The 109422-nt window shown below is 51.1% G+C and overlaps 2 protein-coding genes and 2 long non-coding RNA genes across 22 annotated transcripts; 2 read left to right on the forward strand and 2 right to left on the reverse strand.

Annotated features, from left to right (window-relative positions):
- Positions 1–8118: 8118 nt before the first annotated feature.
- On the forward strand, positions 8119–48403 carry SLCO2B1 (solute carrier organic anion transporter family member 2B1). 3 transcript variants are annotated; one of them, XM_031605120.2, is made up of 16 exons: positions 8142–8275; positions 9908–9992; positions 16947–17050; positions 25229–25366; positions 25455–25617; positions 27131–27358; positions 28345–28443; positions 29195–29325; positions 35574–35685; positions 39753–39917; positions 41578–41770; positions 42482–42635; positions 45459–45628; positions 46627–46691; positions 47339–47459; positions 47871–48403. In XM_031605120.2, the coding sequence occupies exons 3-16, from the start codon at positions 16970–16972 to the stop codon at positions 48043–48045; spliced, it is 1995 nt and encodes a 664-aa protein (XP_031460980.1). In that variant the 5' UTR covers positions 8142–8275; positions 9908–9992; positions 16947–16969; the 3' UTR covers positions 48046–48403. The 3 variants fall into 3 exon arrangements, with proteins under 3 accessions (XP_031460979.1, XP_031460980.1, XP_031460982.1); XM_031605119.2 differs by lacking the exon at positions 9908–9992 and having other exon boundaries at positions 8119–8275; XM_031605122.2 differs by lacking the exons at positions 8142–8275; positions 9908–9992; positions 16947–17050; positions 25229–25366 and having other exon boundaries at positions 25461–25621.
- A 5695-nt stretch (positions 48404–54098) lies between these two features.
- LOC116241324 (uncharacterized) lies at positions 54099–67651 on the reverse strand. 14 transcript variants are annotated; one of them, XR_016463489.1, is made up of 6 exons: positions 65278–67651; positions 64725–65194; positions 64332–64603; positions 61074–61301; positions 59953–60952; positions 58212–59831 (listed from the first exon to the last, which is right to left on the reverse strand). XR_016463489.1 is itself a non-coding variant. In XM_090134209.1 (4 exons), exons 2-4 carry the CDS (start codon positions 64374–64376, stop codon positions 63742–63744), a joined length of 429 nt encoding a protein of 142 aa, XP_089990335.1. In that variant the 5' UTR covers positions 64377–64603; positions 64725–67651; the 3' UTR covers positions 63719–63741. The 14 variants fall into 14 exon arrangements, 1 of the variants encoding a protein (XP_089990335.1); XR_016463488.1 differs by having other exon boundaries at positions 64725–64805; positions 64890–67651; XR_016463491.1 differs by having other exon boundaries at positions 64332–64417; positions 64501–64603; positions 64725–67651.
- Positions 67652–68130: 479 nt separating this feature from the next.
- Positions 68131–83870, reverse strand: LOC149920364 (uncharacterized). 2 transcript variants are annotated; one of them, XR_016463500.1, is made up of 6 exons: positions 83537–83870; positions 74980–75089; positions 69721–70344; positions 69161–69636; positions 68768–69039; positions 68131–68648 (listed from the first exon to the last, which is right to left on the reverse strand). It is a non-coding gene; the product is annotated as an uncharacterized LOC149920364 (long non-coding RNA). The 2 variants fall into 2 exon arrangements; XR_016463499.1 differs by having other exon boundaries at positions 69161–70344; positions 83537–83869.
- A 12008-nt stretch (positions 83871–95878) lies between these two features.
- On the forward strand, positions 95879–104967 carry LOC116237135 (uncharacterized). 3 transcript variants are annotated; one of them, XR_016463502.1, is made up of 4 exons: positions 95879–96018; positions 96675–96864; positions 100774–102659; positions 103271–104967. It is a non-coding gene; the product is annotated as an uncharacterized LOC116237135 (long non-coding RNA). The 3 variants fall into 3 exon arrangements; XR_004168670.2 differs by lacking the exon at positions 96675–96864 and having other exon boundaries at positions 100774–100903; positions 102593–102659; XR_016463501.1 differs by lacking the exon at positions 96675–96864.
- Positions 104968–109422: the final 4455 nt, after the last annotated feature.

Genomic DNA, 109422 nt, shown 5'->3' on the forward strand with positions numbered 1-109422 from the left:
GCTTCAGACACCTGAAAATGTGCTTCTAAAATCCTCCTTGGAAAATAAGTCATAAAATGCCTATTGCATGAAGGAAGAACTCCTTGCTGGGTATAAACCATCGGAGCTGTGGTCTTGTCCATTACAGTTCGAGTCTGAATTACAAACAGCTTCAGATATAGCCCACTCTGCATGATCCTGGGATTATCTCAGCTCTGCTCTTTCTCAGCGAATTAGTGGGAAAATGTCTTATGAGTCAACAACCCCTCCTGCAGGCCGGAGATTTTATTGAATACCCGACGCTGGGAAACATCCACGCCATCAGGCCTGACAGCTGCTGCAGGTTTGGCTGCTGCACGGACCTGAGCACACCGACAGCTGTTGGTAGCTGAGCTGCACCCCTGGGGAAGCTCATCTCACCCTGGAGCCTGGAGCAGCTGGAAGGGTTGCACCGTGAGAACGCTGCACCTGGAGCAATGGGAGCTGGCTCACGTCCGTATCAAAGTCAGCAGTGTTGAATGCTGTCAGACAAATGAACAAACTGCAGAGTTGCTGAGGTTGGGAGGCACTTCTGGAGGTCATCTGGGCTGTGTTCCTTTGGGTTTTGAATATCTCCACAAATGCAGACTCCCTGCCCTCTCTGAGCAGCCCACGTGGCACTTGGATAGGGACAGATCCCTTCCCTGTGCCATTCCTCCATCCATCCCTTCCTCCATCCACCCACCCATCCCTCCATCCCTCTCTCCATCCCTCCCTCCATCGATCCATCCTTCCATCCATCCATCCATCCATCCATCCAGCCAGCCAGCCAGCCAGCCAGCTAGCCAGCCATCCTTCCATCCCTCCATCCACCCATCCATCCACCCATCCATCCATCCCTCCAACCCTCCCTCCATCCCTCCCTCCATCCATCCATCCATCCATCCCTCCATCCCTCCATCCATCCATCCATCCATCCCTCCATCCCTGCTTCCCTCCCTCCCTCCCTCCCTCCATCCAATCACAGAGCCAATTGAGTTGGAAGGGACCCTTCAAGGCCACCTGATTGCACTCCCTGCAGTGCACAGGGATGCCCACACCTCCATCAGTGCTCAGAGCCCCATCCAGCCTGACACCAAATCGCACCTCCTCTGACCTGAATGAGTCTCCTTGGTATGGAAGTTCCTCCCCAACCCACTCCCACCTTCACACCCCTCAATCTAAAATATTTTTTGCAAATTTACCAAACCCACCAATATGCAAAGCAGCACCACTGTCACTACTACCCACCATCATCCTTCCCTGCCCCCTTGCACGCTCATCTCTGGCCATTTGGGTTTTGAGGTCACTTCTCCTGGTGCTAGAGGACCCATTGCCTGCTTTGATCTCCACCCCTCTCCATGGGAACAAGCACAAATAGCAGCAACAATGAGCCACTGCCATGTTCAGCACAGTCATAAAATCATAGACCATCCCAATTTGGATGGGACCCATAAGAATCATCAAGTCCAACTCCACCAGCAAGACGAGAAACAGCTCTGGTCATTCTGAAGTACAACTTCTGCAGCAATTCCCCACTTGGACCTCTGGTTGCACCTCAATTCCCCACTTGGATCTCTGGTTGCATCTCACTGGGTGAGGTGCATCTGGGAGCTCTCTGTTAAAAACATTTCCCCCTAAAGCTCCAGGGCAAATTGCACTTCTAAAGATGTTTGTTTGGAGACTCCATCTCTTATGCTATGGTGGCAGTGCTAATGAGAACAGTACGAATTGGTCTCTGGGTGATTGCAACTCTTTGGGGCTTTGTTGTGGTTTTTCATCATAATTGGTGTCCAGGGATGGTGCAATCAGCATGGAAGCCTTGGGGTGCCCCGAGGGCTTGGGTTGCCCAAATTTCAGGTTGCCTGGGTGCCAGAGAGCCTCAAGGCTTAAGGATCTTAAACCTTTTCAAGTGGGGTTTTGCAGCTTTGCCATCTTAGGGAGCTCTGGGCAATGTGGTTTGTGGGGAGAGATTGGGATTCAAGCAGAGCATGGAGACACACTCAGCTGTGGGTTTGAGCCCAGCACCGTGGTAATGAGTTTTTCCAAGGCCTGTTATCAACCAAACCCTCACGTTGGGCAGCGCAGTGGGATGGGTACATTAATTCTGATTCGGACTTGTTGGAAATATTTTCCTTTTTGCACATGCAGAGAGCCAGCAAACAACTCATTTCTATCCAACTTTTTGAAATGATGATCCGTCTCCTTTGTATTTTATTTTATTTTTCAATGAAGAAAAGAAGAAGAACTGTAAAAGAGCAGAAAAACCAAGGAGTGGGGTAGGGCAAGGGCAGGAGCTTTCTCTTGCCTTGCTTTGAACCAGCTTCCAGGTTTGGTGGCTGTCCCAGGCCCTGCTGTGAATTGGGAAGCTGGGGGGGGGGGACTTTTCTATAAAGCGAACCGATTTTGGAATAACAAACCCAATTATCCGGCTCCAAAGCGCCGGGATTTTTTGACTGCTCGCCGTGCTGCCCTGAGCTCCATCCTTCCCTGCTCCCACACTGCCACCGCCCGGCTCGGCCTCGCTGCACAGCCAGCGCGCTGCTCCCAGGGCTCTGCTCCACTCCTCTTCATCAGCGGCAGAGGAGGTCGTCTGTTTGTCCGTCCATCTGCCCACTCTCCCACCCATCCACATCCACCCTCCCATCCTCCCATCCATCCTCCTTCCATCCCTCCATTATTCCTCTCTCCATCTACCTATCCCTCCCTCCCTCCATCCATCCATCCATCCATCCATCCATCCATCCATCCATCCATCCATCCATCCCTCCACTCATCTCTCCTTCCACCCCTCCCTCCCTCTCTCCATCCCTCCCTCCATCCAATCACAGAGCCATTTGACTAGGAAGGGACCCTTAAAAGCCATCTGGTCCCACTCCCTGCAATGAACAGAGACGCCCACAGCTCCATCAGTGCTCAGAGCCCATCCAGCCTGACCTTGGGTGACTCCTCCAGGGATGGAGCATCCACCACCTCCCTGGAAAAATTAATCTAGTGATCCACCTTACCACAAAAAAACTTTTTCCTTATATCCAACCTAATTGTCTCCATCCAATTTAAATCTCACTACCTACCCTCTCATCCTCTCCACCCATCCATCCCTCCATCCATCCATCCATCCATCCATCCCTCCATCCATCCATCCATCCATCCATCCCTTCCTCCTTCCATCCATCCCTCCATCCCTCCATCCATCCATCCATCCCTCCATCCATCCATCCATCCATCCATCCATCCATCCATCCATCCCTTCCTCCTTCCATCCCTCCCTCCCTCCCTCCCTCCCTCCCTCCCTCCCTCCATCCCTCCATCCATCCATCCATCCATCCATCCATCCATCCTTCCATCCATCCATCCCTCCTCCCATCCATCCATCCATCCCTTCCTCCCTCCATCCATCCATCCATCCATCCATCCATCCATCCATCCCTCCATCCATCCATCCCTCCTTCCATCCCTCCATCCACCCATCCATCCACCCATCCATCCATCCCTCCATCCCTCCCTCCATCGATCCATCCATCCCTCCAACCCTCCCTCCATCTATCCCTCCATCCCTCCATCCATCCATCCATCCATCCATCCATCCATCCATCCATCCCTCCCTCCCTCCATCCATCCCTCCATCCATCCATCCATCCCTCCATCCATCCCTCCATCCATCCATCCATCCCTCCATCCATCCCTCCCTCCCTCCCTCCCCCTCTCCATCCCTCCCTCCCTCCCTCCCTCCATCCATCCATCCATCTTTCCATCCATCCATCCATCTTTCCATCCATCCATCCATCCCTCCATCCATCCATCCATCCATCTTGCCCCCGCTGGGTGGGAGCATGACTATCACAAGAATGCAATCCCATTTAGAAATCCCATTTAGAAAATGTGATGAATACAGCTTAATGGGAAGGTGCCATTGTGCCCAGGAGGTGTTTTCCTGATGTCACTGCCACTGAGCTCAGCCCTTCCAGGGATTCTTCCATGGAGTTGTGAGAAGCGATGATCCCTTCAAGAGCAGTGATTCCTGAAGGATGCTCTCTCTCAGTCCTGCCAATTTTTAACCCAAATTCTCCCAGGTGGACTTCTCTTTTGTGACATTAAAATCATTTTTCAAATGACTTTGCTCAGACAAAGTAATTAATTGCTGGAATGTCATTCCCAGTGATTTTAGAATATATTATAGAAATCAATGAAAAGTCTGTCTCATCGCTTCCATAGAATCATAGAATCATAGAATCATAGAATCATAGAATCATAGAATCATAGAATGGCCTGGGTTGCAAAGGAGCACAGTGCTCACCCAGTTCCAACCCCCTGCTATGTGCAGGTCGCCAACCAGCAGACCAGGCTGCCCAGAGCCACATCCAGCCTGGCCTTGGATGCCTGCAGGGATGGGGCATCCACAGCCTCCTTCAGTCTGGGCTCGATGGGATTATATTTCAATTGAGAGGTGATGGTAAACATCTCCAAAAAATTCACCGGGGAGAAAAATGAGGATACTGGTGAAAATAGAGAGAATGCAGAACTCTGTCGCTTTCACAGTAATTTATTTAGCCTGCTCGAGTGAAGACATAATGTTTTCTAATTCAGATAACTCCGAGGGCTGATAAAGGAACAGTTCTGAGGGTTTCAGTATAAATTCATGCTCAGCCTCATTTCAATAACAACTGCAAATTACCAGTGCTTCCCAGAAGCAGGAACTCTGCCCGTTATTAAGCACCCAGCGGTGCCCACGTGGATCTCTGCCTCAGTGACTAATTGCTTTTCAGTAACATCCTCCTCCTTAGGAGAAACCCTCTCTGCACAGCACTGCTGTTGGCATTGAGGTCGTTAGAAGCAATTAAGGCTCATTTTGAGCCTGCATTAGGGGCAGGTTTTGGGGAATGATGAGGATGGGTTGACATGGGACTTGATGATCTTGGAGGCACAACGACTCAGTGACTCAATGATCCAATGATTCAATGATTTGATAATTTGATGATTCAATGACTCCATGATTCGGTAATTCTATGATTCAATGAATCAATGATTCAATGATTTGATGATTTAATCAACCAATGATTTTTATGATGCAATGAATCAGTGATGAAATGATGCGGTGATTTTCTGATTCAATGATCTGATAATTCAATGATTCTCATATTCTCTGATTTTCTGATTCAATGATTTGATGATTCAATGATTTTCATATTCTCTGATTTTCTGATTCAATTATTTGATGATTCAATGATTCTCATATTCTCTGATTTTCTGATTCAGTGATTTGATGATTCCATGATTCAATGATTCCATGATTCAATGATTCCATGATTCAATAATTCTAGGATTCAATGATTTAATGATTAGTCCAATGATTCTATGATACAATGATTCAATGATTCAGTGATTCTCTGATTCAATGACTATTCAGTGATTTTCTGATTCTCAGATTCTGATCCTCTGATTCTCTGATTTGATGATTCAATGATTCAATGAATCAATGATTCTAATATTCAATGAATTGATTAAATGATTTGGTGATTCTCTGATTCAACTATTGGATGGTTCAACGACTCAATGAATCGATGATTCAACAAGTCAACGATTCTCTGAATCTCAGAATCTCAGATTCTCTGATTCAGTGATTCTCTGATTCTCAGATTCCATGATGCAGTGATTCAATCATTCTTTGATTCAATGATTCTATAATTCAGTGGCTCAATGATTCAACGAATCTCAAATTCTTTGATTCAGTGATTCAATTATTCAAAGATTCTTTGATTTGGTCATTCAGTGATCCAACATTTCTTTGATTTGATGATCCAGTGATTCAACAGTTCCTTGATTTAACGATTCAATGACTCTGTAAAAGGTTGTCCAACCTGTTTGCTTGCCTGGGCCCCACCAATTGAAGAGGAATTGTCTTGGGCTGCATGTAAAATACGTATATTCCCACACTGCACACCTCATGCTTCGTTTGTCATTAGCAGACAATACTTCATTTGTCTCCACTGTTTATTTCTCAGCCATTTTGTATTTCACAGAATCATCGAACCACCAAGGTTGGAAAAGACCTCCAAGGTCATCCGGTCCAACCACCCACCAATAGTGCTGACCAACCCACGTTCCTCAGCACAACATCTGAACGTTCCTCGAACACCTCTGAGGTCGGTGACTCCCCCACCTCCCTGGGCAGCCCCTTCCAGCACCCCTTTGGAGATGACAAAGCTGGGCTAACGTGACAACGCTCCCAATCAACACCACACCCAGTTGGGGCAGCGAAGCCTCGTGATTTCCGATCTGTTTTCTCCCTGGATCACAAAGCTGTTGGTCTCTCTGCATAAATCTCAGCCTCTCCAACACGGCACCCCATGGAGCAGAGTGCATCCTAGGCTCGGGACACTCCAGGAAGTTCATCTTGTGCAATGACACGGCACACAGATGCTCTCAGCTCGGTGTTAATCCCCAGCTGGGCCACTCCTGCATTATTCACCAAAGCATTTCTCCTCTTTTGAAAGACTTCCCCAGACCGAAGGCATCGCTCATGGCAACGCAGTGTCCCCAAACAGCCAAAGACAGAAGTTACACCCAGGGGATGTTTCCCAAGAACAGAAACACAGAAATTGCACTTTTCCCCTGTCTTCGGCTTTCCTCCTCCTTTCCCTTTGCATTTCCCTCCGTGCCCTTTCCCTGCTATTGCTACGGGTGTTGAAACTGCTCTGTCACAATTTGTGCTCTGCAGCACCACTCATTCATAATAATTCCAATTTCAGTCCAACAGACGCTTGGAAATTTCCCTCTGCTGCAATAGAAGAATGTGAGGACGGATTTAATTGGCTGGTAATGAGGAGACTCTGCCACTGCACTGCACGGCCCTGAGATTCCTCTTTCTTTAGGACAGGAAGGAAAGACCTTTGCTCAAGGGGCAGGAAAGGGGGCTCTTCGGTCTTTGCTTCCAATGAACGGGGTTTGGGCCGACATCTGCGCTGCAGATGCTGACACCTCCTTGCATCCAACGGGGGCGTTGCGGTGGGGACGCAACGCACGATCCGAGCAGCTGCAGTGAGCGATGGGGAATGGGAGCCAATAGATGGTGCTCTTCCTTCGTGCAAGCTGCACGATGGGGCTGACCGATGGGCTCCGGGGTTCCCTGCAGGTTTGGATGCGTCTCGTTGCTACGCTGGGCCATTTGCCTCCCCTGCGGACCCCAAACCCCCAAATTGAGCCCCAAAACCATGACGTTGTATGGCTCCCAGGGGGGCTTCGAGCCTGCGGGAGCAGATGGAGCGCATTATCTCTGCAGTGCATTATCTGCTGGTGCAGCCCTGCCCGGACGATGGCTCACGGTCACTTGGGCAAAGATTTGCCTGTCCCTTGCTGAGCATTTAATTACTGCTTAATGAGCTTGTGCAGATACCGCCTGCTTTGGGGACATCCAGCGTCCACTGCTCCCCATTGCCCACGGCCAATTGGTCCCAGGAAGAAAGCTGGGCTGCACATCTGCTATGGGAAGCATCCCTTTGGGGTTTCCATCTCTCGGTTTCAGGGATGGGAAGAGAACAGGTTCCCTATTTTGGCCGAGCAGCAGCAGGAAAAGGGATGGCTGCATCCTACAGAGCCTTGATGCTGCTGGGAAGGACTTTCTGGGAGCACACCAGTGCAGCAATCCCAGCTCCAGCTGCATGCAGATGACTTTTAGGAAGGCCGAGAGGTGCACTTGCAAAAGTGCGTATAGGATGATGGTGCACAACACTCACTGGTGGTGTTTTGTGGCATGCAGTACCGACAGGATCACCTCTCTGGGTCGTCAAGCAAAGCAATAAAGCATTTGGCATCCATTGTTCAGCCGGGCCGCCCTCCAGATTTAAGCAAGGAGGAGAGATCCCCTGTGCCCACCTACCACCATCCCAACCCAGTGGGATCCAAAGGCAGAAACTCCCTTTGCAGTGCCAAACACAGAAAAATGTTCTAAATAAATGTTACGAGGGTGCAAAGGGGAATGGAGAAAGGGGAAAAAGCAAAGCTCAGCATGCACCAGGACCAGGCTTGCAAAGTCCCCCGTCACCACAACACAGGGGCAGAACTCTGATGTTTGGGGTTTTTTGGTTTTTTTTTTGGATTGCAGCTCAGGAAGGAAAATAAACTCCCATCAAAAGGGACGATTGCAAAAGTTGGGGTTAACATTGCACTGAGCTGAAGCCCCACCTCTGGGCTGGGAAAGTAAAAGCACTGAATGGCCCTGGAGGCTCTGCCAAAGGAAAAGTTTTGCTCCCGGGACGGGGACGTGGTGAATCCTACAACTGTGAGTGTCTGATGCTGCTCTGCTCACTGCCTTCTTTTGCACTGCTTGGTTCCAGGGCTGGATATTTCCAACAGCCTGGAAATACTAAAATCAAATAGAAACAGTGATTGGCAGTGATTTGCTGAGGGTCCTGTTCTGCAGGGGGCTTTCTGCACATGCATTTGTTGCTTCCTTTCCATTCTGCTTGCTTATTTCAGTCCGTTCTTTCCAACAAAGCAGCTCCACTTCTTGCAGCAAGGTTTCCTGCACCTCAAAGCTGCCGGGCTCCTTCCTATTCCAGTTTTGCTTCTTTGCTTATGGGAATGCCTCCCCTCATCCCACGTCTCGGTGGTTTCGGGGCGATGGGGTGGTGGGGTGGTGGCACTTGGGGACCCCACTCCTTTGCTGCATGGAGGAACCCCTCTGTGCCAGTGCCATGCACCGACGTGCGATGGTTGTTGATGGTATTTGTGCTCAGAAGTGGGGTGGTGAGGGGCAGAGTGATGTGAGGGGGCAGCTCTGCGGGGATGCAATGATGTGGTGGTTGCCAAGAGCACCTGCATTGCTGCTGGCCGTGGGGAGCCTTGGGTGCTCTGCCTGCAGGCAATAGGGGTGGGTGGCGTTGGGTCCCTGCTGGGTTTGGCTTTGTGGAAGCGTTGTATCCACTCCTGCAAAGCATTGGAGCAAGCCAGAACTGTCCTCCCTGCAAACTAGGGCAGATACTGCTGGTGGCAGGCTCTGTGTGGGCTCCTCAGTTTCCTGGTGGGCATGGGGACACCCTGAGGAGCAACGTCCCACCCCAGGGACAGAGCTGTTCTGGATGGCGCACACCATTCTCTCTGCCCATTTATAGGAGTTATACAACCTCTTATTGCTCTGTTTTATGGAGTTTCTCTTTGCTCAGGAGGTACGTGGTGCCTCTCTGCAAGGCGCACGGGTGCTGGAAGGGCACATCCTTCATTGCTCCTTTCCCACCTGGGTATGTTTAGGGCAGCTTTCAGCTGCACACATCCATTTACAGCAGCACTGTGGGCTTTCTCCATCAAATCCCAAACCATCAAATCCCAAACAAAACCCTACTCCTTCCCATTTCCTGCAGTGGAGCACCATGTTGGGTGAGCCAGTGACACAACCCAAGGCATGGAGGTTCCCAGGCTGGAAGTTTGGCTGGGGGCATTGCTGGTTGGTTTGGTGGCCTTTCTGGGGTTACGTGGAGCTGGGAAATGGGTGAGATGTGTGGAGTGGGACTCCTGGGTGGGATTTGTAGACCAGGATGCTCTCAGGTCCTGCAGCTCTGTGCCCAAGCCTGGCCCTGCATTGCTGCTCTCAGTGCTCCAGGCCCACAGTGCAGTGGGAAATGGCAGCAAATCAGCCCCAGGAGAGCTGCTCAGGCCTGGGTGTGAGCAGAAGGCAGCAGGAAGGCAGCCCAGCAATGCAAAGAGGGCAGAGCTGAGCTTCTCCAGGGACCTGTCAGCATCCACATCTACGTGGCATCCCACAGCTGTGTGTGATAAGCCCCTGCAGCATCCCTTGGTGCCGCTCCAGCAGGTGATGGAGCATCCTTTATCCGAGCTCCCACCAGGAGATGATTTCTCACCACCAGGACGAGCTGTATTGATTTGTTCCAACAGGCTTTTATTTTAATATTATCAGATATCTGCAGAAATTTCATGACTACAGTCTTTTCGCTCTCTGCTCTGCACTGATCTACGGTGCTCAGAAGGAAAACATCACAGAGGTAAAAAGCATCAGAAGGGACATTTTTCCCCCTCTGTGCCCATGGGTTGAGCCTGATTGCGTCTCCCATCTGCTTTGCCACCCCAAAAATGCATCTATCCTAAATTGGTGTGATTTGGTTGGGGCATGACTTGCTCTCCTTGCTTTCCAGCTCTCTGTTTTCTCTTGCCCTTCCACCTTCAGTGTGCACCATGGTTGGAGCCTGATTGCTAAATGTCAACTGGAGAACATGGCTGGGGAGGCTCATGACCATCTCAGGACCTCAAAATGTTAGTTTTGAGAAAGAAAAGGAGGCAGCAGTGTTACGATGCTGCAGAGCAGCGAGCAGCACAGGGAATTGCAGGCTTGAAACCTGATCTGAATGCTGCGGTCCTCCAGGAGCAATCGGGATGGGGTTGCTTTGGGATGCAGCTCCAGATGTGGCTCCAGCTGCTGAGGTCTGGGGGCTTCCAGGTAAAAAACATCTCCTCCTTCACTGGGCTTTGCTGATCCATCTGAATTGTGCAGGAGATGCTCCCAGACCTTCTTCTAAACGGAGCTCAAAAACCCAGCAGCAAAAAGGAAAGAAGCAACACCTCTAAGGATGAAAGCTTTCTGCATCCATCCAATAATGGGAGATGGGTGCTGAGTGGTGGCATGAACGACCTCCCCCTGCTGCAGTGGGTTGCCAGAAGCAGCACTGCCCTGTGCGGGGTGGTCCACAGTCACAAATGACCCATAAGGGAGATGAGTTTGGGTTGAAAATCTGGTGAGCACTGGAAGCAGCCAGATGGGGATGTGGTTCCATGTTGGAAAAGGACTTTGAGGTGTCTAAATCCAACCATCAGCCTGTCACCAAGCCTTGTCCCTCAGTGCCACATCCACACAGCTCTTGGATCCTCCAGGGATGGGTGTTCCATCACCTTCCCAGGCTGCTCATCCAATATTTGGCTGTCCTCTCCATGATGAAATTCTTCCTGAGATCCAATCCAAACCTCCCCTAGTGGGGTCAGTGGGCGTGGTGGGGATGGGTTGAGGTTGGACTAGGGGATCTTCAAGGTCTTTTCCAACCTTAATGAGTCTATGATTGTAGGAATGGGCATGGCAGTGATGAGTTGGGATTGGACTTGGGGATCTTCAAGGTCTTTTCCAACCTTAATTCTGCAATTCTAATCTATGGGTCAAAGAACACGGACTGGGCTCCTTAGGGCTCATTTCAAAGCCCACCACAGACACTGTATGATCTAGCACTAGCAATACTGCCAGCCTTGGTAACAGGCTGTGCCCAAAACACTTGTTTTTTCCCCCAGTCTGTCTCCATTGCTGCACAGGGCTGTGGCTGCCCTTTGCCATCAGCCTCTCTGGCTCTTTGTTCCATCACTGCCCCTTAGGGACACCATCTTTTCTATCCGCTGTGTTTCCTCCTGGTATTTATAACCAGCTCCACTCAGCATCTCTTTTGCTGGCTGGAGACATTTTGCACTTCTCCTCAGCTCTTCTTTCAGTTCCCGTTCTCTGTAGCTGCATTTCCTCACACCTTCCCTCTGATCCATCCCTTTGGCATTGCTTAACCCTGAGCAGCTCTTACTGCAGCCTCCCAAAGAGCTGCGACGCTCTGCGATCTCATCCATGGAACATGGGGACCATTTGGAGGGTGGATTTCTGAGGATGGATGCCACTCCATCGTGTCTGTTCAGCACAGGGACCGTCCTGATGTGACTCAGGTTGTGGTTACTACCACCACTATCCTAAGGAGGAGGAAAGGTGGAGCTACATGGGCCAAGGCGGACTGGCTCACAAGAGGAGAAAGCACTGGAGAGCAAAGGGAAGGAAATGCAGAGGCTGCAGAAGGAGCAGGGAGAGATGAGATCTCAGAAAAGACATCGGCAATGAGGCTGGGAATTGGGCAATCACAGCCATCCCTCACAGGGATCACTTCCAAAAGCTCTGCAGCCATCAGGCTTGGGTCAGCACCCATCAGAGTTGGGTCAGAATTCATCAGATTGGGTCAACACCCATCAGAGTTGGGTCAGAATTCAACAGATTGGGTCAGCAGCCATCAGAGTTGGGTCAGAATTCAACAGATTGGGTCAGCACCCATCAGAGTTGGGTCAGAATTCTTCAGATTGGGTCAACACCCATCAGAGTTGGGTCAGAATTCATCAGATTGGGTCAGCAGCCATCAGAGTTGGGTCAGAATTCTTCAGATTGGGTCAGCAGCCATCAGAGTTGGGTCAGAATTCATCAGATTGGGTCAGCAGCCATCAGAGTTGGGTCAGAATTCTTCAGATTGGGTCAGCAGCCATCGGAGTTGGGTCAGAATTCTTCAGATTGGGTCAACACCCATCAGAGTTGGGTCAGAATTCATCAGATTGGGTCAGCAGCCATCAGAGTTGGGTCAGAATTCATCAGATTGGGTCAGCACCCATCAGAGTTGGGTCAGAATTCATCAGATTGGGTCAACACCCATCAGAGTTGGGTCAGAATTCAACAGATTGGGTCAGCAGCCATCAGAGTTGGGTCAGAATTCAACAGATTGGGTCAGCACCCATCAGAGTTGGGTCAGAATTCTTCAGATTGGGTCAACACCCATCAGAGTTGGGTCAGAATTCATCAGATTGGGTCAGCAGCCATCAGAGTTGGGTCAGAATTCTTCAGATTGGGTCAGCAGCCATCAGAGTTGGGTCAGAATTCATCAGATTGGGTCAGCAGCCATCGGAGTTGGGTCAGAATTCTTCAGATTGGGTCAACACCCATCAGAGTTGGGTCAGAATTCATCAGATTGGGTCAGCAGCCATCAGAGTTGGGTCAGAATTCTTCAGATTGGGTCAGCACCCATCAGAGTTGGGTCAGAATTCTTCAGATTGGATCAGCAGCCATCAGAGTTGGGTCAGAATTCATCAGGTTGGGTCAGCAGCCATCAGAGTTGGGTCAGAATTCTTCAGATTGGGTCAGCACCCATCAGAGTTGGGTCAGAGTTGGGTCACCTCACCACCCATTGTCAGATCTCATAGGTTTCAACACCATTTTTCTCTTCCTTCTTCTGAATTTTGCACTTCTCGGTAGCAAATTTCCTTTTACTTTGCTCCTGGGTACCCTGCCATGTGTCATCCCAGTTTGAAGTGTTGCTGAGCTGGGCTGATCCCATTTTCACTTTCTTTTTTGCCCTCTGCTGTGTCACTTCCCTGACACCTCCCATTTCAAAGAGTCACTGAGCTGGGCTGGTCCCATTCTTTTTGCCATATGGTGCAAAATGGAAACAGCTTTGGGGTGCAGCCATACATCTGTTCCCTCTCTCAATCTTGTTCCAATGGGGGAATTATGTGTATACAGCATCTACTGGCTGCCCAGGGAGTGATGGAGTCACAGCCCTGAGGAGATGCAGAGCCATGGAGATGTGGTCAGGGGGGCATAGTGGGGTGGGTTGGGGTCAGGTTTGGGAATCTTGGGGGTCATGATTCCATGATCCCATGATTCTGTGGCTGGGGCGTGATGGAAATGGGTAGACCATTGGACCTGATGATCATGGAGGTCTTTTCCAACTATAATGACTCTACGATTCTAGGATTCTGTTCCTTCTGCTGTACCACAGAGCATCTTCTCAGCCACTTCCCAAGCCACTTTGCCAAGTAACACAGGGGATCATCAACACGCACAGACACTGTTCCCACTTTACCACTGCAGAGTGCAAATGATTGGGAAATCCCAATTGGGAAATCTCAGAAAGGAGATGAATAACAGATGAATCTCCTGTGGGGATTTGCTTTGCAGTATTACGTTCACTGTTATTTTCCAAAGCTGAGCTCAGTGTGTGCTTTCCCTCGTTCAGCTAGCAGCAGTCGTGCTGTTTAGTAAAGACTTTGCAATGGGGTTATGACCACAGGATCGGTGTTGGGGTGCAGGGAGGTCAGAAATGACAATATCTTATGGCATCCATTGGTGTGGAAGCGTCAGATCCAGGCTCAGCATTGCACACCCCCATCCCCAGCATCCCCAGGCTCTGCCCTACCAAAGGATGCAGTGACCCAAGCCATCAGTTTGGAGAAAATATGACTCTGAGGACAAATCCTCTGCTTGCAGCTGGAGCAGTGTCATCTGGAGGATGTGCAGCCTCAGACCCGCTCTTTCCCTCTCTAAATAAATGCACTGCATGCTCCTGTCATCTGGGGGAGGGAAGGTGAAACACTGAGCTCCAACAGAGCAGCACTGGGTGCAGGAAACACCTCGCTGGGATGCAGCAGCTCTGGGGTGCACAGGGGGTGGGAATGCACGTGGCAGCACAGGAGCAGCTGCAGCACTGCTCTCTCTGGCAGCACCACTCGTTCAGCTCACTGCAGAAACGTGTCGGGTTGTGCAAACAGAACCTAATTGCTCCCCGGGTTATTAATTGAGGTCATGTGTTTGTAAACAGCTCTGCATGCACAGCATCTGCCAGCGCCACTACGGAGCTGTTTGTTTTGGTGGCAGTGCTTGCAGCGTGCCTTGCAAAATGCTGGTGCTCGCTCATCCCCTGCAGCTGGGAAAGCCCCCAAAGGGGAAGAGGCAGCCAAACCCCTCTGCGTTTTGCCCTTTTTACTTTCCTCTCTCCTCACCCTGATGATGGTTTGTCTCCTGGGTTTGCCATCCCCACTGCAAGGCGGGATGGTTAATGAAGTCTTATCCTCTGAACTGCTCGTTGCCCTCGGTGCTGGATCAAAGTGCTGCTCCCGTTGTTGTTTTATTCTCCAATGTTATCTGTGGGTGAGCAGTAGATCTCTCTCTGTAACCCTGCAGCATTTGGGGTCTCAGGAGGAGTCACACCAAGGGAACACAGCAGTGCCCACAGGGCACCTGGTGTGCATGGTGGGATGGAGGCGGGCTTGGCCATGCACCCACCCAACTGCTCCTCCAGACCTCAGGATTTGCTCTTTGCAGCTCCATCAGAGTGCCCCTTTGGTGGTGTGCTCCAGCAGCCAAATGCTTTATGGCTGTCAATAATTCATCAGATGGGCAATCCGGGATGCTGTGCTCTGCAGCCAGGCGGGTGCTTCTGCTCCTGTGCTGCTTGTGCTCTCCAGAGGTTCAGGGGGGAGCTTTCGGTGGAAGCTTTAATTTATGATCAAATTCACTCTATTGATCCCACTGTAGCAATATCTTGTCTCTGCAAATGGGGCTGAGGGCAGCGATTGCTTTTTGCAGAGGAAGCCAAGGAGCCAGTAAGTGAGCAGTCTGGGATTTACTTCTCCCATGCAATTCACTTAAGGGCTTATAAACACCACAATTAAGTCAGCTCCATCCTGAATTTACTTCAACCCATGTGTTTGTTAATTTGTTGGAGGTTACCATACCCGCTCCTTCGCTTCTCATCCTGGAGGAAATAGAAGTACACAAAACAATAATGCAAAGCCCTTCGCCCCATTTGCTGTGGAGCTTGAGGGCACCAAGATGGAAACATCTATTAGGGTGTGCTGAACAATTAGCTGCAGCCTAATGGGTTTAGCAGGCCTGCAAACAATGCAGGAACTTCCTGCTCAGGAAGTCCGGGCACTGAATACCCAACCCTGCTAAAAACCCAAACCCATCACTCACTGCAGAGAGAGGGAAGAGATGGATGAGTGGGGAAGGAGGTCAGAGGTGTAGGGAGGGGTTCCCATGGATTTGTGTTTCTTTTTGCAGCTCAGTTGAGGTGGCTGTGAAGCCAGGAAGCAGGTGATGCTTCCAGGTGAGGAGCAGCACCATCACCAAACCTTGTCCCCCACTGCCACGTCCGTATGTCCCTTAAACCCTCCAGGGATGGGGCCTCCACCACTGCCCTGGGCATCCCCTGACCACCCTCTCCACGAGGAAATTCTTCCTGAGATCCAATCCAGACCTCCCTGGTGTGACCTGAGGCTGGAAAAATTCTACATCGTGGAGTTTGGCCCAGACACAGCGTGTAGACGTGGCACTGAAGGACATGGATAGTGGACATGGTGGGATGAGTTGGGGTTGGACTTGGGGATCTTCAAGGTCTTTTCTGGCCTTAATGCATCTATGATTGTAGGAGTGGGCATGGTGGTGGTGGGTTGATGGTGGGACTGGATGGTCTTAGTGAACTTTTCCAACCCAACCCATTCCATGACTCTATGGTCTTCATAGTCCCCTCCAACCCAACCTAAACCAACCTTACCCAACTCATTCTTTGGTTCTTTGATATTTAAGGTCCCTTTCAACCCAACCATTCCATGGTTTTATGGTCTTTGATTGTCCTTTCCAACACAACATATTCTATGGTTCTGTGATGCTTAAGAACACTTCCAACCCACACCTTTCAACCCAACTCAACCCAACCCAACGAATATATTTTATGGTTCTATGATTCTTAAGGACACTTCCAACCCAATCCTTCCAACCCAACCCAACCCAACCCAACCCTACACATTCTATGGTTCTATGATTCTTAAGGACACTTCCAACCCAATCCTTCAACCCAACCCAACCCAACCCAACCCTACACCTTCTATGGTTCTATGATTCTTAAGGACCCTTCCAACCCAATCCTTCCAACCCAACACACTCTATGGTTCTATGATTCTTAAGGGACCCTCCAACCCAACCCAACATAACTCATTCTATGATTCTATGATCCTTAAGGTCCCTTCCAACCCAACCATTCTGTGCTCCTATAGTTCTACATTCTGGTACCACTGGGATTCAGGAATGCCAGGATCCAGGCCCCAGCTCTCCTTCCTCAAGCAGTTGGTACTTTGTTGCATTGGAGTGAAATAACTGATAATCCTGAACCTCTCATGCACCCTGGGGATGAGTCTGCTTGTGTTTCGCATGCTGCCTCTTGCAGAAATGAAAGGCTAAAAGAAATGAAGGCTGAGAATAATTAATATGATGACCGTGTGCCGGTTCCGTGGGCGTTTGCAAAGCATGACAGGATTTTGCTGTGCTGAGCAAGGCAGATTCCTACGGAGCACTTAGCTTTGTGCCACATGATTTATTTTGGCAGGAGGACAAAGCAGACCTGACAGAATGACAAGCACTGCTACAAAGAGCAGCTGCCCGGATCGGTCCCGGAATGCACTCTGCAGGAACCCATTTCTCAGCATCAAGGTAAATGCATCCTGCTTTCCGTAACCCCTTTGGTTTTTGCTGGCTTGGAGAAGCTTAGCTTCCTGCAGAAGGCATTGAGAGGATTGCTGCTTATTCCTACAGAAATGTAGGCATCTAGCTGGCGTAAACCCTGCTGCTGTTTGCATTTATTCCCAAGCAATGACTCAGGCCACCCGCCCTGCATTGGCCCCCATGTGGATTCGGGTTGCTCTGTGTTGGGTATTTGGGCTCTCCCATGTTCCAGGGCACACAAGGAGGTTCCTCCACATCTCCCCCAGGAGCTCTGCTGGGCCCAGTGCAGGCGGCCAGCCACATGGGCCACGTCAAACCCCTCTGAGGATCTGCAGAAGTCGTTGTCTGTGAGTGGTTTGCTCCGTCCTGGAGCACGCATAGGGCTGAGCCATGGGAAAGGCAGGTGGAAGGTTCCGTCTCAAAATGGGCCACAGGGGACCACTGGTGAAGATTCTATTGGAGAAGGCAATGCACAGTGCAGCAACGTTCAGAAGGGAAAAAGGCATAATCACTGAGATAAGGAACATCTGCAAATTGGGCAGAAAACGTTGCAAATCAGCACCAACTGCTGCCTTGCAGGGAGAAATCGAGTGCTCAGCAGGCGCCGGCTCGTATTTCCATCTTTTGTTCTACAAAGTTTGGAAGTTTTGTGCTCTTGTCCCACTCGCCCAACAACCAAAGCCAAGCAGCAGCTGGGCGGCAATTTCTCCATTCAATGGAGCGTGTCATTGAGCTTGTGAGGATCAGCCTTCAAGATGCTCTTTAAACAAAGAGAAGTGGGTGTTATGTATCCTGACTTTATCTATCCCAGTCTTATCTTTCAAAGAAAGGGAGAGGACCAACGCTGAGGCTCCTGGGTGAATAAATGGAGAACAGGATGGGAGATGCTTCCATTGACTTAGCAGGGTTGGTGGTGGCTTGGTGAGGACAGTCATATAGACCTTGCTCCTTCAAAGTCCTTTGGAAATGCAATGTTAGACTCAGGGCCACGGTGTGTCCTCACTTAAAGAGAATTTAATGCTACCAGCAGCATAGCTGGGAGTCAATATCAGAGTCTCACCAGGCTGTAGGGAAAAAGACATTCCAGGCGTAAGATTTCTCTGTCATTTTAGCAAGGAACATTTGTTTAGGTTTGTGGGTTGTTTTTTTTTTTAACAAATGTGTGTGAATTTTAACCCCCTCATCCCCTGCAAAGTGATCTCAGAGTCGCAGAGGCAGTGGGTCACCAGAAATGCATGGGCTGGAGGCATGGCATCAGTGCCATGCAGTCCTCAGCTTTCCCCCCAACCTCTTTTCAGTCCCTGCAGTTCTATTTTTTCACATTCCAGCATGAACATCTTTAAATATAAAACCCCATCGATTTTTCCTTGCAAAGATATTTTCAAGTGGTTCGAAACTCCAGTGATGAAAGGCACTGGGGTGCAAAGTCAGCACGGGTCTACGTGGAGAACCAACACCCATTTTGCTGAGTGAGACATCCGTGAGGGCAGGTGCTCAGGAGGCTCTTGGGGAGCTTCAGGTTGGAGATAGGCAGTCCTCAAACTGGTGGTATGTGCTGGAATTATACTGGGAGGTGTTTTGGAGCCCACCCCAAGAAGGGCTAAAAGGGAGGGATTTGGGTGGAAACGGGGTGAGGAGGCGCCCATGCTCCTCATAGAGTGTTCCTCATGGTATCATAGAGCGTGGAAAGATGAGAAGGGAAGAATCATGGAATGATAGAATGGCCTGGGTTGCAAAGGAGCACAATGCTCATCCACTTCCAACCCCCAGACCAGGCTGCCCAGAGCCACATCCAGCCTGGCCTTGAATGCCTGCAGGGATGGGGCATCCACAGCCTCCTTGGGCAACCTGTTCCAGTGTGTCACAAGCTCTGACTGGTCCTTCACGGCTGCTGGACCAACCTGACCAAAGCCACAGCCAGGCATGACAAAGGAGAGCAACACCTCTTCCAATTCTGTGTTCCACACTGAACGGTCAAAGGGCTCCTTCTCACCCCTATGGCACAGCTGGGCTTGCCTGCCTCCAACTACACAACTGTACTCAGCACATGACATTTCCCCCAACCTTGTTTTATTTTTTGGTTTTCAAGAAGTTCTGTCACCCCGTCCAGTTTCTAAATGAGTAGATGACTTCCTGACAGAAGATAACTTCAAGACCAGTGCTTGAACAGTTCTTCCAGAAACACAAAGCAATTGCACGGGGCAATTTGTGCATTCGAAGTGACTGAGGAGTGCAACTTTTATCAGTACGCACATATAGGGGTGTGAAAACTAACTGCTGTGTGTCCAAAGGGGATGGAGAGGTATAACTCAAGCTGTCCTCCTAGGGAATGTTCCATGGGCTGGTGAACATAAAGATATCTGACAGTAATTCCTACAGTGCATCAGGATAGATAACTTCTGGACAGCTAACACTGGAATAGATAATATCAAGATAGATGATGTCAACATAGGTAATGTCAGGATAGATAATATCAGGATGGATAAAGTCAGGCCTGCTGATGCTTCCATTGAAGTCAATCGTGGCTCCAACACCCTGGCAAAGACCTAAATGCATGGACTGCCCATTTTTCCATGGTGTACCTGACCCTGGATTCAGCCCTTGATGTCTTCTGCCCTGTGCCTTGCTTGAAAAGCAAAGCAGAGCTGTCTTTGCCCCACACCTCTGTTACCAGTCATTCAGATCAGTGCTGGAGCCTCACACCCAGTTCCACGCAACAGGTTGCAATTAAAGTGGAAAACACAATAGAAGCTTTGTAAGAGTCTTCTTTTTATTCCCAAACCATTGAAAGGGAAGTTGTTGGTGTTCAGCTCCCAGTTCTACATTCTGCTGCCTATCTAGAGTTGGCTGCATTTCTGCATTCCCCTACGAGTGCAGAGTAGGAGCACTCATACTGTGCCAACATGATGCAAGGCTTCATAGAGAAGAAACTGCAAAGCTCCTGTGGTGTCTTTCAGAAATATACAGAAAAAATACTGAATTTCTCCAAGAGCCCATGACTGCAGAGAAGCACTGCTGAGAATTTTGCTCCCTGCTTCTCCTGTGGGAGGGAAGACAATCTGGTGCCTGATCCATCTGGTGGTCTTCTATGACGGAGGGTTGGCATTGCTGGACAAAGGAAGGGCAACTGATGTTGCCTAGCTGGGCTTGTGCAAGGCCTTTGGCATAGTCCTGCACCACATCATTGTCACTAAATTGGAGAGATACGGGTTGATGGAGAGTGGACTATTGGGTGGAGAAAGGATTGGTTGCATGGTCACAGTGGTTGAAGAGGGTGGTGGTCAATGGCTCCGTGTCTGGGTGGGGGCGGTGACAAGTGATGTCCTCCAGGGGTCTGTTTTGGGAATGGTGCACGTCAGCATCTTTATCAATGATGCTGATAGTGGGATCCAGCACACCCTCAGCAGTTTGCAGATGACACAGAGCTGAGTTGTGACGTTGACACAAAGAAGGAAGAGATGCCATCCAGAGAGGCAAGGACACGCTCAAAAAATGGGCGCACAAGAACACGGAGGGTTCAACAAAGCCATGTGCAGGTGTTGGGTGGGGGCAATCCCAGATATGAGTACAGAGCAGGAGAAGAACTCCTTGAAAGGCAGAAATCCTAGAATGGCTTAGACTGGAAGGAAGCATAAAGATCATCCAGCCCAACCCATCACCCAGCTCCAGCCCTCTAGAGAGATGTTCCCTATGAGTTATGGTTTAGTAGCTTGTGGCAGCAATGGTGATGGGAGGATGGTTGGACTAGATGATCTTTGTAGGTCCTTTCCAACCTTGTGATAGTATGATTCTGTGATTCCCCTTTGCTCTGGACAGATGTCCTAGCTACAATCTGACCCCCACTGCAGACACAGTGCTGGACGTGGTGGTGGCCCAGCTCTGTGCACAGGTCCCTGATGGGACCCCATCTCGCCCTGCCTCTCTCTCAGCTTCCAGGAGAGTGTTTACCTTCATGTCCTGCCTCCTTCGAGGTGTTTCCTGCAGGGAAGGCATCAGATGTTTACATAAATTGCATTAAAAAGCCTCTCCCTTCCTTCCTCTTCAGCCTACGCAAGCACTCAGTTGGAGTTTTCGAGTCATTAGCACACTGCCAATTTATAAGGGGGGGGGATGTCAGTGTGGCTGGGCCCTTAATGAGGAGGAGATGCTGAGCAGCTGCCTTTGGGGTTGCTTCTGGGAGGTCTGTCCAGCTGCCAGGCACCAGGAGCTCATGCTTGCAGACCCACCTCATATCCCAGTGGTCTTTTTCTCCCCAACTGATGGGTTGAAAGTTGGACTTGACAATCTTAGTAATCTTCCCCGACCTTAATGACTCTATGAGTGGGCATGGTGGGGGTGGGTAGGGGTTGAACTTGATGATCTCGGAGGTCTTTTCCAACCTTAATGATTCTGTGGTTCCGTGAGCCTAACAATTCTACGATTCTATGGTTCCAACTCCATTGTGGATGGTGGAGATGCTCAGCGCAGGAGGAGCTGTGGTTCCACGGGCTGATGGGGTCACGTATGAGGATGGCTTTAGGCTGCAGGAAGGTTGCCTCTCAGCCAAATTTCATATATATTAAAATAACGGGGCTTCCTGAGCTCCTGGAACAATAAATCTAGAGGACTCAAACTATTGTCACCATGCCCATCCAACCCAGGCCAGTTTATCCCACTGGTCCCAAGTCATGGTTTAAAATAACTAAATGGCACAGAAGGACGAGACAGAGGCCCTGTTTCACATCCTATCTCCCTGCCCTGGCTGAGAAAACTGTAAGGTATCATCTGCATCCTCACGTGTCCAGCCCTGATGGTCTTCTGCCCCAAAGAGAAGACGACCAATGGGACCTCATTGGTGGTTCCTTTGGAACCCTGTGGCAGACATTGTAGAACTGCAATGGTGCAAACTGGGAATCGGACACCAGCAATTACCCACCCTCTGTTTATTTGTTCACTAAGATATTCCCCAGCCTAACGATGCCCTGTGGTCGGGGCAATGGCTCCCTGAGGAGCACAAGAAGGAGACGTGGCCTCACAGGGCTTTATTTGCAAGATTTGGCTGCCCAAGAAAAGCAAGTCACCACAGTGTAGGAATGGGAAGTGCAGAAGTTTGCAGATTTTGCAAATAACTGAGTTTTTCTGCGATGCTTGTTTTCCCCAGAACTCGTTGGCTTAAAGTCACTGCAGAAGTTGGAAAAAATTTGGGCAGTGCTCTTCGTGTTTGCTTGCTCCTTGCTTTTCAACCTTTGGCCGCTAACAGTCGTTTAATAAAAGTCACGTGCTGAAGAAAAAAGGTCACAATGTTTAATGGAGGATCAAAGCAGCCGTCAGTATCTCGATCTCAGGAAGCTGTGCTGTGCTGAGTTTCCTTCCCTTCGCTTCTCCCCAATGGATCCCGCAGTGGTGACACCACTGCAGATCTCCCACGGCTCCTGCTCCCTCCCTGGGATCCTTCTTCCAGTTCTTTGTTCTCCCATGAGTGTATATTCCTTTCCATCGCTGGGAAGTCCCAGGGAAATGTTTTCATCCCCAGATTCCCAGCAGCTCAGGGATCTGCAGGGCTCACATCCTCTGGATCGCGGTGTGCTGCCTATGTGGCATTGCCAGAGCCAGCTGCCACTTTCCTCCTAGAATAGGAAGCTGAGGGCTGGGGACTATTCCCATTCTGGGTGAAACCCCCTCGTTTTGGTGGAAACCCTCTTGTTTTTTTTGAACCCTTAGGTTTGTTTTTGTTTTTGGTGAAAAACCCTTATTTTTTATGAAAAACCCTTATTTTTAGTAAAACCCCCCTTCTTTGGTTGAAACCCCATTGTTTAGGTTGAAAGCCCCCTTTTTCATGTGAACCCCCCATGTTTTTGTTAAACTCCCTTGTTTTTGGTGAAACTCTCTTGTTTGGGTTGAAATCCCCCCTTTTATTGACTGTCACTTTCTTGTTTTGCTTGAACCCCCTTTATTTTTGGTGAAACCTCCTTGTTCTGGTTGAAACCTCCTTGTTTGGGTTGAAACTCCCCCTGTTTTGAGAAATCCCCTTGTGCTGTTCTTTAAAACCCCCATTTCTGCTGAAATCCCTTTCGCTTTGGTTGAAACCCCATTGTTTTTGGTGAAACTGCCTTGTTGGTATTTGTTTGTTTGTTTGTTTGTTTGTTTTTTAACCCTCTTGTTTGGGTTGAAATCTTCCTTTTTTTTTTGGCTGAAATCGCCACATTTTTGTGAAACCTCGTCTTTTTTTTGTTGTTGAACTCCCCTTTATTTTTTATTTATTGTTGTTTATTTCTTTATTTATTGTTGAAACACCCTTCTTTTTTTTTGGTGAAACCTCCGTTGTTTTGGTTTTATTTTTGAACCCTCCTTGCTTTGGGTGAAAGCCCCTTGTTTGGATTGAAACCCCCTTGTTTTTGGTGAAACCCCCTCGCTGTGGGTGCCTGGGGCACTTGGCAGGATGACTGCTGGCTACTTTTGCCATGACACTGGGATCACAGAATGCCCCCAGCCTGCTTCCATCGCAATCACAGACCTCACCACTGCGACAGAACCAAACCCCAAATCCAGCCAGCTGAATTGGAGGAGATGGGGGGGGATGTGTGATGTCACACCGCTGGCATCGAGGGCCAGGAATCACAACCTGTGCTCCAAGAAGTGGGAAGGGGGATGGGGAAGGGCGAGGGGTTTGTGAACACCTGGATATCTCTGCAGGATGAGATGCAGGACAGCGGGGATGCCTGTCTCTCCAGCAGATCCAATGGCCTGCTCTTCTTTTCCTGGTGGATAACCAGCTGGTGGTTGAGCCAGAAGCACTGGGGTCCTTGTCCAGAGCCATAACCCAGCCACGTGGAGTCCTGTGCAGGCATCTCTCTTTTCTGTGCTTTATTCTGCCCATCTTATCTAGCTGGCTGAAGGTAGTGGTACCCACACCCTGGTGCTCCTTAGGATGCTGAAGTGGTTTGAACTCATTTGGAGACTGGGAAAGGACGTGGTGAGACAGGTGGCAGCAGGGTAAGAGGTTGGCCATCACCTCCCTCCCTTTACTGAGTGCGGAGATGTGGTGAAGGGACTCCATCCCTCCTGGGATGGTTTATTTGATGATGGAGAAACGCTTCTGTGTGAGGAGCTGGAGGATGGATGCTGCCCTCAGGCAGGAGTTTATTGGGGCAGCTGGGCACACATCACAAATACATCCCAGACCTGGGAGGGGATGGGGTCAGGGTTTTGTTCTGGGATGCTGGCAGTCTCTGACCAGTTTTCCTTCTGGAAATGAAGAAGAGGCACCCCGTTTTCCAACAGAAGGTAACATCCTTTGCACCCAAATCTTAGCAAGAGCTAAAAATAAACAAAAAATGGGGGGAAACTGGAGAATAAATTCCCATCCCTGACCTCCTCCTGACTTTGTCTAGAGGAGCTGCTCGTTGTCATGCTTGGAAGGGCACATTCCCAACCTGGATCTCCTGGCTGCTGGGGTCAGGCTGCTGGGTGTGGGAGGGCTGCACAACTCCTGCTGTAGACCTCAGGTCCAGGCCAACACAAGTGAGCAGCAGCCCAGGTGAAAGGATTTTTTGATCCAAAGCCATTTCTCTGCTGTTTCTCCTCACAAGCATTAACCCTCTGGTAATTTTGGGCAGAGAACTACTTAATGGTGGTGACTGAACTTCAGAAAACCATTGCTGGCAGGAGGAGAGAGAATATTTCATTGAGCCATTAGGGCTGGAGAAGACCTCTCAGATCCCCACACCCAAGCCCAAACCACCCCCAATGACCACATCCTTCAGTGCCACATCCCCATGCTTCCTGAACACCCCACCACCTCCCTGGGCAGCTGTGCCAATGCTCAACCACTCTTTGGAGAAACAATTTCTCCTAATATCCAACCTGAACCTCCCCTGGTGCAACTTAAGGCCATCTCCTCTTGTCCTGCCCCTGTTACCTGTAAGAAGAGCCTGACCCCAACCTCACCACAACCTCCTTTCTCCAAACTAAACCATCCCAGTTCCCTCATCTGCTCCCCATAAGATTTGCATCATCTGGGTCATAGAAGGAGACGAGGTTGGTTGGGCAGGACTTGCCTTTCATGAGCCCACGTTGGCTAGCTTGTGTTCCATGCCCGTGCCTTAGGGTAGGAGTTGCACAAACGCTTTTGTTGCAGTGTGGCAGCTCGCAGTAACGGTGCCTGATGCTCTCATTTTGTGTCGGCAGTTCTTTGTGTTCTGCCACGGGCTGCTGCAGCTCTCCCAGCTCCTGGTCTCCAGCTACTTGAAGAGCTCCATCTCCACCATCGAGAAACGCTACGGCCTCTCCAGCAAGACATCAGGGCTGCTCGCATCCTTCAACGAGGTGAGCCCTGCTCACTTCTCCCACCCGCGCTCCTCCCACGCTCCTCTACTGGCATTTCTGAGGCTCCTTGCTTTGTGTCCTGCTGCAGGTGGGGAACACGCTGCTGATTGTCTTCATAAGCTACTTCGGGAGCCGCGTGCACCGGCCCCGCTTCATCGGCTGCGGTGCCATCCTGGTCTCCTTGGCTGGGTTCCTCATGTCCCTCCCTCACTTCATCACAGGACCCTATGAGTACGACCAGTCCGTTGCCAGTAGGTACTCTAGGAACTTATTGTATGCTTTTATGGGGTAGAGGAAGGAAACGATCTTCTCTTGAGGCATCAGCAGCTGCAAGATGAGTTTTAATGAGCAAATGAAACCATCTCAGTGCCCAATGGCAACAGCTGCCCATGGGGAGGCAGAGCCAGGAGACGGCTTGTAGGCTGGAGACAGAGGGGAGGGCATGAGGATGGGCATGAAGTTTGGTTCCCCTTATCCCTTGGAGCTCCATGCTGCAGCCAGGCAGCAGGAAAGCCTTCTCCAGACATCAGGGCTCTCATCTTCCACAAATTGCACCAAGCTGACCTCACTCATATCACAGAAGCTATCTCTTCCATCAGCTGCACCAACCTGACCTCACCCACATCAGCTGCTCCTTTACTTTCATTTTCCTGAGATAAGGCACGGTGCGTACATTGACCCTTTGAAGCTCTTTATGGGAAGGAAATTGGATTTGTGGGAAGGAGCAAGGATGGCAGAGGAGGTGAAATGTCATCTGCAGTGGGTGAGCTGCAGCTTCACACCCGTCTCCTGCTTGCGGGGCATCTCCCTTCCTGCCCATGTGCAGCTGAGACATCTCAGAGGGATTCCTTGGGGTTCTAGACCCTGTCTAAAAGTCAGCATCTTGTAATGTATATTGCTCATGGAGAACAGGGTCGGGGTGGAACTGGGAGTTTCTTCCTGAAAGAAGGTGAAGGGATGAGAAGAAAAGAAGGGAGAATAAGAAAAGAAGGGGATGTGACACCATCCCACATTCCCAGAGAGGTGGTGGATGCCCCAACCCTGCAGACACCCAGGGTCAGGGGATGGGGCTCTGGGCACTGATGGAGCTGTGGGTCTCCCCATGCACTGCAAGGGAGTGGGACCAGGTGACCTTCATGGGTCCCTTCCAAATCAAACCATTCTATGATTCTATGAAGTCCTGCCACAAAGCTCCAGCAAATGCCATAGGAGCCTCCAATGAATGCTTTTTCTCATCAGAGAGCAGCTGGTTTGCTCAGCTATGGGCACCAAAGGAAGATGGAATAGGTGAATCATTCACAGCTGCAGGTGTAAATGGAGGTTGGATAACAATTAATCACTCGTTCTGGAGTGGATGGTACAGGTGGCTCTGTGTTGAACACTTGGATTTGCAGCTGATTTGGGGTGTAATGATAAACATGTTGTTATAAACACCTCCCCTATGGTCTTATTCAGACTGCCTGAGGAGGCTGTGGATGCCCCATCCCTGCAGGCATTCAAGGCCAGGCTGGATGTGGCTCTGGGCAGCCTGGGCTGCTGGTTGGCGACCTGCACACAGCAGGGGGTTGGAACTGGATGAGCATTGTGCTCCTTTGCAACTCAGACCATTCTATCATTCTATGATATGATTATATTTCTGTTTTTCCTGCTCACTGCAGGGAGATTGGAAATAGATGACCGTTAAGGTCCCTTCCAACCCAAATCACTCTTGCTGCTCTCTTCTTTTCTCCTGACCAGCCCTCAGACCCTCTCTTATCCCCACAGGTGTGTTCAGCAACACCACTGACCTGTGCCAACCCGAAGGGATGGGCTCCTCGGGGAACCTCAGCGACTCCATCTGTGCCCCCCACACTGCCAGGGAGAACCACGAGGTCCTCCTCGTCATGTTCATCGCCCAGGTGCTGCTGGGCATTGGAGGTGTCCCCATCCAACCCTTTGGGATCTCCTACATCGACGACTTTGCCAGCGAGAGGAACTCCCCCCTCTACTTGGGTAAGGCTGGGGCGGTGGTGGAAAGAGGGGAAAACAGAATTAACCCTCTGTAGCAAGAGCAGACAGACCAGGTGTGCTGGAAAACTTGATTTAGGGAAGAGGTTGGGATTGTTTTTAGGTGTGGGGAAAATGATAGGTCGAAACAGCAGGAACAACCATCTAGTGGGTGGGCAAGCATCCTTCAGTGCAATGAGTGGGGGCAGATGCATGATATGTCTCACGGTGGTGGGATGGATGAGATGGTCCAGGCAGGTCCTCCAAGCCCTTTGGCATCTATTATCTGTATATCGAGCTGAATGGGCCTGCAAGGATGGCTCAAAAACAGGTCACTGCTGTCTGGAAGCGCCATACCAAATGGATAACCCATTTCTGGAGACAGCCAAGGTCAGGCTGGATGGGGATCTGAGCACTGCTGGAGCTGTGGGTGTCCCTGTGCACTGTGGGACCAGGTGGCCTTTAAGGATCCCTTCCACTTCAAACCTTTCTGTGGTTCTAAATCTTGCTCCAGACCTTTGGAGCTTATTTAAAAGAGTGGGAGTGGAACCTTTGGCATGTTTATTGTTTTCATCCGCAATTCACATAGAAGGGTTTGCTGATAACTGTGATCACCTTCACCCTGCAAAGGGCGGGCAGTAAACTGGCAATGGAAATTAATGCACATGACATCAACCTCAAAAATCCCTCGAACAACTTTGTTTTATCTAGATTTATGATGTCAAAGGGCACATCTGGGGGAATTTCAATTTGCCTAAGAGGCTGGAGAAAAGTAGCAAGGAAACATCTGAGTTTTGCAAAACCTTTCCTGCAAAAGGAGCCTGGAAAGCACGGGGTTGTTATTCCCATAGATAGGATAGATCTCAATAGGAGAGAAGTGAGAAAGCTGCTGGGAAACAGCCCACAGCGGGGGCAGGTGTGGTGGGAGCCACCTGCAGCCCCCACAGCCCCTTTGCAATGGGCTGAGCCCTTCTCTGCTCTCTTCCCTGCAGGCATCCTGTTCTCCTTGACCGTGGTTGGGCCGGGGGTGGGCTTCATGCTGGGCTCTGGCATGCTGCGTTTCTACGTCGACATCGACAAAGTGGCTGGAGGTGGGTGAGGGCAGCAGCTCTGCTCAGCCATCCATCCCCATCGTGCTGTGTTGCTGAGGAGTGAGCTGAGATGGGGCCCTGGGCAATAAGTTTGGGTGGGTGACAGTCCAACCCACAGCACAGAGTTGGGACTGGGTGACCCTTAAGTGTCCCCTCCAACCCAAAGTATTCTGATCGGTAGCACGGCACGAGCCAGGTTGGATGTTGTACAGTGGGACGTGGTTTAGTAGGGAAATGCCAGTGGGAGGTGGACGAGATGACCTCGGAGGTCTTTTCCAAACTTGGTGATTCTGTGCATCTACAGAACCATGGAATATCCCGAGTTGGAGAGGACCCACAAAGACCAGTGAGCTCAGCTCCTGATCCTGCACCTCACCACCCAACCCTACGGCTGAGAGCTGTGTCCCAGAGCTCCCTGAGCAGCTCAGGGCCATGCCCACTGCCCAATGGAGCAGAACCTTTCCCTAGCACTCAGCCCAACCCTTCCTGACATCGGTGATTCCCCAGCCCTCCAATATACTGAGATCTCTCTGAAAGGCTTCTCTACCCAGGAGGGAGTCAACAACTTCTAATTTATTATCATCTACACACTTAGTATATCTTCAGGCTGCTCAGAACTGATGGTCCCCAGGGTGGGAACCTCCTCTATGGAGCACACCGTTGTCTTGGGTGCCTGGGGCCACTCAGCACCACTCCTTTGGTGCACAGTGGGACTTGGACTAAAACACCATTCCATCTGTTTGTGCTGCAGACGAGGTCCTGCTGACCAACAAAGACCCACGGTGGGTTGGTGCTTGGTGGCTTGGCTTCTTGGTGGCAGCCAGCCTCGTGGCCGTGTCCGCAGTGCCTTATTTCTTCTTCCCACGGGAAATGCCAAAAGAGGTAGGAGAGGGGCTGCGGGTGGTATTGCACACAAGCATCCTTCCTCAAGGAAGGACGTGGTGTATGGGCATGGTGGGGGTGGGTCAACGATTGGACTCAATGGTCTTGGAGGTCTTTCCCAACCTTCACGATTGTGTGAGTGGATATGGTGGGGATGGGTTGGGGTTGGACTTGATGGATTTGGAGGTCTCTTCCAACCTTAATGATCCTGTGGCTCTGTGAGTGGACATGGTGGGGATGGGTTGTTGGTTGGATTCGATGGTCTTAGTGGCCTTTTCCAACCTTAATAATTCTACAATTCCATGTGAGCTGTGGTTTGGCCTCGTGTCCAGCATCAGTTGTTCTCACTTAGGCTCTATGCTAAGCACAGCCCAGTTGAGTGAAACCCAGCCGTGTGCAAGCAGCTCAATGGATGTAATGACTTCATGGTGGGACACCAAAGCAGCACTTCTGTGCAGGAGGATATAGAACCAGGAAAGCCCTATGTGATGGAGGCTCTGCTTTCTCACCCTCCTGGCCCAGCTGCACTCCCCACATCCCAGGGGAAGGAATGGTCCTTCTCCTCCTGCCTTGTCCATCTTGGGAGCTGCAGGCAGCTGTTACACAGCTGGCCCATGTTTCCTATGTATCTGATGAGGAAGTCAATCCTGTTTCATAGGAAATACAAACATGGGGAACAATGCACCCCCAGCTTTCTTGAGAAGTGCCCTGCCTGTGTTTGAAATACTGAGACTGGTGGGTAGTTTGTCTCATTTCCACTGCTAAACCCCATTTTTTCAGCGCTCACTTGCTCACAGGGGTGCAGCACCCAGCTTTGCTCACACCTCAGTGCTTGCCAATGGGGTCTCAACCTCCCAGGATGCATGGTGAGCAAATGCAAATTCGTGCCAGCACATAAAGCAGCTGCTGGGCTTCCCAAGTGCTGTGTCGGGCTGTTAGCCCTGGCTTTCTGGCAAACAGAGCATGGCAGAGAACGACTCAAAGCATGTTGTTCTTATAGAGGAGGTGTGACACAGGAAGGCTGGGAATGCTTTAGCTGCTGGAGTCCCATGGAAGTGCTTGGTTGGTGAAATTGCATTCTTTTCAATGTCATGGTCATGCTGCAGCCTGTCTGGCTGCCTCTCACATAGATTTCATCTCAGAATGCTAACACTTGTCCAAACAAGCACGTGCACTTCCTGGGGCAGAACAGTTCTTCGTTTCTCTGGAAATATCACATCAACAAGTGATTCTTCAAGAGATTTGGGCTCCTCCTGCCTTGTAAAGTGTCACCAGTTGGACCAGCTGGGCTTTTTGGGGACGTTGTGTTCTACCCCTGTTGGGTTCCCAGAAGTGCTGCAGCCCTGTGGGGCAAAGAGGAGTCCTTCTGCCTTCATTTTGCTTTCTCCCAGCTCACTCTGTACACCTCATCTGAGCTCATGGTGGTCCCTCCAGACCACAGCACACCCTCCCCAATGGACATCATCCCACAGACCTCTCTGTCTCGTTGGCCAATGGAGGATTTTCATTCTACAGCCACGTTTCATCTTCACGGCTTCTTCCTTTGAAGTTCCTGGAAGGACTTTTGCACTTTGCGTTAACACTAATGAGAGTTCACTCCTTTGATCTTTTTTTCATGAATCAATCACTCCATCAGTGCTTTTTTCGGTCCTCGGCTTTGAAACCCATCAGTGCATTTCGAGCATCCTGAATAACACTGCTGGAGGGACCACCACAGCGAAGCCATAAAGTTGTCATCATCTCAAGCTAAAGACGAGAAGAAAAGGCCTTTAGTGGACAAACTGCCTCCACTCAAGGCCAGTTTTATTCCAGTCATTCCAGTTTAATGCTGCCTCCATGCGACTGAGCCATTTCCCAGACCTTGAGCATCTTCCAGTTCCCCAGTAGGCAGTGGGTCAGTGCTGTACCATCCATCCCGGGTCTGATAGGGGAAAAGGTTCCCTCTCAGCACCTGAAACAAAAGAGAAGCACTAACCTTGTTCAGCACTGTGCGGAGGACCTCTCCAACCTAAGGATCCCTCTTTTCCAACCATCCTGACTTCTGTTGGTTCTCTCCCAGCACAGCTCACTGCAGCAGGGCTGGCACTTCCCCATCTCTCCTGGAAAAAACATCTTCAATTCATTCTCACTCCTCCCATGGCTGCACCATGTGGAGATGGACCTGGAGTATTTGTCGTACTCATTCTGACACACTGGATTTCCATTATTTATATATTTATATAAACACTGGTGCTGTTGAAGAGGGGGAACAGGATGCTGCAATCCATCCTTTGTCAGCCCCCAGCCCAGCGTAGCCCATCCATGTGAGGGACACGTGTGTTGCAAACCAGAAGAGATGACTGGGACAAAGCTCCTTTCGTGTTGGGTCCTTCTTCATCCCAGTGCCCCACGTGTGGTGCATCAGCTTGGAGGAGTGAAGCATCAGGGCTGAAAGGGAGCACAGACATGAAAGGAACATGCCACCAAAGACAGGAGGCAGAGAACAAGGATGGCCAGTGGATTCATGCCTTTGCAGTGGATTTTGGAGGGCATTTCATGGCAGGGCTGGAGGGGTGGGAAGTTTAGGAGCTCTCAGAATATGCAGCAGTGCAATGGCTCTGTGTTGGCCATCTGCTGGGATTTCTGCTTTGTCCCTGGGTGAGATGCATCCCCTGTTGCCCATCCCTTCAGGTCTCACTTGTAATTCACCCCTGAGTTGTTTGAGGAGATGCCTGAAGGCAAAGGGAAACACCAAGGTAGGAGACCTATGTGGCAGAGCAGAGGTGTGGGATGTCACCTCCCTTCTTCCATGGTTAAACCCATCCCTCTCGTGAGTGGATGATTCAGCATTGGGTTGTCAGGGTTAGGGTAGTATGGTTAGGTCGAGGTTGGACTTGATGGTCTTGAAGGTCTTTTCCACCTGAGCAATTTTATGATTCTATGATCTCAACAGTGCCTCACACCATAGGGCAGGAACTGGCAAACCTAGGACAACATCCTGCAGACAGATCAGCAGGGAACTTCCCAGGTCCCATGCTGTGGGATGGCAGTGACTTGTCTTTTTCAGTCCCAGGGGCCGCGTGCAATGGAGAGGAAGTGAAAAATAACTTCTCCCATTTCTCTCTTGGGACAAATTGTCCACGTTTATCCGAATCCTCCCACGTTGATCCAGCAGTGACATGGTTTGCTTCCAGGGCACGGAGAAAGGAAAAGAACCCACAAGAAACTTCCAATGGTCTGCTCCTTTTGTGTTGTCAGCTGGTGGCCAAAGTTTAAAGAGCTGGGGCAGAGGAATCCAAGCATTTGTTGAGAATCTTTCTCCCCAGAGCCCCCAGGTCTTCCCCATTGAAACCTCTAAGCACCAGCCTGGAAATTGAGGACATGATTTGGGGAGCACTGGGAGGGCAGGTGGCAGAGTGCAATGGTGCAGAAGTGGCTGCGTTACAGGAATGGGTCAGTCTCAGTGGTTGGATTTTCCCAAGGGAATGTCAAGTACAGGAAGAGTTAAAAATAATCACCTGGCTCCACCTGAGCAAGGCTGCAGGATGGCTATTTCAGCACTCAAGGAAATGGGGCCCAGGGGGACCCACGTCTGCTGGAAGAGGCACAGAGGAGTGTTTGTAAGGAACACGACTTCGTCAGGAGGGAAATGGGTGCTTTTTCAGGCGATGAGGTTTCACATTTTGTTTGTGCAACACCTAAATAGGTTTGCTGACCCTGCAGGTTCAGCTCAGCCAGAGGGGAAATCTACCAGAAACCCCAAATTAAGCACAGAAAATCTGTATGTCACAAAGCGGGTCATTTATCCCCTTCTTCCCATGGTAGATCTGCATGAAACCAGGCTGCAGTAGCCACCTCCATCTGCCTGTCCTGCAAAGCAGGTCCTGCTCTTCCCCTGGCTCCCAGCCCTGCTCCGTTGTGTCTGATTTATTCTCGTCTGTGCACGGAAACGGGACAAGAGGCGATGGGCTCACGTTGCACCGTGCTCACATTTTCTTCTCCAAAGGAGTGATCAGGCACTGACACAGCTGCTCCTGTGAGATGGGGGTGGTCAGCATCCCTGGGCATGTTCCAGAGCAGTGGGGATGTGGCACTGAGGGATGTGAGGCACTGCGGCATGCTGGGGTGGGTTGGGGACCTCGGAGGTCTTTTCCAGCCTCAGTGAGTGCATGAGCCTATGGTTTTGCTGGTGCTTCCTTGGGAAACCCAACCAAGACCCCTCAAAAGCCAGCTGCCTCCTTCAGCATCCCAAGAAGCCTGATGGCATTAGACAAAACCCCATTGCAAAAGCAAAGGATGCAACGGGAACCCCGTCCATCGAGCCCTTTAAGGAACAACCCTGAAAAAACAAACAGAGCATGGGGCCATTCTGCACAACACATTTCCTACATTTGGTTGTTTTCGTTTGGCAACAGACTGCAGCAGACGGCCGGGAAGCGCCGAGCCACCAACCTGCCTTGTTTCACCCAGTGATGTCAGCATGACAATGAGAGATGCAACACCAAAATCCCCACAGCAGGCAGGACCTGCTCCCTCTCTGCTTGCTTTCCCAGTTTTCCTGCTTCACCCCTCAGGAATGCATTTCCTCCTGCAGGAATATATTGTGAACCTGAGCCAGTGCATCCCGCGTTCTCCTCCAGGACTTTGCTCCTTGTATGGAGATGCATGCAGATCTGTCATGTTTACACAGAGACCGGGGGGATGTCTGCTGGAGGGCTGGGGATGTGGATTTGGCTCTGGGTGTGCAGCTCTGCATGCTGTTCCCACTCTGAAACAACAGCAGCTGTCAGCTGGGAAAGCTGCAGTGAGCAACAGCTTGAATTCCTTTTAGAAAAATGCTCGTGGTTTTTGCTCCTGCCTGTCTGGTCCTGATGGAAAAGCGGGAGGGACTGGATTTATATCTGTGCATTTGAAATGATTATATCAATCTCTGTGCTCTACCAATGGCACCTGGAGAAGGAGCTGCACAGATCCCACTGCTGCTGTGCAGAGGCTCTTCAGAAGAGACGGTGGCATTCGCAGCACGGGACGTTGTGACCTTTCCAGTGTTTAATGTCGTGCTTTCAGAAAAAAAGAGCTCATTTCAGCCAACAAGCCATCCAGCTCTTCTAGGGAAAGTGGAACATCTAATTTCCATCAGATGAACTCATTTGTCTGACTCACGTCAGCCGATGTGAGATGTCAGACGTGGCTCCCAGGGCTGCTGGCTGAAAATACGCTGTGGTTTTCCATCAAACCACACTCCCCCTGAGCTCCCTCTCCATGTGATGCTTCTGTAGTAGCACTTCTCACCTAATTCATGCCCTCATCCCACCAGTAAAAAGCCTGCAGAACGAGTGCATCCAAAAAAACCCCCTCTCCTTTGGCCTCCCTCTTGCTGGTGCAGGATGATGTGCAGGGACGTTGGGTTGGATGGCTCCTAAGGAGGTCGGGATGGAGCTGGGGTGATCCAAGGACCCCATGTCCCACCTCTCCTCTTTCTCTCTGCTTTGGAGTGGTGGCAGCAGGACAGGCAGGGTGTGGATCCCATCCTTACAAAGCTCTAACCACCAACTGACATTAAATCAGGGCTGTAAGCTCTGAGACCCAGACAAATCTACCCTCCAGCTGCATTGATCCCCAGAATGGAGGTCCCTTCCATGGAGGGAAAGGATATCCCTTCCATGCTGCTGTTCTTAAGGCAAAACCTATAAAGGTACCAGAAAAGAGCAGAGTTGTTAGAATCCAGCTGGGATTCCCATAATCCAGCCTCCAGAGGCGGAGAGAGGTGAGGGGTCTGCAGCTGCACAGCACAACCCAGAGCCTTTGGCACATCCCCGTTGTTGCCTCTGCTTCCCCATCTCCATCTTCACTAAGGAGAAATGCTCATCCTCCATCCAAAACTGGAGAAATTCACATCCTTCATCCCAAATGAGAGCTCCCTTTGCCTCATTTAGGTACACCTTGCCCAGTGGTGCAGGTACATCGTTCCTTGGGTTTGTGTGCCCATGGATATTCATGAAACACGACTCAGTCCTGCAGGGAAAAGGGGAAAAAATGCCTCTGAGCCCTGTCATGCAGACATCTGCATGATGCTCTCATCCTGATGGCAGGATTTGCTGGCAGGGCACAGAGCATCACAAGCTCCATCTGTGAGGAGAGTGGACGGCCCTCTGCCTCCCCCAGGCTGTGATTCCAAAGGGAGATTTCCCCTTCCTCCTTCAGCACAGCTGTGGGAGGGGTGAGCTGGGTGGGAATGTTGGTGGTGATCAACTCTTACCTGCCCACAGGTGACAAGTGGGAAGGAGATCAGCAGCAAGAAGAGCAAGGATGAGCTGCTCCGCCAGCTCAGGTCGAGGTCCGAGCACGTGCAAAACCTCTCCCTACTCCAGTTCATCAAATGTAAGTCTGTGCATCCTCCTGCTTGTTTCTATCAGTGGTCTGAGTGAGGGAGTTGAGTGCATGGGAAAGAAATATTGCATTGGACCTCATCCTCCTGCTGGTCCGTCATGGCTTCAAGCACTGGAACAGGTGTCCAGTGTGGCAGTGGTGACCCCATCCCTGGAGCTCTCAAAAAGACACGTGGACGTGGCACTAAGGGACGTGGTTTGGTGATGGCACTCAGTAGGCCAGACTGATGGTTGGACTGGGTGACCTGGGAGGTTTTTTCCAACCTAAATTGTTTTGTCATTCTGCGTCTTCTCTGCTTGCACATCCACCCATCCTGGCAGTGGGCAGTGTCCCATTCATCCGTCCTCACAATGCTAATAGGAAAGAGGGATGTAGGCATCCTGCTGGCTTAAATGCAATTCACAGATGTCCTCCTTGTCTGCACACAACTCACAGCCCAGCCTGTGCTGATTCAAGCATCGTATGAGAGGGGCTCAGCAGCATCTCACTGTCTGGGGGTGGGAGCACTCAGCACTGCCTGGCTTCATGGCTCATCCACTCAGTGGAAATGGAAGCCAAACAGAACCCAAACCCTTCATCAGAACCCAAACCTAGCAAGAAAGAAGGGGTAAACCCACAGCAGAGCCAAGGGAAGGGAGAGGGACGCCCAGTTAGAGCAGGGTTTGCTGCTTGGGTGCAACCATCTGCTACTGCTCAGCTTCCAAGTGATCATAATCCAGCCCCCCAAAACCTCCTCAGATGCTGTCTGTCAAGCCTGGTGACAATGTGACACTGTGACACAGCCACACTGCCCTGCTTGTCCTGCGGGGAATGGCTGCAGCCAGGATCTGAGCATTTAAAACCAGCTGCTTGTCTGTGCAGGCTGGAATTAATCCAGTGCAATGAGCTTGTTTGGAAGTCAGGGGGCTTAGGGATGCACATAGAACTGAAGGGAATCAGCTGGGCTTGGGTCTATTGAGGCTACGGGTCAGGCTTGTTTGAAATAAATATTTGGTTCTTGGGCAATTAAGAAAAGTGACCCTCTGCAGTCAATCCATGTCTATTTCCCATTATCCCTTTCATTTATTGGAAGCATTCTTGTTTTACAAAGGTCAGCACAGGGCAGGCACAGCCAGTGTGGGCAGGTTTTCATTCTTTGCTCTTTGCTCCTCTCACTTGCAGCCCAATGCTGAGCTATAGGAGCCAGCCTGGGGGCTGTTCCCCCACTGACTTCACCGCACCATCATTTAGCAAACCATTCCCCCAGCACACCTCTGCTGGGAGCTGTTGTGTGGGAGCAGATTTATGGCGTTCAGATGGGATTTTCACACTGATGCTCTGCTCTTTGCCCCCCAAAAATGAGTAAAAATGAACTCCCTGTGCTTGGGTGGGGAGAGGAGGAAGTGCCTGGCCTCCGTGTGGGGTTTGCATCAGGGCTGTGATAATAAATCCGTTATTGCCAAGAGTTTATCCCCTAAGCCTCAGTCCTGAAAACCTGTAAGGAAAGCAATCTTGCTGAGGTGAGAAATGCTTTGTAAAACCAGCAATGGCAAAGCTCAGGGCTGGACCTCACTCAGACATCTGGAGGTTGGACTTGGTGATCTTAGAGGTCTTTTCCAACCTTAATGATGATGTGATTTTACGATCTCAGCCCCAGCAGCTCAATATATACCTCCTGCTTACAGAAATGAGACTGCAGGGGTGTCCAGTGCCAGCCTACAGTGCCATCCCTGCACCCACAAAACCCTTGCTAAATCCAGAATGTGGATGGTAGGTGTGATGATGCAACGGGGGCAGATTAGATGAAGCCAAAAGAAGTTAGAAGTTAATTAGCTAGAAGCTAACTCATCTGCATGCTGGTGGATGGAGATGGTCATTGGCAAGATGGTGTGGGTTGGACCTCGTCTTCTTGGTGGTCCATCAGCATCCCAAGGGGTGGCAGGGGGGTACAGGGACAGGAAGCCCTGTGCATTTCTGCAGGCTGTGTTCCTGCAGGTGGCCACGCTGATGGCTATGGGTGTCCTATTTGGGGTGGGATGAAGGAAAGCATCAAGATCCCATCAGAAATTGGATCAAACTGAGATCACAGCAGACTGTTTCGACCTCCATCCCAGGACTTCCCTATGAAAGCTTCAAAGTGAGGACAAGCTCGGGCCCATAGATGAGGTTCTCTGTATTCTCATTTTCTCTGGCAGCCTCTGGGCTTTGGGTCTGTATGGAATGAGGCTTAAGGAGCAGTTTGCAGAGCCCTGGGGGCTGCACTTCAAGGACAGGAAGAGCTTTCCCATCCACAGTCTCAATAACAGGATGGGGCTGCGTATGGGACAAACACTCAGGCAAAGCACTGGGGACCTTTCCAAACAATGAGGTCAACTCCTGGAGAAACAAGCAGGCTCCAATCACCAGAGCTATTCAAAATGAGGAAAGTCAGAGTGCTGTGGGGAGCAATCCTGGCTCCTGCACAGATGTGCTGGGTGACTTTGGGCTGCTCCCTGCTCCTTTTACTGCGCTCCATTCACAGCCTTTGGATCTGCTCGCAGCAATGTGGAAAGCAGGATGCAGTGAGCTAGAAGTCATTTCAATTGCTAATTTCCATCGCTAATTTCCAGCCTTCTGCTGAAAGCACCTGGGAGGATGCTCAGCTGCTGCTGCACAATTTGGGAATTAATCCATGAAAGGTGATCTTCAAAGCAATTAAAACCTGGGGCTCGTGACCTGTTTGTTTCTCAGAGATGCCTAAAGATGGTTTCAAGTTTTGTGTTCTTTTTTTTAAAAAAAAAAAATCATTATTTAGAGTTTTTTTTAGGACTTAATTCCACATGCTTTTAGTATCTGGCTACCTGGAGCTGTAAGACTATCCAACTACCAACCCATCCCCATCTCATAGAGTAACAAAGGCTGGAAGAGATCTTCAAAATCATCCAGTCCAACCTCAACCCATCCCCACCATTGTCCCCACATAGAACCATGAGGGTTGGAAAAGAACCTCCAAGATCACCAAATCCCACTGCGCACTCATCCCCACCATGCCCACTGCCCATGTCCTTGTCTCATGGACCCTGCACTCTTTGGACCCTCTTTAGAGCCCTCCTTTGGCCCCAACATCTCCAGCAGTTTGCACAACCCTGGGAGCAGAATGCTGAGCTCAGAGGGAATGCTCCCATGGAGGTGAGCTTTCCCTTTGCATTTGGTCACCCTCTGGTAGCCGTGGAGGGGTCTTTTGCTCTTCATGTGACTTTTTAGGATGGAAACAATAGAATTGAATGCACAGCTTGGGGCAGCTCCTGGCAGATGGTTCTCCCTGCTGGAACAGATAGAAAGATTGTCCCCATGTTTGTGAGCTGCTGGGAATTAACACCATTAATTTACAGCAAGGCCTTCGCATTAATCCTCCCTGTTAATTCCTTATCTCTGCTCCAACATATTGGCTTTCAGAGCCCTCATCTGGGAAGCTCATCTGCTGTTTGTCTGGAAGTTGCCTTTATGGATGCCCTTTGCTTACGTGCTGCAAAGCAAAGGCATGAGCAGAACGAGGGCTCAGCATGGGGGAGAAGCAGCTCCGGGCTGGAGGTCTGCAGCTGGTGGGTGTCAGTGTCCCTCCGGCATGTCTTTGCTCAAGTACCAAGAGTTTGGCCTCGGGGGAATCTGCTGGCGTTGTTTCTTGCCTGTAATTCAGAAAAATGCATCCTGACCACTGAAAGTAATAACAATAATAGAGAAGCATCTTTACTACTGAAACAGAAAGGACACTACGGTTTCAACCGCAGCAAACAAACAAATTAACACTTAGTGACCTCCCGGAACTGAGGCTGTTTCCTTGGGGCGTGTATGCAACCACTGATGCTTCGACCCGACTTCTTTACATCCAATCCACCACATAATATAATTGATTTTCCATGGGCTCACACAACGGCTTGGGTTGGGAGGGACTTCAAAGATCATCCAGTTCCAACACCACTGCTGCAGGGTTGCCAAAATCCTGCCCAAAACTTTGGGGAAATTCAAAGCCATGCCATTTTCTATAGGTGATATGTTGCTGTTCCCCTCCGTACGCAGCAGGTTTCCCTTTTTCCTTCCAGATTTCCCCGTGGTCCTGCTGAGGAACCTTCGCCACCCCGTCTACCTGCTGGTGGTGTTGGCTCAGGTCAACCTCTCGGCCATGGTTGCTGGCTTAGCCACCTTCATGGGGAAGTTTCTGGAGAGGCAGTTCTCCCTCACAGCCTCCTTTGCCAACATGATCATTGGTAAGTGTTGCTGTTGTGCGCGGGGGCTGGCCAGGTTCTGAGCTCCTCTTTGAAAACCAAGGAGAGGAGAACAACTCATTGCAAGAACAGAGCAAGGAACCATCAGGCTTGGTTTGTGCACATTCCTGTGGTAGGGATTGCTTTACATAGACCATTAGTGTAGGTTCTCTTAACAGGCATGCATGAAATAAAATGAAAAATGGCAAACATACACACGTGCACCGTAAAGACACTTTGCAGCATGAGAGCATCCCAGCCGGTGTGTTCATCTTCTCTTAATCTTCAAAATGCTTACCGTGGTTAGACTAATTGCTCGTAAAAGTTGGGCTAGTTTCTTGCTGTTGGTATTGTTATGAAGGAAACAAAGATATTCCAAGCAGGATATGTTCTCACGAGACAAAACTGCTTTTACTTTTAATATCCAGAACATCCGGTCTCAGGCTGGGACCTGCCTGTGTCATGGTAACCAAGATATGAGGAATAAGGCTTGAAATCAGCCAGAGCACCCAGGGACCTAGATAACAGGCAGGGGGACCTTTTAAAATGTAATTCTAAGCAGCGTGCATCCTCAGAGTAAGGATCTTTAAAAAATAAATCAGAAGAAAGCGAGCAGATAGGAGGAAGGTTAAATGATGAAATGACAGTGTTCTCCACTGATGTGCCCTACTGGGTCGTGCCCAGCCTTGATTTACCCTTGGCATTAAAGATGTGTGGTGTATTTCTCACATGGATTTATCCACCTTTCACTCCTGGCTGCTAAATCTTGCTTCTCCTTTTTCTGTTAGAACAGAAAGCTCTCTGTAGCCGGAAATCCTTTCCTTCCTCGGGTATTTATAGGGCATTTATGGGCTGAAGGTAACCTCCTTGTTGATCCTTTGATGAATTAAACACACTGCACTTCTTCAGTATCCCTTTATAAGTTGGGATTTTCAAAACCCCAAGTCTGTCGTGAAAACCTTTACAGTTTTGTAACGATGACAGCAGAAACGGGCACACTGTCACATCAGTGGCTCATTATGCAGAAAATAAATATCCTGGAATCCTAGAATCACAGAATCGTAAAGGTTGGAAAAGACCTCCAAGGTCACCAAGTCCAACCCCAACCATCCCCACCATGACCATTTATAGAATCATGGAATCATGAAGGTTGGAAAAGACCTCCAAGGTCACCAAGTCCATTCCCAACCCATCCCCACCACGACCACTTACAGAATCGTGGAATCATGAAGGTTGGAAAAGACCCCCAAGATCTCCAAGTCCAACCCCCAACCATCCCCACTATGACCACTTATAGAATCGTGGAATCGTGAATGTTGGAAAAGACCTCCAAGGTCTCCAAATCCAACCCCAACCAAACCCACCATGACCACTTATAGAACCATGAAGGTTGGAAATGACCTCCATGGTCTCCAACCCCCATTCCCAACCCATCCCCACCATGACCACTTATAGAATCATGGAATCATGAAGGTTGGAAAAGACCTCCAAGGTCACCAAGTCCAACCCCAACCATCCCAATCATGACCACTTACAGAATCATGGAATCATGAAGGTTGGAAAAGACCTGCAAGGTCTCCAAGTCCAACCCATCCCCACCATGACCACAAAACCCATTGGTTTGGAGGTCAGACACCAAGCTGTGGGATCTGCCTTTCCCCAGGTTCTGTGAACATCCCGGGGGCGATGGTTGGCATCGTGGTCGGCGGTGCCATCCTGAAGAGGTTCCAGATGTCCCTGAAGCAGTGCAGTGCCATGTGTGTCTTCGGCATGCTGCTCTGCCTGATCCTTGCCTTCCCCCTCGTCTTCCTTGGCTGCCCCACACAGAAGGTTGCCGGCGTCACCTACAGAGAGAGGTGTGCAGCTGTGTGGGATGGGGGGCACACTGGGGTCACGCTTTGGGGCTGGACTGGGACTTGAGCAGAACACTCAAAATTGTGTTTATTTCCTTAAAACAAGGCAAGGGATTCATGCTTTCGTGAATAAACTCTGAGTCCACCGCGTCCTTACTCACGCCAGCTTCATTGACTGGTTGTGAAACTTGAGAGAACGCGGGGTTTTTTTGGCACAAAGAGCACAAGATTAAAATTTCATCTTGGAAAGCACAAAGCGTTGCTCACCAGGCTAATAACATGGCCAGAGACCAGACCTGGGAGCATCATGACTGCTTGCCCATGCAGTCTTCCCCAAATCCTCCACCCCAATTTCTGCATGCTGACCCATTCACATTCTTGTGGTCACAGTGGTCCTGAAAGTGGTTTCTGTGGGTCACAAAGGCTCAAGACCCCACATTTAGGGCTGGGAACACAAAATGAAGGAATTGGGCAATGTGCTGGACCGTTGGTGAATTCTATTCCCAAGGCTCTGGGGGTTTATCACGGAATTTCTACGGGATCTTCCTCATGGGAGAGATTCAGCATTAAGCAACTAGTGTTTCATTCTTAACCCTATATAAACGGGTATGTTTATATATATTAAATATATGTATCATAAATATTATATTTTCTGTATAAGATGCATATTAATTATGCTCAATACCATACATTAATATTTCCTTTCTATTGCAGCTCTGAATTTGGACGCTACGCCTCAGAGTGCAGCATCCAGTGTAACTGCCCCAAGAAAGCCTACAACCCCATCTGTGGCTCTGATGGCATCGAGTACATCTCTCCCTGTTACGCCGGCTGCAGTAGTGTCAGTACTGCCAACAACTCAGTCCTGGTGAGTCATTCCCACCACAATCACATCCTGGTTTGGGACAGCTCATGAGAGATGGCCAACGCAGTGCTCAGGTTGGGTCAGTAGGTTCTCCAATGTTCACTGGCCCAGTGCATGGCATGTGGTCATAGAGTGGCCAACACAACCCGTGCTGGTACATTTTCTTGGCTGAGGCAGCAGGCAGAATCCTTTTTGATGCCCATCCTTTTAGGATATGTCCTCACCCATCCGCTGCTCCACCCCGGAGACCACTGCTTCTGCAGCACAGACCCCATCTACAATATCTCCCTCACCATCCAGGAGCTTCAGTGGACACCTTCCATGGATGACACAAAACCTTTCTATTTTCCCTTCAACCCAAGCTGTGGCCAGTGAGGTCACCTCTCTTCTCTGTGTTCCCTGTGGTGGCAGAGGAGGACGTGCAGCGAGGGCAGGGCTAAATAAACACTTTTGTCACCCTGTGTGACACCTCTTGTACTTAAGGGATGCTTTCACCATGGGGTGAACCAGCCCACCCTCGCTGGGCTCCTCCAGTAAATAAATAACCAGGAAATATTTGCCAGTTCAAAGACCTATCTGGAAAAAGTTAGCAATCCACAGAGGGTAAGTGCTTTTCCTTCGTGTTCTTGGCGCAGGATGTATTTGCATCATGCAACTGGCTGGGGACTTTTTAGCAGCACTTTGTTAATTAACAGCACTCCGTTTTAATAACAATTACATTTCCTGCCAGAGCTTGGTCCCAGATGTGTTCTTCTGCACGCCTGTGCCTGCCTTCTGTGCAGCAGATCCTTGTCAACTGCTTTTTCCTCCTCAAAGACACCTCCAGCCCTTCGGCGTGCTGTGTTTCTGAACATCACCTGGTCCTGTAGTCACTAAACATGTTATTATTTAAGTATTATCTATATATTATTATATACAGCTACACGCTGCAGTAAATAGGGACTCCCTTTACAGTGCCATGAGAACACTCCTTATCAAAGCCAGCAGTACTCCTTCCTTTCGTGCTTGCATCCTTTGCCAAATCTTTTTTTCCAGTATGAGTGCACTCTGAACATTTCCTGGTTGGACTCCAGGGGTTCCTGCAGCCCATTCCTCAGCCTCTGGAGCTTCCACCCCTTCAACCAGCTGTGTGTGATCTGCTGGTTCGCTGAGGTCTGGCTCTGCCCCATCATTAATGCATGAGACCCAGGGCTATGGCTGTCATCGTGGCATTGGCCCATGGTGCATGGCCATGCATAAGAGTGGGGATGCTCCACTGCTCTCAGCTGCATTGTATTTGAGCTGGTCAATGGGCACCCCAAAATTTGGGTGACCGGAGGATCTGATAAGGGTGAGCTAAAAGAGAAACATGAACCACTGATGGGAGCCTCTCAAGGAACTAGTTGCTAGATGTTTCTGTTGGGCACGGCTGAGGTACCACTCTGACAACCCCTCCCTGCCCCCAGATCACATCCTGCTGTGGGGATGCTCATGGATTTCCTCCTCATCCCATTTCTCTGCAGTCCCCATGGCACCACATCACAGACAGTGTGTCTCACAGGGACGGCCCACCCGCAGCTTTGTGGCTTGCCCCCAGTGCTCGGAGGGTTTTGCAGATGGAGTCACACTGCTGTGATGTCCTCTAAGGTTTTGGATGAGAGGGGCACATCGTGGCTCCGGGACACCACCACAGGCATCTCCAACCCTCCATTTCCTCTTGGCTTTACGCAAGTAGCCTGAGTGTTGTGACTCTGGAAGAAGTGGTATATAGATAATGAGAGCTTTAATGTGTCCAGCTGCACTTTTTTTTTTTTTTTTTTATCAGCCTTGACCCAAATAAATCTCAACTATCACAGGCATTTATCTATGAGGGGCTGAGCCGTCCTTTGGAGACCCACATCTCCCTTGTTGAGTGCAGGAGCCTGCTTTGGTTCGGTTCATTTCAGATGGCTGAAGAAGATAAACCTCAGCCTTAATTTGAGCTATTAAGGCCCCTTTCTTGAGGGTGGGAGGAGGGGATGTGAACCCTTTCATCCCCAATCTCCCCGCACTCCCCTGGAGGTTTGTGCCAAAATGCACAGCACAGCCAGCGAACTCACATTGCGTCTGAATGTTTTATCAGCTGTGGGTGAGACATTGCCATGCCAAGAATTCAGATTTATGCACGATGCCAAGGCGTTCAGCTGACAAATGATGACATTCAAATAATGATGGCATCCAAAACCTGTGCAGAAGCATCTTTGGTGCACAGCAGGCGTGAAACAGGGGGCAGGGGAGCATTGCTGGAGCCCATGTGAACAAGACAAGGATGTGTCTGGGTTGGGAGCACAGATAAGGACCAGAGGTACTGCTGTGGTTCTCCCCCATCAGCTGTACATGCTCATGAATGTGACATCCCAGTGATGCCCATGGGACCCGGTGAGATGGGAACCTCCTTCCAGTGGTGACCGTGTGTTGGAAGCTGGATGTGGGGATGGAGAGCTGATGGGAAGATGGAGAGCTGATGTGGGGTTTGAGAGCAGATGTGGGGATGGAGAGTTGGCGTGTGGATGGAGAGCTGGTGTGGGGATGGACAACTGAAGATGAGGATGGAGAGCTGGATGTGGAGATGGAAAGCTGATGTGGGAATGAAGAGCACGTATCCTCACACCCTCCTGCTGCCCTCTGTTGAATTCATTGTACTTCTTTATTTTTTCCTCCTGCTCCCTGAAGTGTTGAGTGCTAATTACTGCTAATTATTTACAGTCAAAATCCAAACACTCTCCCCTTCCCTACATCAGCTGGCAGCTATCCCTGGCATCCCCACTGCCTTCCTCAACCCAGCAGCTTTTCTCTCCTCTGTTGCAGAACTACACCAACTGCATCTGCATCTCAGAAAATGGGCTCGTGGGCTCCGCCAAGTCCGGTACCTGTGGCACCAGCTGCTCCCACCTTCTCCTGCCCTTCGTGGTGCTCTCCTGCCTGGCAGGGATCCTCGCCAGCACATCCCACACACCATCCTTCATGCTCATCCTCCGGTGAGCAGGGCAGGGGGTTCCAGGTTGGCTGCATGGAGAAACTGCATTTGGAAAAGCAAGGGGTCCTTGAAGTGGGGAGGAAGGCTGAGGGGTTGGTTCACAGAACCGTAGAGCCATTCCAGTTGGAAAAGACCTCTCAGATCCCCAACTCCAACCCCAACCCATCCCACCGTGCCCGCTCAGCACATCCCTCAGTGCCACATCTCTCAGCACCCCCATGTTTGTCCTCAGCACCCTCTTCCTATGCTCAGATCTTCCCCCTCCGGCCCACCAGCCCTCCTGCTCCTTCTCCTCACCCACAGCTCATACCTCAGTGACGAGCTACACCATTGATTTATTGCTTTTTAATGCAGCCCCCTATTAAGCTAGGAAGTTTAATTGGATATCATCTATAACTGATACCTTCCAGCCCATTTCCGTGGTTGATGTGTGCTGAACAGCTGCTTTTTATGGAAGAGCTGTGGTTAAAACTTATTTTTACCTCGACCCCCAGGCAATATTAAATCACTGCTCAGGCCAGGAATGAGCCCAGCCTGTTCCAAACAGAGAGGAGAAGGTGTGCTGACCCCAGGTCCTCCCAGCTGTGACCCTGGCCATAACCACAAGGTTTATTTCAGAAATCTGGGGTGCCACCAAAATACACCCTGGGACAGCACATTGCAAAGAGAGCCACTTCCCCAGCGGTGAAATCACTTCTTCAGTTGCAGAAAGCAGCCTTTGTCCTGCTTGTGTTTGGCAGAGCTATATTGGCTTCTGTTGGTGTTTTACTCATACCAACTCTGTTTCCTGGCCACGAAAAAGCTGTGGTAAGCTCAGAGCCCAAGTTAATGAAGCAGCATCCTTTCTGCTGACCTACAGGGGAACTGTGTGGGTCCTTGGTGGTTTGGTGGAAGGACGAGTTTTTGGGTGCGGGCACTGCAAGGTTTTGTGATGCTGGGGAGGGAAATACCCATCCTTGCACAACTGCAGGAGGTCACACTTTCCATCTCGTGTTGCAGGAGCATCCAACCTGAAGACAAATCGTTTGCAGTTGGGATACAGTTCATGCTGCTGAGAGTTTTAGGTAAGTTGAAATTTGGTGAGATGCTGTCCTGGAGAATTGTATCGGCTGGAAGGAAGCTGCACAGATTCCTGAGCAACCCCATGGCTGTGGAAATGCTCTTTGTTCAGTTTCACTCCATTCTAAGGGAGGTGAAGAAGCTGCTTTGTAGGCTGCGAGTGGTGGGAGGTGAAGAGTCATCCCCATGGGGTGCAACTGCATGGTTAAACAAAAGAGGGAATGGGTTCGGATCCAGGAGGACAGCTGTTGGCTGTGCTTGTCTCTGGGGTATCAGAGTGGCTGTGCATCTCATGCCCTGGTCCCAGCAGTTATTTTTCTCATGATGGGAATTGATTTTCACCTGGTGGCCATGAGCATGAACACACAAAGGGATTCAGCTATGGGAAGGAGCGTTGCTAAGCAGTTCAGGAAGGAGTGAGCAATGTTTCTGGGATGAGCAATGGCCCCTTGTCAGAGAGCGATGAAAAAGAGGGATCTGCTTGCATTCAGGGGTTGCAAACCCAGCCAGCCTTGGGTATGCTGCACAGACCAATCCTTCATGGGCCACCAGACCCAGCTGCTTTCCATCCTCTTAGCACAGTGGAGAGCACCCAGGGCTGGGTCTGTCCCAGAGGTGCTCCCATGACATAATGATACCCCTCTGCATGCAGCGTGGATGCCAGGACCTGTTCTGTACGGCAGTGCCATCGACACCACCTGCATCCTCTGGGAGAATAAGTGCGACAGGAAAGCATCCTGCAGATACTACGACAACAACCTCTTCAGGCAGAGGTAGGGATGGTGGTAAGGATAGGGGATGGGGGGAACTTGGCCACATCCACCATGGGAATTCGCTTGATAATGTGCTCTTTTGGCCAGCCCTGCAGTGACCAAGCAGTTGGAATTGATGCTCAGTTGTACCCTTCCACCGGAACTCATTTTCTTCCTCTCCTCTCCTCTCCTCTCCTCTCCTCTCCTCTCCTCTCCTCTCCTCTCCTCTCCTCTCCTCTCCTCTCCTCTCCTCTCCTCTCCTCTCCTCTCCTCTCCTCTCCTCTCCTCTCCTCTCCTCTCCTCTCCTCTCCTCTCCTCTCCTCTCCTCTCCTCTCCTCTCCTCTCCTCTCCTCTCCTCCCCTCCCCTCCCCTCCCCTCCCCTCCCCTCCCCTCCCCTCCCCTTCCCACATTTATTGTGTTCCCACACCACAGGTATCTCGGCCTCCAGTTTTTCTTTGAGGTGGGTGCTTTCCTGTGCTTTGTGATGGTGTACATGATCCTCAGACGGCAGGAGAAGGATGCTAGCAATGTAGCAGAGACGACAACAGACCCAGAGAAGAAGAAGTTGGCAGAAAACTCCAAAAAGAGCCCAGAATCCAAAGTCTGATGCCAAAAAAAATGTGAATTGCAATCCACATCCAGGGAGGCGAAGCCTCGTGAATCACCCTGAGTCAAACTGTGAAAGATGGATGCTTGGAGTCACAGACGATGGGGCTGCTTCCCAATTCCTCCTGCACTGCCTCAGGAGCCTTCCCATGCATTGTCCTACACCTGTCTCCACCTGAATGGTGCACAAACATTACCCTTTGGACACTGCAGTCTTCCACATTCCTATCCTCCAAAGCATTTGTTCCTGCTGACAGCCTCCACGATGCCAGCACTGACCACCAGCCATATACCTGAAGGGTATTTTTTTAAAAAATGTTTTGTAATAAATGGTTTTTAAGAAGTGGTTTTGGACTGAACCCATATATCCTCATGAGTGTCAGCCTCTCCTTGCCTCTCGGTTGCCAACTGCTCTTGTTCCCTTTGCTCTCATGGTGTAACAGGGGCAGGGGTTGGGGTGCCTGGCGGGAGGGCACTAAGGGTGGGCTCCAAAAAGAACCTCTGTCCATCCCACGAGAGAAAACCCAATAGCTGCAGGCTTGTGGCACTTCAGCAGCATGGCCACATTGTGCAGTAATAGCCATAATTCTTATTTTTGTCCATACTTAAAATCATAGAACCATGGAATTGCTCAGGTTGGAAAAGACCTTAAAGATCACGCAGTCCAACCCAACTACTTGACCTGAGACCTCACAGAGACACATCAGCATTAAGGCTCATTCCCATCTTCTGGGTGGAAAGAGGAAGAACTTTTCTCAGGGTTGCAGGACTGCAAAGGGAGCTCAGTCCTTCTGCAGATTGGGCAGAGCTTGTGGCTAATGCATTTGACCACAGAGGCAGGCAGACTCAAAGGGGCTGCTGTCAAGCACAGCTGTAGTGAAGGTCGAATCTGGCATTATTTTGGTGCCACGGCCTCAATTTACTGCATTCTTTCCATCTCAGGTCTCCTTCCCACCCAAGTGCAAATTGAGTTGCTGCTACAGACCATTGAGTAACTTGTAATTTTTGGCTCCAGCGTGAAATTCAGTAGTGAAACCATAACTTCAAAGTTCAGCCTCAGAACCTTTGCAGCTCAGCCAAAGAATGCAGAAGAAAAAATAAGTACACAGTGAAGAAAAGGAGAAGGAGCGGATATTAGCTGTGCTAGAGGGTAGGCTTAGGTTAGGTTTCCTGCCCTGCACACAACCTCAAGCCACTCCAGGGTACTTTCCAACCCATAACAACACCCTTGTTTCGTGCAGCTGATGGCTGCAATGTGCTTTGCCAGGAATAGCCCAGGATGGGTTGGGAGAACCACATGGGACTTGGGTGGCACCTCCCACCCCTCTGACCTCTGAACCAGATCACAGTATGGATGTTTTCACATCACATAGAGATTTGTCTCAGGCAACACACAACCTGGAACAACCCAAATTTTGGGTTTTTTTTTCAGTCATCCATCAGAGGAGGGTGTACATAATTGCAAACAGCACATCTTGGCTTTGCAGTCAATTGCTGACCCACTATTATTCCTGTTTTTCTGCAATAATTTCCATTAATCGGGGGTGGAGATTCTATAAAAATAAATAAAACTTTTTTTTTTTTTCCTTCTTATTTTTTCTGTGCTCTTTAAGCAATGTGTAGAAAGGGGCTGAGTTGCAAGGGGAGATGAAGGAAAAGCAGTTTGGAAAGGTTTGATCCTGCCACCAGCAGGAAACAGGGTGTTCAGATGGGGGGCAGCTTCCCCCATCCCCCATTGATCAGGGGATCATTGGCACCACTGGGTACAGGATGAGACCAAAGCTCACCTGCCAGGGATGGATGAGGGGGGCTGAGGGGATCTGCCCAATGCTCAGCAGAGATGCACATCTGAAGGAAAGAGGAAGGAATTTCAAGTTTTCTGAGGTCTTTTGGTTTGCTCAAAGCAGGATGAAGGCCCTGAGAAATAACCCAGCCCATCCCACCATGTCCAGGCTAGGACCACCTGTGTCTGGGCTAACATTCTTCCCAGGGATGGAGATCAGCATTTCAAACTGGGCTCACAAAGGTCCATATTGGGAGCTGCTTAACACAGTAGAGTTAACATCATGGAAGTGTGAAGCAGATCTCTTCCTATAAAACCATAGCATCCCTCTCTTTTGATCCAGTTCAGTCCAGTTCACCAGTGAATGAAGTCCTTGCTTGTGGAAGAAAAACTCAGTCTCCACCTCCATCTCCATCTCCACCTTCACCTCCATCTCCACCTCCACCTCCATACCCATCTCCACCTCCAATCCCCATCTCCACCTCCATCTCCACCTCCATCCCCATCCCCATCTCCATCTCCACCTCCATCTCCATCTCCACCTCCACCTCCACCTCCATCCCCATCTCTACCTCCATCTCCACCTCCATCCTCATCTCCATCTCCACCTCCATCTCCACCTCCATCTCCATCTCCACCTCCACCTCCACCTCCACCTCCACCTCCACCTCCATCCCCATCTCTACCTCCATCTCCACCTCCATCCTCATCTCCATCTCCATCTCCATCTCCACCTCCACCTCCATCTCCATCTCCATCTCCATCTCCATCTCCATCTCCATCTCCATCTCCGTCTCCGTCTCCGTCTCCATCTCCATCTCCATCTCCATCTCCATCTCCATCTCCGTCTCATCTCCATCTCCATCTCAACCTCCACCTCCACCTCCATCTCCCCTCCATCCCCATCTCCACCTCCACCTCCATCTTCATCTCTATCTCCACTTCCACCTCCATCTCCACTTCCATCTCCACCTCCACCTCCATGAGGGTTTTCTATGAGATGACCATAGTGGACAGCAGCCCCTTCCCAGTCAATAGCCCATCTGCCAGATCGCAGTTTTCAGCCTATGGATGTTCACTGCTGGATCTTACTTTTGCAGGCTGGAGGAGAAAAGCATCACCAGAGGTTGGTAAAATGCATTGAACCTGGTTCACCAAAATCTGACAGGGAACAGAAGGATCCACAGCATTTAAGGAGCTGAGAGCTACTTTATCGCTAAGGACAATGCTCGTTCTTCTGGAAAAGAGCAAAGCTGAAGCTTTTAGATAACCAAGCATCGTTTTGGTCTATTTATCTCTGCAGTGCTTTTGGCTTCCTTTCTGCAGCAATTAAAGCCCAAGGGCTTTCTTCTGCCTGTCTGCTGCTGTTAGAGGAGCAGGTTTTCCATCACAAGGGATATGAATGGTCCCGTGTGGGTTTGGTGACTGCTTGTGGTGAGCTGACAGAGAAGACCCAGTCCCAGAGCTGGGGAAGAGGAAGGCAAAGGAGATACACACATATGTGAAAGGTAGGAATGCTCAGTGAAGGACATCCTGCTAAGTTTCCTATGGGATATTGAGGCTGACCAAACAGATGCTGAATCTCCATCAATTAACCCCACAGTTCAAAGAGGCTGGGGTTCCTGGAGGACCTTAGAAAGGGAAAAATGAGAAATCAGACAATTTCAAACCCAGTATCTCAGCCCTGACCACCAGAAAGATGGTGAAGGAGTTATTAATCCGTTTATTTACAAGTACTGGGAGGAAAATGTTATGGATGGAATTTCTCCCAGGCCCACCTGGGGAGGCTGCACCACAGCTTCACTGCAAGAAGGATGGGAAGGATATGGGTTATGCAACCAAAATATTCTCATTAACTAATTATCAGCCATGAGAAATTACTGTGTAGAGGGAAAAGAAGGGGAAAGGGCAGGCATAATTGGAAAGCTTCACTTCCAGGGGATATGGGCAGTTTACTGTCTGCCCATAAGGATTTATACAGCAGTCTCACAAGGGTCTGCCCCGACTCAAGCACTAATCAATATTTTAATTAATGACTCAGGTGATGAGACAAAGCGGAGCTAATAAAACTGCTGCCTGAGGTCAGCGGGGCTGCAGCTGGAAGGATTAGCATTCAAATCGTTCACAGCAAATTGGAGAAATGGCCCCAAATCGATGCGCCAGGATTCGACACGGAGAGCAAACGGAGCGAGGAGGGCTGGGCTGCAAGAATCAACAGCTGGGGAGTAGGAATGTTCATGGCTGTGAGTGCTGGAGCAGACTGGTGAGCCCTGGGACACATGAGTGGGATGCTCTAGGAACAGGAGATGCTGTACCAGAATCACCGCATCACCAAATAGAGGAAGTTGGATGGGACATCTGGGGGTCCAAACCCATCAGAACCATCTGTCTAATCCAAAGCCAAGCCAAGCTGACTGCAGAGGCAATATTTTTTCCTTAGATTGTGACACTCGTGAGCCTGTGGAGCTCCTTCCATCATGTTGTTCCCAGGCTCTGCTCCAGGCATGGGCTGGAAGTGGAGAGGAGCAGCAGGACAGAGTGGACATTTGGAAACCAGACGTTATTTAGAGGTGTTAATCATAGAATCACAGAATGGCCTGGGTTGCAAAGGAGCACAATGCTCATCCAGTTCCAACCCCCTGCTATGTGCAGGTCGCCAACCAGCAGACCAGGCTGCCCAGAGCCACATCCAGCCTGGCCTTGAATGCCTGCAGGGATGGGGCATCCACAGCCTCCTTGGGCAACCTGTTCCAGTGCCTCACCTCCCTTGGAACAGGTTGCCCAAGGAGGTTAAACGGAGGTAAGATTCGTATATCTATAGGGAGCATCCAGAATTACAGCAGGCATGCTTGCAAATGTGGCAGGAGAGGAAAAAACTCCCATTAGATGGAAGCATCTGTCAGATGGAGAGCAGATCTTCCTTGGGGGCTTTCTGCTGCAGTCCAGCATCCCAGCCTGATTATGGAGCTGTGCTGTGATTCAATCTGGCAGCACCTGTGTCCCAACAGCACATGTCTCGTGGCTTGTTCCCCAGCTGGCAGCATGAAAGCAAGCCAGCCCTGACATGGAAATGTATTAGAGAAATTCACACTGGTGCTGGAGATCACTGTGCTGTGCAGCAAAGCGTGAAAGCCAGGCTTCACTATATGGGATTTCACCACACATCTGGGAACAGAGCCTGGGGGTCTGCAGGCAGATGGATCCCAGGCTTCCAACTTCAGCACCTCCAGATGTGTGAGAGCAGATTGCAGTAGCACAGTCCTTGCGGTGTTTCACTGAACAGAAACCATCTGTGGACAACATGAGCACTTACAGGTAGATTCTCTGCCCATAGCAGGTGGAGAATCACTGAGTCACACCTCTGTGGTCTGATCCGACACTGCTGTCTGATGCAGAAATATTGCAAAGAAAGGCTTACTTGCCTTTTCCATCCTGCCAAATGAGACAAGGAATGAGAGCCAAGGGATTCGTGACTTCAGGAAGGATCTGAGCTGCTCCTGTTGCACCCAACTGATGCAGAGTGACATCTTCCCAAGCAAACTGCAGTGGTACAAAGACCCCGGGTAAGCTCAAGGGATGAGCAGAGCAGGGCCAGCACCACTCCAGACAAGAGATCATCAGGAAAAGGCTGTGTCCTGCAGGAAATACTGCTGCCTGCTGATGGCTGACATTGCACTTGGGTTTGACCTATGACTCAGCAACCACTGGGGTGATGAACCATTTTAGGGTGGCAGGCAGAGGTTAAGTGATAGCTGTGCCTTCTAAAACGATGTTGAGAAGACAGCAGAAATTAATAAAAAAGCATCTCCCATTCCATGAAACTCTGCTACTCGCTGGGGTGTGCTTCATCCTGTACGCAGTAATTGCACCGTCAGACCAAGAAAATCATTACTATCAGTTACTGGTGAGTCCTTGCTTTGCTCCTGCTCTGTGTGGCATTTGGATGCCCTTTAAAGAGGAACTTGTGCTGCTCTCCAGTTGACTTGGGTCAGCAGCTCCTCGCAGAGCAGCACGGAGGGCCTGCCGTTTACAGACCTGTATTCATGCTGCTGAATCACAAAATACTTGCAGAAAAAGGGAATTAATGAGCTGTGCAATGAGGAACGACCTTCCCACCCATGCTGTGCCCTCCTTCTCCCTTGCCTGAGGGCATGGCAGGACTTGGGGGAGAGCACACAGTATGTAAGAAAACTGTACGTAGGGATGAGTGCTGGGAGCGGAGTTACTGAACAGCTTGTTGGTGATGCGGACTAGAAGAAGCAGCACGGGTGTAAGGAATGAGAAAGTTTATTCTGAAGGTTGTTCAATTAGTCTTTAATTGTGTGCTGGCTTCTCGCTGGTTGTCTGGGGGTGGAGGCAGGAAGGCTGCCAGTCTTCGTGGCTCCTCACCTTCCATGCGGGTCTCAGCAGCGCTGGGTTCCGGTGCTTCCTTCTCTTCTGGATGTGGTGTCTGTGGTGTTTCTGAATTGGGCCCATCCATCCCTGTTGGCCTCTTGTTCCGTCCTCGTCTTCAGAGCTGTGTTTCACACAATCCATGTGGTTCCTGGAGGCGCTGATGTGTGCAGTAGTGAAGGTGGTGAGAGCTGTTGGGCTGTGCATCTGCAAGCGAGAAGGGGAGGAAGGAAGAAAGGAGCAGCCTCCTGCCCTGCTTCCCTGTGCTGCCCTCCCCTGCACAGCCCTGCTCACCGGGTTGCTGCTCTGAAAATGGTTTCCTTATGCTTTTAGGGCTCACTGTGTCAGCAATGCCACGTTGACACGGCCACTGCAGTCAGGTGGTGTGGTGCCAGCACCTGCAGTGGGGTCAGGACTCAGCAAAGCAGACTACGAGGTTTGGGGTAAGACCAGGAAGATGCTGGGGAGCTTTGATTGTCATGTACGAGCATGACAGGCTACAGTATGGATCTGACTTACTTTCTTTGTAGGACACCAGTTTGGAGGGCTGAGCTCCAGGGCTTTGTGTCATCTGGAGCCATTTGTGTTGGGCTGTCCATCTGCAAGGCAGAGGGGAGGAATGAAAGGAGCAGCCTCCTGCCCTGCTTCCCTGTGCTGCCCTCCCCTGCACAGCTCTGCTCACCGGGTTGCTGCTGTGCCAGCCGTTTCCAGTGCTGTCTGGGGCTGCAAAATATCCCCAAGGCTGTGTGGAAAGGGCCACTGCAATCAGCGGGTCAGGTGCCAGCACCTGCAGTGAGGCCAGGACTCAGCAACGCAGCACCAAATGTTGGGGTGAGGGCTGGGGGATTTTTGGGAGCTTTCATATTACTGTAGGAGCACGACAGGCTGCAGTATGGATCTGACTTATCTTTTTTGGAGGGCACCAGTTTGGAGCGCTGAGCTCCAGCACTTTTGGGTCATCTGGTGCCATTTGTGATGGGCTGTCCATCTGCAAGGCAGGGGGGAAGGAATGAAAGGAGCAGCCTCCTGCCCTGCTTCCCTGTGCTGCCCTCCCCTGCACAGCCCTGCTCACCAAGTTGCTGGTCTGCCAGCCATGTCATTGGCCTTGTGTCAGGGGCTGCCTGTGTCCAGGGCTGTGTGGAAAGGGCACTCCAATTGGCAGGTCTAGTGCCAGCACCTGCAGTGGGAACAGGGCTGAGCAAAGCAGCACCAAATATTGAGGTTGGGCAAGGGGTCCTTGGGCAGCTTCCATAGTCCTTTAGGAGCACAAGAGGCTGGAGTTTGGGGCTGACTTACCTTCTTTGTAGGAAATGAACACCAGTTTGGAGGTGAGCTGAGCTGCATCAGTTTTGGTCATCTGGTGCCATTTGTGTTGGGCTGTCCATCTGCAAGGCAGAGGGGAAGTACAAGAGGAGCAGCCTCCTGCCCTGCTTCCCTGTGCTGCTCTCCCCTGCACAGCCCTGCTCACCACGTTGCTGGTCTGAAAATTGCTTCCTTGGCATCTGGGGCTCATTGTGTCACCAATGCCACCTTGATACGGGCACTGCAATCAGCAGGTCCAGTGCCAGCACCTGCAGTGGGGTCAGGATTCAGCAAAGCAGACTGAGGATTTCGGTAAGAACAGGGGGATTTAGTGGAAATTCCATCATCCTGTACGAGCTTGACAGGCTGCAGTATGGATCTGACTTATCTTTTTTATAGGATACCAGTTTGGAGGGCTGAGCTCCAGCACTTTGGGGTCCTCTGGAGCCATTTGTGTTGGGCTGTCCATCTGCAAGGCAGAGGGGAAGGAATGAAAGGAGCAGCCTCCTGCCCTGCTTCCCTGTGCTGCCCTCCCCTGCACAGCCCTGCTCACCAGGTTGCTGCTCTGAAAATTGCTTCCTTGGCATCTGGGGCTCATTGTGTCACCAATGACACCTTGATACGGGCACTGCAATCAGCAGGTCCGGTGCCAGCACCTGCAGTGGGGTCAGGATTCAGCAAAGCAGACTGAGGATTTCGGTAAGAACAGGGGGATTTAGTGGAAATTCCATCATCCTGTACGAGCTTGACAGGCTGCAGTATGGATCTGACTTATCTTTTTTATAGGATACCAGTTTGGAGGGCTGAGCTCCAGCACTTTGGGGTCCTCTGGAGCCATTTGTGTTGGGCTGTCCATCTGCAAGGCAGAGGGGAAGGAATGAAAGGAGCAGCCTCCTGCCCTGCTTCCCTGTGCTGCCCTCCCCTGCACAGCCCTGCTCACCAAGTTGCTGCTCTGAAAATTGCTTCCTTGTCCATTTGTGGCTCAGTGTGTCAGCAATGCCATGTTGACACGGCCACTGCAGTCAGGTGGTGTGGTGCCAGCACCTGCAATGGGGTCAGGATTCAGCGAAGTAGACTAAGAGGTTTGGGGTAAGAACAGGAGGATCTTGGGAAGCTCCAATTGACCTGAAGGAGCAGGACAGGATACTTTATGGATGTGACTTACCTTCTTTGTAGGGCACCAGTTTGGAGGGCTGAGCTCCAGTACATTTGGTCATCCGGAGCCATTTGTGTTGGGCTGTCCATCTGCAAGGCAGTGGAGAAGGAATGAAAGGAGCAGCCTCCTGCCCTGCTTCCCTGTGCTGCCCTCCCCTGCACAGCCCTGCTCACCGGGTTGCTGTCCCCAGGGCTGTGTGGAAAGGGCCACTGCAATCAGCAGGTCCGGTGCCAGCACCTGCAGTGTGGCCAAGACTCAGCAAAGCAGCACCAAAAGTTGGGGTAGGACCAGGGGTCCCTGGGGAGCTGCCAGGGTCCTGCAGGAGCGAGGTGGGCTCCAGCTTGGGAGCGACTTATCTGTGCTGTGGGTGAGCCCAGGAGCGTCTGGCCGTCCTGCTGTGTCCCTGTCCCCGTGTGTGGCTGTGAGGCAGAGGAGGAGCAGCCCCATCCATCCCCATGGCTGCTCCTGCCCGCCACAGCCCTGGCTCCCTCGGGTGCTGGGCGGCGATCTCTGGCTGGCACTGCCCTTGTGGTCAGCATTCCGGGCTGCTGTGACACCAAGCTGGCTCTGGAACGCAGCCCCCCCAGTGTTGTGCTCTTGTGACATGGCTGTGCCAGCTGCAGGCTGCTTCCTGGAGCTGCTGGCTGCCCCTGGGAACGTGGCCGTGCCATAGCAGGGCTGGTGCTGCCTGGCATGGGGCTGCTGCCTCCCGCCGTCCGTGTAATAAATGATCAGTTGTTCACCCCTACATGTCTGACGGTGCTTTGGCCGTGTCAGCATGAACGTCACTGCGCGGTCTGTGAGAAGAGGAAGGCCATCTTTGGCATCCAGCTTTCCAGTGTCACTGGGGGGCTTTAATTTCAAGTAGCCAGGGAGGGGATCCGCAGTCCATCCCGCTTCCAGGCTGCTGGTGAGAAGAATGGATGGTGTGGGCCTGAGCTGGATCCCAGGCCAGTAAGGCAGCACCAGAGGGGCAGGAGAAGAGAGCTGCAATTGGTGAATGTGCCTCCATGGGAGCCCAACTCAAATGCCTGCACACGAATGCACAGAGCATGGGGAAGGAGCACCAAGTGTGGCAGGTGTGTGTGTGCCTACAGGGCTCTGATGTCCCTGGCATCGCTGGGATCTGATGGGAGGGCTGACATGGCTGGAATGCAGGAATGGAGCAAGCTCCTGGCGGACCTTATAGCGGCCTTCCAGGACCTGAAGGGCACCGGCAGAAAAGCTGGGAGGGACTTTGTACGTGTGCAGGAAGAGACAGGATGCGGAGAAATGACTTCAAAGTGGAGGAGTAGATTGAGAGTAGAGATTGGGAAGAAATTCTTTCCTGTGAGGATGGGGAGACAGTGGCACAGGTTGCCCAGCCAGGCCGTGGATGCCCCGTCCCTGGAAGCACGGAAGGCCCACCTGCAGGGCAGAGGAGAAGGCAGAAAGGAGCAGCCTCCTGCCCTGCTTCCTTGTTGAACTCCATCCCGTCGGCCCCAGCCCAGCAGTCAGCCCGTCCAGGACTCTCTGTAGGCCCTTCCTAATCCCAGGCAGATCCACAGTTCCCCATCGCGGTGCCATCTGCAGACGTACTGAGGGTGCACTCAGTGCCCTCGTGCAGGTCCTCAAGAAAGACGCTGAACAGGACAGGCCCCAGCACCGACCCCTGGGGAAGCCATGCTGGCTGGGCCTGATCCCCGCTTGTCCTGCACGTGGCCCGGGATCTCTTGCAGACGATCTGCTCCGTAGCCGTGCCTGGCACAGAGCTGACAGGCCTGCAGTTCCCCACGTCCTCCTTATGGCTCTTCTTGGAGATGGGGTCCCGCTGGCAAGCCCCCAATCCTCTGGGAGCCCTGCAGTTGACCAGGAATGCCAAGAGATGATGGAAAGCGTCTCGGCCACCACCTCCAGCAGCTCCCTCAGCAGCCTCGGCTGGATCCCAATGCACTCATCTCCACGCGCCAGGCTGCTGTGTTAGGCCTTCCCACAAGGAAATGCTGTGTTGTCCTTGTTTCTCCGAGCGTCACTGCTAGCCTCAGTGCCTTGGAAGAGCTGTGCAAAGGAAACGGTGGTGCTAATGCCAGAGCAGCCACCTGCTCCCATCCTGCAGCTTGCAAAACTCCTGTCCTGCTGAGGCTTTCAGGTGATTTGTGGATTTGGAGGGGAGAAATCTAGAAGGCAGCCCCAAAGGAGAGGAGAAGCTGCTCAGAACTATTTGTCTTCATGGAAAGCCGTGGCATCAAAGCAGGGGGAATAAAAGTGTGAGCTGTTGAAGCAGGGGACTTAGGTGCATGAAGGTGCAAGCAAGGCCGAGAGCTTAAGGTGCTGTGTGAGATGGGGAAGCCCTGCAATGACAGGAGTGCTGCGTTTCAGTGCCTGGTTGGAGATGTTCTGCTCCGAGAAGTCCATCAGGAGCGCCTTGAAAGGGAAGCTGGGTGCCATGAGCAGCTGTGTTAGCAGTGAGGGGGGCTGGGGATGTCTGGTGAGAGCGGTGGAGGCAGGGAAGGGCATTGCTGTGCTGTGCTGAGTGTCCCAGCATTCGGGTGCATGGAGATGCAGTAATATCTAGAGACAACGACTGTAAGGAACCCCTCTCGCCCCCCCAAAGTTTGCACTGTGGATGCCACAAGACGGAAGAAGCAGCACAGGTGTAAGAAATGAGAAAGTTTATTCTGAAGGTTGTTCAATTAGTCTTTAATTGAGTGCTGGCTTCTCGCTGGTCGTCTGGGGGTGGAGGCAGGAAGGCTGCCAGTCTTCGTGGCTCCTCATCTTCCATGCGGGTCTCAGCAGCGCTGGGTTCCGGTGCTTCCTTCTCTTCTGGATGTGGTGTCTGTGGTGTTTCTGAATTCTGCCCATCCATCCCTGTTGGCCTCTTGTTCCGTCCTCGTCTTCAGAGTTGTGTTTCACACAATCCATGTGGTTCCTGGAGGCGCTGATGTGTGCAGTAGTGAAGGTGGTGAGAGCTGTTGGGCTGTGCATCTGCAAGTGAGAAGGGGAGGAAGGAAGAAAGGAGCAGCCTCCTGCCCTGCTTCCCTGTGCTGCCCTCCCCTGCACAGCCCTCCTCACCGGGTTGCTGCTCTGAAAATTGCTTTCTTGGCATCTGGGGCTCATTGTGTCACCAATGACACCTTGATACGGGCACTGCAATCAGCAGGTCCGGTGCCAGCACCTGCAGTGGGGTTAGGACTCAGCAAAGCAGACTAAGAGTTTTGGGGTAAGAACAGGGGGATCTAGTGGAAATTCAATCATTCTGTACGAGCATGACAGGCTACAGTATGGATCTGACTTACCTTCTCTGGAGGACACCAGTTTGGAGGGCTGAGCTCCAGCACTTTTGGGTCATCTGGTGCCATTTGCGTTGGGCTGTCCATCTGCAAGGCAGAGGTGAGGTATGGGAGGAGCAGCCTCCTGTCCTGCTTCCCTGTGCTGCCCTCCCCTGCACAGCCCTGCTCACCGGGTTGCTGTCCCCAGGGCTGTGTGGAAAGGGCCACTGCAATCAGGTGGTCCGGTGCCAGCACCTGCAGTGTGGCCAAGACTCAGCAAAACAGCACCAAACGTTGGGGCAGGACAAGGGATCCTTGGGGAACTTCCAGTGCCCCTCGGAAGAGGCCTTTGAGGCTGACTTATCTGTCCTATGTGGCACGCAGACCAGATGAAGAGCTGAGGACAGGCGTGTGTCCTGCTCGGGTTCCATCTTGGTGCAGATGCCCATCTGCAAGGCAGAGGGGAAGGAAGGAAGAAAGGAGCAGCCTCCTGCCCTGCTTCCCTGTGCTGCTCTCCCCTGCACAGCCCTGCTCACCACGTTGCTGGTCTGAAAATTGCTTCCTTGGCATCTGGGGCTCATTGTGTCACCAATGCCACCTTGATACGGGCACTGCAATCAGCAGGTCCGGTGCCAGCACCTGCAGTGGGGTCAGGATTCAGCAAAGCAGACTGAGGATTTCGGTAAGAACAGGGGGATTTAGTGGAAATTCCATCATCCTGTACGAGCTTGACAGGCTGCAGTATGGATCTGACTTATCTTTTTTATAGGATACCAGTTTGGAGGGCTGAGCTCCAGCACTTTGGGGTCCTCTGGAGCCATTTGTGTTGGGCTGTCCATCTGCAAGGCAGAGGGGAAGGAATGAAAGGAGCAGCCTCCTGCCCTGCTTCCCTGTGCTGCCCTCCCCTGCACAGCCCTGCTCACCAAGTTGCTGCTCTGAAAATTGCTTCCTTGTCCATTTGTGGCTCAGTGTGTCAGCAATGCCATGTTGACACGACCACTGCAGTCAGGTGGTGTGGTGCCAGCACCTGCAATGGGGTCAGGATTCAGCGAAGTAGACTAAGAGGTTTGGGGTAAGAACAGGAGGATCTTGGGAAGCTCCAATTGACCTGAAGGAGCAGGACAGGATACTTTATGGATGTGACTTACCTTCTTTGTAGGGCACCAGTTTGGAGGGCTGAGCTCCAGTACATTTGGTCATCCGGAGCCATTTGTGTTGGGCTGTCCATCTGCAAGGCAGTGGAGAAGGAATGGAAGGAGCAGCCTCCTGCCCTGCTTCCCTGTGCTGCCCTCCCCTGCACAGCCCTGCTCACCGGGTTGCTGTCCCCAGGGCTGTGTGGAAAGGGCCACTGCAATCAGCAGGTCCGGTGCCAGCACCTGCAGTGTGGCCAAGACTCAGCAAAGCAGCACCAAAAGTTGGGGTAGGACCAGGGGTCCTTGGGGAGCTGCCAGGGTCCTGCAGGAGCGAGGTGGGCTCCAGCTTGGGAGCGACTTATCTGTGCTGTGGGTGAGCCCAGGAGCATCTGGCCGTCCTGCTGTGTCCCTGTCCCCGTGTGTGGCTGTGAGGCAGAGGAGGAGCAGCCCCATCCATCCCCATGGCTGCTCCTGCCCGCCACAGCCCTGGCTCCCTCGGGTGCTCGGCGGCGATCTCTGGCTGGCACTGCCCTTGTGGTCAGCATTCCGGGCTGCTGTGACACCAAGCTGGCTCTGGAACGCAGCCCCCCCAGTGCTGTGCTCTTGTGACATGGCTGTGCCAGCTGCAGGCTGCTTCCTGGAGCTGCTGGCTGCCCCTGGGAACGTGGCCGTGCCATAGCAGGGCTGGTGCTGCCTGGCATGGGGCTGCTGCCTCCCGCCGTCCGTGTAATAAATGATCAGTTGTTCACCCCTACATGTCTGACGGTGCTTTGGCCATGTCAGCATGAACGTCACTGCGCGGTCTGTGAGAAGAGGAAGGCCATCTTTGGCATCCAGCTTTCCAGTGTCACTGGGGGGCTTTCATTTCAAGTAGCCAGGGAGGGGATCCGCAGTCCATCCCGTTTCCCGGCTGCTGGTGAGAAGAATGGATGGTGTGGGCCTGAGCTGGATCCCAGGCCTGTAAGGCAGCACCAGAGGGGCAGGAGAAGAGAGCTGCAATTGGTGAATGTGCCTCCATGGGAGCCCAACTCAAATGCCTGCACACGAATGCACAGAGCATGGGGAAGGAGACACAAGTGTGGCAGGTGTGTGTGTGCCTACAGGGCTCTGATGTCCCTGGCATCGCTGGGATCTGATGGGAGGGCTGACATGGCTGGAATGCAGGAATGGAGCAGGCTCCTGGCGGACCTTATAGCGGCCTTCCAGGACCTGAAGGGCACCAACAGAAAAGCTGGGAGGGACTTTGTCCTGTGCAGGAAGAGACAGGACGCAGAGAAATGACTTCAAAGTGGAGGAGTAGATTGAGAGTAGAGATTGGGAAGAAATTCTTTCCTGTGAGGATGGTGAGACAGTGGCACAGGTTGCCAGCCAGGCCGTGGATGCCCCGTCCCTGGAAGCACGGAAGGCCCACCTGCAGGGCAGAGGAGAAGGCAGAAAGGAGCAGCCTCCTGCCCTGCTTCCTTGTTGAACTCCATCCCGTCGGCCCCAGCCCAGCAGTCAGCCCGTCCAGGACTCTCTGTAGGCCCTTCCTAATCCCAGGCAGATCCACAGTTCCCCATCGCGGTGCCATCTGCAGACGTACTGAGGGTGCACTCAGTGCCCTCGTGCAGGTCCTCAAGAAAGACGCTGAACAGGACAGGCCCCAGCACCGACCCCTGGGGAAGCCATGCTGGCTGGGCCTGATCCCCGCTTGTCCTGCACGTGGCCCGGGATCTCTTGCAGACGATCTGCTCCGTAGCCATGCCTGGCACAGAGCTGACAGGCCTGCAGTTCCCCACGTCCTCCTTATGGCTCTTCTTGGAGATGGGGTCCCGCTGGCAAGCCCCCAATCCTCTGGGAGCCCTGCAGTTGACCAGGAATGCCAAGAGATGACGGAAAGCGTCTCGGCCACCACCTCCAGCAGCTCCCTCAGCAGCCTCGGCTGGATCCCAATGCACTCATCTCCACACGCCAGGCTGCTGTGTTAGGCCTTCCCACAAGGAAATGCTGTGTTGTCCTTGTTTCTCCGAGCGTCACTGCTAGCCTCAGTGCCTTGGAAGAGCTGTGCAAAGGAAACGGTGGTGCTAATGCCAGAGCAGCCACCTGCTCCCATCCTGCAGCTTGCAAAACTCCAGTCCTGCTGAGGCTTTCAGGTGATTTGTGGATTTGGAGGGGAGAAATCTAGAAGGCAGCCCCAAAGGAGAGGAGAAGCTGCTCAGAACTATTTGTCTTCATGGAAAGCCGTGGCATCAAAGCAGGGGGAATAAAAGTGTGAGCTGTTGAAGCAGGGGACTTAGGTGCATGAAGGTGCAAGCAAGGCCGAGAGCTTAAGGTGCTGTGTGAGATGGGGAAGCCCTGCAATGACAGGAGTGCTGCGTTTCAGTGCCTGGTTGGAGATGTTCTGCTCCGAGAAGTCCATCAGGAGCGCCTTGAAAGGGAAGCTGGGTGCCATGAGCAGCTGTGTTAGCAGTGAGGGGTGCTGGGGATGTCTGGTGAGAGCGGTAGAGGCAGGGAAGGGCATTGCTGTGCTGTGCTGAGTGTCCCAGCATTCGGATGCATGGAGATGCAGTAATATCTAGAGACAACGACTGTAAGGAACCCTTCTCGCCCCCCCAAAGTTTGCACTGTGGATGCCACAAGACGGAAGAAGCAGCACAGGTGTAAGAAATGAGAAAGTTTATTCTGAAGGTTGTTCAATTAGTCTTTAATTGAGTGCTGGCTTCTCGCTGGTCGTCTGGGGGTGGAGGCAGGAAGGCTGCCAGTCTTCGCGGCTCCTCAACTTCCACGCGGGTCTCAGCAGCGCTGGGTTCCGGTGCTTCCTTCTCTTCTGGATGTGGTGTCTGTGGTGTTTCTGAATTGGGCCCGTCCATCCCTGTTGGCCTCTTGTTCCGTCCTCGTCTTCAGAGCTGTGTTTCACACAATCCATGTGGTTCCTGGAGGCGCTGATGTGTGCAGTAGTGAAGGTGGTGAGAGCTGTTGGGCTGTGCATCTGCAAGTGAGAAGGGGAGGAAGGAAGAAAGGAGCAGCCTCCTGCCTTGCTTCCCTGTGCTGCCCTCCCCTGCACAGCCCTGCTCACCGGGTTGCTGCTGTGCCAGCTGTTTCCATGGCCGTGGGGCTGCCTGTGTCCCCAGGGCTGTGTGGAAAGGGCGACTGCAATCAGGTCTGGTGCCAGCACCTGCAGTGGGAACAGGGCTGAGCAAGGCAGCACCAAACACTGAGGTAGGGCAGGGGGTCCTTGTTCAGCTTCCATGGTCCTTTAGGAGCACAAGAGGCTGGAGTTTGGGGCTGACTTACCTTCTTTGTAGGACATGAACACCAGTTTGTTGGGCTGAGCTGCATCACTTTGGGTCATCTGGTGCCATCTGTGTTGGGCTGTGCATCTGCAAGGCAGAGGGGAGGTACAAGAGGAGCAGCCTCCTGCCCTGCTTCCCTGTGCTGCCCTCTCCTGCACAGCCCTGCTCACCAGGTTGCTGCTCTGAAAATTGCTTCCTTGGCATCTGGGGCTCATTGTGTCACCAATGACACCTTGATACGGGCACTGCAATCAGCAGGTCCGGTGCCAGCACCTGCAGTGGGGTTAGGACTCAGCAAAGCAGACTAAGAGTTTTGGGGTAAGAACAGGGGGATCTAGTGGAAATTCAATCATTCTGTACGAGCATGACAGGCTACAGTATGGATCTGACTTACCTTCTCTGGAGGACACCAGTTTGGAGGGCTGAGCTCCAGCACTTTTGGGTCATCTGGAGCCATTTGCGTTGGGCTGTCCATCTGCAAGGCAGGGGGGATGGAATGAAAGGAGCAGCCTCCTGTCCTGCTTCCCTGTGCTGCCCTCCCCTGCACAGCCCTGCTCACCAAGTTGCTGCTCTAAAATGTTTTCCTTGGCCCTTTGGGGCTCACTGTGTCACGAATGCCACGTTGACACAGCGACTGCAGTCAGGTGGTGTGGTGCCAGCACCTGCAGAGGTCAGGACTCAGCAAAGCAGACTAAGAGTTTTGGGGTAGGAACAGGAGGATCTTGGGGAGCTTCCATGGTCCTGTATGAGCACAACAGGCTGCAGTATGGATTTGACTTATCTTTTTTTGCAGGACACCAGTTTGGAAAGGCTGAGCTCCAGCACTTTTGAGTCATCTGGAGCCGTTTGTGATGGGCTGTCCATCTGCAAGGCAGAGGGGAGGAATGAAAGGAGCAGCCTCCTGCCCTGCTTCCCTGTGCTGCCCTCCCCTGCACAGCCCTGCTCACCAGGTTGCTGGTCTGCCAGCCGTGTCAGGGGCCTTGTGTCAGGGGCTGCCTGTGTCCCCTAGGCTGTGTGGAAAGGGCACTCCAATTGGCAGGTCTAGTACCAGCACCTGAAGTGGGGTCAGGACTCAGCAAAGCAGCACCAAATGTTGGGGTGAGGGCTGGGGGATTTTTGGGAGCTTCCATGATGTTGTAGGAGCACAACAGGCTGCAGTATGGATCTGACTTATCTTTTTTGTAGGGCACCAGTTTGGAGGGCTGAGCTCCAGTACATTTGGTCATCCGGAGCCATTTGTGTTGGGCTGTCCATCTGCAAGGCAGTGGAGAAGGAATGGAAGGAGCAGCCTCCTGCCCTGCTTCCCTGTGCTGCCCTCCCCTGCACAGCCCTGCTCACCGGGTTGCTGTCCCCAGGGCTGTGTGGAAAGGGCCACTGCAATCAGCAGGTCAGTGCCAGCACCTGCAGTGTGGCCAAGACTCAGCAAAGCAGCACCTAAAGTTGGGGTAGGACCAGGGGTCCCTGGGGAGCTGCCAGGGTCCTGCAGGAGCGAGGTGGGCTCCAGCTTGGGAGCGACTTATCTGTGCTGTGGGTGAGCCCAGGAGCGTCTGGCCGTCCTGCTGTGTCCCTGTCCCCGTGTGTGGCTGTGAGGCAGAGGAGGAGCAGCCCCATCCATCCCCATGGCTGCTCCTGCCCGCCACAGCCCTGGCTCCCTCGGGTGCTCGGCGGCGATCTCTGGCTGGCACTGCCCTTGTGGTCAGCATTCCGGGCTGCTGTGACACCAAGCTGGCTCTGGAACGCAGCCCCCCCAGTGTTGTGCTCTTGTGACATGGCTGTGCCAGCTGCAGGCTGCTTCCTGGAGCTGCTGGCTGCCCCTGGGAACGTGGCCGTGCCATAGCAGGGCTGGTGCTGCCTGGCATGGGGCTGCTGCCTCCCGCCGTCCGTGTAATAAATGATCAGTTGTTCACCCCTACATGTCTGACGGTGCTTTGGCCGTGTCAGCATGAACGTCACTGCGCGGTCTGTGAGAAGAGGAAGGCCATCTTTGGCATCCAGCTTTCCAGTGTCACTGGGGGGCTTTCATTTCAAGTAGCCAGGGAGGGGATCCGCAGTCCATCCCGCTTCCAGGCTGCTGGTGAGAAGAATGGATGGTGTGGGCCTGAGCTGGATCCCAGGCCAGTAAGGCAGCACCAGAGGGGCAGGAGAAGAGAACTGCAATTGGTGAATGTGCCTCCATGGGAGCCCAACTCAAATGCCTGCACACGAATGCACAGAGCATGGGGAAGGAGCACCAAGTGTGGCAGGTGTGTGTGTGCCTACAGGGCTCTGATGTCCCTGGCATCGCTGGGATCTGATGGGAGGGCTGACTTGGCTGGAATGCAGGAATGGAGCAGGCTCCTGGCAGACCTTATAGCGGCCTTCCAGGACCTGAAGGGCACCAACAGAAAAGCTGGGAGGGACTTTGTACGTGTGCAGGAAGAGACAGGATGCGGAGAAATGACTTCAAAGTGGAGGAGTAGATTGAGAGTAGAGATTGGGAAGAAATTCTTTCCTGTGAGGATGGGGAGACAGTGGCACAGGTTGCCCAGCCAGGCCGTGGATGCCCCGTCCCTGGAAGCACGGAAGGCCCACTTGCAGGGCAGAGGAGAAGGAAGAAAGGAGCAGCCTCCTGCCCTGCTTCCTTGTTGAACTCCATCCCGTCGGCCCCAGCCCAGCAGTCAGCCCGTCCAGGACTCTCTGTAGGCCCTTCCTAATCCCAGGCAGATCCACAGTTCCCCATCGCGGTGCCATCTGCAGACGTACTGTGGGTGCACTCAGTGCCCTCGTGCAGGTCCTCAAGAAAGACGCTGAACAGGACAGGCCCCAGCACCGACCCCTGGGGAAGCCATGCTGGCTGGGCCTGATCCCCGCTTGTCCTGCACGTGGCCCGGGATCTCTTGCAGACGATCTGCTCCGTAGCCGTGCCTGGCACAGAGCTGACAGGCCTGCAGTTCCCCACGTCCTCCTTATGGCTCTTCTTGGAGATGGGGTCCCGCTGGCAAGCCCCCAATCCTCTGGGAGCCCTGCAGTTGACCAGGAATGCCAAGAGATGATGGAAAGCGTCTCGGCCACCACCTCCAGCAGCTCCCTCAGCAGCCTCGGCTGGATCCCAATGCACTCATCTCCACACGCCAGGCTGCTGTGTTAGGCCTTCCCACTAGGAAATGCTGTGTTGTCCTTGTTTCTCCGAGCGTCACTGCTAGCCTCGGTGCCTTGGAAGAGCTGTGCAAAGGAAACGGTGGTGCTAATGCCAGAGCAGCCACCTGCTCCCATCCTGCAGCTTGCAAAACTCCTGTCCTGCTGAGGCTTTCAGGTGATTTGTGGATTTGGAGGGGAGAAATCTAGAAGGCAGCCACACAGGAGAGGAGAAGCTGCTCAGAACTATTTGTCTTCATGGAAAGCTGTGGCATCAAAGCAGGGGGAATAAAGGTGTGAGCTGTTGAAGCAGGGGACTTAGGTGCATGAAGGTGCAAGCAAGGCCGAGAGCTTAAGGTGCTGTGTGAGATGGGGAAGCCCTGCAATGACAGGAGTGCTGCGTTTCAGTGCCTGGTTGGAGATGTTCTGCTCCGAGAAGTCCATCAGGAGCGCCTTGAAAGGGAAGCTGGGTGCCATGAGCAGCTGTGTTAGCAGTGAGGGGTGCTGGGGATGTCTGGTGAGAGCGGTGGAGGCAGGGAAGGGCATTGCTGTGCTGTGCTGAGTGTCCCAGCATTCGGGTGCATGGAGATGCAGTAATATCTAGAGACAACGACTGTAAGGAACCCCTCTCGCCCCCGCAAAGTTTGCACTGTGGATGCCACAAGACGGAAGAAGCAGCACGGGTGTAAGGAATGAGAAAGTTTATTCTGAATTATTGTTCAATTAGTCTTTAATTGAGTGCTGGCTTCTCGCTGGTCGTCTGGGGGTGGAGGCAGGAAGGCTGCCAGTCTTCGTGGCTCCTCACCTTCCATGCGGGTCTCAGCAGCACTGGGTTCCGGTGCTTCCTTCTCTTCTGGATGTGGTGTCTGTGGTGTTTCTGAATTGGGCCCATCCATCCCTGTTGGCCTCTTGTTCCGTCCTCGTCTTCAGAGCTGTGTTTCACACAATCCGTGTGGTTCCTGAAGGCGCTGATGTGTGCAGTAGTGAAGGTGGTGAGAGCTGTTGGGCTGTGCATCTGCAAGTGAGAAGGGGAGGAAGGAAGAAAGGAGCAGCCTCCTGCCCTGCTTCCCTGTGCTGCCCTCCCCTGCACAGCCCTGCTCACCAGGTTGCTGCTGTGCCAGCTGTTTCCATGGCCGTGGGGCTGCCTGTGTCCCCAGGGCTGTGTGGAAAGGGCGACTGCAATTAGCAGGTCTGGTGCCAGCACCTGCAGAGGGAACAGGGCTGAGCAAAGCAGCACCAAACACTGAGGTAGGGCAGGGGGTCCTTGTTCAGCTTCCATTGTCCTTTAGGAGCACAAGAGGCTGGATTTTGGGGCTGACTTACCTTCTTTGTAGGACATGAACACCAGCTTGTTGGGCTGAGCTGCATCACTTTGGGTCATCTGGTGCCATCTGTGTTGGGCTGTCCATCTGCAAGGCAGAGGGGAGGTACAAGAGGAGCAGCCTCCTGCCCTGCTTCCCTGTGCTGCCCTCTCCTGCACAGCCCTGCTCACCAGGTTGCTGCTCTGAAAATTGCTTCCTTGGCATCTGGGGCTCATTGTGTCACCAATGACACCTTGATACGGGCACTGCAATCAGCAGGTCCGGTGCCAGCACCTGCAGTGGGGTTAGGACTCAGCAAAGCAGACTAAGAGTTTTGGGGTAAGAACAGGGGGATCTAGTGGAAACTCAATCATTCTGTACGAGCATGACAGGCTACAGTATGGATCTGACTTACCTTCTCTGGAGGACACCAGTTTGGAGGGCTGAGCTCCAGCAATTTTGGGTCATCTGGTGCCATTTGTGTTGGGCTGTCCATCTGCAAGGCAGGGGGGATGGAAGGAAGAAAGGAGCAGCCTCCTGCCCTGCTTCCCTGTGCTGCCCTCCCCTGCACAGCCCTGCTCACCAGGTTGCTGGTCTGCCAGCCATGTCAGGGGCCTTGTGTCAGGGGCTGCCTTTGTCCCCAGGGCTGTGTGGAAAGGGCACTCCAATCGGCAGGTCTAGTACCAGCACCTGAAGTGGGGTCAGGACTCAGCAAAGCAGCACCAAATGTTGCGGTGAGGGCTGGGGGATTTTTGGGAGCTTCCATGATGCTGTAGGAGCACAACAGGCTACAGTATGTATCTGACTTATCTTTTTTGTAAGACACCAGTTTGGAGGGCTGAGCTCCAGCACTTTTGGGTCATCTGGTGCCATTTGTGTTGGGCTGTCCATCTGCAAGGCAGAGGGCAAGGAATGAAAGGAGCAGCCTCCTGCCCTGCTTCCCTGTGCTGCCCTCCCCTGCACAGCCCTGCTCACCGGGTTGCTGTCCCCATGGCTGTGTAGAAAGGACCACTGCAATCAGCAGGTCTGGTGCCAGCACCTGCAGTGTGGCCAAGACTCAGCAAAGCAGCACCAAAAGTTGGGGTAGGACCAGGGGTCCCTGGGGAGCTGCCAGGGTCCTGCAGGAGCGAGGTGGGCTCCAGCTTGGGAGCGACTTATCTGTGCTGTGGGTGAGCCCAGGAGCGTCTGGCCGTCCTGCTGTGTCCCTGTCCCCGTGTGTGGCTGTGAGGCAGAGGAGGAGCAGCCCCATCCATCCCCATGGCTGCTCCTGCCCGCCACAGCCCTGGCTCCCTCGGGTGCTGGGCGGCGATCTCTGGCTGGCACTGCCCTTGTGGTCAGCATTCCGGGCTGCTGTGACACCAAGCTGGCTCTGGAACGCAGCCCCCCCAGTGTTGTGCTCTTGTGACATGGCTGTGCCAGCTGCAGGCTGCTTCCTGGAGCTGCTGGCTGCCCCTGGGAACGTGGCCGTGCCATAGCAGGGCTGGTGCTGCCTGGCATGGGGCGTCTGCCTTCCGCCGTCCGTGTAATAAATGATCAGTTGTTCTCCCCTACATGTCTGACGGTGCTTTGGCCGTGTCAGCATGAACGTCACTGCGCGGTCTGTGAGAAGAGGAAGGCCATCTTTGGCATCCAGCTTTCCAGTGTCACTGGGGGGCTTTCATTTCAAGTAGCCAGGGAGGGGATCCGCAGTCCATCCCGCTTCCAGGCTGCTGGTGTGAAGAATGGATGGTGTGGGCCTGAGCTGGATCCCAGGCCAGTAAGGCAGCACCAGAGGGGCAGGAGAAGAGAGCTGCAATTGGTGAATGTGCCTCCATGGGAGCCCAACTCAAATGCCTGCACACGAATGCACAGAGCATGGGGAAGGAGCACCAAGTGTGGCAGGTGTGTGTGTGCCTACAGGGCTCTGATGTCCCTGGCATCGCTGGGATCTGATGGGAGGGCTGACATGGCTGGAATGTAGGAATGGAGCAGGCTCCTGGCAGACCTTATAGCGGCCTTCCAGGACCTGAAGGGCACCAACAGAAAAGCTGGGAGGGACTTTGTACGTGTGCAGGAAGAGACAGGATGCGGAGAAATGACTTCAAAGTGGAGGAGTAGATTGAGAGTAGAGATTGGGAAGAAATTCTTTCCTGTGAGGATGGGGAGACAGTGGCACAGGTTGCCCAGCCAGGCCGTGGATGCCCCGTCCCTGGAAGCACGGAAGGCCCACTTGCAGGGCAGAGGAGAAGGAAGAAAGGAGCAGCCTCCTGCCCTGCTTCCTTGTTGAACTCCATCCCGTCGGCCCCAGCCCAGCAGTCAGCCCGTCCAGGACTCTCTGTAGGCCCTTCCTAATCCCAGGCCGATCCACAGTTCCCCATCGCGGTGCCATCTGCAGACGTACTGAGGGTGCACTCAGTGCCCTCGTGCAGGTCCTCAAGAAAGACGCTGAACAGGACAGGCCCCAGCACCGACCCCTGGGGAAGCCATGCTGGCTGGGCCTGATCCCCGCTTGTCCTGCACGTGGCCCGGGATCTCTTGCAGACGATCTGCTCTGTAGCCGTGCCTGGCACAGAGCTGACAGGCCTGCAGTTCCCCACGTCCTCCTTATGGCTCTTCTTGGAGATGGGGTCCCGCTGGCAAGCCCCCAATCCTCTGGGAGCCCTGCAGTTGACCAGGAATGCCAAGAGATGATGGAAAGCGTCTCGGCCACCACCTCCAGCAGCTCCCTCAGCAGCCTCGGCTGGATCCCAATGCACTCATCTCCACGCGCCAGGCTGCTGTGTTAGGCCTTCCCACAAGGAAATGCTGTGTTGTCCTTGTTTCTCCGAGCGTCACTGCTAGCCTCGGTGCCTTGGAAGAGCTGTGCAAAGGAAACGGTGGTGCTAATGCCAGAGCAGCCACCTGCTCCCATCCTGCAGCTTGCAAAACTCCTGTCCTGCTGAGGCTTTCAGGTGATTTGTGGATTTGGAGGGGAGAAATCTAGAAGGCAGCCACACAGGAGAGGAGAAGCTGCTCAGAACTATTTGTCTTCATGGAAAGCTGTGGCATCAAAGCAGGGGGAATAAAGGTGTGAGCTGTTGAAGCAGGGGACTTAGGTGCATGAAGGTGCAAGCAAGGCCGAGAGCTTAAGGTGCTGTGTGAGATGGGGAAGCCCTGCAATGACAGGAGTGCTGCGTTTCAGTGCCTGGTTGGAGATGTTCTGCTCCGAGAAGTCCATCAGGAGCGCCTTGAAAGGGAAGCTGGGTGCCATGAGCAGCTGTGTTAGCAGTGAGGGGTGCTGGGGATGTCTGGTGAGAGCGGTGGAGGCAGGGAAGGGCATTGCTGTGCTGTGCTGAGTGTCCCAGCATTCGGGTGCATGGAGATGCAGTAATATCTAGAGACAACGACTGTAAGGAACCCCTCTCGCCCCCGCAAAGTTTGCACTGTGGATGCCACAAGACGGAAGAAGCAGCACGGGTGTAAGGAATGAGAAAGTTTATTCTGAATTATTGTTCAATTAGTCTTTAATTGAGTGCTGGCTTCTCGCTGGTCGTCTGGGGGTGGAGGCAGGAAGGCTGCCAGTCTTCGTGGCTCCTCAACTTCCATGCGGGTCTCAGCAGCACTGGGTTCCGGTGCTTCCTTCTCTTCTGGATGTGGTGTCTGTGGTGTTTCTGAATTGGGCCCATCCATCCCTGTTGGCCTCTTGTTCCGTCCTCGTCTTCAGAGCTGTGTTTCACACAATCCATGTGGTTCCTGAAGGCGCTGATGTGTGCAGTAGTGAAGGTGGTGAGAGCTGTTGGGCTGTGCATCTGCAAGTGAGAAGGGGAGGAAGGAAGAAAGGAGCAGCCTCCTGCCCTGCTTCCCTGTGCTGCCCTCCCCTGCACAGCCCTGCTCACCGGGTTGCTGCTGTGCCAGCTGTTTCCATGGCCGTGGGGCATCCTGTGTCCCCAGGGCTGTGTGGAAAGGCCACTGCAATCAGCAGGTCTGGTGCCAGCACCTGCAGAGGGAACAGGGCTGAGCAAAGCAGCACCAAGCACTGAGGTAGGGCAAGGGGTCCTTGGGCAGCTTCCATGGTCCTTTAGGAGCACAAGAGGCTGGATTTTGGGGCTGACTTACCTTCTTTGTAGGACATGAACACCAGCTTGTTGGGCTGAGCTGCATCACCTTGGATCATCTGGTGCCATTTGTGTTGGTCTGTCCATCTGCAAGGCAGAGGGGAGGTACAAGAGGAGCAGCCTCCTGCCCTGCTTCCCTGTGCTGCCCTCCCCTGCACAGCCCTGCTCACCAGGTTGCTGGTCTGCCAGCCATGTCAGGGGCCTTGTGTCAGGGGCTGCCTGTGTCCCCAAGGCTGTGTGGAAAGGGCACTCCAATCGGCAGGTCTAGTACCAGCACCTGAAGTGGGGTCAGGACTCAGCAAAGCAGCACCAAATGTTGGGGTGAGGGCTGGGGGATTTTTGGGAGCTTCCATGATGTTGTAGGAGCACGACAGGCTGCAGTATGGATCTGACTTATCTTTTTTGTAAGACACCAGTTTGGAGGGCTGAGCTCCAGCACTTTTGGGTCATCTGATGCCATTTGTGTTGGGCTGTCCATCTGCAAGGCAGAGGGCAAGGAATGAAAGGAGCAGCCTCCTGCCCTGCTTCCCTGTGCTGCCCTCCCCTGCACAGCCCTGCTCACTGGGTTGCTGTCCCCAGGGCTGTGTGGAAAGGACCACTGCTGTCACAGAATCACAGAATCACAGAATCGTAGGGGTTGGAAGGGACCTCCAGAGATCATCGAGTCCAACCCCCTGCCAAAGCAGGATCCCTACACCAGGTCGCACAGGTAGGCGTCCAGGCGGGTCTTGAATATCTCCAGAGAAGGAGACTCCACCACCTCCCTGGGCTGCCTGTTCCAGTGCTCCGTCACCCTCACTGTAAAGAAGTTCTTGCGCACATTGGTGCGGAACTTCCTATGCTCCAGCTTCTGGCCATTTCCCCTTGTCCTGTCTCCGCACACTGCTGAAAAGAGTCTGGCCTCACCACTTTGCCCCCCACACCTTAGATATTTATAGACCTGGATCAGGTCCCCTCTCAGTCTTCTCTTCTCAAGGCTAAACAGACCCAGCTCACTTAGCCTTTCCTCATAGGGGAGATGCTCCAGGCCCTTCACCATCTTTGTGTCAGCAGGTCCGGTGCCAGCACCTGCAGTGTGGCCAAGACTCAGCAAAGCAGCACCAAAAGTTGGGGTAGGACCAGGGGTCCCTGGGGAGCTGCCAGGGTCCTGCAGGAGCGAGGTGGGCTCCAGCTTGGGAGCGACTTATCTGTGCTGTGGGTGAGCCCAGGAGCGTCTGGCCATCCTGCTGTGTCCCTGTCCCCGTGTGTGGCTGTGAGGCAGAGGAGGAGCAGCCCCATCCATCCCCATGGCTGCTCCTGCCCGCCACAGCCCTGGCTCCCTCGGGTGCTGGGCGGCGATCTCTGGCTGGCACTGCCCTTGTGGTCAGCATTCCGGGCTGCTGTGACACCAAGCTGGCTCTGGAACGCAGCCCCCCCAGTGTTGTGCTCTTGTGACATGGCTGTGCCAGCTGCAGGCTGCTTCCTGGAGCTGCTGGCTGCCCCTGGGAACGTGGCCGTGCCATAGCAGGGCTGGTGCTGCCTGGCATGGGGCGTCTGCCTTCTGCCATCCGTGTAATAAATGATCAGTTGTTCACCCCTACATGTCTGACGGTGCTTTGGCCATGTCAGCATGAACGTCACTGCGCGGTCTGTGAGAAGAGGAAGGCCATCTTTGGCATCCAGCTTTCCAGTGTCACTGGGGGGCTTTCATTTCAAGTAGCCAGGGAGGGGATCCGCAGTCCATCCCGCTTCCAGGCTGCTGGTGAGAAGAATGGATGGTGTGGGCCTGAGCTGGATCCCAGGCCAGTAAGGCAGCACCAGAGGGGCAGGAGAAGAGAGCTGCAATTGGTGAATGTGCCTCCATGGGAGCCCAACTCAAATGCCTTCACACGAATGCACAGAGCATGGGGAAGGAGCACCAAGTGTGGCAGGTGTGTGTGTGCCTACAGGGCTCTGATGTCCCTGGCATCGCTGGGATCTGATGGGAGGGCTGACATGGCTGGAATGTAGGAATGGAGCAGGCTCCTGGCGGACCTTATAGCGGCCTTCCAGGACCTGTCAGGGATTTACAGAAAAGTGGGGTAGGGATTTTTTATAAAGGCTTGTAGGGACAGGACTAGGGGAAATGGCTTTAGGCTGGATGCGTCTGTGAGCAACCTGGGCTACAGCAAGGGGTTGATACCTGATGATCTCCAAGATCTCCTCCAACCCAAACTGTTCCATCGTTCCATTTTTCTATGTTTTGGCCAAGACTTTGGGTCTTCCTTATAAGAATGTAAGCTCCCATCACGCCTGTAAATGGAATTGACATTCACCATAATCCACTTGCTGTGCTGTGCAGAGAACAAACGACTCACTGCACCCTGAGCCATCGATCAGCATCCCTGTAGTGCTGGATTGAACGCACTTCCCTTCTTATTTCTGAGCACTCTGTTCTTCCCATTGTGCTTTTTGAAGGTCCTGGGCAAACAGAGCAGAACAAATCAAGAAGTCTCTTCTGTGTTTAGCGACAGGTTGAGTAATGATTACTCATGAAATATGAAATTCATCTTTTGGGCTTAATGTACTTATCACGAACTCGTGCAGGAGTTGTTGGTGAAGGCTCTGAAATTACTGCAGCCCAAACAACGTCCTTTATCTCCCAGATCTGATAAGAACTGACACTGCGTCATTGAGAATATATCCCAGCTTCGCCCTAATCTGTTGCTTTCAGGGCCCTGAAGGACAGAAGTGCTTTCAGAGAGTGCTGATAAAGGCTGTCATAACATTTTAATCCCTCTCACCTCGCTTTTCTAGTTAAAATGTCATTTGCTAAGGAGACCTGAAGCGGAGATGGTTCCAAGCTCTGCACACCATTATAACTTTTTTTGACCAAACTTTGGGGGGAAAATAATAAATCTATTCCCCAGCTCAACTCGCTGTTGAAACCTTATGGATGTTAGCGTGCTGTTAAACAAAGCTTTTCCACAATGGGAGGCCGGATGTATCCAAATGGCACTCGTATAGATAGATGCTTGCAAATATTTGCTGATAGATTTTCCATCAGGCAACCCTGGAGAAAGCACAGGGACATGGATAGAGAGGAGGAGGGCACATGTGAAGGGCACTGATAGCACCAAGACAGCATCTGTACCTCCAGGGGTGGAGAAGAGAGAGAAAAGTGCAGCAGAGATCCCACAGAGACCGAGGGGAGGAAGGTGAGGAGGAGAGGAACAGGCCATGGCACACAAGGACAGCACTCTTTATCTGCTGTCGTGTCTTGTTGCTTTCAGAGGGCCTCCAGAGAAGCAGGTGAAGGAAAAAGGTCTTCCCTGTTTGTCCCCAGCTGGATGAGTCCCCTCCTGTGCCTCCATATGGGTCTGGGATGGGGATGCTGGCATTGGCCTGTGTGGAGGTGATGAGAAACGCCTGGATCACCAAGCCCAACTCCTGAATCCACAAAGGAGCTGTGCCAAGCTCCAGAGCAAGGAGATGCAGAAGCTCTACCTTAGATTCATAGAAGCCCAAATAAGCCAGAATTTGAGGCAAAATAGACCCCTGATAGGCCCCTTTCCAAAAAACTTCTCATCTTTGCCAGTCAAGAGGAAACCAAGAGAGACTATGCAGTCATGGCACTGAAGGGCATGGTTAGAGGGCAAGGTGGGGATGGGTTAGGGTGGGACTTGGTGAGCTTAGAGGTTTTTTCTGACCTTTATGATTCTGTGATTCTATGATACTATGATTGAAGTATGATGGGGTGGGTTGACTATTGAACTTGGTGATCTTAGAGGTCTTTTCCAACATTAATGATTCTATGATTCTCAGCAGAGGTGAGAAGAGCCTGATATTCCTGACCCTTTGCATTGCATGTAAATGATCCTGAACAGGCCTTCATCCTTCAGTGATGCTGAAGTCATCTTGGCACATGAGATGATGTGTAGCTCTGGGACCACAATTGTAAGGACAGGCAGGGCCAGAGGAAATGACTTTATTGTTTCCAGGAGAAAATGTTGCAGTTAACAGCTTAGCGTGCCAACGCCATTCCCTGAAATCCCATCTGCAAAGTCACCAGGATTCCCCATACCCAAGGGAGGGATTGCAGAAGACATTCTGGGAAGAAAGGAGGAGCAGCTGAAAAAAGACCAGGGTCTATGGCAACTCAAGCACGGTGTCAGCTGCAGAGAGCATCTCCCAACAAAACCTGTTTCCCTCAGTGGTCTCCATCATTCCATCCCACTCTCTGGACCTGTCTGCAGGAGGCAGTGACTGGTGAGGCCCACAATCATTTCCAAGCTACAAGCATCTCCATTTGAGAAACATGCAGTTGTGGCACTGAGGGTCACGGTTAGTGGTCATGGTGGGGATGGGGGGATGGGTTGGGGTTGGACTTGGTGAGCTTAGAGGTCTTTTCCAACCTTAATGATTCTGTGATTCTATGATTCTATAACTGGGACATGATGGGGATGGGTTGACAATTGGACTTGAAGATTTTGGAGATCTGTTTCAACCTTAATGACTCTTTTGAGTAGGCATGGGAGGGATGGGTTGACCATTGGACTTGGTGACCTTAAAGGTATTTTCCAACCTTCATGATTCTGTGATTCTATGATTCTGTGCAGAGATGGGAAGAGCAGGATATGATGACTCTGTGAGTGGGCATAGTGGGGATGGGTTGGCAGCTGGACTCAATGTTCTTGGAGGTCTTTTCCTTCACGATTCTATGATTCTGTAATCTTTTCTCACTCCCTTATACTGATGCTGATGTCATTCAGCTTACCCATTAAATCTCCTACATGCAGATCACCCCGTGCCTCCATGTGTGCTAATTTCAATCCCTTTAGAGTCTAGATTTCACTGTACAAACACAGAGGTGAAGTGTCACTTGAGACACAGAGGTTCTGAATGTTTAAAAACTGCTCCTGCACACCCCATCCTGCAATACCATCCCATGGACTGGCATGTACCTTCGGGCACACAATAGCAGGGCCACCAAAACTGCTCAACAAGGGACATAGAAGAAGCTGTGATGTACCAGAATGGTTTCTGACCACGCAGCACAAGAGTTAATACGGAGCTGCCCTGCCTCCTCCTACCAAGAAATTATATTTATTTTTCTCCAGAAATTTGTAATAATCGAGATCATCAGGGAAACAGTTCCTTCTGCTTGTTTATGGGCTAGGGAGTGCAAGCAATGGGAAACGCAGGGGAAGGGGATGTTCTCCCTCACATCCCCTTCCGTCCAGGGCTATGTCCCTCTGCAGGGTGCCCAGTCTCTGTTAATGGGAAAATTTTCATTATTCTTCTGCTTTTCTCTTCCAGGAAGAGCAGCCAGCACGCAGTCAACACGGCCTTTCCACCGGATCATGCAGCCTGTAAATATTCCAAGGAGCACAATAGCTCTGCAGGCGGTGGGATTAAACTCTTCCAGAGATAATGGCAGTGCTGTAATTAAGCGCTGCTTGCAAACAGAGTGGTCAAGTCTTAAAGGACACAGTTCTGTACAGCACAGCAGATCCTGAGCACTTTCAGACCCCATTGTGCTGGGGGCTGGGGAGCACACACTGGGGATGGTGTGAGACCTGGAGGGTGACGGGGGGTTCTAACCCAGCTCTGATCCCTCCTGACCCATGCATAGCTGCAATCTTAATCTAATAGCACCTTTTTAGCCAGAAGTGTCATCCATTGCCTGAGTGTACTTAAATAATAGAAAGGGAGGGGCAAACTAAGAAAATCTATGTATCAGTAATAAATAGGGGAGGAAAAAGGATTGAATAAAAGCAAAGTCAAGAGTGAGAGGGCCAGGTGGGACGTGAAGAAGAAAGAGAAGCAGTCAGCTATGGAGGAAGGGGCTCCAGCTCCTTGCTTTCATCTTCATCTTCATCTTCCCATCTCCTGCAACACCTGCAGAATGCCCTGACATTGTCAAAAGGAATTTTTTTTACTCGGTACAAGTGGTTTTAATTCCATCCATTAATAACCTGCATATGCTGCTGGCCAGCCAAGCATGGCCATTCCTGTAAAGCAGAGATCTCTGACTTGCACAGAAGGGAGGAAATTTAAGTGCTAGCATCATGTGGGCTTGCAGCTGCATCCCAGTGCATCCCCAGCTTCCACCTCCACCAGCATCAAAGGATCAGGAAGAGATGAGAACTGCTAGGATATGCAGGAACATGTGGACAGGAGCTGGCAGAGCTGCCCAGGGAGGTGGCAGAGTCACTGTCCTTGGAGAGGTTCAGTGACTGTGGAGATGTGGCACTGAGGTCATGGTGGAGATGAGTTTTGGTTGGACTTGGAGATCTCAGAGGTCTTTCCCAACCTGAATGATTCTATCATTCTATGTACCGCAAACACAAGGCCCTTCCAATTCCATGTATTGAAGAAAAATAATAACTGCAATGCTATAGTGATGTGTCAGAGTCACTGATAATGTGATAACCTTCTGGTGAGCCCAGGAGCTTCCAGAGGAGGAGATGCAATCAGTCTGGAGCTCCTGGGAAGGTCTGGGAGGCTGATGAATATCCACAACTCCCAGTGAAGTTCAGTGGACAACAGCAGGATCCCTGCTCCACCAGGACCATGCAAGCACCATTTCTGCCACAAATGAGCTCCCCAGGCTCACCTGCTAGGAATAAAACTCAGGTTCCAGTCTCCTTACTCTCCTCTGCAGCCCCTTGGTGCCCTGGCTCTGAGCACACCGAGCTGCAGACATCCATCCTCAGCATGGCTGGGGGAAGCTCCTGCCCAACCAGCTGTTGTTCTGCCATGAGATTATTCCCTCTCCTCTGCTGGCATTTTTTGGTGGCTATTTTTATGCTTTCTTGCACAGAACTCAAATCAAAATGCCAAAGTGCTGAGTCCAGCCCCTGAGATTAGTGAGGGAGAGTATAAAAGTGCACATGTGTCCTGGGAAGGGGGAACTAGCCTTTCCCATTGCATAACTCAGCAGTCCAGCAGGCCTTCAGTTTCCTTCCTCAAACTTCCACTGCAGCCAGACCTAACTCTAAGTACAGGGAATCCCTGAGCTGCTGCAGTTGTATCGTCCTCAGAGCTGTGATTTATGCATGTGTGTGTGTGCAGGAAATGGTTTATCCTGCTGACCTCTTTGGAAGCAGGAGCTGTGCTGGGACAGGGGTACATGCACTGTGAGTTCACAGCCATGAGTGTGATGGAAAGAGAAATTGAGATTTCCTTTGCGTGGCTATGTGGTTGTGCAAGCTTTCCTGCTGGAAAGGACCCAAAACAAACTCTACCTTCACATCAACAGAAATCCACGGTAGACTTTCTGCATGGTTTTCCTGCCCTCTTTTCAGCATCTCTTTCCCTTCCCTCTCCTCCTGGCACAGCAGCAGAGTGCTTTGTAGCTCATGCAGGGATGTCACAGCCACCCTTATGTGCCTCATACCAGAGCTCAGCTCTGCTGCCTGAACCAGAGCTGGGAGATGGTGCCTCACACCCAAACCATCTGCACAGAGCACACAGCTGGGATATGGGACCTGGAGGAGCTGGTGGCTGGCAGCTGGAGGCAGGCAGGATGCCCAAACTGCACTGGGAACCTCTGTTAGGCGATCAGATCGGTGTCGTTTGTGCTCTGAGGTCCCAGTGGGATGGATGCAACCCTAAAGCAGCATCAGACACTTCTCCGCAGCCCTCTGCCTCTCAGCCCAGAGATTTACAATCTCTCTGCAGCATGCTTTGACGTTCAGTCATCCAAACTAAACTGCACAGCAAACTGTTCAATCTGCAGTAAACCCAAGTGCTCTCAGTGCTCAAGGCTGGGTCTCTGCTAGTAAATAACAGGGGTGAGAGGCAGAGCCCGGCCCATGTCAGCAGGGATGAACTCACTCCCTTCTCTGACCAGCGGGCTGCATCCAAGCTGCTCATCTGGCTGAGCTCTGTCCCGTGCTTTTCTCCAAGCTGCACAGTCCGGAAAAAACACAGAATCGTGCCAGAAGGCAAATAGCAGTGAAGAAATACAGACAGCAATGGGCTCAGCCCCAGCTAGTGGCTGGGGCAGGGAGAGTTTAGCTTTGAGATGGCATATTTCACTTCCACATTTGCTTTCCTTAAGGGGAAAGAAGCTTAGATCAAGAAAAAAAAATATGCTGCTTTCATATCATGGAACCACAGAGTGTCTTCTGGTTTTCTAGGATGCAGTATCAGTTCCTTTGTGAATTGCCTTCTTCCCAAAAGTAAGCTGAAGTCTCCCTCTGAATCGAGCAAAACTGGCTTTTTGGTCAAAATAAACTCTTCAGCTGCACAGCATGACCTCAGTTCTGGGAGATACTGGCAGCACTGAGATCCATCTGAGACACAGCATGGAAATATCTCTGTCAGAGCAACTACCCAGGGGCCAGCCTATAGTTGTGAGCCCCAAATGATGGCTCACACCCCAGCAGCCCTCATCTGAAAGGTTACCTGCTTTCCTAAAAGAGCTTCCCAACCTGCAGGATACGCTCACGGCCTCCTCTCCCTTTGGGCACCTGTCCCATATCTGCCCCTGTTGGGTATCCAGGAATTCAGGGAAGGGATTGTTTCTTGGCACATCCATTCACAGCCCTTCAGTGAAAGCTGGGAAGGAGGAGGAGGAGGGTTGGAGCGTGCACAGAGGGAAGAGGAGATGCTAAAGGCAGCCTGACTCTGCCAAGATGCCTTGGCATGGCTGCCTGAGCCCATTCCCAGCCCTGTATGAAACAGCATCCTCTCTTTATGGCTTCTATAATCATCTTTTCCTCCCTGTATGAAATGGGGACGTGAAAACCCCCAGGAAAGTCATCCTTTTTGTACTTAAAGTCTCCTCATTTATCCTGGGGAAGGTTTCCCAGCAAGATGCTGAGGATCAGTGCCTGTCAGCTTGCAAAATCCTTGCTATAAAGCTCTCAGCTGGTGAACCCACAGTGATAACAATTTGGGGCTGCCGGAGGAGGGGATGCCACTCTTTGCTGTTCTCCTCTGTGATCCAATCTTCTGTGCTTAATTCCTCTCAGATTTCTTCAGAAGCTGAAATAATAGGTGAATTAAAAATCCCAAAGCACAGAGTAAATCGTGACACGGCTGACATCTGTAATTGAGAGCTCTTTAATTGTCATGCTTGATTAAAGAGAGCTGTTGGTTTTATGCATGGAAAGTAGGAAACCCCAAAAAGAGGATAAGAAGGTGATGGAACCAGGTGAAAGAAAAAAAAAAAGAAACAACACAAGATGAAGGAGAAGAATGACAGGAGGAAATCTGTCCATAGATAAAGGGGAAACAGAAAAAGAATGAGAGGTTTTGTTTGTGAGTACATCTGCTCCTTTGGGGCCAAAAGAGAGGGATTTGTGCTCTCCCAGTGTGGAACATGGCAGTTATTTCACACCACAAAGTACCAAAGATGAAGGCAGCATATTAAGAAGAATTAAATCTGAGTGGGAAATTGCTTCTCTGTCAGAATAAAGACCCTCAGAAAATCCTTCTGTTAGAACTTGCACAGCTGTGTGAGCACCCCAGGGTGGTGACAAGGGTAGAGAAGAAGAAAGAGCCATGGGGAAAATAATCCCTTTTTGCAAGAAGTAGAAAAAAAAATCTGTATCCTTCCCTCCCTGGGAATGCACTTTATTTGCCCATGTGGATGCTGTTCACTCATCTAGAGGGCAAAATCTGTGAGGAATGGCTGAGGTCTATAGGCTTGTTCAGCCCAAAGAAGATGAGGATGATGAGGGGAGGCTTCATAGCAGCCTGCAGCTCCTCTTGGCCCTACAGCCCCTCATGGCCCTACAGCTTCTCATGGTGGCCCTACAGCTCCTATTGGTCCTACTGATTCTTACGGTCCTACTGCTATGGTCCTACTGTTCCTCATGGCAAACTACAACCCTTCATGGCAGCCTATATCTCCTCATGGCAACCCTACAGCTCTTCATGGTGGCCTACATCTCCTCATGGCAACCCTACACTCTTCATGGCAGCCTACATCTCTCATGGCAACCCTACAGCTCTTCATGGTGGCCTACAGTTCTCTCATGGCCCCTGCAGATTCTCAAGGTGGTCTGCAGCTCCACGTGACCCTACAGCTCTTCGGAGCAGCCCTACAATTCTTCATGGTGGCCTACAGATCTTCATGGCAACCCTACAGCTCCTTCATGCTGGCCTCCAGCTCCTCATGGCAGCCCTACAGCTCTTCATAGAATCACAGAATCCTTAAAGTTGGAGGGGACCTTTAAAGGCCATCTAGTCCAACTCCCCTTCAATGACACCTCACAGCAGCACTACAGCTCTTCATGATGGCCCTACAGTTCCTCATTGCCCTTTAGCTCCCTCTTGGCCCTACAAGTCCTCCTGGCCCTACAACTCCTCACATCCTGCAGCTCATGTGGCCCCACAGCTTGTCATGGCCTTCATGGCAGCCCTACAGCTCTTCGTGGTGGCCTACATCTCCACATGGGCATACAATTCCTCGTGGCCCTATAGCTCCCTCTTGGCCATACAGCTCTCTCACAGCCCTGCAGCTCCTCCTGGCCCTACAGCTCCTCTTGTCCTGCAGCTCCTTGTGGCCCTACAGCCCCTCATGGTGGCTCTACATCTCCCTCAGTGCTCCACAGCTTTTCATAGCCTTTTGTCGGAGGAATTGGGTTCAGTGATCCCCAGAGATCCCTTCCAACCCTCCAATTCTGTGATTCCATGGAGGGGAACAGCAGTGACAGTAGAAGCCATAAGATCAAGGCTACTGTTGAGAGATTTTTCCAATTCAAGTGACCCCTTTGTCTTTGTATGTGATTTTTAAGACTAACCTGGCTGCCTCCAGGTGGGATTTTCAGACTTCGTGACACTTGAAGAATAAAGATGCTCCCTCTGGTTCTTCAGCCAGCATTTCTACCTCCTCTCATTACGTTCCTGGCTTCTCTCCTGCGTCGTGTCTCCAGCAGCTTCGAGCAAGTCTGTTCTCAGAATGCAAACCTGATCTCTGTTATGGATTAATGAACAGAAAGAAGACAGGACTCGGTGCAAAATAGGTTCGTGGGGGTTTTTGTGCCTGGACACTGGCCCACTCTGGGGACAACGTGTCAGCTATGACACTGGGGATTTCCAGAAATAAATGCATCTTGACCTAGAAACAAACCCAGTGCATATGTGAAGAACATTATGGAGGAAATCAGTGCCTCAGAGACCCCTGAGATGGCTGCTTTCTGCCAGATGATGCTGTGGCTTATTGGGAAATAGGGCACCAAAAATAGCTTAGTTTGAGTGTAAATTCTGACCCTTAGAAATATTTATCTTGAGCAAAACCGGACTGAAGGGTTTAAAGTACAGTGCTATTTGCAAATAGCCTTTTTTTTTTTTTTTTTTTTTTTTTTTTTTTTTTTTTTTTCCTGTTTCCTTTAGAATACTTCCAATACAAGTGGGGTTATCATGACAAATAGCACACCCTACCCCATGATCACTGCTCCAGCAGGCCAAGCAGTTGCTCATAAACCTCCAGGATTCGTTTATTCCTCCCATCATCACCAACAAAACTTTGGTTCAGTGACTTCTAATGGTTTCCTTTGCGAGCAGAGAATTGAATCTGACCCGCATCATTTGTACAACTATCAATTGCTTCTCTATGATGTTTTTCTCTTCCAGGTCAGTTACGTCTGATTCCCTTTAAGCTTTGATAAATGAGAGGGCTTCTGGCACAGATGAATGGCACATCACACTTTCAGATAGCTCGGGAGCATCTTAATTGCCTTCCTGCTGTCAGACATCCTCAGTCTTCCCTTTGGTGACAGCGATGTCCTCGGTAATGTCACTACAGCTCCCAGAGTGAAGCAGGCTCTGGAGAAACTCAGCCCATTTATCAGTGTGATCTCACAGCACCGAACCTGTTTGGTGCAACCCCCATAAGCAACATCCTCCTGCCAGCCATGCCCTGGAGTGCAGGAGCAGCATCACCCCATGACATCCATTGGGTTGATTTACCCTTTTCAGGCCAACAAGGTGAGGAGGTGGCAGCAGAAGTGGCACGTTGCCTCTTCTCCACTTACAGACCACGGCTGAGCAGCTGTGTCTCGTTTCAACATCTCCCTTCAAGGATAACCTGAGGAGAGTCCGTGTGACAGCAACGTGAATGATCAGAGGATGGGAAAGCACGAGCTATTGGGAAGCAATGGGTGTCATTTAATCTGGAGAAAGGACGGCTGCAAGGAGACACAATAGCAGCCTTCAATTATGTAAAAGGTCACTGCAGAGGGGGAGAACAAACAGCTCTTGCAGGGATGAGAGGAGAAGTCAGGGACTGAAATTACAACGAGAGCCAGGGTAAGGGAGTTTTTCTGCTTCCAAACAGAGCGTGTGTGCCTCCATGCCAGCAGCCCATCCATTGAGAGCCACAGATTTTGGGGTGACCCAGCTCTGGGATGTACTAAGAAGAGAAAGCTGTGCGGGTTCTGGGAGCCCTTTGGAAGTGATGGATCTCTTTGTGTGCTCTGAGAAGACCTGGGCATGGAGATTATTCTGGCAGAGGTTAAGAGGCTGTTAAATTGCTTGGCTACAAAGGTCTGTATCTGATATAGAGGCTTCCCCCTGGCCAGCAAAGAGCTGGAGGCTAACACCAGCAATGTCCAAGCTGCATGAAGGCACACATTTTTAGCACAGAGAGTAATTAGCTGCTAGAGCAGATTGCTGAAGGATGCAGAGATGTTTTCCATCGTCTTAAAGAATTACATGGCACTCTCAAAATGCCACGATCACTCTTTTTATGACCCGTGTAAAGCAGAGGGTCACACCTCAATGGTTCTTTGTGGTCTTATAAGAACAGCTGAGCTGGCAAGAGGGGCTTGAGTTGGAAGGAGATGGCAGATGGCAGCACTGCCTGCAGGTGTCCATGCTGCTGAATCTTCTCTTCTCCCAGACCCAAAGTTGTTCATCCACTTTGCCTCTTTGGTCTGTGCCACCCTGCTCCACGTCCTGGCATGACTGGAAAAGAGCTGGCTGGCAGCTGGGGGAGAGATAGCAATTAAGCAGCGCGGATAATTGCAGGTTGCATTCGTGAGAGGTTAGTGCAGAAAGTGGCTCTTCCATCTCAGTGTGTGAGCACTCATTAAACCCAAAGGAATTAAGCATTTCAGCATAGTTTCAACCCCAGGCCTAACATGCCCTCCTGCTGCCCCAAGGACCCTTCTCAGGCACAAACTGCATCCACGTGCAACATAAATCCCCCCTGGAGGAGAGGGACGGGGAAGGCTTTGTGGGATTTGAGATCTGGACAGGACAAACAGGAGCTGTGAGCTGCAGCCTCCGTGGAATTAGGGATGGTGTGATACAGTGTTAGCAAATGGCATCCCACCAAAGGTCAAGAGTTGGCCATGGTCAAGCACAGGGCTCCCAGTGTCCCCTCTCCCCATTATGATCCCCATGCTGCCCACCTCTCACTATTTCTGTCCCATTTTGCAGCTGACATCTCACTTTTCAGTCATTCCAGCCAGTTTTTCCCACTGTATCCAAAGCCAAGCTGGGCAGCCCGGCAGCAAAAGGCAAAGCACAACTTTACTTACAACTTCCCAACCAGGTTTTGCCCATGTCCATCATTAATTAAAACAGAGATGAAACCCGCCAAAAAAGTCATTAGCAGTTCAGCAGAGGGTCAGAAAACAGGTCATTGACTTGCTTTATCACGGCTCTGAAATTCTCCTAAGAATAGAGCACTTTAGATTAATTGGGGGGAAAATGGATTGGAAAGTTGCAATTAAGTTGATGTCATAATTTTGAGAAAATCAGGTGCTGCACTTCTCCTCTCCCCGACTTTAATTGGTGTTCCAGTCCCAATTGGCCGTATTGATAAAATGCTGCCCATAAGAAAAATATAATTAGCATTGGTTTAAGAGGTACAAACTTTTTAAAGAAAAGATGATAAGAACTAGGCTAAAAGCAACACTTCTTTCTTTTTTTTTTTCAGTTTCTAGAAAAACTACTAGTACTGTTGCAGCTCTGTGCAAGAGTGAGGTCAGGTAACCAAGGGAGAAGAACAAGGAACTGGAACATGATGTTTCATAGGCATAGGAACAGTTTTTGGAGGTGACCTCTTGGCTACATGGACTGACCCCAAGGAACTCATTAACTGGGTTATTATTTAACTATGATCTGCACTGTGCATAAACATATAGGAGTTGGACTTGATGATCTTTATGGTCCCTTGAAACTTGGGACATTCTGTGATTTTGCAGCCCCCTGAGATACAGATGTGAGCTCAGCTAGAAGCACAGGAGACCAGGAGCTCTGCAGCCAGCATTTCTGCAAGGCAGGATCCCAATATTTGGAGAGTAATGGAGAGGAAACACAGTCCATCCATAGCTCCTTTGGATAGACGTTGTCCATTAACAGCTCTGCATGAGAGGCTTTCTCCAGCCTGGATGACTTACAGCCTTCCAGCACTGCATTTACCTTGCTCTGCAGAGATAGCAGGCTGTTGTGCACATTGTGAAGTTTTTACATCAGGTCTGTGGTGGCAAAATCTGGTGGGATTTGAGACCCTGAGCAGCCCATGCTGGGGAAAAAGGAGGAGAAAATGAATTTCTAGCCTTCTAACGATGTCACTTTACACTTTACCAGAGACAATAATCCTTCATTGCATGAAATATAGAGCAACAAGCCTGGAAGCATCTGAGAGCCATTCTCCTTGCTTGCCCTCAGCCTCCCCCTTGGCTTTTGCTGCTCTACTCCCTGTCAGCAATACCACCACTTCTTTTTTTGTTTTTATACCTTTCAAATCACTTTGCACAGCTGTCCGATTCTCCTTTGCCATCACTTACTTGAGCTCTACATATTTAACTCTTTTAATCTTCCGTCAATAAATCACTCCCTTCAAACCCTTAATCATTTTCAGTGCTGTCCTCAAAAATCCCCTCAGTGAGATGACACTCGTCAGGCATCAAGTTAATTAATAGATGACGGATCCCATCCAGTGCTGAGCTGCACTTCTGGAAAACAATTTGAAAAGTGCAAAGGAAAGGGAAGGTGGGGTTTAAATCCTTTGGGAGTAGCCACACCAACAGCATGAGGCACTACAGGGGATTTCTCTTTGGTGGAGAGCATGGATCTAGCATATAGAATCATAGAGTTGTTATGGTTGGAAGAGATCACTAAGGCCATCTGGTCAAGTCCATCCATCAACCCATCAAAAAGATGGCAGAACCATCAATGGAGATCTCCAATATGTGCCTACATGAGACCAACCATCGGGTCCAACTGTCAACCCATCAAACAGATGGCAGAACCATCAGTGGAGGTCCCAAAGAAGAAGAAGTGCCTATGTAGATGTGTGCTCAATGTCTAACGTCTTGCTCTACTCAGTGCAGACAGTCACTGCTTTTGGTGGAGTCTGGAGAGCAATTCTGCTCACCTTGAAATGAACACCCACCAACAATTCTGCCCTCCATTGGACTCGATTGGTTTACCTCTGGTGCCCCACCAGGTCCCCAGCTCCGCATCTCTAACACACTTTGAGTATCTCACACATGACCCTGGACAAACCATGTGTGCCATTAATTCCAGCCCAACCACCTGGACATGAGCATCTGAAACCACATGGGAGCCCTGGGATGTTCCATCCATGCATACAGGATGGTCAGAAAGGACACAAACCTAGGTGGGGTGCAGCTGCCAAACTTTGGTACCCAGCATCACTCGTGGCCTTGCATCTCCCCTCTTGGGTACCTGGGGGGATTGTTTTGGCTTTGAACAGCAGTGCAGGGCTGTGCTGAATGCAGGGAACACAGGGAGGAATAAGTGGGTGTCACATCTCTGTGCAAGGCCAGGAATGGGGTAAGGACACTGGCATGGCCACAGCTCAGAAGAAGATTTATTAACCTCTTCTTTCCTTTTTTTTTTTTTTTTTTACAGCGCTTTCAAAGTCACCTATGTACTTCTGTATCACTTCCAAAAAGAAAAAAAAAAAGAAAATGTTGCAGGTGCTGATAACATCTGACATCTCTCTGATTTACTGACAAACTGCTGGGGAAAGAAATCAGAGATAAAGGCAGACAATTCACCCAGCTTCCCTCTACAGAGCTTCATGCTTTTCAGTATAAATCACCCAAGCAGCCCATCCTGTGTCACAGCCTTTGGGAACTGCTCTGATTTGCACCCCATGCCTGCAAGGAAAGCCCCTTCTTCAGCTTCTGAGCAAACTCACTGTGGGCTGATTCCCTTCTGATCCCTGCCTCAGGGTGCAGCCTGGCAAGTGCTGTGCAGTGAGAGGTCTCAAGCGTGGGGTGGGATGCTCTGGTTGGGCTTGTTTCTCACTTTTGTACCTCGTGGTTGTTCACAGTAATCAGAAAACAGTGGGTTTTGCCCAGGGAAGTGGAGAAGTCACCATCCCTGGAGATGTTCCAGAAACATGGAGACGTGGCACCGATGGATACGATCAGTGGGCAATGGTGGGATCAGTCTAGAGTTGGACTTGGTGATCTTGGAAGCCTTTTCCAACCTTAACGATTTTACAGTCTGGCCTCTCATTGCTGGTATCAGGCAGGATGGCAAGATGGGGGGAGATAAGAAAGACAGCATTGTGCCTTGGAGGCACCACAGCTGTACCAAATGCCTGGTTTCCAAGACACTCGTTGGGTTGCTCATGGCCACAACCAACACTGGGGAAACCAACTTTACTGTCTTATGCTGAAATGGAAAGTCCTTGTCACCTGTGGCAGAGGCCCAAAAAACAGATGGAATTGTGTCAACTCCTCGTGATCTCTCCCCAGATTTCCCCATCTGGGCTTTGCCCAAATCTCTTCCCAGCCTCCTTCCAGTTTGCTGTCCATGCCCCATTTCTCTGCCCCTATGGCCAAAGGAGTATTTGATAGGTGCTCAGTCAGACCAGCTCCAGCCAGCTCCTGGGATGTGTCAGAGCTCTGTTTGACTTGGTGAGGCTCTCGTGGGGAGAGGAAACACCAATGACTTCCAAGCAGACCATTCCCATCTTCTGGTGGGTTCACTGAGGAAAATTATTTTGGAGAGAGCCTGCCCTGCTTCTCCCCATTCAATTCCTGGCTGAGTCTGCCTCAAAATCTATTGCTCTTTGATGTGTAAGAGAGGAGAAAGATTTATGTTGATGTTTTCCATTGGGATGAGAATCTTGATTTTAAACTTGACAGCTATGCAGGCAAAAGCCTGTACTTACTGCGTGGGTTCAAGCTATTGCAGATGGCAATCTTCGGAAACAGTTCTGAAGTAGCTATGTTTCTTTGTGGTAAAAGGACCACAATAACCCAAATAACTCAAATAACAGCAGCTGGGATAAAAGCTCCATGGAGAGGTCAGGAAAAGGGAGTTTTGCTGGGGGCTGAAAGCATTTACAGAATCTGGGGAGGTGTTTTGGTGCTGGGGCGCAAGCCAGGACCAGCGAGGAAACAAAACCACTTGAGAGCCACAAAACCACTTACACTATAGGGAGAGTGCTGAGAGAAGCAGCTTTTGGGGCAGAAAATAACTCCAAGTGGGGCACAACACCCTCAAATCTGTTTTGGGCAATGGTGAGGTTCAGCACGGAGAGATGAGGATGTGGGGATGCTTTAATCGAACCATGTCTGTGCTGCACTGTGCAAAGGGAGGCAGTGGGCTTAATGGGTAAACAGGGCTCCATCAGCAGCATACCTGGGTCTCCCATCAATCTTTCCACCTCTGTAAAAATAAACATCCAAGCAAATATTGTCTTGCTGGTCAAAGGATGGGGCTGTCTGGGCGCATTTCTCACTCCTGTGTTGTGTTCGTTAAGGTTATGTCGTGGTGCTGTCAGAGAAAGCTCTCACAGAAAAAGATGGGAGCACTTCAGATAAGGCTGGATCAATGCATGCACATCCTGAGAGAGGCCATCAGCTGATGGGGGGGCAGGGAAAAGGCATGCTCCAAGGAGTGACTCTGTCCTGCAGAATCTAAGTGCTGCACCATGGGATGGTTGAAAGCATCCTTTCCCTGAGGTCCCCTCTTCCATTTGCACCTCCAGACTCATGATCCCACTGTGGACCTTGGCTGCTCACTAGGAATGTCTGTTCTGAAGGGAAGAAGGAGACAGGAGATGTGTCCTCTCCTCCTGGGCTACCACTGCTCTGCATGGTGACACCAAGACTGGTTAATTCTTGCTTAGCTCCACTCTTAACTTCCATCTTTTTCCATGGTAAGCCCCCTGGCAGGTGGTAGCTCTTTAGTTTTACTCCAGATAGAATATCAGGGCAAAACCTGAAGATCTGGGAGGTTTAGGTTGGATATGAGGAGAAAGTTTTTGAGCCAGAGGGTGGAGAGGCAGTGGAACAGGTTGCCCAAGGAGGCTGTGGATGCCCCATCCCTGCAGGCATTCAAGGCCAGGCTGGATGTGGCTCTGGGCAGCCTGGGCTGCTGGTTGGTGACCTGCACACAGCAGGGGGTTGGAACTGGATGAGCACTGTGCTCCTTTGCAACCATTCTATCATTCTACCACAAGGGGAAAATTCTTTTGAGGACTGGCAGCCAAACTGCCCTGGGACACCTGAATGGACACCACACACCTTTCACGTGTTCCCAAGGCTGACACGTGCACACCTTCCTCCTCTCAGACAACATTTAATCAGGACAAATGCTCCGTGGCTTCTGTCATTAAAGGCAGCAGCAGTTCCATGTGTACTCTGCTGCTTGTGTTTGATCAATAGCTGCTCCTTGGTATCTCATGCCTTTAACCCTTGAGCTCTCCCAGCTGGAGATAGGTAAGATGTAGGCATAGCTGCCCAGGGAGGTGCTGGGGTCACTGTCTCTGGAGGTGCTCCAGAACCATGGAGATGTGGCACTGAGGGACATGGTCACTAGGTATGGTGGGATGAGTTGGGGCTGGGGATCTCAGAGGTCTTTTCCAACCTTAGTGATTCTGTGACTCCTGCTGGCCCCTGGAGGAGGTCCACAGTGAGCTCATGAGTCCAGAGGTGCAAATGGAAGAGGGAACGCATGGAGTGTCCACCTCTGCACTCCACATTCCATGCAGAATCACCAAATCCTCACATAGCTGAGAGCAGAAGGGACCTCCAGAGCCCATCTGGTCCACTGTACGGCCACCTAGAGTAACCCAGGACCACGTCCATATGGCACATGACCCCCAAACCTCCCTTAAAATCCTTGCAGGTGGGTGCCAGCCTTGGCGCGCCCTCACCCCAACTCCCACAGGCAGCAGAGCAGGATGCTGAGCCCTCCCCTCTTCCTCACCAAGCACAGTGCTGTGCTTTGAAGCAGGTGGCTTAATCCTTATCAACAGAAGCGAACACCGTCAAACAAGCAGCGGAAAATGGAAATGCAAAGATCCATAATTCATGACGGAGCAGACACAATTTAATCGGGCGTGCTCACCACCTTGTTCTGCACGCAGGGTCAACGCAGGATTAGCCAGATGAGGTTTTGTCAAAAAACCCTTTGTTCTCCCAAACCCTCCCTGTACACTCGGGTCCTCTGCTCCCAGCTCTGCACTCAGGGTGACTTGCAGGACCTGCTCGGTGTCAGAAAGAAAAGGGCTTATTTACACATAAATGAGAAAGGCAAATCTCTGCCGCAGTCCAGGGTGCGGGGGTGTTATTGGGTGTTATTGGCAATTTCCTACCTCGCTTTGCAAAGCTATAACCCGAGTTTCTGGCATTCAGCAGGGTGGGGATACGGCCCATGGGGCAGCTTCGTGCTGGGATGGGGATGCATAGAGCAATGCTTTGGTTCCACCCATGCCATAAGTGCAAGAGAATGCACCCCAGATTACACGGGGCATAGAAAAGCACCTAATTCTTGACCTAGCTTCCAAATTCCCTAAATAGCTTCTAAAATAGCCTTTACCATTCCCACAAACAAAGCAAATGTCACCTCGTCGTCATTGCAAGGATGGGACACAAAGCATGAGGAGCACCGAGGCTCAGAAGGCCACAGGAGCACAAATCCCAGGGAAGCACATCAGTGCTGCTTTGGGGCATCTTTTCTGTGTTAGGGGGGAAGTCATAGCTTTTAACCAAGGGGGAACATGAGAAGCAAAGCGATTTGCCCAGGGTCAAGCAGGCAGACACAGATCCACCTCGGGTCCAGCTCCCAGACCTTCATTGCTTTCTGCACAGGACAGAGAGACAGCAAAAGCAATTTCAGGAAAAATGGAAGGAGGGGAAACTCCACCAGCACCCAGCACTCTCCAGTGTGAAACCCCAGTCTGGTATCTCCCCCTGACTCCCACTCAAAATGCCAAAAAAAAACATCCAGGTTCTTCCCAGCCCAGGCTGATGGAGGGGGTTTCTCTTCCAGTGCCGTAATTTGAGCCAAAAACATATCTCACATCCCTGCTGGGATGAGAAGGGGATGATCCAATAGAGACAGATCCCACCAGAGCTTCCAGACAAGTGCTCTGCACAAGAGGGCAGAACCTTTTCTGTTTCTTTTTAATTTTTTTTCTCCTATCTCTAAAAGATTATTAATTCCTTGGGTAGCTGCTGTGAAAAGATTTAGAAAGAATAACAACCAGATAGAAGTAGAGTCGGCAAGGAGAACCTGATCAGCCTTAATCACTACATACCTCCCCTTCAGCAACAGGGCAGCCTTCCACTGGGAAGCAGCTTTCTCCCCAGCTGAAGTGGATTCCTATTGATCATCACTATTTCAAACAGCTGATTCATTGCAGCTGGCCCAAATGAGTTTCAGAGAGTGGCCATGCATGCATTTAGCATCCTTTCAGCTAGATGTCTGTGACTGGTGAGGGCTCAGAAACCATCCATCCATCCATCCATCCATCCATCCATCCATCCATCCATCCATCCATCCATCCATCCATCCATCCATGCACCCTATCAGCTCTCCTCTCCTCTCCAGACCCCAGGAAGGAAGGCTTAAGGTGGACACTCGATACAGAGTGGGATGGATGCAAGGAGAGATTCATCAGTTCCTCCGCACCACTGCTTTACAGATGGGTTCATGCAGCTTCAGGATGTCTGAGGTTGGCAGGGGTTTGGCAATCTGCTGAGGTCCAAGATCTCCTGCACAAAAATCATGCTTCCTTGTACCCAGTCACCATCACTAGTCATCTCCAACAGCTGTGCTCCAGGATTCCCTACACTGAGGAGCTATTGAGCCTTTCTGTGCCGTTCAGTTCATCGTGGGCCATGCTAACACCATAGTGCATTCCCCCTTGAACGTGGAGAAAGCTCCTTCCAAAAGCCAAGAGTGCTCCTTCCAAAAGCCCTGCTTTGCTCCAACCATCAAGGCTTTTGTGGCTTGGAGTCTGCTTCTGAGGTCAAAACTCAGCTGGAACACTTTCCTTTTTGCCTTATGCAAAGGCAACGTTTCAGAAATGTTAAGACCTTTTAATACAAAGGTCTTATTTTTCTTTTTTTTTTTTTTAATTCCCATTGTAGCAAGAACTTGGACTAGACCATCCAGTGGTCCATGCCAACCCTGGGATTACCTACAGCACAGTATACATGTACAAACCACGCACATTACCTATAAGCATACAGTGAAATTGGATTATCTATGCAATTTCAGCACACACATCATGTTTTCATTACAGCTGTTGTTTCAGCTCATCCAGATCATAGAATCATAGAACGGCCTGGGTTGCAGAGGAGCACAATGCTCACCCAGTTCCAACCCCCTGCTGTGTGCAGGTCGCCAACCAGCAGCCCAGGCTGCCCAGAGCCACATCCAGCCTGGCTTTGAATGCCTGCAGGGATGGGGCATCCACAGCCTCCTTGGGCAACCTGTTGCAGTATATATCCATACATGCATACAGAGACCTTAGGAGGGTGCTCTTGCAGTGTAGTGCTGCTACAAGTCTTCATTACTGGAGCTCACGGCGAGCTGGAGTGCAGGGCAGATCTGCACTGGATTCAGTAATTCATATCAGCATAAAACTGCCCTAAGTGGGGAGAGGGAGGATTAAATACAAGTCATCCCTAGAGCCTAAATTATTTGCTCACACTGGCTGCATTTCCTTAGTCAGCAATGAGGTTTTTACTGTTTGTTTTATTGGTAGTCCATAAAAACCTCGTTACACAAGTCTGCTGGTGATACATCATTTCTACGTGACACCTCCTCCTTGGGAGGGACCAGCTCCCTGTTCTGCTGCATTTCAGGTGTGTGCGGTCTGGGACCCTCTGGGGCTGCTTGTTGGGCTGGGGGTTGGTGTTATGGTGGGACATGAAGGCTCCAGCCCCATAACTAGGACAGTTCCAGAGCCCACGTGCCCCAGCATCATTGGAGGGTGGCAGGAAGGATGCAGGGACTGCCCCAATAAGACCCCAGCATCTCCTTCCCTCCACTCTAAATCTGGGCAGGCTGCATTGAGTGGATCCTTGCAAAGACAGTTTGGGAACAAGCAATGTCCCTGTTCCCATGTGAATGGCAGCATTTGCTGTTGTTTCCCACTGGCTGTGGAGTTGCCCTTGGCCATGGGGTTGGACTCAGTGATCCTTGTGGATTCCTTCAAAGCCAGGTTGGATGTGGCTCTTGATAACCTGATCTGGTGCCTGGCTTAGTGGGTGGCAGAGGTACCTGGATGAGGTGCTGAGAGATATGGTTTAGTAGCTTGGTTGGTAGTAATGATGACAGGAAGACGGTTAGACTAGATGATCTTGTAGGTCCTTTCCAACCTTGGGATTCTATGATTCTATAACTGGATGACCTTTGAGATTCTATAACTGGATGACCCAAGGTTTTCTGTGGTTCTGTGACTCTATGATTCCAACTGGGAATGTTCTATGGCTCTTATTAGACTTCTTATGGGGAAGTAGTGACAAACTGGACCACGTATTCATGCAGATTAATGGGAATCCCACACATAAGGAATTTCCAGAGCCAAAATCCTCCTGTGCCTTTGCTTGACCCTCGAACTCCAGCCTTGGGAGAGTGCCTCCATCCCAGTGTGGCTTTGCCAACAGGAGCAGGGGTGATGCTGATCTCTGGGCATCCACCCAGAGCTCTCCAACAGCCATCTGGGCTGTGTTCCCATTGGAAATCAGGGTGGGAGCACAGAGCTACATGGAGGCAGAGGAAAAACCATGAAATTCAGCACCGCTTGCATAAAGACCCAGCTGTGATTGCAGCTTTTTGGCCAAACCCAGCTTTTCCTAACATGTCAAGAACACCCTGCCTATCCCAACCAGGCCACGTGCCAGGCACCATTCCTGAGGCTGTGGACTCAACAAGACCAGGCTGAACACAGGGAATTTTCACTGTCCTGCCTCTTGCTCTGGTTCTCAGTGTTTGTTCAAGCTGCAGGGAGGAGAGGACTGAAAAGAGTGGCTGGGGAAGAGGAGAAGAGGTGAGCATTATGGTCTGCTTCTCCTGAGCCTCGCTGATTAATGCCCCAAACCTAATGAGAGTGGAACAGGGATCTGCTCCTGTTTGTGCACTGCAATGGGTGATGATGCTGAGTGGTTGGATTCTGGCAGTGGAAATGGAGGGTTGTGGTAATGTGACAAGAATTAATGAAATGCAACCAGGCTCTCATATAATTAAAAACAGGAATTGCTGGAAAGATGGCTCATGCAAAGCGGTGGGCTGGGGGTTGATTAAAACTGGTGGCTGGCTACAAATGATTAGATTAAAATCAATTAACTGTAGAATTGCTGTCTGGCAGACGGAAGGATAATTCAGTTACATAACTGGCAACGGGATTTGCACTTTGCAAATGTTGTTTCAGTAAATCAAACCGAGCTCAGACAACACAGCCATTTCACAGGGCATAATGCTGCTCTCTGATTTTGGGAGGGGATTTTTTTTGGGGGGGGGGAAACAACACTAGCAGGAAGCTGCAGCTGATGGCAGCAGTGAATGAGGAGGAAGTCCAAAGAATGTGACAAAACTCTGCGATGCCCTGGTTGTTTGTAAGCAGGAGCTGCTTTCATTATGCTTTTAAAGACCCGTTGGATTAAGGAAGTATTAGAGGAATTCAGCTCCCTGTCCTCTCTCCTCCAGAGCCTGCTGCTGGTGGTGCCCATTAGCACTAATGCAAGCGCATTAGCACGTTGAAAGGATTCCTGTGTTACAGCAGAGCTGATGACTTCATTCCTTCTTCTCTCTCTAAACACGGGCAGAGGGAAGCTGTGGGGGGAAAGCCTGCAGGGAGAAAGCAAATAGCTGCTGGCTGTGACACAGCGGTGACAGGGTGAGTCGAGGCCACTGGAACTCATGTGCCTGGAGCACATCTGGTGACCCTGCAGCATCCTCCTGGTTGGGGTTGTAGGGGTGGCTGGTCATAGAAACCCTACATCTTTGGGGTCCAAAGAAGCACAAGAATGATGTGGAGCTGCTGGAGCAGGTCCGGAGGAGGTCACGAGGATGCTCAGAGGTTGGAGCACTTCTGCTGTGGGGACAGGATGAGAGCTGGGGCTGTTCAGTCTGGAGAAAACCAGAGAATCACTGAGGTTAGAAAAGACCACTAGGATCCACAGGCCCAACCCCAACCCAACCCCACCATGCCCTCAAAGGACATCCCTCAGTCCCACATCCCCATGGCTCAGAAACACCTCCAGAGGTGACTCTCCCACCCCCCTGGGCAGCTGTGCCAGTGCCTGACCACTCTTACTGAGAAGAAATGTTTCCCAGTATCCAACCTGAAGGTTCTGAGGAGACCCTACAAAGGGTTCCCAGTGCCTAAAGGGGCTGCAGGAAAGCTGGGGAGGGTTGTAGTCTCAAGGTTGTAGTGATGGGACGAAGGGTTACGTTTTTAAGCCAAAAGAAGCTGGATTTAGATTAGGTATTAGGGAGAAATTCTTTACCCTGAGGGTGCTCAGAGCTGTGGCTGCCCATCCCTGGCAGTGCCCAAGGCCATAAGTGGGACTATGGGCTTCTGGGCTATGGGAGGTGTCTCTGCCTATGGAGGGTGTAGGGCTGGGTGGGCTCTGAGGTCCACCCCTACCCCAACCCGTCTGGGATTTGATATTCTGTGAGTCTATCCATCTCCAAGGCTCTTAGAGCCTTGAGCTGCACCGTGGAAATAGCCACCCAAAACATCAGAATGATGCAGAAAGGTGTTCAGCTGATGCAATGAGTCTGCGCTCAACGTGAAGACGCAGAGCACGCAGTCTGCTCTCTGGGATGGCTCCTTGTCCTGCCAAAGGGTGAGAATGGGCTTTGCCCTTCCTTTCCCAGAAGAAATGTCCTGGAAATCTCCCACACCATCAGAAATACGTGTGCTTTTTGTCAAAGAGGTAAAGCTCAGGTCAAAAATTACTATGTATAGAGCAGAGGGACATCGCCTGAGCCATCTGCTATGCACCAAAGCCAAATTCTGCTTACAGCCTACCGAGGCTTCACAAAAACAGGTTGACTGGCTCTCATTCAGAGCTTCCAAACCACTTCTGCTCTCTATTAGGCTGTTTAAACACAGCTCCACTAAGCTGCTATCCATCATAATAAGCTCTCGGTGGAATATTAACCCTGCCTCTGTCTCTCTCTGTGCCCACCGTGGGAAATGCCCCTTGGTTGGAGTCCCCATGTCTAACCTCAGCTTCACCCAGTGCCCAGATGGGAAGACCCTTGCAAAAGATGCAATTATATTGTATTTAATGGGTGTTGGTAGAACCCAGTCCCACTTCTCTGTCTTCTGCTCGTTCTTGCATTTGATAATTCTTTTTCCAGCTTGTGTTTTCTCCATGCTTTATTGAGTTTTTCACTCGGAGGTGGTGAGGCACTGGAACAGGTTGCCCAAGGAGGCTGTGGATGCCCCATCCCTGCAGGCATTCAAGGCCAGGCTGGATGTGGCTCTGGGCAGCCTGGTCTGCTGGTTGGCGACCTGCACACAGCAGGGGGTTGGAACTGGATGAGCATTGTGCTCCTTTGCAACCCAGGCCATTCTATCATTCTATGATATCCCATCTGAACCTCAGCTGACATTCCTCTCCTTGCCCACCTCTCCTTCCCATCTCCAGCATTAACACCAGAGCATCATCACCGCCCAAATCCCTGCTGCAAATCACCACCTCTGCAGGTTCAGAATAAAACCTTTTCCATTACGGAGAGATGGATCATCATTTCCCTTCCTGAGTGAGGTGCAGTAGATTTATTGCCCTGACTCAGCCAGCAGGTTTATGTGAAGGGAGTAAGGTCAGGACAGAGTTTATAAACTCTGTCAATATTTCTGTTCTAGGAAGCTTTCTTCTGCCTGACAAAGTAATCCAGCAATGCTGTTTCCTTGTTTGATGCCTTTAATAAAACCAGAAGGACACAGGTGTCTTGAGATAATTCACTCTTCAGTGCTGATCCACACCGTGGAAATGTCTGTGTGTTATCACTGCTGATGCTGGAAAATCGCTCCGTTCTCCCAGTGCAGAAAATCTACCAACTCCAAACACAGACAAAAGTGATTTCCTTTCTCTTCTGCAGTTCTTATGTCTGCAGTTTTTCCTGTCCGGAAACGTTTTCAAAAATTGGTTCAGGGTGCCAAATGAATTTGTTCTGCTTTTGATTTAGAGAGGACGATCAGCTGTTCTGGTTTGGGGCTTTTTGTTGTTGTTGTTGTTGTAACATGTTTAAATTAAAACCCCTAAAAGCAGTTCCAAAAAGGGAAAGCAAGCCTGCTCCATTTCAGCTTTATAAGGAGATTCTGCTCTGGGGACTTTTCCTGACACAGCTATTTGCTGAATCTAGACATATCTGTACAATACTGCTGGTTGAATGAGCCCAAATTCCCCTACAGGCACAAGATCCTCATGAGCACTTCTGATGAGCTCTTTCAAACAGCCGTGGTTAGATGGCATTATCATGGAAATAGGCCTTGGAACATCTCCTACCAGAGATGGCAAAGCTCCAGTGGGTCACCTTGTCCCCATCTCCATCATTTGAGACTTTGTCCCCATCTCCATCGTTTGAGACCTTGTCCTCCTGCACAAAGACAATATGGGGACATTTGGATTCTGCAGTGTTTTGATCACCTCCAACATAGGCAGACAGGAGCCACTTTTTCCCAGCTATAGGGTAGCTTGTAGAGGATATCTTCACTCTGCCCAGCACGTTACAAAGACCCTTTCTAAAGCTACGTGAGCTTGGAAACACCAATTGTCTTCAGCCCCATAGGATAGCAACACAGAGGGTCCTTCTTGATCCATGATATTCCAAGGTGGATTCTGTGCATGTGCTCTGCAGGTTGCTATTCCCAAGCCAACCTGATACACAAAGATTGGGTTCTCTCAGCTTTCGCTCCAGTTTAACCTGTGACCCATCACCATGGGTAACTCCTATGGTCAGCCTCAGATCTAACCGTGGTCATATGGCAGGCTTTTGCCCAGCCATGGACATCTAGCACTCTTTTGCTCCCAGGTCACTTACAAGCACAATTCCTATTCAAAGACACCACAAAACAACATGTGGGGAAATAAACACCTGACGCTTCCCAGCTTCTGTTGTTTGCTAATGATGCTCCAGCAGCTCCACGGAGGAGAAGCACACCTCTCCCCAGATGGCAAGAGCTGCTGTCAGCTCAGATAGGGAAATCGCAGCTGAAATGAAGATGCAACCTGGCACGCGGGAAGGTAGGCATCAAAATTATTTGTGATCTGTGAAGTCTGTCACTACCCATGAGTAACAGTCCCGTGATTGCCTGTCATAAAGCAGCTCCTGCTGAACTTAATTGCAAACCTGATCTAACATGTTTTGAACAAGGCTGCTGGCAGGAACAAGGAAGCAGGCAGGTGCAGAGAATTGCCAGCACACCCTCTGGGATGGGGGGCACTGATTCTCCAAAGGTTGCAGGAGGTCCCATGGAAAATGTCATCTGGAGGTCCTGGGTTAACAAGTAAGGAGGTTGGTGCAAGCTCAGCAGAAGGTCAAGCTCTTGGGATGTTTCTTCTTGTTGTTTTCTTTCATCTGGGATGGTAAAGAAGAAATGAGGCATATCTTGGTTCTGCCTTTATCCTGGGAGGATCTATGGCTTGGGCTTAGCCTGCACCTGGGATGCTGGGTGAAGCACAGCACTCCAATTTCCCACCATGACCCCAGTTCTGTGATGCTCAGGAAAACACCAAGCCCTTCTGATCACCTCCTGTGCTGTGCTACCACTTGCCGCTTTCTTCTGCAGGTGCTTGACTCCAATTCAATCCAGAGCCCTTGGAGTTACTGCAGATGCTCAGTCCTCCTGGAGGACTTGGAAAATTGGGTGAAATTGCACGTGCAGTGAAGACGGTGTGGGATGAAGTTGCAATGATGGGGTAAGGTGGGCTGAGACGCTTTGTCACCTTCTGCCCCTCTGTGCAAAGGTCTCCTTGCGCAGACAGTGTTGGAAAGGGGATTGTGTGAGGTGAGGACTCCCCTGCTGAGGTGAGGACATCCCTGCTGTGTTGACTTGAGTCTAAACTGCAGCTCCCACGATAGCAAACTTTTCCTGGATGGTGTAAGTTTCGTGAATTAGCAAGCTTTCTTACATTGCTGCACAACAAAACCCAAATGCATCTCTGGGGTGTTACGGAGCACAGTCTGTTACCATAACCAGTGGGAAAATATTTGGAGATGGGGATGGACAGGTGGAGTTAAACAGGCTCCTGTCATTAGGACAGGTCTCATTGTAGGTAGACAGAGCTGCACAGGTCACCATGTCATCACATCTCTCTTTTTTTTATGGCTACCATCTTCACCTCCCCGCAGAAGGCAAAACTGCAGATTTCTCTCCTAGGCTTGATCCCTACAGGTTGGCATTACCAAAACATCAGCAAACAGCCATCCACCAAGAGATGGGACACCTGGAAGGCTCCCTTCAGGGAGATGTGCTCAGCTCCCCATGGCAGACACATTTGTCAGCATGTGAAGAATGATGCTGCTGACAGGATGAAGGTTTTGGGGTCCATACCACTCAACATTCGTGGGCACGGACCTGTTCCCAAATCTGGTGTGTGCCAGTGAAATAGTCACCCATCCAAGCCATTGCATGTGTGCAGGTGTGCTGAAATGAAGATGCTGGAGCCTTGCAGCACAAAAGGACTCACACTGAGCATCAACCAGCTCCAACTCCTCTCTATTAAGAGAAAATCAGCACCGCCTGCAGAGCAACTCCCCGATAGGGTGACTCACCATCCCTTATGCTACTCTTCTTATTTACACTCCCCAGCACTAATATTGTCATACTTAACAGCTCGCAAGGTACTATCTCATCTTCTAAATATACACCCCATTGTACTGCCCGGACTCCCTTCGTTATATCATGAGTTGACTGCAGGCATCAATCACGGAGCTGATAAACAGAAATGGCCCTAATGTCATTTCATGGGCTGCGAAGAGTCGGATCGCAGCTGTGCTGGAGCCAGATGGAAGAGGGAGTGTGGTGTAGAGTGCTGCTCCGTTAAATATATGTGACATTTAATTATGGTTGCAATAGGTTCTCTCTCATTTAGGGTAACTGGAGACTGGATTCTGCAAATGAAAGGGGAAAAAAATAGATAATAGTACACAGTTTGCTGCTTCCAGACCCAGCCTGGACATCCACTGGTGCATCCCGCAGCACGATCTGATCCTGGAGGATTTATTGTCTCAAATCCAGCACCATGCAAACACAAGGAGCTGCAGGGGTGGACTGCACCTGCCAACAGAGAGTCAAGGATGCTGTAGTTACCTCTCTCGTTGCAATGCTGCAGAGGTTCATCGGGACTGGATCCTGGTGCTGAGTGCTGGGATGGGAAAGTGGTGCTGTTGTCAGGGACAGGCAATGTCCCAGCTGGGTGGAGGTGGGATCTGCAGCCAGGTGAAGGCTGCTCTGGTCAGTGGTGGGAGTTCTGGTCATACATCCTTGAGAACCCAACTGTCAGGACATCAGAAGGCATCATAGGTTGGGGTTCAACCAAGTGTGTCTCAGAAGAGGTCAATAATATCTGGAATCACTGATGTATTTTTTGGCTTCTTGGTTTTAGGGCAAAAGCAGAAGAAGGACCTCCTGTCTCTCAGCTTCTCCCACCTCAGCCATCTGCTTGCATTAATGTATGTTTAACAAAAGGGTGAGGGCAGCATGCTGCTAGAAATCTTGTAGGCATGTTTATATTTTGTACTGACGCTCTTTATTAAATGAAGGGTGCTTTTTTTGCTAGTTGGAATGCAGATATCAGTAAAAAAGGAGCCCGTTGAATTCCAACCTTTTAGTAACAGATCAGGCTTTTAAATTCTGATAATGATCTCCTCCTTGAAGCCCTGCTATCAAAAATTAAAAGATCTTTTTCTCCAAGTCTGGAGCTCTCAGGCAGGAAATGGTGGATTTACGGGTGGAAGGTACCTAATCAGGACTGATTTGTTTCAAGCCCGAGGGTTTATTTCTTTTCTGGTAAACAAATGTCAAGAGAGCACCATGTGAAAATGCAGCTTTCCTGCATGTGGGCTGCTTCACTTCCCAGCAACCCCATCTTCTGCAACTCCTAAATACTCACAGCTTGGTCTGCTTTTGGAGGCATGCATAGCGTTGTATGAATGGGAAAATGGGGGCAGAGAGGATGTGGCACTGAGGGACGTGGTCAGTGGGCATGGTGGGATGGGTTGGGGTTGGGATTGGGCATCTTGGAGGTCTTTTCCAACCTTAATGACTCCATGATTTTATGCAGGCGCTATTCCCATGCGGATTGTCATTTAAACCAGCCTGCTCCCACAAACATCCGTGCTTTGGGTCATCTGAATATCAAAAAAGTTTCCTTTACCCATGGGTTAGAAGGATCACAGGCAGCAAGGGGACAGGGCCATTGCTTGCCATCCACGGGCACCAATGGAAGGACAAGATTCCCCGGCTTGATGAGAAAAATCTTCCCCCATCAGCATCTGAGCAGTTCCTGCTGGTAGATCAGGACAACGCTCGAAGTCAGAAATAAATGGGATTGAATAATTAAGTGCACTCTGGAACACGGGAATGGCAGAGAGCTCCGCCAGAAATAGGAAATCGCAGCTAATAAAGGCAAGCGACAGCGGAAAATTCATTAAGCATCTCTCAGACAAGAACATTTTGCCACTCGCAGGAAAAAAAATTAAACTAGAAATGAAGGAGAATTTGTTCTACAGATGGGCTTTTTTGATAGGAACTACACAAAAATCTGAAAAAAAAAACGTTTGATTAAAGATTGGGAAAAAATAAAGACGTAAAGATGAGATGAACAGTCTGCAACATTCATTGCAATTTCATGAAGCCCAAATCCATTCCTGTGGGTCTTGTCTGTGTAAGACAGGCTGGGATGGGTGAGTTTTGGGGTGCAGTGATTTCCTGGCCCTGAAGGCAGCTCACACATGTGGGCACTTTGCTTGCATGCTGCATCTGCCATGCTGCCCTGCTGGGAACTGGGGGAGGCAGGTTTTTTGCCATTCTATGGGCACTGAAAATCCCATTTTTAGAGGCAACGGTAGCATAACCCAGGCACTACTGATGCTTGTGACTGTTGGCTGAAGTCAGCAGTGGAGGTATAGGTGAGAGACGTGTTCTTCCTTCTCCATGGTGACAAAACCAGGCTCCTCCCAAAGCAGTTCCTGCTCTTCCCATCCCATCCCATACAGCTGGGCTCGTTGCTTGTCTCCTAACACCTTTGTTCTTCTCTCCCTCATTGCTCCTGGAGGTGCTTTCCCAGTCTCACCCCATGCAATCCAGTCATCAGAACAGCCTGAAACCTCCCATAGCCATCCCACGGGGGCACAGCTTGCACCACGTGTCCACGGCTCTGCGGCACTGGATGGCTGCACAGAGTCAGGGTACCCATCTGGCATTGCTGTCTCCTGTGAAACGAAGGAGAGAAATGAAACCCTTCAAACGCAGAACTGCCTGACACCACCACAACAGAGCTGACAGCCGTCCGTTTGCCTCGGATCTGCTCGTTTGTGTCCTGATGTGAATGCAGCATATGGCCCCCATCCATCTTCCTAACACTCCAGCTCCAAGCTGTCTGCCTCGCCAGATCATAGAATGATAGAATGATAGAATGGGCTGGGTTGCAAAGGAGCACAATGCTCATCCAGTTCCAACCCCCTGCTATGTGCAGGGTCAACAACCAGCAGAGCAGGCTGCCCTGAGCCACATCCTGCCTCCTTGCCTTCAGATGGTGAGCTGAGACAAGATATCAGCACAGGATGAGCCCCAGCTTGATCTCTTGCATTTAACAGCAGAGGTGGTGCATACACAGAGATATTTTTCTAGCAAGATTTGGATACAGAGATGTCACCCACCCATTGGTTTGCAGTGTGGGGCAGTGAGAGGAGCTCCTCTCAACCCCTTTTTCATGTGTTATTTCTCCATCTGTTTGCACCTCTTTTTTTTTTTTTTTTTTTATCAGCAGCTCTCCCTGCTCATGCCACGTTGGATATTAAGAAAATTTTTGTCTCCGAAAGAGTGGTGATTATTGACACAGCGGGGGAATCATCATCCCTGGGCGTGTTCCAGAACCATAGGGATGTGTCCCTGAGGGATGTGTTTAGTGGGCATGGTGGGATGGGTTGGGGTTGAATGTGGTGGTCTTGGAGGTCTTTTTAATTCTGATGATTCTGTGATAATTTCCACCCCAGCCAGGAGCCCAAATGGATGGCAGAGCCTTCCCTGCCTATGCGAAGTGCCTCTGTGTGCACAGCAAAACTTCCCAATAGGAAATTCCCTTGTTAAATGTGAGGATCATACAGATCCTTCTCAAAGAGCCACGGGGCTGTCAGTCCTAGCAATTTTCGGTGTTGTATTCTGCAGGAGGAAAGCTCCTCCGTGTTTCTGTCTAATACAACTGCCATTCCTCCTCTCTCTCGTCCTCTTCTCACCCACAACCTTCCTCTGATGATCCTCACTGTGCTCCCAGTCCCCAGCTCCAGCATCAGCTGGGCCATTACCACCACCCTCTCCCTCTCTGTGTTTGCAAACTCAGCACTGATTTCTTCTGACATTCAAAACTTAAATATACTGGGCTAAAAGCTTCTGTTCTGTTCAAGGGTGGTGATTGCAGGGACTCCCCGTGACCAAATAAACCGATGTTCGAAGGAAAACATGTGTGAATAATCCCAAATGTTTGCTGGCAGCCTTGTAAGGACAAGCTGAAGTGGCTGTGGGCTAGAAATGAGAAGCAGTGCAATTATGCCAGGTAAATGCCTGGGATAATATCACAGAAAGACAGGGAAATGGGCGCCCCAGGAGCAACACATTGTGCCTTTGCAATGAAAGGACTGGAGGAGTTCCACCTCAGCTCTCAGCTGTAAACTTCTAAGAGGACGTGATTTGTGAAACTGGGACAAGTGAGAGGTTTAATTGGCTGGAGATTTATTATTTGGGTTGACCTGAGGGAAGAGGAGAATTTCCACCCCATGGGAAACCACCTTCGTCCCTAATGGAAATGTCAGAAAAGAGAAATTCTCCACGGAGGAGGAGTGCAAAGAGAAAATGTTAAGCAATATCAGAAAGTCTGTTATTTGCTTCTTTGGTCCTGGAGGAAATGTGTCTGCCTGCTCCAGCAAGTCACAGGAATGGAAACTGGAGTGTTTTATAACATTTCAAGGCTTGTCTCTGTTTTCCAGAGCATCCCTTCACCACAATGAGCCCACAGGTCCTCATGGGCTGGGGAGAATGAGGAGCACTGAACTCCCCAGCTCCACTGATGTCCTCACAGGCATTGACAAACATCAGACCAACCCAACACCAAACCACCGTGATTCAGTTTGGTGACTCAGTTCGGGTCACCTCAGCCTACAGTAATAACCTCACTTCTATTTCCCTGCTAAAATTGGAAGAATTTCAGTACAGCACAGAACTCTGCAGAGACAGATGGGATGTTTCCTGTGGAAAACATGGCCAAGGTGGCTGGTGGCTCCACGGCCAAGGGGCTCTGCTTGTCCCCAGAGCTGTGGGCACAGAGCATGATGTCCACAGGCACCTCTTTGGCTGGCTGAGTCTTAATTTCCTCCTGAAGTTTGGCCCTGAGATCTCTCCACCAAAGACAGCTCATCCGTGGTGAGGCACTGGGTGATGGAGCAATGGTGACTTTCTCCCATTGGCACACTGGAGAGAAATGAGATCTGGTGTTCGCCCACAGTCCTTGGGCTGGTTGCATTTCCACCAAGGACACCATAAATGGGTCACATTCCCTGTTGAGCATCATTAATACACTCAAAGACTGCCCTTCCGTGGCTGCCCGGTGAGGACGTGCCCCTCTTGGGCAGAGGTGGCTGCTGAGCAGCAGCAGAGCTGTGGGGGCTTCGTTAGTTAATGAGGCTGAAAGTTGAAGTCTTCTCCCTTGCAAAGCTTTTAAGTGAATATTCAGGGCCCGGAGCACTCTTGGGATGAAAGCCATCCTTTTTTTCTTTCTTCTTTTTGATAACGTTGGTTAATTTCTACTCTGCTCTGTTCTCTGAAAGAGAATGAGAAGGAGAGCAGTCTCCCCAGAAACCAGACACAGAATGGTACAAACACACTAAAGCTGATGCTATAATCCTCTGTTTGGCAGCTGAGCAGCTTTCTTTTTAGGCGAAACCACACTCTTTGTTACCTGCAGCCAGCAGGGGTCACATTGGTGCCCTACAGCATCCCAACCCAGGATGCTCCATCCTCCCTTCAGCTCGCATGGCCCTGGAGGCTGCCCCTAACAAGGTGCATTCCAAGGAACCACAGTGAGTTTTTCTCTTCTGTCTTTAAAAGACTTCACTTAAATCCAGGAACATTCAGGTGAAGCATTCAGTGCTCCTCACCTGCCCAGCCACGCGACGTGAGCTGAAAGTCCCACCTCAAAGAGAAGAAGTTGGGTCTCTTCTTGTCTTCCCTCCACCCCACAGGCCCTGATGCAAACACATTCTTATACTGCAGACAAGTCTCAAGGACAGATCGTGACCTGGAATCTTAGCAAGAAAACGCATTTTGCATGCAGCTGGTGCCTGGAAGGATCGGTTTCCAGCACTGCAAAGGAAAGGAGGGGGAAGAAGCAAATAGTTCATGTGCCTCCCTGAGACAGTTCCCTTTGCAAATAGCTATTTGCACACTGATGGAGGAGCACACGAGAGCTCTTTATCAGCAGTCAGCCCAGCAGCTTCTCCTCTTGGTCGCAATGCTCCTCATTTCTGACCCAGGCTGGTGCCGGGAGTGGGATTTTCCTGGTGATGTTCCCACCGTGGGGCTGGGCTGACCCAGCTCAGACCCCAGAGGATTAAGAGCACTGTAGACTTCAGTGGTGGCTTCCATTGCTGGCACTGAATAGCACCAAGCAGGTGATGTTCACCTGGGGTCAGGGTGGAGCTGGGCAATGCAAAGGCATCTGATATTTTTATTGGATCGGGTTGGACATAGGAAAACGTTTTGCACCAGAGGGTGATGGGCATGGCACAGCTCCCCAGAGCAGTGGGCACAGCCCCAAGCTGCTGGAGCTCAGGGAGTGCTGGGACACCACTCTCAGCCATAGGGTTTGGGTGGTGTTGTGTGTGGCCAGGGATTGCTTTGGGCATTCAGTAAACACGGTGCAGAATAAGGATTTATTACCACTGTATCCTTAGAGCATACATCTTTCCTTCTCTGCCTTACAAATCCTCTGCAGCTGATGCATCTTCATGGCTGTCCTCCTCCCTCCTTGGTGCTTCTGCTCCCTGTGCTGAACGCCTGGCACCATCCACCTCATTTGTCATTGCAAACACACCAGCAACCCACAGGGCTTCCCCACCACCTGGGGTGGTGGGTGGAGAAATGGAGGAGGGTTGGATCAGCCCTTGGGATGCAGAGCATCACCTGAATGCTTGTGCAGCCCGTGCACGTCGTGCCTCACCACCCGCTGCTGGCACTCCATCAGATAGCAAGGATTTCCTCTCTGGGTTATCAATAACACTAAATGGCTGCTGAAGAATTCCCCTTGCATTGCCTCAGGAACACGCCGGGCTCATTCAGTGCCAGCAACGTCACAGGGCTTTTTCCAAGGACCACGTGAGAGTCGGATGCTTTGCAGAAGCATTCCCTGTTCTGGGGGCAGCATGGGGATGTGGCACTGAGGGACGTGGTCAGCCGGCATAATGGCATGGATTGGAGTTGGGATTGGATTTCGGAGGTGTTTTCCAACCTTAATGACTCCATGATTCTAAGACAGACCAGACTGTTGCATGATGCCCTGCTGAGCCTGATTCTGGAAAGGATGCTGCATTCACCACAGCGTGCAAGCATGTATATTGAAGGGACTTCAATCTCACTGTTCCCCATTTGCCACCATGGCTGTCCCACAGAGCTTCTGGGAATGGATACAAGGCTTGGCAGACTTTGCCACCAGAGAGATGACAGGATGAAGCAGGGTTCATTCATTCCTGCAGGCTTTCATTCCAGCTGAACGAAGCTCTCTGGGCTTCCAGCCACTTTCAAAAAAGCTCAGTAGAATCATTAAAGTCTCTGTTTGTAATCACCTGGGCTCAGCACACCAGAATTCACGGTGAGATGTAGCTCTGCATACAGCTTTGTTTGCTCTGTTCTTCAGGTTAATGTCACAGTCCTCTCTTGTCAGGGCAAAAGAATGATCCAAGCAATGCTGCAATCCAACCAGCCAACCAACCCAGCTGGGCTAACACCTCCCTCCCATCAAAGATGCTGCAATCAGAGCTGTCCTATTGCTGGGTCTGCTGCTTGCATGGTGGTGTGGGTGGACACACATGGCTCTGAGGGGACAAAGTCTTCCACCAGTGCTTCTTCAGGAGAGAAAGAGAGATCCCTGTGCACACAATAATCCGATCTACCTCTTCTTTCTTCACCTTTCCCTCATCCAGTCGACTTCTCCTCTCACTTCTGTCT

Source organism: Phasianus colchicus, chromosome 1 (genome assembly GCF_987193195.1).
Source record: "Phasianus colchicus chromosome 1, bPhaCol1.hap1.1, whole genome shotgun sequence".
Classification (NCBI taxonomy): domain Eukaryota; kingdom Metazoa; phylum Chordata; class Aves; order Galliformes; family Phasianidae; genus Phasianus; species Phasianus colchicus.

What these genes read in the sequence shown, in the direction of transcription:
- LOC116241324 (XM_090134209.1), bottom strand. Translation starts at nt 64,376, where the DNA reads ATGCAGCTCAGCCCAACAAACTGGTGTTCATGTCCTACAAAGAAG. An exon ending in GTTCATGTCCTACAAAGAAG is followed by an intron (nt 64,213 to 64,331) that starts GTAAGTCAGCCC and finishes TTCCCACTGCAG; the next exon opens with GTGCTGGCACCAGACCTGAT. An exon ending in GCTGGCACAGCAGCAACCCG is followed by an intron (nt 64,027 to 64,113) that starts GTGAGCAGGGCT and finishes TCTCACTTGCAG; the next exon opens with ATGCACAGCCCAACAGCTCT.
- SLCO2B1 (XM_031605119.2), top strand. Translation starts at nt 16,970, where the DNA reads ATGACAAGCACTGCTACAAAGAGCAGCTGCCCGGATCGGTCCCGGAAT. An exon ending in GTACGACCAGTCCGTTGCCA is followed by an intron (nt 25,618 to 27,130) that starts GTAGGTACTCTA and finishes TTATCCCCACAG; the next exon opens with GTGTGTTCAGCAACACCACT. An exon ending in CATCGACAAAGTGGCTGGAG is followed by an intron (nt 28,444 to 29,194) that starts GTGGGTGAGGGC and finishes TTTGTGCTGCAG; the next exon opens with ACGAGGTCCTGCTGACCAAC.